At 40.9% G+C, this 105,000-nt stretch overlaps 6 protein-coding genes and 1 pseudogene across 10 annotated transcripts in view; 3 read left to right on the forward strand and 4 right to left on the reverse strand.

Annotated features, from left to right (window-relative positions):
- Positions 1–13,969, reverse strand: part of LOC145399803 (glycerol-3-phosphate acyltransferase 3-like) — a 23,817-nt pseudogene extending 9,848 nt beyond the window's left edge. Inside the window, exons 1-2 of the transcript XR_013897335.1 lie at positions 13,910–13,969; positions 118–332 (exon numbers count right to left, since the gene is read on the reverse strand). The product of XR_013897335.1 is annotated as a glycerol-3-phosphate acyltransferase 3-like (transcript). The remainder of the gene's footprint in view (positions 1–117; positions 333–13,909) is intronic.
- Positions 13,970–19,794: 5,825 nt separating this feature from the next.
- Chchd3 (Coiled-coil-helix-coiled-coil-helix domain containing 3) lies at positions 19,795–32,585 on the forward strand. 2 transcript variants are annotated; one of them, XM_080272220.1, is made up of 6 exons: positions 19,795–19,968; positions 21,516–21,747; positions 27,828–27,963; positions 29,401–29,569; positions 31,770–31,976; positions 32,366–32,585. In XM_080272220.1, exons 1-6 carry the CDS (start codon positions 19,903–19,905, stop codon positions 32,393–32,395), a joined length of 840 nt encoding a protein of 279 aa, XP_080128346.1. In that variant the 5' UTR covers positions 19,795–19,902; the 3' UTR covers positions 32,396–32,585. The 2 variants fall into 2 exon arrangements, with proteins under 2 accessions (XP_080128346.1, XP_080128347.1); XM_080272221.1 differs by having other exon boundaries at positions 21,516–21,558.
- Positions 32,586–32,749: 164 nt separating this feature from the next.
- Positions 32,750–40,890, reverse strand: mRpL42 (mitochondrial ribosomal protein L42). Its single transcript, XM_080272222.1, has 4 exons — positions 40,755–40,890; positions 39,756–39,892; positions 36,233–36,384; positions 32,750–32,854 (listed from the first exon to the last, which is right to left on the reverse strand). The coding sequence occupies exons 1-4, from the start codon at positions 40,810–40,812 to the stop codon at positions 32,800–32,802; spliced, it is 402 nt and encodes a 133-aa protein (XP_080128348.1). The 5' UTR covers positions 40,813–40,890; the 3' UTR covers positions 32,750–32,799.
- Positions 40,891–41,176: 286 nt separating this feature from the next.
- Cul2 (cullin 2) lies at positions 41,177–60,917 on the forward strand. The gene is made up of 16 exons (XM_080272224.1): positions 41,177–41,229; positions 44,358–44,589; positions 45,183–45,277; positions 45,501–45,601; positions 47,327–47,517; positions 48,745–48,911; positions 52,063–52,294; positions 52,594–52,772; positions 53,355–53,562; positions 54,036–54,182; positions 54,370–54,447; positions 55,370–55,436; positions 56,577–56,662; positions 56,971–57,084; positions 58,342–58,557; positions 60,786–60,917. The coding sequence occupies exons 2-16, from the start codon at positions 44,365–44,367 to the stop codon at positions 60,915–60,917; spliced, it is 2,238 nt and encodes a 745-aa protein (XP_080128350.1). The 5' UTR covers positions 41,177–41,229; positions 44,358–44,364.
- A 13,612-nt stretch (positions 60,918–74,529) lies between these two features.
- Positions 74,530–80,658, reverse strand: MED22 (Mediator complex subunit 22). Of its 3 annotated transcripts, none has more exons than XM_080272227.1 (4): positions 80,604–80,658; positions 78,824–78,965; positions 76,286–76,386; positions 74,530–75,765 (listed from the first exon to the last, which is right to left on the reverse strand). In XM_080272227.1, the coding sequence occupies exons 2-4, from the start codon at positions 78,924–78,926 to the stop codon at positions 75,541–75,543; spliced, it is 429 nt and encodes a 142-aa protein (XP_080128353.1). In that variant the 5' UTR covers positions 78,927–78,965; positions 80,604–80,658; the 3' UTR covers positions 74,530–75,540. The 3 variants fall into 3 exon arrangements, with proteins under 3 accessions (XP_080128353.1, XP_080128352.1, XP_080128351.1); XM_080272226.1 differs by having other exon boundaries at positions 80,484–80,648; XM_080272225.1 differs by having other exon boundaries at positions 80,480–80,648.
- Positions 80,659–84,079: 3,421 nt separating this feature from the next.
- LOC145399846 (uncharacterized) lies at positions 84,080–85,357 on the forward strand. Its single transcript, XM_080272424.1, has 3 exons — positions 84,080–84,235; positions 84,347–85,065; positions 85,096–85,357. The coding sequence occupies exons 1-3, from the start codon at positions 84,080–84,082 to the stop codon at positions 85,355–85,357; spliced, it is 1,137 nt and encodes a 378-aa protein (XP_080128550.1).
- Positions 85,358–97,446: 12,089 nt separating this feature from the next.
- Positions 97,447–103,003, reverse strand: LOC145399804 (uncharacterized). Its single transcript, XM_080272353.1, has 8 exons — positions 102,968–103,003; positions 102,151–102,343; positions 101,224–101,953; positions 100,933–101,007; positions 100,598–100,692; positions 99,853–100,074; positions 98,967–99,668; positions 97,447–98,852 (listed from the first exon to the last, which is right to left on the reverse strand). Exons 2-8 carry the CDS (start codon positions 102,307–102,309, stop codon positions 98,340–98,342), a joined length of 2,496 nt encoding a protein of 831 aa, XP_080128479.1. The 5' UTR covers positions 102,310–102,343; positions 102,968–103,003; the 3' UTR covers positions 97,447–98,339.
- Positions 103,004–105,000: the final 1,997 nt, after the last annotated feature.

Here is a 105,000-nt window from a genome sequence, read left to right on the forward strand (position 1 = left end):
TTTCACTTTTTTCTCTCTTCCCTTTCTCCTCTCCTTCCCTCCATCTCCCATCCTTCTCTCCCTCCATTACCCTCACTTTTCCTTCTCCTTCCCCGCTTCCACCCTCCCCTCACTTACCTGTCATTCTCACTGCTATCACTTCCTCGGTCCCCCTCCTCTCCTTCCTCCTCATCCTCATTTAGCACGTACGCCGCGAACTGGAAGATGCCGTCCAGGACTTCAACATATTTCCTCCTTAACTTGAGTCTTCTGCCTATCGACGCCACGAGGAGGAAACAGATGAACACGAAAACCTGTCCCCACACCACCAAGGGCCGCAACCACTCCCACACCTGACCACGCACCCACAGCGCGTCCACACAGGCGAACGCACTCTCCCATACCCACATCACCGCATCCATTGCACACTCTGAAAAAGAAACAAGAAAGATTAAGATGAGTAATAGCTTTTCTTTGATTTTTGATACGGAGGACGATAACACCGTAATATCTTGATGAGGAAAAAAGAAAAAAGACTGGAAGATAGTGGTAAAAAGTTTCAAAGGTACGACAAAAAACATAAGACAGCCTTGTTTCCATGTCTCCTATTCTTTCGTTTAGGGAAAAAACAATCAGGCCATGAGCCCGCAATAAGAGTTCCCTCCAAGAGAAAAACAAAATACAAGAGAGAGACAAATTCAAGATCCATTCATTTCGAGAAGCCTGGACACACTGCGTTTGAAAGACTGGAGATCATAGGCAGCAGGAAATACAGACAGAGGGAGACTGTTCCAAAGTTGACCTGTTGCATAAATGAAGGACTGGGAGTAACGGTTAACTCTTGCATTAGAGAGTCGGACAGCGGTTAACGCTTGCATTAGAGAGTCGGACAGAAAAGGGATGAGTTTGTTGCTAGACGGGTGCTACCCGCCCGTCGTAGAGGTGGAGGAATGCATGCAGACAGTTCAGAGGAGCAGTGACCATTAAAGCAGCGATAGAAAAGAGATAAAGATGCAACAGTGTGGCGAAGAGACAGAGGTTGATGGGAGTCAGTAAGAGGAGGAGGGTTAATGAGACGAAAAGCCTCTGACTCCACCCTATTGAGAAGAGCTGTATGTGGGGAGCCTCCCCACACATAAGAGTTGTACTCCACACAGGGGCGGATAAAACCCCTGTATAGAGTCAACAATTGTACAGGGGTAAAGAAAGAACGGAGTCGGCTTAGCACACCCAATCTCTTGGAAGCAGATTTTACAAGAGATGTAATATGATCTTTCCAAGATAAGTCCCGAGTAAATGAAACCCCAAGCATGTTCAAGGATGATGCAGGATTAAGCTGAATATTATTAAACATTAGTGGGAATACCTGTGGAAAAATTTTGACGGGTTGATAGGTGTAAGAACTGAGTCTTAGATGCACTAAAAACAAGATTATTTTTACCCGTCAAAGATACGAGCCATTGCTGCTTTTATCTTTCTTTATTCTTTATTAATTTACTTTCCCTATTAATTTATTTTACATTAAGAACAAGGAAGAAATATTGCAAATCGTCACATGTCTCCTATTCCTCCACCAAAAAAAAAAAAATCTTGGTTATGAGGAAAAAAATCATAGCTCTGACTCGTGTGTGTGTGTGTGTGTGTGTGTGTGTGTGTGTGTGTGTGTGTGTGTGTGTGTGTGTGTGTGTGTGTGTGTGTGTGTGAGAGAGAGAGAATTTTACTTCTTAAAACACCAAGAAAAATAAATCAGTGTGTTTACCAAATCGTGAACATACCGGTAATTAAATTAAAAGGCAAGAAGCATTGGGTCACATGGTTCAACCCCCCCCTCCTCTCTCTCAGACGTGTCCTGCTATGCTGGTATTCTGGAGGCCTAGTACAAAGATACGGTGAAGATAAGATTCTGGGTCATTACCGTGGCACTGGGTATTTCGTAACACCTCTTCCTTCCCGATTTATTCTGCACATTATACCTCAGTATTCTCTTGTATCTTAAGAGTATAAATTACGTCGATACTAAGACCATATAAACTGCATACAAGAGAATATTAATGCATAATATCCAATGCACAATAAGTCGCTTAGGTGATGATACGACGCCTAGACCAACTGGGTTACTGCACCTACATATTATCCTCTCGTATTTCATTCATTCAAATCATGTCAACATTGAAACGATGTTAAATGCATTCAACAGAAAGCTAATACGTAAAACATAAAGTGAATCGCTAAGGAGAAGGTTCTATGAAGCCTTCTGAGACACCCTGAATACCGCCCTCTTATCTGTGGACTCCAGTGGGTGATAAAAGATCGACACAATAAGCAGAAAATTTTTCAGTCGCCATCACAAGTAAATCTAGCCGTGATGACCACGCAAATGATTATGTTCGACGGAATGATAAAGATTAAGCGAGGAAGCAGAAAGATTAGATGTGACAAAAGTCTGGAGAAGGAAAGATTAGCTGGGAGGTCAAAAACACCACAGGGGATAAGGTAAAAATTTTTGCACATTTTGTCCAAGTACATACTTCCACATGACATTATTGTCATATTTTGCATGTGGGTGGCAGAAGCCAAGATGATTCGATTCAAATCCAGTCGAGGAACATCAAATACTTGTTCTATCTAAATCTGTTGAATGAAATGTGACGCGCTTACTCAATCCCAAGTTCCATCCTTCAGGGTGGACTTTATCTCGTCTTAGAAACTGATCGCATAAGTGAGCAGAAAGATTAGTTGTGACAAAAGATCGCCGAGGAAGCTGTCACATTTGTTTTTAAGATTGATCGCCAGCGTAAATATGCAGGAAGATTAGATTTAAAAAAGTAATCGCTCGAGTAAACAGAAATGGTGCTAACGTTGAAAATCAGTTGTGACCATGATTACGACGAGACAAACCAAGTAAGCAGAAAGATTACGTCTGATAATCATGCGAGGAAGTGTGCTCTGTTCACTTTAAGCATAAATTTGCCGTCTCCCCATCTTGAATGCTGAGTTATGAGATTAGGACTACTGTAGAATATGGTACTAGTAAGGATGAAGTGCTATGGAATGGAGGTAGTGTCGCATTTCTGTCTTAGTCTGCCACTGAGCTACAGGAAATAAGGTACAATAGACGAAAATCTCCGCCAGGTTAAGGGGAATGGGCTATAGTTGCTATGATGAATGAAGAAACTCTAGGTTGGTAACGCTAAACCCTTTTTTACACTAACCTGATCTAAAACTGCCATCTCTTATCTTGAAACGATGAACTATAACAGTGTAACACAAGACTATAGTGCCAGTCAAGTAGAGCAATGCATTGGATGTAAAGCCGTAACATCGTTTTCTTATCCCCCCACCCCGGCTGAACTACGAGAAACAAGCTGCTAAAGGGCGAAAATCTGGGCCAATTTAAAGTGAAAGGGATCCTGTGGTATTTATGAACCAAGCTGCTTTAGGATGGGGTATACGACCACTCCAGGCCCGAGATGGGACAGGGGTTCGTGGCAACGCATCTCAAACATGGTAAGGTACTGCTGTGGTGAGGAGTTTAGGTGGTTCTCTCTCTCTCTCTCACCTAAAGTCCAGCAAATCTCGCGTATAGCGGCACGTCTCACGCACACACAGCTACCACCTGCCCTCACAATCACACAATACTGCCACCTCTTACAATTAAACAATATCGTCTTAGTCAGCCAGTCATATTTCAAGTCACTCAATCGCCAGTATAAATATCCTATCAGTGACCTCATTCACTCAACCGTTTCATTAATCACGTTTATCGCAATCCATTCCCAAACAATGTCAATTTTTACGCAAACTGGAGTAAGCATTCATGTGACCTTTTTCAAACCACACTTTGGATACACAGCTTATATATAAAGGCACATAGAAACTTACTAACTCAATCACATTAACTACAGCAATAAGACAAAGTTTAGCCGATTTCGGTAAGACCTCTTCCTTACTGATTTAGTCTTTCATATTCTCTTGTATGATGATGCAAACAATGTCGATATTAGAACGATATTAATAATCAGAACATGGGAATCTATCCATCAGTAAGCACTAAGTGAGGGACACGAGGTGGGGAAGAGGGGGAGACGAGACAATGATTAGCCTTGGAGCTGCCCTGATACACTGACCACGCACTTGTAAGATGAAGTTGCCACGTGCTAGGATGTCCACGTGACCTCTCCTCTCGCACATGCATCTTCCTCATGAGCAGTTATTCTTCACGTGACTTTTGTGCGTGACGTCATGGTTCCGAGTGCACAGATTTTCTTTGTTTTTAGAGTTATGTAATTTTCAGAATGTATTTAATTCTGGTTCCGGGACTGAATATCTTTTGGGGTCTCACAGTACTGCCTCATATTCTATCACATGACCAGTTTCGGTACACTCACTCAGTCTCCCTCGCCTTCATCTCACTCCACTCTCTCTCTCTCTCTCTAACTTGGCGGAGATGTTTGCTCTTCTGTAGCTCATTTCGCGTTGTTCAGCGACAGAGTAAGAAAATACTACGGCTTAACATCCTCTCCACAGCACTTATTCGGGGCTAGCAAAGTATTCTAGCGTCAACCTGTTGTTACAACTCAGCATTCTAAATGAACAGATGACAATATGACGCCTGGCTAAAGTGAAGAGTATAGTTCTTGTTTTTGTTGTTTTGTTATGCTCTTGTTATTATTTTTGTGGTGATTTGTTTCTTTGTTGTTATTGTTGTTGTTGCTACAGTATTATCCAAACTTTTCGCGGGCCAGAGTTTGACGCTGGAGTGACTCACCATATGGTCAGATGGAAACTGACCGGGATAAAAGATGTTCGTGCTTTTTTTTTTTTTTTTTTTTCCCCGAGGTACGGGCTTGGTCGCTATATTCAGTTTTCACTTTTTTTCGAAAATTGGTTTTAGCAATTGGTCTAAATTACAAGGATTTTTTGGTGTGTGTGTGTGTGTGTGTGTGTGTGTGTGTGTGTGTGTGTGTGTGTGTGTGTGTGTGCAGTTCATCAGCTGATTAGCCTCGTTATCATAAGGAGGGACTGAGGGTCTGAGGGATAACACACACACACACACACACACACACACACACACACACACACACTCAAGTGGGTGAATCCATAAGTACTGATAAGAGGAAGAAAAACAGGACCTCATTAGCGTATTTAGCGGTGTGACCAGTTCGTTAGCCTGTTATCTTTGAGTCCGCTTTCTCGTTGGTTAAGGAAACTCCCTAACACCTATCCCTAAGCGGTTTATTCTGCTTATTACACCTAACTGTCCTATTCCGTGTTATATAAACCTTCTGACATCGCCATACTCTGCATAAATAACGTACAAAAGGATATTAACCAGCCATAACCAAAACTAAATCGCTAAGGAAATGTGCTGGGGAGCCTTCTTACCCTACTGAGAACACGGGTCTTACACTATACTGCCACCTCTTCACACTACCAACACTCTAAATAATATCCTCAATGCAGTCGTACTCTCATCAATTCAGGGGGCTTTGTGTGATCTGTATTTTGAAATTTTGTGAAGCTACAGAGCGTGATGAATGTTTTGGCGTATCCGTCAGAGCCAGGATTCCGGGGGCTTGAATGATGAGTGAATGGAAGCGTAGCCCATTAGATTGGGCAAATTTGTGCTGTCTGGACATTGCTACTCCTCACCCTGTCCTAGGATGGGAAAAGAGGTCCGGATGATGATTATTCTGCTAATGATGCTGCACTAATCACTTGCACGTTTTGGCCGGAAACCTTACCTTTAACCTGAGTGAGATGAAGATACCTGTGTTCAAAACGTAAATGCGCAGTCATTGTCACCATCATCACTATTACAAAACGGGTTGGTAAGACCTTGATGGCCAGTATTTAACGGTTCTGCAGTGGGTTGTCTCCTCTGACAGAACTCCGGTGTCATTGCAGGAAGTTACCTTCTTTATTTAGTCTAAATTAACCTGACAAAATTAAACCTAAACTAACCTTAAGCTAACCTAACCTAACCTTATCATAGATCAACCCAGCCTAAATATAAATTAACCTTAATGCACGAAACGACTGATTTCACAATTTGCCTGTAACATACATATATTTATTTATATATATCCATATATCGACCTATAGTTACCTATAGGTCATTAAGACATCCAGCTATCTTCCTGACACATGTATATCATAAAATGTTGTTGATAAATGGCACAATACTTGAGATAACATGCATGCGCAGAGCGGAACGGTAACTTCCAGCGCGTCACTCCATGCATACGACACCGGTAATCACAACTTGCAAAATTTTTGGTTAATAGTTACATAAAATTAGATGAGCGTTAGTTATGAGGCAAGAATGAGCCTGATTGGTTACCAGTCATATTTATCCTCCAATCTGACTACACCTGACCAACAAAGAAGGTAAAAGGATTTACGATCTTTGCGCCAGGTAAGCAAACCTGACTCCCAATCCCCCACCTACCATCCCTGGGCATCACCCTGAGCACCCTGTCAAAGCAAGCTTCTTTATACACACAATACGCCTAGGATAAGGTTCCAATCTCTTAAACTTAAGATATTGTTATGGAACGTGACACGGAAAACTTTGGCACCGGGAGATAATTTTGCTACGTTAGTGTTCGACTGTTTACGTCTTTCATATTCTTTGTGCGTCAATACAGTACGTATCTTTATCATTTTATCTCAACGCACAAATCAATACAAAAAAAAAGAAGTCCATGGCATGGTACAGAAGTCGATTGAACACTGTTATCGCCCACTTACCCGATATTCCACAACCAGATGACACGCTTAACCCAACCCCTCGCTGTCACATGCGTTACTGATTGTGATCATAATGTTGTCGGCTGTCGCTTCGATGTTTCCCATGGCTGTTGTCGAGTTGCCAGTTAGTTTTATTTACACATGCATTTTATCATACTGTATATTTAATTATTTGGATTAGGAACGAATGGGAGCTTTTATCATAAGTTGGTTAGTTTTTTGTTAATTTCGTTATCGTTAAGAGTGAAAGGGTATTGTACTAATCAGTGTTTTGTCTGTTATCTAAAATGTTATGTTAACCTACAGTGGGAAAAATAACCTGCTGCCTCTCAAACTTCAGTAAACTCTAGTCTTCATCTGACAGAACTGGGCTAATCTTACAACTTAATTACTGAGTTATGGTTGCATGAGACTGAATGAGTTTTAGGAATCAGCAGCGAGTCTCCTTGGTTACTATTCATATCTACTTTCCAGTCTGACTACACCCAGGCATCAGATTAATGCAGGGGAAGTTACATATCTATCAATCTATCTTTATCTATCTATACAGTATATATGCAGGGTACATATATTCAGATTATAGTCTTAGACATGAAAATTATAATATTCATGTACTGTAGATTAGTAAATATGTACAAATGGTTTCTTAGGATTAATGATCCTTAATTATGGATTATTTCTTAACACACACACACACACACACACACACACAGTAATGAGTGAATGGTGTGTACGTAACATATGCTACTATGTATATGTACGAACTGCATGTATGTGCTGTTAACCTACTGTATGTGTGTATGCATTTATTTGTATGTATTACATGTATATGTACGTGTCTAGTGTTACTATTTTTAATGAATCATGTGCTGTAAGTATGAATATTTGTGTGTGCATGAGTGAGCATAGTATGTGTGTTTTTGTTTATGTTCACTTACGTGTTGTTCCGGTTTAACATGATTGTGTACTGTTTATGTATCTGTATATGTGTGTGTACGTATAAATGTGTACCAGTATGTTTGCACGTAGCTTGTGTATGTATGTATGTGTATATGCAATGTATGTATGTTGTTACGTTTCAGCTGCATATGCATGTATGTATATGTATAGGCATTTGTATCTACGTATTTGTGTATGTACAGTATGTATGTATGTGTGTGTTACAGTTTGTAATGATCTTTGTATATATATGTTTGCATGTACATATGTATGTATGTCTTGCTTACGCTGCGATGTGTGTATGTACGTGTATGTGTATGTACGTGATATCATTCACGTAGACGTGTATGTCGGTACCACCACCCATCCAAGCATTATGATCCACACTGACCATCTCAATATCCGATACACCCTCACACTCTCCTCTCCTCATCCTCCTCTCCTCCTTCTCATCTTCCTCTTCTTCTTCCTCTGTTCTAATATTTCTTTTGATGTTCCTTCTCCCCTTCTTGTCTTTCCAAATTCTCAGTCTTTTTCATTTCTCTCTCCCTCTTTTTTAGGGGACTTTTTTTTAATGCCCTGTAGGTTTTCCATTCCGAATGAATGTGTGTGTGTGTGTGTGTGTGTGTGTGTGTGTGTGTGTGTGTGTGAATGAGCAAATTGAGAGTGTGTCGTCCGGTCTCGGCTACCTCCTTTTCTTCGGGGGAAGCAGCCTAGGTATGTAGATAGATTTTCAGTTTCCTTCTGTCTGTTGTGCTTCTTCTTGTCTTATTTCTTTAGTTCGCTTTTTCTTTTCCTCTTGTTACCTCGTATCTTCCTTTTGCTCTTCCTTTTGGTGCTGGAGAGAGACGCCTTCATGTGGTGGAACCGATATAGCCAGCTGCTCCACTGCCCGGTTATACAAACGTCCCTTAACACCCTGCCTATCCCCCCAAAAGTGGATGGTAGACTGCAGGGGGAGGGGTAACTTCAGCCAGCAGTTCACTGAGTTCACGCTCCGTGGGACCTGGGACTGCAACTATTACTGGTACAACGCTCTTACTTTTCTTCGTGCTTAATATACTCGTACTCCTGTTTCTGCTTACACCCCAACTCCTTGCATTCTTCTTCCTTCTCCTCTTCTTGTATTATTGTTCCCTCTTCTCTTCTCGTGTTATCATCTTTTCTCCTATCTTCTCTTTCCTTTTCCTCTTTCTTCACCTCTCCATTCAAGTGCCTGGCGTACTCATGCTGCTGCCTCTTTCTCCGCTGGCACTACTACCTCTTCCACACGTCCACCAGCTGTATCAACCCATCCCACGCCAGCTGCACTAACCCTCCACGGTGTGCAGTGACGGCCTTCACTCTAAGGCACACAAACAGATAGATAGATAGATAGACGGAGACAGATAGATACACTTGACTGCAGCTTAAAACGGTCCACCGCAAGGAAACTGCCTTTCTCATCTCCATTTTGTTCGTCTGTTCCATCCAAAACACACACACACACACACACACACACACACACACACACACATAGTCATGCATAAATACCAGTAATGATGGAAGAGCAGATCGGCAGCTGTATATTGCATTTAATTATACTGTATATCCATCACAAGGTGTGGCACACCAATTTATTCCGAGAGAGAGAGAGAGAGAGAGAGAGAGGGAGGGAGGGAGGGAGGGAGAATCTGTGTCAGGTTGGAGGTGAAAATAGATCACTAAGGGGAAACAATAATAAATTTAAACGGGAGTAAATGGAAACGTTAACAAGATGCAGTGTGGCTGACAGAGGTGGGGAAAAAAAAAAAAAAAGACATAATAGGGTAAAAGAGGAGAAGGGATAGAGCTAGAGTGAACGACAAGGGATAGAGTTGGGGTAAACGAGAAGGGATAGAGCTAGAGTAAACGAGGAGAAGGGATAGAGCTAGGGTAAACGAGAAGGGATAAAGCTAGAGTAAGCGAAGAGAAGGGTTAGAGCTACAGTAAGCGAGGAGAAGGGTTAGAGCTAGGAATAATGAAATAACAGTTAACAGGAGAAAGGGAGAGAATGGAAAGAGGGAAACAGAGTTGAATATGAGGAAAGCAGAGAGGGACGTGGTAATTAACTTTGGTAATGCAACCGACGTAAACATAACATGGCGCCAATTTCGGCGTGTGCTAATGGAACTGGCAAGGGTAAGGGGATTGCTAACTGCGTTAACCGAGTGGTGACTGGTAGATAAATGGAGAGAATCGACTTCGGTAGATACGGGAATATCTATCGTGGAGATTAACACCGTTAGACAATGATGCACAGTGTATACTTTAGATAGCTTTAGGATGATTAACGATAAGAAGAAACTATAAGAAATAATGGAGTGAAGAACCCGAAGATTTTAACATACTATAGAGGAACAGGAATCAAAATACAATACGTTAAACAAGGGAAAGAAGAAGTACAGTAGATATAAATGGGTAAGAGACGTTAAGGAAGGATATTAACAGCCAGGAGAGGGAAAACCTAAAACTAAAGGATATATAAGAAACCGATGTGCCCAAATAACTGAAGAGGATATAACGGCCAATAAATACGAACATACGCGAAGAACAAAGAGGTAATAATACAAGTATATCCTTATTACGCTGACTTGGCCAATAATAAAATCTCCCTCTATTGAATACTGAGGTTTAAAAAGAAATTAACACAAGAATATGATGCAAGTAACGAAGAAGTGTTATGGGGAGGATGTAGTGCCCTAGCATTATCTTTTTCTACCAATGGCAGACGTGAAATAAGCAGCAAAATTATGAAAATCCGAGCAAGTTAGGGTCAAAGAACTACACACACACACACACACACACACACACACACAGCTGGGAATGCACACACGTACCCAGTTATTTCTTATGTCGCCATATAAAACGACACAGTAACACACTAAAAATTGGAGAGAAAAACCGGTACTGTGGGGAAACTCGAATGCAGATCCATATCAAAAAATAGTTTTCATACCGAGACATTAAACTAAAGTGTCGAAAACTGAAAAAAGGGGAAGGGGACACTAAAAGAAAAATCGGATGCAAAATCAACAGGAAGTAGTGTTCATATACCGCCATATAAAATTACCACAATATTAACTTCCATTTTAGGACAAAACTTGTATTCTCTTCTAGCAAACGCCAGACGATTTCATTCACCGAAGAGTGGGTCATAGGAGTCACCATTAACCCTTGTATGGCAAAGACAACTCTACTATTTTATTCCAGATGATATTAGATGATTTTATTCAGCTGATAGGGAGTCATAATCGTCTGTTATGGAAGAAATTATATCTACCTCTTGTATCTATCATTTAATCCATTCCTGCCCCTTGAGGATCGTAGGAGTTACAGACCAGGCTACACAGCTGGGATTTTTAAGGCGAGGACAATAAATTCCAACAACTTCTCCGCAGTAATCCCTAACGTGTCCCTTCAGGTTGGGGTGCCTTATCCCACTACACCACCAGGACAACACACACACACACACACACACACACAACAGCTAAACTCGAACTCAAGGTCGCATCCAATCAACTTACACACCGCAAAATAAAAACTAAACATAAAACGCCTAAACAATTAATCAAGCAGCCACCATCACTGAACCACAAAATCTTAATAGCATTTTTTTCCACATAAATTCGAGTACCATTCATTTTGGTCCGCTTTGATGGAAGAGAAGAGGAATTTTTTTAACTGGGTACATATTTTTGCCAGATAGCCGCCATTCGTGATGCTGAAGTACTGGATCATGGGGGTAAAATAATAATAATAATAATAATAATAATAATGACAATTATCATCATCATCATCATCATCATCATCGTCATTAAAGTAAGAACTCTTAAGAAAGGGAAAAGAAAATTATGTGAAACAAGTGAGAGAATATGTGTGAAAGTCAGACAGAGAGAGAGAGAGTAATCGAATAATCATCGGCTAAATGCAATGCCTCTAATCCAGTCAAACCCACACCCTACGCTCTCTCTCTCTCTCTCTCTCTCTCTCTCTCTGACCCTCAGCCCTTCCACCCTGAATGGTTAAAATCGGACAATTCAGCCAGAACTATTCTCACGGCATTTCCAGCAGGGGTAACTTAAACAGTTTTATCCGATTTTAAATAAAGTTTGTGAAAGAGTTGAGGGTCACCCAATGAGAACACCCAGCGTTTCTTATAACAATAGCTCAAAGGTCAAGGTCACAGGGGAAGGTCGACTGAACTTTGACCTTGCACTGTGACCTTGATATCTGACCTTGCCCTTGTCCACTGGGTCACCCTTGAAAAAGTCGGGCACAGATACCGGAGCTGGTGACACTATCATTCTTCATCTACCTTTCTATCTATCTCACTCACCTATCGCCATCCTCTTTCCTTTCATCTTCCTCCTCCTCTTCCAAATCATGCTCCTCGAGTTTCACAGCAGCGAACTGAAATGCTCTGTCCAGGGCTGCACATATTTCCTCCTGAGCCTGAGTCGTCGTCCCACCCTCGCCTCCAAAAGGACAAACACCACGCACCGACCGCAGATGATTTTTTTTCCCTCTCTCTATGTGAGGAAGAAGGAGCCAAAGGCAACGAGCCCGCAAAACTATTCCTTCCAAGAGAAAAACAAAATACAAGAGAGAGCTAAATTCAAGATCCATTCATTTCGAGATGCCTGGACACACTGCGTTTGAAAGACTGGAGATCATAAGACGCAGGAAATACAGACAGAGGGAGACAGTTCCAGAGTTGACCTGTTGCATAAATGAAGGACTGGGAGTAACGGTTAACTCTTGCATTAGAGAGTTGGACAGAAAAGGAGTGGGAGTTTGCTGCTAGACGGGTGCTACGCGCCCGTCGTAGAGGTGGAATGCATGCAGACAGTTTAGAGGAACAATGACCATTGAAGTAGCGATAGAAAAAAGATAAAGATGCAACAGTGCAGCGAAGAGACAGAGGTTGAAGGGAGTCAGTAAGAGGGGGAGAGTTAATGAGACGACAAGCCTTTGACTCCACCCTATTGAGAAGAGCTGTATGTGGGGAGACTCCCCACACATGAGAGTTGTACTCCATGCAGGGGCGGATAAAACCCCTGTATAGAGTAAACAGTTGTGCAGGGGTAAAGAAGGAACGGAGTCGTCTTAGCACACCCAATCTCTTGGAAGCAGATTTTACAAGAGATGTAATATGATCTTTCCAAGATAAGTTCCGAGTAAATGAAACCCCAAGCATGTTCAAGGATGATGCAGGATTAAGCTGAATATTATTAAACATTAGTGGGTATACCTGTTGAAGATTTTGTCGGGTTGACAGGTGCAAAAACTGAGTCTTTGATGCATTAAAAACAACCAGATTACTTTTACCCCAGTCAGAGATACGAGCCAAGTCAGACATTAGGTGTACCATAGCCTCATCCCTTGTTTGTTGAAGTAACTGCTGAGATGGACGTTGCGGGAATCGAATGGAAAGGTGAAGGGTGGAGTCATCAGCGTATGAGTGGATAGGGTTAGATGTACAGCTTAGAAGGTCATTGATAAATAAAAGGAAGAGAATTGGTGATAGGACAGAGCCCTGAGGAACACCACTGTTGATAGATCTAGGAGAAGAACGATGGCCGTCTACAACAGCGGCTATAGAACGACCAGAAAGGAAGCTAGAGATGAAGGCACAGATAGAAGGATAGAAACCGTAAGAGGGCAGTTTGGAAATTAAAGATTTATGCCGGACTCGACCGAAAGCCTTTGAGATGTCAAGTGCAATGGCAAAGCTTTCGCCAAAGTCTCGAAAGGAGGATGACCAGGAGTCTGAAAGGTAGGTGAGAAGATAGCCTGTGGAGCGTCCCTGACGGAACCCATACTGACGATCAGAAAGAAGGTTGTGATAGGAAAGATGCTTTAAAAATTTTCTATTAAGAATAGACTCGAAAACTTTTGAGATACAGGATGTTAAAGCAACTGGACGATAGTTAGAGCGTTGGGAATGGCCACCCTTCTTTGGGACTGGCTGATTGAGAGCAAACTTCCAGCAAGAAGGAAAGGTACAAGTTGATAGACAAAGGCGAAGAGTTTGCCTAGGCAGGGTGTAAGCACAGAAGCACAGTTCTTGAGAACAACAGGATGGATTCCATCAGGCCTATATGCCTTATTAGTATTGAGGCCTGTGATGGCAGAAAATACATCAGCTGAAGAAATTCTAATGTTAGCCATGAGGAAGTCACAGGGGGGGAAGTGATGGAACCAGAGCCTCCCACACACCGTGGGACAAAAGTAAAGATTCGTAGCTGCTGCGTATCAGGCTTAGATTTCATTCCATCTGAAAGCCACAAAGAATAAGAATGATAATGAGTGCAACAGCAGCAGCAGCTGCAGTAGTAGTAGTAGTAGTAGTAGTAGTAGTAGCGGCGATGGTGATGGTGGTGGTGGTAAATAATAACCGTACCGTTAGTATCGTTTATAAAGGCTCCATCAGGCTTGCGTGCATCGGCTTTGGTCACCTAATGGCTGCTGTCCACGCTGCTCGATCTCTGGCAGCCTCTTTATTCAGTCCCCTATCCCTGGGTTCACATTCCAAGACCTCGTCCCAGGTCTTTTTCGGTCTGCTTCTCACACCCTTACTCCCGATGTTCACCCTTCACCTTCCTCACCCAATTGTCATCCTCCATCATCTCAGCATGTCCACACCATCTCAGTCTACGCCTCCTTATCACAACACTAATAGACTTCAATCCCCATCCTTTGTCTCAGCTGTTCGTTCACAATCCCATTCCCCCCAGCCCCAGGCCTGTCATGCAAGGACGTACTACACATCATCTGATTATTATTATCTCTAGGTTTGAGCCTACGAATATCTTCCTCCTTTACTGCCCTGGTCTCACTACCTTACAGCATTTCCTTACCTTATTATGACCGTCTGTTGTAAGTATAAACTAAAAAATACAAATAATGTTGCAGTTGTGGCTCCAGGTTCCTCTTCTGCAGTCTACAATACTCTTTTCAGGAAATACGGAAGTAGTTAAAGGACGACCAGGCAGATGAGCCGCCCGGTTATATCGGTGCCACCACGCAAAGGTGTCCCTCCTGACCTCCCTCATCATGCTGAGGAGGTCTAAGTAAAAAAAATTTACGCTCAGACTAAAGCTAAAAACATATAAATAATAGGACAAACACAAAATACTCACTTCCCTGATGACCGTGGACTCGTAACAATTTTTTTCTCTACTGTACAAACAACCACTGAAAAATAGAAATAAAATAATAGAAAAATAAATATCTAGTAGGATGACGGAACACGGGCAAAAATGTTTGTTCAAATTACCCGGCTTCGAATTTAAACCGCGACTGTTACAATATTTTCAATGACCTTCATCCTTGTTTAAAATGCTCAACTTTCTGTCTCACCTATTCACCCTATTAGTGCTGGAGAGGGACGCCTTCACGTGGCGGTATCGATGTTACCAGGAGACTCCACTGCCTGGTTATACAGACGCACCTCATCGCCCTCCCTTTTCCCCGAAAAGAGGATGGTGAACAACAAGAGAACAACTTCAGTCTTTAGTCCAGTATGAAGAGTTTGTCTTATATTCTAGGAAATCAGTGGCTTAACCAATCTGTCTGTCTATCTGTCTATCTATCTATCTGTCTGTCTGTACTTTTATTACCAGATCCCTTAGTCCAGGAAGGGTGGCCCACAAAAGAATCTCCTCTTCACCCTGTCTTCCATCATCAGGATTCCATCTCTCCAACTCATACACACTTTCTTATACCTCTCCATTCCAACCCTCCATCTCAACCTTGGTCCCCTCCTCCCTCTCCCCACCTCCACTTCACTCAAGGCCTCACTCTCTGTCTCTCCTTCTCCATTCTCTCCACATAGCCACACCACCTCAAGGCACTCCTATTATTTATTTTTCCTTCTGAATGCAAGAGACCTTTCCAAGCCAAATTAATGTTCTGTAATGGCTAAAATAAAACACACAAATAGACCTATTGATACATGGGTTGAGACAATGTATGAAAAGACTCATGAATGTAAATATATGAATTTATATACAGTAAGAGGGGGTATAAACGGTTAGCAGAGCAGCGAAATGGCAGGAGACAGGGCGACATGGAGGCGATTTGTTTGTTGCCTCTCCTTACGGGATTAAGGCGTCTGGCTCTGTGTATATATATATATATATATATATATATATATATATATATATATATATATATATATATATATATATATATGTACAATTATCATAAAAGGAGAAATGTTTGTGATACTTAAAACAACGTACAAACTAAGAACTCAAGAACAAATCTCTCTCTCTCTCTCCATTTCAACTGAACATTTTTAGTTAATCCAGCTTTACTTTTCAGGTGACTGCAAACGGGGATTATTTTTGTGTGAGTGAGTGATCCAGAGAGAGAGAGAGAGGGGGGGGGAAGGAAGATGGAATTAGACAGAAAGACAGAAAAGCAGAAAGGCAAACTGACGCAGAAATCAAATGGACAACTATGCATGAAAGAGAGAGAGAGAGAGAGAGAGAGAGAGAGAGAGAGAGAGAGAGAGAGAGAGATCAAAACTATGTAAAAAATACAAGGATTCACACCAGTATGGCAACCATAAACCATGCACAGGCAACGCATGAGCTATGTTTGGAACTATAGCATGCAAAACCGACACCGAATTGCATGTGTGTGTGTGTGTGTGTGTGTGTGAAGATACAATATATACGGTGTTTTGGGAATGCAGTGTATATATATATATATATGTATGACAGTTACGTCAGTGCTGGGAAAGAGAGAGAGAGAAATGGAGAAATGAATTCCCCGAGCTAGGCAACAAAGTCCATATAGCCCCGCTGGGGTTACAGGAGGGCGCTACCCCTCCCGGCAACGGTAGCCCGGGCGAGGCTCGAACTTGCGACCTCCCGATCACAAGCTCAGCGCGCTATCACTGTGCTACGCGCCCCCCAGAGAGAGAGAGAGGGAGGGGCAAATGATACTTTCATGGTCAAGCAACTCTCAGACTCCTATAACTCACTCTCAGCTGAATAAAATGGTATGGCATTAGTTGATGTAAGACTAATAGAACTGTCCTTACGATGAGGTAGTTGTTGGTGACAGTATTAACCCTCTCATCTCTTCTCTAGCTCAGTTAAGGAATGAGTAAGTGAGATATCCATATCGTGAGAGAGTTAAGGTCAGCTCCCCATACATCTGTGGTTCGTTATCTCCCTTATTACGGCGTTCCATTTGACACACACACTCTCTCTCTCTCTCTCTCACACACACACACACACACATACACATCTCAAAAAACACATAGATAAGATTGAAAAGTACAAAGGGCAGCTACAATATGGGTACCAAGCTTAAGGGATCTAAGCTACGAAGAAAGACTAGAAAAACTGAATTTACCAACACTACAGGAGAGAAGGAAAAGAGGAGATATGATTATGCTATATAAATGCATCTCAGGGAAAGAGAAAATAGACATCAATGAATATATAACCTATGGGGAAGCATCAACAAGAGGACACTGCAAAAGACTACATAAAAAAGGGAGGCAATAAAAACGTAAGGAAATTCAGTTTCCCAAATAGGGCAACTGATCAGTGGAATGCACTACCGAATGAAATGGTGTGTGCCAAATCTATCATAAATTTTAGGATATGTATGATAAAAATGGTTTAATACACGGGACAGTACGAGCTTGACACATTCACGTAATGATACAATTAGGTAAGAACAATTAGGTTAAAACACACACACACCTAACACTCCCTCCCCACATACACATAACATATCTAACACCCTCTTCCCCCTTACACACACATCTAATACCTCCTCCCCCTCACACACACATATCTAACACCACCACCCCCACACACATAACTAACACCTTCCCCCCACACATATCTAACAACCCCTCCACACACACACACACACACACACACACACACACACACACACACACACACCACAAAATTACCCACTTTAAATCACGCGCATTTTGGTCGAGACTACACACAAACCACTCAGGGAACCACCTAAGATCACGCCTGTAAATGGACGAGAATTCGTTGGGTGCGTGGTGTTGGAGGTAATGACGTTTTTATCTTGTTTTTGCCACAGTTGTCCTTCTGGAGGGGATGGATGACAGACTGACGTACTCTTTTTAACCAAACTTGGCCTTAAACTACCGTCTCTCCATCTTGAATGCTGAGTTTTAGCAAGAGACTAACACTGGAGTATGATGCTAGTCACGAAGTAGTTGTATGGAAAGGATGTACAGCCGCAGTATTGTCTTATTCTGCCATGGAACTACGTGGAATACGCTGGGAAAGAACCAAAATCTGGGCCATGTTAGTGTAAAAGAACTATAGGAAAGTGTATGTGAGTGAGTTGGAAAGGGAGGAGGAGGAGGAGACCGAGAATGAGACAAAGGGATTGGGTTACAGGTATATGAGAAAAGGTGTAGCGGGCTGGAGATAAGGCAGCCTGGTGGCACAGGACAAGGTGATGCGCAGGCGATTCGTAAGTTGCCCACCCTGTGTACGATTAAACTGTCTAGCTACAAGTGGATGGATGGATAGCTAGATAGAGCTTCAATAACCCCTTCAGTACAAGATGCCGTTTCCCCTCCTCCCTTCCTCCCTCTCCCCCCATCTCTCTGTCTGTCTGTCTGTCTCTCATACATAACAATATTTTGTCTCCTTCCACCTTCCCCCCCCCCCACCTCCTTATCCCATGAAGACGACGGTGCATTGGTCAACTCTCTTTACCTTGGGTTAACTTATCCAACTCGCATTTTGGATGAATCCGAGGTCCGTACGTTCTTGAGGCGGTCACTCCTAGACGAAGTTTGTGTGTGTGTGTGTGTGTGTGTGTGTGTGTGTGTCGCTCCCATCCATCAAGATCTCGCAACGTCACTAGCCGAGGCTAGAGTGCTCCCAGGTGACATTACACTATCGAGGAACCCCAAGCCCCCCTGAAATATCTGAACCCATATTAGTTAGCGACACGCTCTTACTTCTTCGGTCGCCCCTCCCCATAAGGAAGACATGCAGGACCTGTCTAGATACACATTCTCACCGCTTTTCTATCCTGTTCCCTAATGTACCCCCCTCAGCTTTGGTATTACCTTCCCACCGGTCGACCTCTGCCTATGTCCTTCAGTCTTAAATGCAATATTCATAGGCATGTCCAAACGAATGGATCTTGATTTTTGCTTTGTTGTTCAAGTTTCATTAGAGAGGCAACTTTCTGTCAGTTCTCAGCTCTTGATTTTTTTTTCCCCCTTCTTGTAATACAACACGACAACTAAACATACATTTAGGGGTGGGTTTTAACTGATTTGATTTGAAATATTGCTGTAAAAAATATAAATAAGATATGTCGGTAGGAAAGTACAATTTTGAATTTGTTGCGTGAGCTGATATATCAATTTTGTTTATCTGGTGTTTAACAATACCGATAAAAAACAAACAAACTACGGTACACCTAATCGATAAGCAAGTTTTGAATTTGAATTTGAAATATTTATTGTTGTGAGAGGTACAGAGTGCTTATAAGCCCATATTCTTCCAATCCATCGATTATCATGTTACGTTGTGCTATTTTCGCATTATGAATCGTTTGTTTACCTTATTTCTGCTTGATCAATCCTAGATGGCAAAAGATGGCAGCACCAGTTAATGAACTGAAGCAAAATAATCTTGACCATATTCACTTTTAAAAATGAAACTCAACTCACTGATATCCATATGGTCAGTATGTGCAGCTAAACTATTTATAGCTATCTACTTCATTCCTACACTGATATATGCCACCGATATTACTTTAAGAGGAATGTTTTTGTACGCAGTCCTGAAAGCAAGATAAGCTATCAGGCATTATTACAGGATCACCAATAGAACATGTTATGCTAGTTATGCATTTAGTCAACTCCGGTTAGCATCAAATAATTACTTTCTCTCGATGAGAAGTCTAGTAATATCTTTCAGAGCTGTTAAAATTTAATGTGTCCCCTATAGATTAATAGTATTAATAGTAGTTATGTTCTGGAAATTATTGCATTTGACACTATTCTGATGACTTCTTGAGTAAATTTAGCAACATTTGCTAGCGAAGCTTTGGCAACTCTGCTGGTGCCGGGGATAGGAGTCCGGGGAAGGAAGAAGGAAGTGTTGGTGTTAAATATCCCATCGTAGAAATGTGCTGAGGCTTCGAGAGGCTTACATCAAGGCCTTCAGGATGGGGACGACGCAGAGCACTAGGAAAATAACTCTGGTCAACGATGAAAAAGCGGGAGTTATTAAGGTCAGCCAGCGTAATCTCTTGATCCAACCACTATGGGAGGAGGGGACAAATTTATTTTCATGGCGTTAACTTTCCTACAGTTGAAGCATATCATCTGGCGTTTGCTGGAGTGATCCCCAAGTAATTTTCTTGGTACGTACAAGATTTCCCCGAGCTAGACCTAGATAGATCATATAGCCCTGTTAGGGTTACAGGAGAGCGATACCCCTCCCAGCAAAGGCAGCTGCCTGGACGGGACTTGAAATACTAGAGTTATTCCGACCAAGAGAAGGTTCATGGTTGGTTTATAAACATACCATTAAGACTGGTAAATAATGTCGTCAGACAGCTGAAATACTTTGCAAATTATAGCTTTTTTGACCAACAAAATGTTGTGCTATCTTTCTCAGGCTTTAGGACTCGCTCCTAGCAAAATAAAAGTGTTTGGTATTAACTGAGAGCAACTGCTACAGATGCCACAGTTAATTGATTCATTGTCTTGCAGCTCCAACATTTATCTGGACAGTTAAAGTTTCAGTCCTGTGTGGACATTTCATTCAACAGCCTCCATTGTTTTGCATATTTATATATTTTTTTGCCAGACTTTTGGAGAGGATAGAGTACGAGAGGCTAATGAGGAGTGTGTATATGAGTGAGGTGGAGGGGGGGAGTTGGAGAGGGAGGCCAAGGGTTAGTTGGAGGGTTGGAGTCGTGGAGAGGTGTATGAGAGAAGGGGTTGGGAGCTGGAGGGAGGGCAGTAAAAAGGCAGGGGACAGGACAACATGGCAGCAATTTGTTTGTGGCCACCCCTTTATGGGATTAAGGCATTTAGCAAAAAATTTAAAGTATTGAAGATGGAGCTTTTCGTCTTTTTCCTGCCTATCTCTATTTGCTCAGTGACAAAACAAGATTATATTTTGGCCCTACCTAGTTCCATAGCACATCATCATGAATAGCACCATATTAGTGTTAAACTCTTGTGCTTAGCATTCAAGATGAGAGATGACAATTTTATGTCTAGTTGAAGTGATCAGAGTATAGCTATTGACTGTAATCTTTTCAGCACATTGATGTTATATTTGTCATGCTCCCAGCAGACAGTTTTATCAGACCTTCTGAAGAATCTGCAGTACCAGTAGTGGTGGCATTACCCTACTGCAGGGTATGGTACAGGCTGCTTCTAACTTCTCCTGTGTGAAAAGTTTATCTCAGGTTGGAAAAACTGTCAGAGATAGTGATAAAGCTGAATTACCATACCGTACTGTAAGGCTTCACCATCCCACCATTATTTGGCTAAAGTGAACAATTATTCCATGAAGACTCAGTGCTATGGTACATAACATTCTAATTTATCACCACTCAGGTTTGGGTTATGTAATTCTCCAGAATACCCTTTACTGTGGTGCAGGAAAGGCCTGCCCTCATGCAGTAGCAGTGATGTAATCAAGCATGTAGTATTACTTGCAGTGTAAAGTATCTGCTTTGGTTAGTGTTTAGAAAGCAGTTGCTTTGTGATTCACGTTTAAATAATATTAGTAAGCACACTTAACATGCGCTTTGTTTTACAGTTGTCGGAGTCGCTGGCGTATCGTCTTCGTGGTCAGATAGAAGGTCAGCAAGCAGCAGCAGCAGCAGCAGCAGGCCCAGCAGCTGCCCCGGAACCAACCCCTGTCACCCCACCCCCCATGCCCCCACCCCCTGTGCCCTCTCCACCTATACCAGCTGCCCCTCTCCTCCCTGAGCCCCCCAGTTACCCCTTCGGTGCCCCGAGTCAAGCCCCCAGGGAGTCACGAGGCGAGGGTGAGTCCCCCCCAACACCCCCAGCCGAGGTGCCCGTAGAGTCTGGTGTGGCTGAGTTAGAGCGCGTAGAGTCAGTGTCAGGTGAGAGTTCTGAGCCTCCGCCTGCATCTACTCATGAGACAGCCCAGTCTGTGGATGATACTGGTAGTATCTCTGAGCCCTTAGAAGTCACCCCTATTCCCCCTGTGCCCTCTGAGCCAGCAACATCTGTGGTTGACAAAGGGGCCACGACAGGAGTGGGCGAGACAGCGACGGAGAAAGTGGTTGTGTTGCCTCCAGCTGATACTCTCATGGCAGCAGCCTTTAGTATCCCAGCCACAGAAAGTAGGTGGTGGAGGTGGCTCGGCTGACTGGCCACCTGTAAACTGCATCAGCATGGGAATGGGGTCCTTAGTTTGTGCACTGATTGGCTCTTGTATGATTGGCATTAGTCTACTCTCATTTGCATTTGCTTTATGGAAACTGTTTTGTACTGCTAAAATTGTACTTCAGAATTTTGTATATGTTATGAAAACAAGCTCTTGATTTGGAACAGAAGTGCTACACTGAAATTCTTACATACTGATAACACATCCCGTTGTAGAAGTCACTGTTACATGCAGTACAAAGAAAGAATTGAACTATTGCTGAAATTATCCCAGAAATTGAAGTGCACACTGAATATGGTATACAGCATATCACAGGACACATTACACCTGGATTATGGAACAAGAAACAGCTCCAGTACACCTGGATTGCTGAACGAGAAACAGCTCCAGTGGTACTTTAGGATCATCATCATCATATCACAGTTTCCCACTGATATATAAGATGGGTAGCAGCCATATATATACTTACAGTATATAGGAACAGAGCACAAAAGTTGAAGGTAGAAGGAACTAGTAAGTTGAGTCATTTGTAAGGCAGTTTACTTCCCCTTAGTCATTGTTTTATAACTGGTGTAAATTGTACCTCATATAAGGCTTGCAGTTTGTCCCATGCAAACCTTCTTTGTGCCTTATATGAGGTCTGCTGCTTGACAAGGGTTAACAGAATAATCATCAGTAATATATTCATTCCCTCATTATTCAAGCCATCAGGATTCAGATTCATTGTCAGCAGCAGAAATAATTTGGCGACTTCTCTACATTTTTATACTAATGAGGCCAGTAGACTTTGATTATTTGCTGTGTTCATGTACTAGACACATTGCTTTATATATTTCAAAGCCATTAGACTTGATCCTTGGCTAGTGTAATGATAGTGGCTTGTAGTAGCATATTGGTTCTGAAAATAATATCCAATATTGCAGGGTGCTCCATATAGCTAATACTGTCCGTTTGAGGAATGTTCTGCATTAGATGTTCAACCATCAGTTTTAGCCCCTGGGTGTCAAACAGTGTATATTGTGATTTTTTTTTTTGTAACTTGACAAAATCCCAAATCCATTCCAGCTCACTTGATAACCAGATATATGTCAGACTGGAGGTTTGAAATGACTTGTTGTGAAGGAGACTCATTCTTACCTCGTCATATCCCATGCAACCATGATTTATATTCAAGTTGTGGAAATAGCCTACAGTGAAGTAGTAGCCACTCATCTGTCTGATGATTGATTGTGTGAGAGATGAGTATATGGGACCTGATGGTTTCTTCATTTCCTCACCCCATCCCCACCCATCTCACATACAGTTAACATATAGATGAGTGTCTGATTATTGCATCAGTACAGCATAGCTGATTTGCTTTTACCTGATGAAACTGGGCCACTTCTACAGTTTCAGTACTAGGTCATAGTTGCATGGAATTTGATAAGCCTTTGTGACAAGATAAGCATTAGTCTTTTTGGTTACTAGTAATATTGACCCTCCATTGTGACAACACATGGCCATCAGCTGAGCAGAAAAAGGTAAGGGATCTTTGTCAGGTTATATAAAGCACTCTTAGCACTTGTCATGTATTCAGAGGTTTGCATTGGTGGGCAGGTGTCAAATGTGGGACATTCCTCAACTGTAATGGGCTAATTTTATACAAGTGCTAACTATACAGTATTATACATGCTAAATTTTACAGTCACAAGCTGTTCATGAAAGTCACAGGCAGGTAAGATTCTAACATTTTAAGTTTTCTATAGTTTTTATTTCATTACTTCTTTCTTGTTATTTTAAAGTTAGCCTGTTCCCTAGTTTGTTAATTTGCAAGATGTGTGGTGACCATCATCATCTCACGTGATGTGGTGCTGCCTGCTGCATCATTCACCTTTATCATTCTGTTTCTGTGTCTGCTCTCCCCTCTTCCTACTTGTTCCTTTCCATCATGTCACTTTTTATTGCTCTTCTTTACACTTCAGGTGGCTCTGCTCTGAGTGACAAGCCTAATGGTTTCTTGTAACCCAGGAAACCATTTACAACACTGGTTGGTAACCATGTAACCAAATAATTGGGTGATGCGGAGCCTCCTGTGCCCTTGTTAATTGGATGGAAAGTTGTAAATGCAGCGTTCATCCAGGACACAAACTTCCATACTCTTCCCCATGCCTTACTGTCATAGAGGGCTGTCAGCCACAGGGGAGCATCAGGTCACTGAATGGGGATGGCCCAGCAGAGGCAGTGCTTGGCTGTGGTTGATGGGTCTGCATGGCCAGGCAGGCTGGGATTGATCAATACCATTAAGACATTTTGCTGTGTTCTGTTCTTTGTCTTGCCACTTACCAGTATATGTTGTTCACCTGTGTATAGAAAGGTTTTTGTTATTTTATGGCATTTGTATACACATTAAGGAACCATATAGTAATTTATTATTCCATGCCATTTCTACTCTCAGCTTGGCTAGGAAAGTCTGTCCATTCAACAGAAATCATCAGTAATGCTTTCAGTTTTTTTTTTTTTTTTTTTTTTTTTTTTTTTTAAAGACGACCTTACAGTCTGAAGGTGTTGAAGGTGATAACTAGTAATTACCTGTGGTGTTGGCAAGGTTTTGTAGGAGTGTGCAGTAGCATTTGCCATAATTTCAGTTGCATGCTTTATTTCCCCACCCTGCCCCACCCTACCCATAACTTCTAACCCTTCCTAATACCTCATCCTTCTGACCTTAGCTACTAACTGGTTCCAGGCTCCTGACTGGGCCTGTTTGTATGTACGTGTGTGTGTGTGTGTGTGTGTGTGTGTGTGTTACAGTACAGTAAATTCTCTGTATAAGAAACTATTTGGAGGTACAGGATTACCCTGATTTCCAGCACAATAACTGAACACTCGCTAGCCAGACTAAAGAAATTGGGGAGCATTCCCACACTCTGAATGGCTGTCAATTCGCATGTCCGAACACTCTGCCACGCCCTAAGTTTGAAAGTCGCGTGTCCAAACACGGATGTGGTGGTGCACGCGGCTCTCACTGTCCTCCCTCCGTCCCTTCACTTCTTCCCCCTGTCCTCAACCATGAAAGATATATATATATATATATATAGAGAGAGAGAGAGAGAGAGAGCCTCTGTGGTACAGTGGTAGAGTGTGTGTTTCGTACACGGGTGAGCCAGGGTTCGCGCCCCGCCAGGGTCATAAACTTTGGGAGTGTTCACCCGGCCACGTACTGCATTGGCAGACACAAGGGGTGCTGTGGTTGAACCAGTGTCGCTTACTATAAAGTATGCTTGCACCCAGTTGGCTTGTGCGTGCCGATTACACTTGGTTCACAGACTATACATACATCCAAAGCCACTCCAACACTACAATTACACTTACAAGCACTTCTAACCCTACATACAATCTCCACCGGACAGCCTAAGCCACTTGGTAGAGATACATTGGCTTTATCGTCCCGACTTCGGTCAGGATAGGCCGGTGGGTCTGCTTGACCATGGTAATTGCTTGGCTGTGGTTTATAGGTCTGCCTTACCAGATAGAGTAATGTCAGACACCAGAAATCAGTGTTGTACAGTGTACTGTAGTGACCTTTTAAAAGGGCTTTCAAAGTTAGAGTATGTACGAAGTCCATTATCCAGATGGATCCTCTATCCAGACATGCCTTTGGCTCTGTTATGTTGGATATTTGAGGGATTATTGCTTGTGTTTATATATATATATATATATATATATATATATATATATATATATATGTATATATATATATACACACACACACACACGGGATATACTTCTGATACCTACTGTTTATTTCAAAGTATCGATACTGATCGCTGGGTATCGATTACTATGAGTGCTGATGCGAAAAAGTTCAATTTTTTTACTGGAAATATGTTTTAAAAGTTTACTGGAAAGCGTTGATTTTATTTATTACTCCACTGAAAGGCAGTGTCCCAATTCACATTCACAGACTAGTTTGTCAGGTGGTTATAGTAGCTTTGAATGCATCCATTGCATCAGGTGACCGACTTAACAAGGCAGTAATTACATAAATTGAGGAATTGGTATTGGTAATTGATACTGCCGATACTGGCCAAGAAAATGCAGTATTCAGTATCGTATCGAAATGTAATCATCGATATCGCTCATCACTGTAACCCCCCCCCCAGTCCCTCCTCCATCCCCTGCCACGCTTAGTCTCCCTCTCTGTCGCCTCACCCTCCTCCACCCCTGCTTAGCACTCTGTCTGCCTGGACCGCGCTCGTCCACTCTCGCTGTTTCTGTTGCCCTGAATGCATCTCGGCACCACACCTCCCGCCACCTTACCTTCTTGCATACGTGATGTTTAATGCCCCATTTTTTAGCAATAGTATTGTTTGTTAGGGTAATAACATTACCTACGGTATTTCTGTCATTCTCTATTGATTGGGTAAAGAACTGTGTATGAGAGTTTGGGTTTGTGCCTGGAACGCATCTCAGGCTTTTCTTCAGTATCTTATGGGGAAAATTTCTTTGATATCTGGCAACTCGCTGTCCGAACACTCCCACCGGCACACAACACTGCTGGATGTCGGGGTATACCTGTACATTGGGTTTTTGTATCTAATTTTTGATAGAATGTTAATTACAGTGGAATCTCCTAAATTGCGGTGTTGTGAGACTGGGCACAAGCCACAATTTGAGATTTCTGCGATTTAGAAATAACTAATCTCGTGGGGATATGGGTCTGTCATCTCGGAAAAGTTGTCCCCCTTATCCCCAAACCCGCATCATTCTGGTCACCAGCGAACACTAGCAACCTTCATAATTGGCATGGGAAGGAAGTGCTGTGATTGAATATGATTTGTTTAGTTATTGCCGTGCTTGACTGATTGGTTTATGTCCAGCTAGATGTGCGGACTTGAGGTAATGGTTCCACGTATTACACATGGCATTGGAAAAGTGTCACTTTTGATGGCTGCATCAGCAAGTTACGTGTCATTCTTATGTTTTACTGATGTTGCAAACTTGCATGATGTTTCATATCACGAATCCGCTATTTAGAACCGTGGGATTTAGGAGATTCCACTGTAGTTCATCATATAGGTACAGTATGTACTCAGGTTCGTTTGATACTTATGACACCTGAAGGGTTTGCATATTGCATTTTATTTTTCTGTGAATGGCTGATCACTCAGCTGCATCTGTCTTATATACCAATGCTTTTCCATTACTTTATTTGAAGAGATTGTTCAGTTGCCTCAAAGAGTCTGTTAAAGCTGAAAATTGACAGTTGAGGTTCATTATAGAGACTTTGCTGTACAGTATGTGGTGTGGGCGTGTTGTGTGATTGACCTGATTGAGAATTGTGTAGTTTATGGTGTGGCATTTGAGCTACCTTTAAAAATTACTCTTAGGACTTTTAGTTTCATTTATATCACTAACTGCTTGATTCATTCCAGTAAAGATTTAATTCATACATGTGATGATTAGTTTATAAAATTAAGATGACATTTGCTGTAACGTGTGGTTTATTAAAACACTCATTTTAAATCACTTATACCGTGAGTTTTAAATCACTTATCAGGTTAGGTTCAGATGTGTCATAAGAGCTAACGACTTCCTTAGGAAGAAATGGTGTTTCCGAGAAACAAAAGACCATACTATGAGTTATTTTTTAATTGTTGTTACTATTATTATTATTATTATTATCACCATCGTATGTTGCATTAGCAGTAGTCATTATGGTTCCATTGCCAACAGCTGAGGCTGCCACACCTGACACCACTCCATCACCTCCTGCTGTGGCCCCTGCAGTGTCAGAGTTGGTGGTGACCATCCCACAGGAGCCATCTGGTACCACACACAAACCCCAGTCTGATGTGGACATAGCCATCAAGTAAGTGGTCATGGTGAAAATACTTATAGCATCCCATCTTATGTTACTGTGGTGCATTCATTTTAACCAGGCAGAGACCCCTAATTCATTTAATTTCAGTTGATGCCCAGGTGTAGTCAGATTGGAAGGTTGATTTGACAGGTAACCAGAGAGATTTACTCGTGCCAAATAATTAAGTCATACTGAATTTCATGCAACTTTAACTAAGTATTCAAGTTGTGGCAGTGGGTAATTTCTGCCAGGTGAAAATAAATCCTGTATAGTCAGGTTAAAAAAAGAAGAAAGAATAAAATCATCATCATCATCATCATCAATCATCATCATCATCATCATCATCATCATCATCATCATCATCATCATCATCATCATCATCAACATGCTTTCTTCCCACCTAAGGATGTAGTAAGGTAGGATCCAGAAAACAAAGAAAGAAAAGTATAAAAGAGAGAGAGACAAGCAAGTGAAGCAACAGCTTCTAAAATGCCAGTACAGGTCTCCCTTGTTTTACGATTGGTATGTGTTCCTAGAAAGGCAATCGTAAACCGAAATATCGTAAAGCGAAATTAAGGTTTAATGGGATAAATAGGGATGCGTTCCAGGACTCGTGTATAAGGAACCCAAGACCCATACAAGTGATCTAATATGCAATAATAATGATGATGTTTTATGTATTGTAGAGTCGTGCATGTCTCCCCAGCTTTCTTAATGTTGACAGCATGCTTTATAACAGTCGATACAGTCGACTGTGCAAGACTCATGGAATGAGCGATGGAGTTTGCCCCTCACCTGCTTTGTGCTGCTTCACAATATTAAGCTTAGACTCCAGGGTTAAGGACGTTCTTGCTTTCTTTGGCTTCATATCACCTGCACCAGATGTTGCAGGGCGTTTACAAGACATCACGGTGGTGGCACTAGGGGTGCAAAATATGAAGAACAGGAGAAATAGTAATATCATGGGCACTGATGCACACAGATGCACAGAGGTTGTATGCTGAACAAGCACGCGGGTGAGACTGGCAAAAGCGTGGGAAACTGTGTGGGTGGGGCGGGTATGCCACGCATCTCTCAGCTGATCTGCCTGTGAGTGCAGGATTTCCACATGCCCAGTCGTAAATGCGAGGGAGCTAAATCATAAAATGAACACTTGGTACTAAAGAAGAAGGATCGTAAATGCGAAATATCGTAAAACGATACAACGTAAAACAAGGGAGACCTGTACTACCTTTAGGTCCCAACAGCGGAGAGGTAATTAGCCGGTTATGACTTCTGGTTTAGCTTCCAGTGTATAAAAACATCGTCATTGGTACCATGACAGCCTCAATATGGGGATTCCCCTAAGAGGAAGTATAGCATCATTTGCTCAGATTGACTTGGGTAGCTTTAGGAAGTTGTTTTGGTGACTTGAATTTTGATTTGTAGTAAGTTTTGACTTTTCAGAGCTGGGCCAGGACCGAGCCTAAGCCAGCCTGGTGGTACCATCCCACCGTGGTCTATATATGCTGAGGAGGCCCATCTTATGGTTATGAGGCTAAGAGAGGAGAAGGAGCAAGAGATCAAGAAGCTTAATGAGGACTGGCGTGACAAAATGGATGCAAGGGAGCAGGAGGTCAGCTGCCTGTGTATTGTTAGGAGTGAACCTGTATGAGGTGAAATGGGAAGACATAACCAAAGATGAGGTGGTGGGGGCAGGTTGGAGAGGTATATGAATGATAATGTACAAAGGAGTACAGAGGACAGCAAACAACAACAGATTGACTATAATATCTAATTCTATAAGATGAAGATAAGGGAGGGCAACCTGATGGTGGAGAACAGGGTGATGTGGAGGTGATTGTTCATGGCTGTCCCCTCTAGGGTTAAGACATCTGGTTTTAGATACATAGAGCATCCAGTTCTTTAAGGGTGCAGATTATTGTGTTAGCCTTGTCCCCCCACCAAGAACAATTTCAATATGGTCTTAGGTTTGTGTTTGGTGCAGCTCATGACTGTAGGAAGAGAAACTTTTGGTGCAGTGCACCATGAAGATGATAGCACAATTTTGTGTCTTTTAGTTTTTAGCACAGTATCCCACAGTTCTGGAGTAGGTCGTGGACAGGCTGATTACATAATGGGATAGCTGAATGAAGCACTGTATAACTTCTGTGAAATGTATTTTTTTTATGTTCACAGGCTCCCAGTGTTGCCTTTCCTGTTAATCTTACTGTGCATTACAAGCAGTTACGTGAAATTCAGCGGCCCAGATTGTAAAGTTCTAAATTTGAGGTACAAGGATGTAATAACTGTTTGATGGAATGTGAAGTAGCTGTGTGGAAAAAACTGCAGCATGGGAAACTTTGAGTGTTGTAGTGTGCCATTATTAATGTGTGAATTACATCAATCAGTTCATCAAGATGGCTGGATTCTCAAGAGGATGAAGTAAGCAGCACTGTGAACAAGGTTTAGAGGAATATGAAGTAGCTCTAAGAAATAGTAATAGAGAAGGATTGTAGATGGTAAGCTGCTAGGTGCCATCAGTAGTTTTTATGATGGTAGTTGGGCATGTGTAAGGGTAAATGGGCATCTAAGTGAATGGTTCATGATCAGTGTGGGCATGCAAAAAAGGTTGTGTGATGTCCCCATGGTTGTTCAGTGTGTGTGTGTGTGTGTGTATGTATATATATATATATATATATATATATATGGATGGGGTGGTGAGAGAAGTAAAAACATGAGTAATGGAGAGAGGGATGGCACTGGTAATCAATGGTGATGGATGGAATATCTCAAATTTGTTGAATGCTGATGATGCAGTATTACTTGCCAGTGCCGAACAACACCTTGGTAGACTAGTGCAGAGTTTTGCTGATGTCTGTGAACATTGTCCCTTGAGAGTAAATGTAAAGAGTAAAGTGATTGAGAGATAAGGTGACTCCCAGTGTGATTTTAAGAGTGAATGGAGAGAGACTGGAATTGGTGAGAGAGTTCAAATGCCTGAGTACAATGATAGAAAAGAGGAAAATGTGCAAAAGAAGTGGAAAGTAGAATGACAATGAAGGAAAGTAGCTGGTGCTATGAAGGCCTTGTTAAGAAACAGAGGCTTGAGTGTTGCAGCTGCACGGGGCTTACATGAAGGAGTGTCAGTGCCAACTTTAATATATGGATGTGAGACTATGGTGTGGCATGAAAATGAAAAGTTAAGAGTGACAGCAGTGGAGATGGGCCTGCTGAGGAACATATGTGGAGTACAGAGAGTGGATAGGATACGAAATAATGTGATTCGTGAAAGATGTGGAGTGAGGAAGTCTGTGGACACCAGAATCAAAGAGTGTGTACTGAGATGGTATGGTCATGTGGAGAGAATGGATAACAATAGAATGGTGAAAAAGGTATACCTGAATGATTTTGAAGGAGGAAGAAGGTGAGGTAGGCCAAGAAGGCGGAGAGATATGGTGGATGAGTGTGTGAGGAAGAAAGGTGTGGAAGTCAGTGAGGCTAGGGGACTGACAAGAGATCGAGCTGGCTGGATGAATGTTGTGAGAAGTGCATGATCAGGGATTTGGCACTCCTTTTTAATGTGATAGCGTCTGTATTGACTCTATCAGATACGTTAATGTGGAGCAACAGAATGTGGTGAATGTTTTTGGCGTATCAGAGAGAGCCAGGATTCCGGGGGCTTATATGATGAGCGAAAGGGCAGACTTGGGCTGTCTGGACATTGCTACTCTTCACCCCGCCCTAGGGTGGGAATGGAGGTCCGGATGATGATGATGATGATGATTGAAAGCTTTGTGTTGTGCCAGCATTGATGTGCATTTTAAATCACTCAGTTCATCAAGATGGCCAGACTCTCGGAGGATGAAATAAGCAGCTCAGTGAAGGAGGTTGAGCGTTTGTTTGTGCGAGCATCGTGTTCGCCAGTGTGCCAGAACCAGCAGGAGGCGGTGATGAGATGCTATCAGGAGCACCCACGCCAGGCCCTGCGCTGTGCCAGAGATGTCGATTCCTTCACTCAGTGTGTGGACCTAGCTAGACTGGTAAGTTGTAGTCATTCTCCTGTATTCCTCAATATATTAATTTTACCTTAACTTGGCTTAAAATTACTATCTCTTAATCTTGAATTCTGAGCTGTTACAACAGATTAACATTGTCATCAACCAGACTTTTTTTTTTTTTTTCTCTCCAACTAAGGATGGGGTGAGGTAGAGTCCAGTGAGCAAGAAAAAAAACGTATTAAATGGGCCACACATTCATTCACCATTTAAGTACTCCAATCCCTACTCCACCACATAGGCATAAACATCCGTACTTATGTACTTCGTACTTCCCAACAAACAACTTTTCCCAATGTATTTATAATTCTTCCATTTCAACTCTTCATAGCACTGTAATATCAAGATACAATAATCATTTTTTTCTTTTGCAGCAATCTGTGATGAAGGAGAGAGTTAACTAGCTGATATCGTAGCCGTAGGAGAGCATTGTTCACAAGCTTGGGTCTTGTTCCTCCTGCCAGTGTCTGTACAGTTACTGCCTCTCGGGCCACTGTTTATGCCCAAGAATTGTAAATGCCTATTTTAGGACTTCAGGTAACTTTCTTCTGTACATTAAGTGAGCTCTTTAAGTAATAAAAATATTTACTTCTGTATCCAAATGTTTTTTAGACATTTTCCTACAGCTTACTTCTGTTCTTCCTTTTCTTGTGGCCCAAAGCTCATTACAATGTGAGCCTGGAGGACCACAGGAAAGTGGCCACTTTAGTCAGGTATACCCAGAGATCTAAACTTTAAAAGGGAATAAACCAAGGACTTAGCTGTAAGTATTTATTGGGATATTATTTACACAATACAGCACTAGTAATTAAAGATACTCTCTGTCTTTAGGTGGATTCTTCTTGGCAAATCTCTTGTCAAGCCTGGAAAAAATAATAACCTTAGTATCCTGGAAAATAAAATATCTATTTCTTTTTCCTAAAAGCAGAAATTTATGAAAATTCAACTAATACCAGACATTTTTCTACTCAAAGTTCCCAAGACTACTGTCAGTTAGATGTGGATAAAAGGGATAGATATCAGAAACAACAGTGTGGTATTTACCCCTCAATACGATTACATACTTTTGATTTTATTCTTGCTACTTAAAGATACAGGTCAACCTTGCTATACAATCCACCACTATACAATACTCTGCCTTAGCGATGTGAAAGAATTAACACCCTTCCCCGCCTACTGATGGCCAGTCCCCAGTTACCTGATGGGTTTTGTTTTTTGGAACTGATTTTGATTATATTTTAGACTTAAATTTTGTGTTTAGGCTGATTTATAAACTGTTTTTAAACTTATATTAATGTGTTTTAGTCATAGGTGGGACAAACAGTGTCATTCTTCTGCCTATGGGTGACTACACTGAGTGACAAGCCAAATGGTTTCCTGTACACCAGGAAACCATTTACTAAGCTGGGTGGTAATTATATAACCAAATTATGGCGCCTGGTGGTTTAGTGGGCAATTAAGGCGCTCCAATTGGATTGAGCCTGTGCAGGTTTCTATCCAAGGTGGGTTGGGGTTTATTGCTCATGTAATGCCACTCAGGGATGAGTGAGGCTGGTCACTCTCATCTTAAATGTCAGGACCAACTTGCAAGCCCTGGGCTCCTACCCTCCTCATGGGGCAACACAGGATTAGATGATGATGATTTTAATTAACTTTGATTTTTTCCAGACTTATTTTTGATTATTTTTCAGATTTTATACTTGAGTTTTGGTGAGTTATAAACTGCATTTAGGCTTAGTTTAGCTTGTTTTAAAGCTGTTTTGGGGTTTAGGTGAGCTAGAGACTTGTTTTTGGACTCAATTGGGTGGGTTTTGGAATTTGTTTGGGGGGGGGGGATCCCAAGGCTCCCAAATGCATCCTTATACTTTCTATATTATAATGTCCCCTTTTAATGATAATCTGGCTCAACATGGTTAAACTGGGATGGCCTGTATTGCTTGGTTCACGTTCATGGGATTAATGAAGACTAAATCTAACCCCTTCAGTCTGAAAAATCTCTCCCAAACCAAGCATACAATAAAATATATTGTGCATCATCAGACTAAAATGGTTAACACTCTACACAGTACAATGGGAAATACTGTAGACAGTATTTGTTCAATCACCATCAATACACCTGGTTTCAACTGAGATGTATGTTTTGGTAGGCTGAACTCCCCACCTTCACAGTACAACTCCAGCACCATGCTTTTGTGCTGGTGGACACATGACAAGATGTACAAGGTGGTCCTTATATTCTCATTTCCTGTCTTGTGTGCTTCAGGAATAGCTGTCTCCTGGTGTGAGGAATACAGATACACTGGCTCTACAAGATAATAATCTAGGATGCAACTGACACACACACACACACACACACACAATGTATATACATAACTATATTTATCTATCTATCTAGACAAGATAGATAGATATACAGGCAGTCACTCTGAAGCGTGACTAGGGTTACGTGAAAAAGAAAATGATGGACTAGTAATGAAGACTGAACCATCCTTGCAACACAAGAAAACTGCGTAGGTAGTGGCATGGGTTGCGAATTATATGGTCTGTCCTGTATATGGTGTTTGCTAAATGAAAGACATTGAAATAAGGTACATGATGAAGTCAAACCATTTCCCACATCATTAGTTCAGATACAGGGAGTACTGTATTAAAGCCTTCATTACGATGACATCTCTTTCAGAGTATTCTTATTACCACACAATTGATTTGACCCAGTCTGGAGGGGCTGTCTTGCAGTGAGAGGGTTAATGGACACTATAATTTATTAATCGCTTCAAAAATTCTATCCTAAGCCACATAAAGCTATTAAGTGGTAGCAAGGGTAAAGTAGAGGTTGACATCCTTGGGCTCAGGCAATTAATAGCAGATGAACAGGGTAGGTAACATGGAGAAAAGAAACAAACATGTGATGATAAAGCAGCATGGAGATATACATATTTATTTTCCTCCATGAAATCTCATGTTGGAGATGACCGAAAGGGATAGCAAGTCACCAAAGAAGATTAGGGTATGACATCTTCCAGTAATAAGCGTAAGCAAGTTTGATTCTTAATACAGCATGTCCCAGCTATATGACAGTGACATGCTCCAAAATGGCATAGTATTTCCCGTACATCCAACAGTGTAAACTGGAGGAAACTGGCATATCAGCTTTATAGTTAGCAATGGAACTTCAGTGGACTTTGCAGCAAAAGAGAACATAAAAATAGATTACATATAATGAATGCTTTCTGTATACTGTAGTGTATTATAACAGATGAATATAGGCGTTTCTCACTGCAAGTGCTAGGTGAGTGAGTGATAAAGGTTTGGCACATAGGCCAGGCACTAGGATCGATGTGGTCATTCAGCGCCTACTGCAAGTGCTAGGTACCCTTTAAAAAAAAAAAAAAAAATCTGGTATAAAGGCCTGAATAACTAAAAATTGGCAATTAAAAGCCTATTGCATTAAGCTGATTTGCCAGTTCACCCCAGTTTACATCAGCTGTATGTAATCAGTTGTATCTTAAAACTCATCCCTTATTTAGGATGAGGACTGCCTGCACTGTACCGGTACTACAGTATCTGGACTTACTAATCTTTTAGTACTATAAGGTAGAGATAAGGCCAGCAGAAACAAGGAACAGGGAAGTGAGCATGGGAAAAAAATCATTGCATGACACTACTGTGATCCCCACTCTCATGTATGGAAGTAAGGTTTGAAATCTACTGGAAAGACATGAGCGGAAATGATTTACTTGAGAGGAGTGTGCAGTTACAAGGTGAGATAAATGAGATGGTGAAAGTGCAATGTAGTGTTGCTGTCGATGTGCTGGACAGCATTAGAAGTGCACTGAAATGGTCTGGCCATGTCCAGAGAATGGAGAATGGGAGACTGACTAGGAGAATGTATGCGAGTGAGGTGGATGGGGGAGAAGCGAAGAGGACGACGGAGGATGAGCTGGAGAAATGGATGGAGAGGAGGAAGGAAACTGAGGATGGCACTAAGGAGAGGGATAGAAGACCAAGAATGAGGTGGAGGGACTGGGCAGAGTGGTATATGAGTGAAACTGATATGACAAGAAGGGAGGACAGCATGATGGTAGGGAAGAGGGTGGTGTGGATGTGATTTGTTCATGACCATCTGCTCTGGAATTAAGGCATGTTGCTGCACTCTGACTGACAGACTGATAGATAGACAGGCAGAAAGACAGAGATATATACAGTACACAGGCAGATTGATAGATAGGGAATTTACATACCTGGGGAACCATCTGTGTTTGGTGGTGAAGGTGAGGGCACACAGCTCCTGGTTCACATGGTATGGGTGCTTCTTCAGGAACAGGGATTTTAATTTGTCTTGATCTTGCACCTTCAGTATGGAAGATGATTCTGGTGCTTCCTCTGGCAGAGGCTGTAAAGATGAGATATGAATTTTTAAAAATCTAAAATATACCTGATATTTCAAGTACTGTACAGTTGGAGACAACCATGCCTACTATTCCACTGCATCTGCTAAACTCTTAGGGGCATGTCCATCATTTTGCCCCCCAACACATCATATAAAAGAAGAGTAAGAAGAGAGTGGATGAGAAATTTGGAAGGAATTTGAGTGTAAAGTGGAGGGACTGTAAGAAAATGTTCTGGAAAGAGGTGAAAAGAGTAAGACAGGGTGGAAGTGAAGATAGCAGGGGAGTGAAAGATATAAATGGTAGATTACTAGTGGAGAAGGGAGAAAAAGTGAGCAGATGGAGAGAACACTTTAAGGAATTGTTGAACATAGAGAATGGAAGTAATGTGAGTATAAGTGGCTGGGGAATGGCTGGGAGAAGGAGGGAGGTGAGAAGACAGGAAGAAATCAGTAGGATAGAAGTTGTGGAAGCAATGAAGAAAGTTAAATCGGGGAAAGCCCCAGGAATTGATGGAGTGTGTGGTGAAATGCTGACGCATGGGGGAGAGATAGTAGTAGAATGGATGTGGAAGATGTGCAGATTGGCCTGGGAGGAAGGTAGAGTCCCGGAGGATTGGAAGTCAGGTATAATTATTCCCTTGTACAAAGGAAAAGGGGAAAATGAAGTGTGTGGTATTCATAGGGGCATTTGTCTTCTTAGTATAATAGGAAAAGTGTATGGTAGGATACTTATTGACAGGTTAGAGAAAGAACAGAGAAATTAGTTGGAGAAGAACAGGGAGGCTTTAGGAAGGGAAGAGGTTGTGTAGATCAGATATTCATTCTTAGATCTTTAGTGGAAAAGTTTCTAGAGAAGGGAAAGAAGTTATATGTGGCTTTCATGGATTTGGAGAAAGCATATGACAGGGTGGATAGACAAGGATTGTGGAAAGTGTTAAGAAAATATGGAGTAGATGGGAGGTTGTTGAATGCTGTGAAGAGTATGTACGATGGTGCGAAGGCTGCAGTGCGTGTGGATGGTGAACTAAGTGAATTTTTCTCTTTGAAAGTTGGGTTGAAACAGGGATGTGTCATGTCTCCATGGTTGTTCAATCTGTACATGGATGGGGTAATAAAAGAGGTACAAGGTAGGGTAGTGGATGTTGGAGTGGCCCTGGTGAGAGAGGATAGTGTTTGGAAACTCCCTGTACTGTTGTTTGCAGATGATACTGTGTTGATGAGTGAAGACGAAGGGGAGCTGCAAGGCTTGGTGGATGAGTTTGGGAAAGTGTGTAAGAAATGGAATCTAAAGGTGAATGCAGGGAAGAGTAAAGTGATGGTCTTTGAGAGAGGTGAAGTCAGTGAATGTACAGCGAGGTTGGATGGTGAGGAACTGGAAAATGTGAGTATGTTTAAGTACTTGGGTAGTGTGATGAGTAAGGATGGAGGTTTGAAGGGTGAAGTGCTTGAAAGGGTACAGCAGGGAAGAAAGGTTGCTGGTTCTTTGAAAGCAGTGATAAGAAACAGGGAAGTGAGCATGGAAGTGAAAAAGTTACTACACGACAGTATTGTGATACCAACTCTAACGTATGGAAGTGAAGCTTGGACGTTGTTGGAAGGACACAAGTCAAGAGTGAGAGCAGTGGAAATGAGTTATTTAAGAGGAGCCTGTGGAGTCACATGGAGAGACAGGCTGACGAATCAGGATATAAAGGAGCGTCGTGGTGTGGATGTGGATGTGATAGGAAGCGTTATGAGGAACACACTGAGGTGGTTTGGCCATGTGGAGAGGATGGAGGGTGAAAGACTGACGAAGAGAGTGTATGTGAGTGAGGTGGAGGAGGGAAGAGGGAGGGGGAGGCCGAGGATGAGATGGAGGGATGGGGTGGAGAGGTATATGAGAGAGGGGAGTGTGAGTTGGGAGCAGGGCAGTGAAATGGCGGGGGACAGGGCGACTTGGAGGCAATTTGTTTGTGGCCACCCCAAACGGGATTGAGGAGTCTGGCAATAGATAGATAGATAGACAGATCTCTGGGCTGGGAAATCTAACAAGCTTCTCTAAGCTTGGGAATATTAACCATAAGAGGAGATTAGGAATTAAAAGAGATGGAATGCAGTACAGAACTGGGAGGAATTATGTCCCTATGATACAGTACATGAATTTATTACATAATTATTGCTTGGTACAGTACACAAATATATTACATAATTATTGCTTGGTACAGTACACAGATATATTACATAATTATTGCTTGGTACAGCACATAAATACTGTTGAGAATCAGGATTTCCTAGATAGGATATACTGGAAGGTTTTCAGTATTTCTTGTATTTTTCAGTTAAGAGTTGCCAGTTAGCCTGCTAGTGTACTTGTAAGATGAGGTATTTCATAGGTTATGCATTAAATTTCATGCACTTTTTCTCTATAAGGTTTTATTTATGTGATTGTTAAATTATGTAATTTTATCTCAGTTTGTATACTAAATAGTTTAGAGTGTTATGTAATGTAAGAAAACTTTGGCATGCTTTGGATATCTCTGATTTGGTAACTGCAGGTGCTAGAGTAAACTAGAAGCTTTGAGTGTAATGCAAGGCTATGTAAGGAGGTGGAAGGGCCTAGGGGAGTCAGTTCATTTCAGTTCAGTTTGAGTTTAGTTCAGTGTCAGTGCAGATTGTATAGCTCCGGTACTTGTGAATACAGAGAAAGTTGGCAAGCATTAAGTGTAATTACCTGGAAAATAAAGACAGCAAACTTAAGAAGCCAGTGTTTATTTACAATGACTTAGCTGATCTTGCTGATGCACACCGAAAGGCTGACCATAGCAAGAACAACTCACTGGGCAATGTCCTTCCTATACTGAACTACTGCTGTTGGAGCCTGTGGCAGTGTGGGACAGGGACGTAACAATACACCACATAATCATTGCTATTTAACAGTACCATCCATAAAGCTTCCTGCTGTGCAATTCAACAAACAGTGCAGGCATCCAGTCTTTGGTTCTTTTATTTTTGCATAATATAAAATTATTTTTTGACAGGTAATCACACCAGCATTAAAGTCAGTAGCTCAGCAGGACCTTAAAAAAAAAAAAAAAAAAAAAAATCCATACACTATGGTACTGTATATACTATATCATACTATTTTTAATCTGCAAAACATTACTCTTGGCTTGCCTTTTCTTCCAACCACATCAAGATACAAACACGCTTATGGGTGCCATAGCAATGATAACAACTAATGCTCTTATTAGGCAAAGAGGTATTATATACTGTATGACAGACAGGAGTGTGAACTGGAGGGAAGACAGCTTGATGGAACAGGACAGACTTGACATGGAAGTGGACACACCTATTGGGCTTATGGCATCTGGCAAGAGATGGACAGATACACCAACCTTAGTACACTCATATGGTACATGAGGCTCTGGATGCCAACACACAATGGCATCATCCAGCAGCACCACTGCTTCCTCCCTTCCTGTCAGTCTCCGCACCTCCTCCAGACTGCTCACTGAAGCACGTCTCTCTGCAACTGTATAGCATCATTAGGGCATGCGTAGTACCAGGATTATCATAGCAGCTGTAATGCCAAGTTCATCTGATATATGAATACACTGACTCAGCCCGTCCTCTTGCAGTCCACCATCCTACTTTAGAAGGCTAGGGAGGGAACTGGGGGACAATTTTATAACCTGGCGGTGAAACACCCAGTTATACCGATGCCACTAGATTACATTTAAAAACTATAAGAATTAATCCCACTTCATCTGTTTCAATCCCTTGGTATGGAGGAGGAACGTCCAAGTGATGGCATCGATATCACCAGGTGGTGAAACTGCCCAATTATACAAAAATTCCTTGATCCTCTCCCTGTCCCTTGAAAGGATGAGAGCTGACTATGGAAGAAGGGCATATCTGGGCAGCAGTTCAATCTGTTCAGTTCAGTTGAACCTGGAGTTGCAACTACAGTGTTACAACTACCCCTTTCATGGTGTAGAAGCAAAAGGCTAGGCTCCCAATCAGTGTCACAAAAAAACTGTATCAGGTGAGTAATCCAGGTGACCTAATCCCATTTAACCCCTTCAAGGTGTAAGAGGCCATGGCTAGGCTACAACAATCCACTTTATTCAAGAAGAGATAACAGACTATCACCCAACTGGTAGGTAGTTTATACCTGAGAAATATGGGTGGAACCAAGCCAAAAAAGATCAGAGCCCATCTCAAATGATTCAGAATAAATTTGGAAGGATATTAATGCTTCCAGAAAATAGATTAACTTCTCAAGAGGAGGTTGCAAAGCAATCTAGCATCCATATTAAAAATGAACTTCAGATGGCAGACACTGATTTAACATGGTGCCAGTGCAATATACAAAAAATAAACCACTACTTCACCTATGAGTGGTAATCTGAGGACATTGCACAGTGCCGTTCTTCCTGTCAACAAAGCCATGACTCGTTTTTACCAGCAGTTAATGAAACAAACGTTGGAGAAGGAAAGCTTCCGAACTTTGACAACAGTCACTGCTCTCGAAATATATATATGTAAGATGTACAATATTAAGGACATAAGTATATACCAGTAATTATTTCGCATTCTGATATAAGGGGCACCTTCATTATTTAATCGAGTATACAATCGCATACTTATTTACTGAAGGGTAATAAATTACTCGAGGTTATTAATTGTAAAAAGGATACTAAGCTTAAAATTACGCCCTATAAAGCACACAGTACCTTAACAATACTAATATTTAACATAGAAAGTTGACGTTAAAAAATCCCGGCCAGGACGTAACGACATTGCAAGACGACAGGACCAGGGGGGATTGTTTACATGCAGTATATTACCTATTTCTTGCTCGTTAAGGTAACACATTTCTCTCAGGCTCCATTTTACTACCTGGTTTGTTAGTATACGAGATGAAAGGTTGAAATATAGGGGCAAACGTGAGTTAGAGGATGCCGGGCGAATTTAATGGGGGGTATGAAAGACCTCTGAGATCAGCTGTTGAGGTGATGATGGTGCACAAGGCGAAAACTATTTGCAATTTTCAGCATGTTTACCCTTCATTGATCATCTGATGATGATCAAGCCCCAATACTAATGAAATGATTATGATGCTGACCTCCCAACATTTTTGTTTATTACTATAGATGTTGTAAATAGATAGGAGCTTGTTTTCATTGTTATGCCAAGTCTGAAGAACAAAATTTGTTACTCATTCCTCCTATTTTCTAAGAGTCTGTTTGGAGCTGTGAAATGGCGATAGAGTTGGCACCATGGTAGTGTTTGAAAGATGTAGTCATATGATGTGACCTTTTGGATATTAAGTTCTCTACATTAATAGAAGCTTCCAGTGTTCTCCAGTGACATAGCTCCTGTATCCATTTGTAGGCCTATGTCTATATCTATTTGTGTTGACTCCCTGGTCTCTATCTATCTATCTATCTATCAATTGCCAGACACCATAATCCCGTAAAGGGTGGCCATTTGACACTGAGTTAGTTGTTTTACAGGAAGGGGCACCAACCCTCCACCAACCCACTTGTTGACACGTAGAGAGTCCCTTGTCTCTTCCAGTCTTTTACCATCTTTTAATGAGAGGGTGACCAGTAGCATCTTCTGGTGTGGTATTATTCATGAGAGAATACTAGACTTGTTCCATCTGTAAGAGGGTCAAGACTGGCATACTCCACCCCCACCCTGTAATGGGGCCAGCACAGTTTATTACAGTGAACATAAGTAAAGCATTTGCATTTGAGTTTACAAGGCCATTACTTGAATGTTTGTAGATCCCTGACTCACATAGTACAATCACATTTTTCATTTTATCCTGACGGCCACCAGATGATGTGATTCAAGCTAGTAGGCTAAGGACCTGTAATAGTAAATGGGTTACTGAAGGCTGTATCTTTCCAGTGTGACTAGTTTCTTTAATTGATTAAAATTGCTTGGAGGTAGCAAGATTTTAAGTGTGTCAGGAAATTGAAGAGGTTAGGAATTGTATTTTCATCAGCATTTTCTGTAACAGTGTATTTTGTGTATTATACCTGAATATTTTCTGTTAAGTTATTTATATGACCCTAATAGTGATATAGTTTGCAGTACTAATGTAAAGGAAGATATTAAAATGAACTCAGTGTAGAAATAAACTAGTAAGAAAAAAATATTAGGGAGCATCCTTAACCCACATGGGTGTGGACCTAAGTATGATCACACTTTACTTACCGTAGGTTACTTCTAACAGTACTCAGATAATCTTACATATCCAGATCTATTTCCTCTTTTACAAATTCTGATAAAACTATGTTGGTGGTGTACTGTAATGTTGACCCTGCCACAGTTATACACTTCAGTTTAACTTGGCCTGATTTTTGTCCTTTCACAGTTCATTTCACATACTTCATCGACAAAAAAAGACTGGTATGGCTCTCCATCCTTTCTGTAATACTTCTTCATGAGCAGTATCATATTCTAATGTTAATCTTCTGCAACATCTTATAATTTAAGATGGAGAGGTGGCAGTTTTAGGCCACGTACTGTACAAGGGGAAAGGGGAAGGAGAAGTATATGGTAATCATAGGGGCATTTGTCTTCATAGTGTAATAGGAAAAGTATACGGTAAGATACTTATTGACAGTTAGGGAAATAGCAGAGGAATTAGTTGGAGAAAAACAGGGAGGATTTAGGAAGGGAAGAGGTTGTGTAGATCAGATATTCATTCATATATCTTTAGTGGAAAAGTTTCTAGAGAAGGGAAAGAAGTTGTATACAGCCTTCATGGATTTGGAGAAAGTATATGACAGGGTGGATAGACAAGGATTATGGAAAGTATTAAGAATATATGGAGTAGATGCGAAGTTGTTGAATGCTGTGAAGAGTATGCATGAGGGTGCTAAGGCTGCAGTGTGTGTGGATAGTGAACTGAGTGAATTTTTCTATTTGAAGGTTGGGTTGAAACAGGGATGTACGGTATCATGTCATCATGGTTGTTCAATGTGTATATGGATGGGGTTATGAAAGAGACACACGGTAGGGCAGTGAATGTTGGAGTGGCCCTAATGAGAGAGGGCAGTGTTTGGAAACTCCCTGTACTGTTGTTTGCAGATGATACTGTGTTGTTGAGTGAAGACGAAGGGGAGCTTCAAGGCTTGGTGGATGAGTTTGAGAGTGTGTAAGAAATGGAATCTAAAGGTAAATGTAGGGAAGAGTAAACTTATGGTCTTTGAGAGGGGTGAAGTCAGTGAATGTACAGTGAGATTGGATGATGAGGAAATGGAAGATATGAGTACATTTAAGAACTTGGGTAGTGTGATGAATAAGGATGGAAGTTTGGAGGATGAAGTGCTTGAAAGGTTACAACAAGGAAGAAAGGTTGCTGGTTCCTTGAAGGCAGTGATAAGAAACATGGAAGTGAAAAAGTTATTACATGACAGTATTGTGATACCAACTCTAACGTATGGAATTGAAACTTGGACGTTGTTGGAGGGACATAAGTCAAGAGTGAGAGCAGTGGAAATGAGTTTTTTGAGATGTTTACATGGAGAGACAGGCTGACAAATGAGGATGTGAAGGAGCATTGTGGTGTGGATGTGGATGTAATAAATATATGGAGAGGATGGAGAGTGAGAGGCTGACAAGGAGAGTGTATGTGAGTGAGGTGGAGGGGGAGAGAGGGAGAGGAAGGCCAAGGATGAGATGGAGGGATGGGGTGGAGAGGTATATGAGAGAGGGGGGTGTGAATTGGGAGCAGGGCTATGAAATGGTGGGGGACAGGGTGACGTGGAGGCGATTTGTTTGTGGCCACCCCGTATAAGGGATTAAGGCATCTGGCAATAGATAGATAGATAGATAGATACCCGGTAGATAAAGTTAAATAAAGAAATAGTATAGAGTGCTTTCCAGAGCTGAGTAAAATCTTTAACTGTTTGACTACTGTACTGTTCAGTCATGTCCCGCTGTATTATTCTGTAATGTGATGAATTAATTTTCAGGGTGAGAATGTCACTGAAGCCCCGTGCAGTAAATTTTGAGGAGGTATGGGGTGGCCTGTTGGAGACAGTGCAGCAGGTGGTGACAATGGGTTCTATCAAGCGTACTGTTTGGAACGAGCGATTCTCAGATGTTTACTCCCTCTGTGTGGCCTTCCCAGAGCCCCTTGCTGAACGCCTCTACTGGGAAACCAAGAAACTGCTAGAGTCTCATGTCAGGGATCTCTATGCTAAAGTGAGTACAGACAGTTGTTGTTGTAAGTAAGAGATAAGTTTTAAGAGCACAGCATTTTATCTCTACACTGCAGTGAGCACAGGCAGTCCTTATGATAAGAAAGGGATAAATTTTAAAATACAGTATCACCTCTGTTTATGTGTATCCTGAAGTGAGTACAGGCAGGGCACATTATAATTAAAGAATAAGTTTAAAACTGTCACAACTTTTTACCCACATTTGACACTGTAACTTGTGTAAACCTGGCAAATCAAGAAACTGCAAAAGTCTCATTTCAGGCATCTCTGTGCTAAAGTGAGTACTGTGTGCCACAGATGGTCATCACTATATGGCAGTGAATAATGTTCAGATCAGTACGAAAGTCTGAGGGAGTGTTCGTAGTGGTACTTTAATATTTGTATCGTAGTATAACAAATAAGGAAAACTGGCAGATCGGTTTTAAAAGTTGGAATGGCCCATTACAGGGAAATTTTGTGTAGTATATACAGTTTGTGTGGAACTTATTGTATAGTATTACCAGAAAAGAAATTTATAAAAATTACTTTTGACAATTGCTTTCTGAAATGCATTTCTTATATCTCTGTGTGTTTCAGGTCAGCAAGCAGCGTGAGGAGAATCTTCTGGCTGAGTACCACCGCTACTGGATACAGTTCAGTAAAGGAACTCAGTATCTCAACAACCTCTACTCGTAAGTCATAGCTTACCTTTTAATTACATTTCTATATGTGGATAGACTTTTAATTCTTGCACTGTTACAGTTGTATTCTTGTGGAATAAAGGGGCCTTCTATAACCTTTTCCATAGTGATGTATTAACATAAAAATATGTGGAGTTGTAATAAAATAATGATGCTGAAGATTACAGTGATGATGGTGATGTGTTGTCACTAAATGTTTGGTGGTGGTCCACAGATACCTAAACTCTCAACATATTCAGAAGCAGAAGTTCAGTGATGCTGACCTCACCTATGGCTCCATGCAGATGGATGTCTCAGAACAACTCTTAGAAATAGGTAAAGTATTATAAATGTATCTGTATATTTTGTGTTATGGTATGGCAAGGCAAGGTACTGTATCTGCATTTAACATACCCTACTTTTTTTTTTCTTATTCATCAGTTAATTCTTTCTCTTGCAGGTATCATAACTAATGTAAAATGCAACTGTAAAGGAAAAATACTCCAGCTCCTTATAAAAAAAAAAAAAAAATGCAGATCATTAAACCTGAGAGTTTGAACAAAGATTTCAGGGACTTGAATGATGTGTGAATGTGTGTGTGGCCCATTTCACTGGGAGGCTGTTGATAATCCTACTTATCTTGTGCTTCCTAGTTCCTTGTTTTTGGATCCTACCTCATCTCATTTGTAGGTGGGAAGAAGGTCAGAAATGAAGACTTGTTGTCCTGTATAAGGGTGGAAGTTCAAAGCTTTGGTTGACTGTGCAAGGATGACACTGTTACTCATGCATTTTAGAAGAATTTTGAACACCCAACAGCAGGCCTTTGTTCAGTGTTCAGCTCTGACAGTGACTTACTTTCAAGCAGGGATAGGGGTAGAGGGAGAGCAGAAATTATAGCTAATGACTGTTATGGTTGTTGTGGCCCCAGGCTAAACCGGACATAAACCCCGTGGATTGCTGGCTTTGGTTGGCCCTCACCTTCAGTCCATCATCCACTTGGGAGATAGGGAAGATGTTAAGGGATGTTTGTATGATCGGGCAGCTATATCACTGCCACCATTTGAAGGCATCCAGTGCCAGGAGTTAGGCAGAACCCATGCATTGTATTCAAAGTAATTTAGAGATATCATAAAGCCTCTTCATTAACCCGCCCCATCCCGACTTTTTTGGACCTTTTTTTTTTTTTTTTTTTTTTTGGCTCAAACATCCGCTTTTGGTGAGAAACATCGAAAATTCATAGAGAAATCGCTCACCTGAGGTTTAAAATACGCGATTTAGGTACCAGTACTTCCTTACCTGACTGGGTTTTCTAACAGGCTGGCACCAAAGAAAACGAGTTCTATGGGAGGGTAACTATTTTATCCACTCATAAACAGTATTTATTTACTTGGTACGAATTTATATGTAGTATGAGAGTATATTGGTTTTCAAGCAGTAATATAGGCATTATAAGCATTGTTTCACTCACTAACTAATCACCATACCTGACCTTTTTTTGCCACATTACCTGATCATCATTTCTGACTGGTTCTTCTTCTAATGCTATGTAAACTTTGTCCTCCACATTGTCATCGATTGGGGAATCACTCTGGCCCTGAATGTCTTTATTGGCCAAGTCACTGGTAACAGGTGAATTGCCGAGACAATGGCGTGCGGGGGGGGGGAGAGGTTATGCGGTGTAAGGCATTGTTCCTGCTTGGCATCTCGTAGAGGAATAGAGGAAGGTGTCCCGTGTATACGTGCCAAAAATCACTCGCGAAAATTGAAAATATTGCAAATTAGGGACCTTGCAATGTTGCCGGGTTAATTCACGTCGCCGGGACGGTGCGGGTTAAATATTTATTCTGCATATTACACCTTAATATCCACGTGTATGATATTGATGGAAGCTGCGTCAATATTAAAATGGTATTAAATATAAAACGAAAATGTCAGTGTCTATTATGCAAAATCAGTCATGAAAGAAGAGGTGCAGTGAAACCACCATGTCACTTATACTACAACCCTCTGGCTATTGGCTGTACAGATGGAGTAATGCCAGTCTCTTGTACCACTCTGCAGGAGAACTGGGCCTGGAAATCTGGCAAAAAGAGATGATATCACGACTACAGTCTCGCCTGGTAGGGGTGCTGCTGGCAGGGATACAGCAGGATCGACTAGGGGCCACCACCGATGCACCCACTTCAACGATCAGGGGCGTTATACTCTCCTTTGTTGAAGTTAATATGTACAAGAAAAAGTCCACACTCCAGGTAATGATTTGGAACCAGTTCAGGCCAGTGGCTTACCATATTCCTTGTTTAAAGTTGTTTAATTACTAAGTTACTGATGAATTGGCACATTTTCTTCACTGAAGTGTGGTTGTACTGAATTGCAAAGTTGTTTTGAAGTCAGAAATTAGTGAATTTTCGTACTTTTAACCCCCTACTCCTTCTGAAGAAGAAGTACAGTATGTTTCATGTAAAGCTGTTTCACTTAAATAAAAATTTGGCTTTAAATGAGGAATGACTGTTCAGTAGATTGAGAAGTATAAGAAATGGGAGTTTGTGAAGAGAGCAGACTAAGGAAGGTTCAAGAGTGGAGGGTATAAGAAAGTGTACTTAGGTGGTATGGTAAAATATAAAGATTGAAGAAGATAATAGCAGCAGTAGTAGTTGCAACCCCAATCTTTAAACTGCAAGCTAAAGCTGCCCTTCTACAGTCCACTATCATCTTGTCAGGCAATAGGAAGGTGACTGAGGGATGTTTGTGCAATTGAGAAGATCAGACTCTGTCATATTGATGCCACCACTTGCAGATACCCTTCTCTAGCACCAAGAAACAGAGGTCCATGAAAATGCAGGGTAAGGAAATCTTGTGATTGGAAGGTATAGGACGGTGTGCTTAGATGGTTTAGTCATAGATGGAATGAACAGGATGATGAAATATGTATAGGTATGGTATGTCAGGACTCGGAGGGTGGCAGGACTTACCAGTATAGCAACAAGGATGGTTCATTTCGTCTCAAGGCACTAATCTTTGCCAAGCCATCATCCCTGTGTAGCTATATGAAGCAGTAGTTTGAGGTGGAGCTGATGAGTAAAGCAGAGCCATTCTATCGCAGGTGGCTAATTAAAATTTGTCTTTCATCTTCAGTGTTAAGCAATGCAAATTAGTGTTTTGTTGCTGGGAGCTAATCCATTACTATCTCATCTCAGTTTAGTTATATGAATCAGTGTTTGAGGTTGTGCTCTTGAATGAGAAGGGTTTGTTCTGCCATAAGCAGCTTATTCACAATTTTTCTTTTGTCACCGTTGTTTAGGTATACAGTGTTATCTTCCCCATACATTCATACAAATCAGTATCTGAGGTACAACTGTTACAAGACAGATTTCTTCTCTTGAAAGTAGCCAATTCACGATGATGTCTTTTACATTTGCCTACAGTACCTATAATTTTGTTGCAGGCATCTGATTCATTACTGTCTCTTCCCCATTTAGTTATACGAATCAGTGTTTGAAGTGGAACTGCTGAGTGAGACAGGTTCATTCTACCGGAAGGAGGCATCAGTACAGCTACAGTCTTGTAATGTGTCCCAGTACATGGAACGTGTCATTGCACGGCTGGCCGAGGAGGAACTCAGGGCCACGAAGTTTCTCCCAGCCAGGTCAGTCACATAGTACTCCCTTCCTCTCCTATTTTTTTCTTCACCTGGCTGTGTTTATTCCCCATAGAGGCACGTAGTTTTCTCTTCTTTCTCCCAGGTAGACCTAGATCAGGACACCACCCAGCTCTCACAAGCTAGCAGCTTAGATTTGGGTTGGTTGGAGTCAGAGATATCACTTGCTGCACTTATAGATTAGGTTCACATGACACAACACACACAATGTAGCACAGCACAGTACATGCAACACAAGACAGACATTGTATCAACAACATAGGGAATCTGTGGGACAACCCCATAGGGGCAATTGTATATTTTGCAGTCAACAGATCTTCTTGGTTAGGCAAATGAGGGTTAAGTAAAATAAATAACAACAACAATCTCTTCCCCTCTAATTTTGTTTCACTCCACCTTCTCACTGTTTTTCCCCTACAGTTACATAGTTTTCCCTTCCCCTCTTCAGTTCTTTTTACTGTGATGTTGACATATCTTCCTGTCTCTCATTTTTTGTTCTTTTTATCTCCTCCCCCCCCCATGTACCGTAAACTGGGGTGAATTCGGACTCGGGGCGAATTCGGATATTATTGCAATTAAAAGTTGTTTAAATTAATTAATAATTAATGAAAAAACATATTAGAAATCTGTTTGCTCCCAATTGTTTGTAATTCTTTACTGTACTTTCGTGTATAAAGATACTTAATATATCACGTGACACATACCAAATATATACTAAAAAGCAACCATATGTAAAAAGAATAAAATTTGTGACATTGGCAAACTTTCTTTGGCAGAAATGTTAATGAATAGATGCAGGAAAATCTTCGGTGCCCGGATGTACTTTCATGCGTAGTGTGAAAGTGCAAAGTAAGTAATTGGCGTTATCTTCTCAATTAATCTCTTAACTCGGCATTTAATGAAATTTGTAAAATTTTAATGCAAATTGGAGTCAGTTCGGACATGGGGTGAATTCGGACAGGGGGAGTATGAACGAAAAAGTAACACTTTTTACAATGTACAATTGCTTATAATTTGCCAGATGTGGATACTGTGTGTAATTGGGTTCATATGTATCATTTACAGGTATACTCTTGAGCTTTTATGGTACTACCTGTTTAAACAAGGTCACCCAATGACTCGAACATTTAAGAAAAGAACTGGTGGTGATCAAGGTCCTTATCGTAGTGAAAAAGGCAAGCAAAAAACTGGTAAATCCAAATAATCATGTTAAATATCACCTGTAACTTATAATCCATCAGTCTTCCAAAAACGAAATTATTAGTCAAGAAATGATTGTTCCATATACAGTACTAAGGTTTGTAGCTAGATTTATCTTATCTACATGTGTTCTAATATGTTTTATTTAAACAATGGAAAGAAATAAAATTGCTGTTGTGTTCATATTTCATTGTAGTCATTAGCTTATTTTGTCAGGGAGTGGCATTATTTTTGTACTGGGAAGAACATTTTTTTAAAAGCCCCAGAGCGTCCGAAATGGCCCCACATACGGCCAAGACTAAACTGGGAACCCAGGGTAGTCATATGCATTCATTTTCTATTTATGTACGAATTTATACAGTGTGTCCGAATTCACCAAAGTTTGAGTACAAATTCGGACACCCATTACTATATTTGCTATAATTATATATGAAACATTTTAAATTTTGTACTGCTATGATTTGATACCCTAGTGGACCAGCTCAACGTACAGTACTTAAGATCTTGGACTGAATTAAAAACTAGATTACATGGCACAAAAAAATGAAAAAATCGTCCGAATTCACCCCAGTTTACGGTACCTCATTACAGTTCATCCTTCTTTTCCGCTTTAATACCCTTCTGTAATTCTTTCTTTTCTCTTCTAGTACTTTTTTTTTGCTCACTTCCCTTTTCTCCCTCGCCACAGCCTAACCTCTCCCCATCTGTCCTTTGCTCCTCACTATCTTTCCTCCCCTTTGTTTTACTCCATTCCCATAACTTTCCTCCCCTTCATTCCTCCCCCATAAATTTCCTCCCCTTCCCATCTTTTCCCTCCCACAACCTTTCCTCCCCTTCCCTTGGTTTCCTTCCCACAATGCACTGCCCTACTGTCCATCCATTTCTGCTGTTGCATATCTCTCCTGTCCTTCATCCCTATGATCAACATTTCATCTTTGCCACTTTCCAGTAGCTGTTTTTACTACTGTATGATAACATGGCCCAGTGTTTATTTTGGTCCTTATTTTATAACTTATTTGTTGTAGCCTCACTTGTTTAAACCTTTGTTCCTTTAATGCCTAGTAGATGATGACCAGAATTTTATTTGCTATTGGTAGATTATTTCTTTCAACTTAAGGTAAAACCTCCCATATTGAAGTGGTTAGAAGCAGACTCCATTAACCTGTCCTGCTTTAGCCATCACCAGTGGTGAATAATATTGTGTGTTTAGCAAGAGCACTGGTATTCTCCTGAGTAGATGGGGGCACTCACCATCCACTCACTTGATGTAGTGCGTCTTTGGGTGTCTGCCCTTTCCTCTCATCCATCCATCCTCTTCTGTCTTTCATTCCTTCATTCTTTCCTCTTCTTTCTGCCAATGGGTTACTTTACACTCCCTCTTCTGTCATTCTTTCATTCATTCTTTCCTCTTCCTTCTGCCCGTGGGTGACTCTACACAGAGTGACAAGCCAAGAGGTTTCTTGTACACCAGGAAGCCATTTACCATGCTGGATGGTATCGATATAACCAAATTACGGCACCTGGTGGTCTAGTGGGTAATTCAGGCACTCCAGTTGGATTTAGCCTGTGTAGGTTTATATCCAAGGGATGGTTAAGGTTTATCGCTCACATAATGCCACTTAGGGATGAGTGAGACTGGTCACTCCCATCTTAAATGTCAGGACCAACTTGCCTATCGCCAGGCTCCTGCGCTTCTCATTGGGCAACACAGGATTGGATGATGGATGGATGGATGGAATAGGTTATGAATGCATGGGATGTAAGTGGGAGGAAAGGCCGCTTTTTTGTGGAGGACTGGGCAAAATGGAGGTGGTTTATTTGTGGCCATTTCTGCTGGGATGTGTGTGTCTGACACTACATAAATTGGTAGGAATGGTTATAAAAGGTGGATAGTAACAGTTATGTACTTCATTTCTCAACCTGCCAATGCTTTTGATAGTTCTCACAAGCGTGTGGTGAAGGAAGTGCAAGACAGGATGGTTGCAGATCACCTTGCAACAGTGCATGCAGAGACCAGCACCATGGTGAATGCAGAACGGGTGCGAGACCTTTCCAACATGTACACACTGCTGAGACCAGTGCCAGGAGGACTGTCACAGTTGGTCCATCACCTCAAGGAACACATTAAGCAGCAGGGACTCCAGGCTGTCACCAGTCTTAAAGGAGATAATGTGAGTCAGTTCATTTGTATATTTCTGTTTTGCCACCCCTTAAATGCGTTATTTTGTTTTTATTTATTTATTTATTATATTCAAGCCTTGTTTTATGGTATGGACAAGCTTTTAATAGGGGCAAACAGAAAACTAGATGGAGAAATGTAGTATAAAGATTTGCTGGGGTTGAATAAACATGCAAACAGCCAGTGGGTCAGTGGGAGCTGTAGAAAATTAAGAGAGCCTTTAATCCTTCAGTGAAATGATTCAGTCTCTTGAAGGTAATGATGGTGGCAGCATCGGTGTTAATGTTGCAGATTCCAGCCCAGTTTGTGGAGAGTCTGCTAGAGGTTCACAAGAAATACCGGACAATGATCACAGAAGTGTTCCACAATGATCAGCAGTTTGTTGGGGCACTAGACAAGGCATTTGAGAGTGTCGTCAACCACCGCGGTAACCCTAAGGTCGTCTGCCGCTCTCCAGAACTGTTGGCAAGGTTAGTTTAGATGGAAGGCTTCTATCCATGAATGAAGATGATATGGGGTGGAAGGAGGCCAGCCTGATAGTGGAGGACAGGGTGACATGGAGGTGATTTGTTCATGGCCACCCCCTCTAGGATTGAGGTATATGGCTATTGGTAGATAGGTAGATAGATTATACATATGTCTGCAGAAGTTGTTTATCAGGGAGTTACAACAGCTTTGGCCTGACTTGGTCCCCTTTCAGGTATGAGTGGCATAGGAGAGTAAGCAGTAGAAGGCAGAGTGGGGTGAATGGAAGGAAAAATACAGTCAGGCCAGGATAGGGTCACGTGCTAATATTATGGTGGTTTAATCTGGATGAGACTCAAGAAATATTGTGTTAAGCAGTAAATGATGAGTGAATGGAAGCATGGCCCATTGGATTGGGGAAACTTGGTCTGTCTGAACATTACTACTTCTAACCCTGGCCTAGGGTGGGATGATTTTTATTATCATTGTTTACCCTGTGTTATCCCATACAAGGGTGAGAAAAGAGGTATGGATCGTGATAACGTTTAAATGTACTAGATTGTAGAATGTCACTTGTAACCTCCCAGGTACTGTGACTCCCTATTGAAGAAATCCACCAAAGGCCTAAATGAGAGTGAGGTGGATGACAAACTAGGCCACAGTATCACTATATTTAAGTACATTGACGACAAGGACGTCTACCAGAAATTCTATGCCCGAATGTTGGCCAAGCGACTCATCCAGCAACAGAGCCAGTCCATGGATTCTGAAGAGGCCATGATAAACAGACTTAAGGTGTGTGTTTCTCTGGTTTTTCCTTTCTCTTAGTGGTAAATTACTGTAAGGTTCTGAGCAGTGCAACAGAAATGTGCTTATAATATACGTTAAAAATGCGTATACAATAGTTATAAATCCTCTAGCATGGTGTGTGTGCAGAACCGGAATGGAAACCTGAATGTACTAATGGTAACACATATGTTTATGCTTTATATACTAGGCAATGGCTTGAACGGGTTGGAAAAATTTTGTATGATGGAACGTATGATAAGTTTGGCATCCCTGTTCTTCCCTCTTGAATTGATACTTTCTCCTATCATTTGTTTTACATGAACTCTGCTGTACCTCACTTGATCTTCAGATGGGAAAAGATCTGAGTGATGAATAAATGAGTGAAATATATACTTTACATGGTGTTATTCAGAATCAGCATTAGACACTCAGATTATGTGTATGAAGATAATAACAGTGATCTTTGTGTGCCTTTCCAGCAAGCGTGTGGGTATGAATACACCAGTAAGCTGCATCGGATGTTCACAGACATGTCAGTGAGCACGGACCTGAATCATAAATTTAATGACTTCCTGAAAGGCAAATCACTTGACCTTGGAATCAACTTCTCAATAAATGTCCTCCAGGTATGAAGAAATTGATATAGTTGTACCATCCACTCACTTGATGTAGTGTTACCTTATCCAGGCCATATTATTTCATTTAGTGCAGGAAACCATTTATTGTGTTGGATGTCAACCATAGAACCAAATGGTGATGATGGGTGAAATAATAATGAAGATTGTTGGTAATGTGTTCATCTGGTGCATACAGGCGGGAGCATGGCCACTCGGGCAAACCAGTATCACACCATTCGCAGTGCCACAAGAGCTGGAGAAATCCGTGCAAACTGTGAGTACCCATTAACTGCTGTGTTCTTAACCCTTTTCCTCTCGTGCTTGCATTTTTATATTTTATTTACACTAGTACAAGATAGATTGTTTAGTAGTTTGTACTGGTAGATAGAGAGCTACTTCTAACACAGTGATCACTCTTAGGCAGGAAACAGAGCACATTTAAGTAGAGCCATGTTCCAAACTGAGACACTACTGTTACAGGTCGTACTCCACATTTTACCATGTTTCCAGGAAGTTTTGGAAGTAATAGGTGATGTCAACACTTGGTTTAACTTCCTGTCCCTAGAAAACCCCAGCTGAACCATGTTCTGCCTCAGTATGAGGATTCCCCATGAGGAATTATGATGCCATTTGGTTTTATTAGATTTGATTTGGTAATCCTTTTACTGCAGTGTCTGCATTTTTATATGTTACTGTCGTACAAAAGTCCTGATATCATCATCAGTCTATATTTCCCTTGACTTATGGTCTCCACTTTTACAAGTGTGGTGTGTCTGGTTATATGAAAATGGATGGATCTTGATTTGTTTTTTTTTCTTTTCCTGGAAAGGACAATTTTGTAGGCTTCCAGCCATTGTTTCTTTCTTTTTTCATTTTGAAAAAATGAGAAATCCCATCATTCAAAGGATTAAAACAGTACAAAGGTGTAGACAAGACCCCAGTATTTACCATTTCTTTATGGATCATGTAGGAGCATCATATGTGGGTAGTTTATGTCTGGTCATAAAGTGCCCTCGGAGGAGGTAGAGTATAGCTGTATTCACAGACTTGATCTCTGAAAGTTGATGGGAGTTTTTATAATTATGTAATGTTCACCTGTACAGTATATACATTTATACCAGACATTCTGTACTGAAATAGTACGGTATTTAAGGAGTAAAATGTGTAATGAAAGTCTCTCTCCTATTTTCCTACAGTTTGAGAGCTTTTACCACAAGCACTTTAACGGTAGGAAGCTCACCTGGCTACACCACTTATGTCAAGGTAAGGACTAAATTGAAAGTTTATTAAGCTGACATATAGATAGTGCAGCATTTAATGCCATAAAAGTGTGTCACAGTTATCATCAAATTAGTTGAGCTGTGGTCAGATGCTTTTATACACTTATTAAAGGATTGTACCTTTTTTTTAATAGGTCAAATACATTGGCTTTAATGGACACTTTAATTATCGTCCATGATAGGCCAAGATACTGGGGTTTGTATGCTGGATGAATGTCTGTCCCATTTCACTGGGTATTCTGTTGATAGTTCTCCCTCTGAACCCCAACTCACCAAGCCTTTAGGTGAGGAAAAGTGTTCATGATGATAATGAATATGGAAGAGAGTGGATAGGATACGGAATAATGTGATTCATTAAAGATGAGGAGTGAGGAAGTCTGTGGACACCAGAATCGATGAGCGTTTACTGAGATGGTATGGTTATATGGAGAGAATGGACGACAATAAAGTGGTGAAAAAGGTATATCTGAGTGAATTTGAAGGAGGGAGGTGGCAAGGTTGGCCAAGAAAAGACGGAGAGATATGGTAGATGAGTGTGAGGAATGAGAGTTTGGGAGACTAAGGGACTGACAAGAGATTGAGCTGACTGGATGAATTTAGTGCAGAGAAGTGCATGACCAGGGATTTGGCACCCCTTTTTAACAAGAAAGTATTTGGATTGACCCTGTCGGATAGGTATATATATACTGTATATGTGAAGCTACAGTACATGGTGAAACTGTTTGGCCTACAAGAAGGAGCCAGGATTCCGTGGGCTTGAATGATGAGTGAATGGAAGTGTGGCCCTTTGAATTTGGCAAACTTTGTCTCTCTGGACACCGCTGATCCTCACCCTGTCCTAAGGTGGGAAATGAGGCCTGGATGATGATGATGATGAAATGTAATTGTTATGTGAAGGATTGCATGGACTGTTTCAAAGGGGATGCTGTTTGTATATTAGTGCTCCCCCTTTTGCATTTTGTCCTTCCATGTTTCTGTACCCAACCTCACTTAATCTTTAAGTGGAAGAAAGGATAATGATGATGATGATGGATCAAGCTACACTCAGTTTTTAAGTATGGAGAGGTGATGATGATGGTAATGATTTGCATGGCTATGTCGAGTGCCTTATTATGTGTTCCAGGTGAGCTGAAGGTCAGCCAGAGCAAGAGAACCTACCTCATCACCATGTCCACGTTCCAGATGGCGATGTTGCTAATGTTTGAGAAGGTAGAGAACTGTATGACACTCACCAGTATTTTATCCCCCCTTCAATTCTGTTGTGTTCTTCATTGCTTTATTACTATTTTAATCAGTTTTAGAGAAACTTATTAAACTGGAGTGGTTAGATGTAGCTGCAATTTAGCCCTTCACCACATGATATCTCTCCAAAGCTGAATAAAATCATCAGGCAGTAGCAAGTAGAAATATAAAAGACGTTCAATTAATTCCTTGCAGTTTTATTACACTGAGAGTGAGGTATAGGAGCCTGAGAGAGTGAGTATTGTAGTCCAACTAAAATGTTTCATAAATTTCAGGTTGACAGCCTAACTTGCCAGGAGCTACAAACTCACACACACCTAAACGATGAGCAGTTTACCAAGTTCCTGCAGTCACTTCTTGATAGTAAACTCCTGCTGACCGATGCTGAGGTGAGCTACTTTGAGAAGTGTGTAAAGGCAAGAGAGGGTTGTGTGTTAGTAGATAGACAGACAGACAGACCCGCACGAACCCAAATGACGATCATATTACCAAGTTCCTGCTTTCACACCTTAATATTAAACTGGTGACAGATACTACAAGTGAACTAGGAGGAGGAAATGAAGATAGGATGTGAATTTGAATAAAAAGGTATGCCATAGGATAAAATGAACTGATACAAAAAGTGCACCTATCTAGGGTGCCAAAGGAAGTTTTTTAGGATGAGACAGGGGAAGATTGGTAGAGACAAACAGTATGTGGTATGTATGAAGAGAATGGAGCAGTACATTAGTGAGGGGGAAGGAGAAAGAAGAGGAGTATGAGAGCAAGAGGCCTGTGAGGACAAAATAGCCTGGAGGTGGATCTATCATAACCATTCCCTGTCAGGAGGTTCCCAGGAGAGAACAGAGTACTGTATAAGAAATAATGGTGATGATGGTAACTGTTTTTATTTCAGTAATAACAATTGGTGCGAGGCACAACAAACCTCGCCAGACGGCAATTATTTTAATTTCATCCGTTATCAATTTATAGCCCTCTGCAGATCCATGATCTTGTGTTTGACCTTTTAAGGTCACTCAAGGTCAAAGGTTTTGGTGCCAAATGAAAATCCATATGAGACTTGCTATATCTTGATAATAGTAAATATCTCTATCTTCAGTCAGTTTTGAGTTATAGCCCCCTGAATATCCATGACCTGAAGTTTGACCTTTCAGTGTCACTTAAGGTCAAAGGTCGTGATACCAATTAAAAATCCAAATGGGTCTTCCTATATGTTGATGATAGTAAATATCTCTTCATCATCAACCAGTTTTGAGTTGTAGCCCCCTGAATAACTGTGACCTTGAGTTTGACCTTTTTAGGGCACTCAGGGTCAAAGGTCTTGGTACTAAGTGAAAGCCCATATGGAAGTTACTGTATGTTGCGAAAAGTAAATATCTTTGTCTTCAACCGGTGCCAAGATATAGCCTTCTGAAAGGCCGTGACCTTGATTTTGACCTTTCAGGATCACTCGATTACATCCAAAATTTAATGACTTTCTTTTGGGACAAGTGCCCACATATCCTGATAGTTTCATGTCATATCATTAGGCCAGTTTTCCGTAATGTTGCTAACAACCAAAGAAACAAAGAAACTTGACCAAAAACAGTACCTCGCTGGACTCCATCGGGGCGAGGTAATAATTATGATTCTTTTAGTCCTCGCAGAACCTAGAAGGAGATGTAACAGTGCGACTAAACACGGAGTACAGTAACAAACGCACCAAGTTCAAAATAAGTGTGGCCCAGCAGAAGGAGCAGCAGCATGAGACAGAACAGACACACTCAGCAGTGGAGGAGGATAGGAAGCTTTACTTGCAGGCTGCCATTGTGCGCATCATGAAGGCACGCAAGCTGCTCAAACACACCTTACTTATACAGGAGGTATGGTGCTGCATCTGTTTTGTATATTATTGTCGTTATTATTATTTGTAGTTGTTGTTATGATATCAAGGCACTAGTCCTGCAAATGATATAATGGGTAATATTGGAGTACCAGGAGAGAATGATAATGGGAAGTAACTGAAGGACATGTGTCAGGAAAGGAGGCTGTGTATTTGTAATTCTTAGTTCAAACACAAAGATGCACATAAATTTACATGGTATAGAGAGAATGGCAGTCGTGTTGAAAGGAGCCTGATTGAGTATGTGCTCATAGAGTAATCAATGCTGGGTAGTGTTGCTGATGCAAGGGCAGTGAGAGGACGATGATTGAGTGTAGTGGGGTGAGTGGAATGAAGTGCTTGTTGGAGATATGTAAGAAGGCATGGATGAGTGAAACCGTGCCAGTAGAGTGGAAAAAGGCAGTGATTCTATTTCAGTACAGAAATAAAGGTAAGCAAAGTGAATGCAAGAATTAACATGCTTAAGTCTATTGAGTGTTGTAGGGAAGGTATATGGAAGAAGTATTATAAAGAAAGTAAGAGAGACATCAGAAGTCTTAGTGAGTGATGAACAGGGTGACTTTAGGAGTGGCAGAGGATGTGTGGATCAGGTATTTGCAGTGAGACAGATAGGGAAGATGTGTGAGGACAATAAGGTGTTTATGGCATTCATGGATTTGGAAATATCATACAGCAAAGTAGACAGAGAAGGATTATGGAATGTTTTGCACATGTACGGTGTAGATGGTAAGCTGCTAGGTGCCGCCAAAGAGTTTTTGTGATGGTAGTGAGACATGTGTAAGGGTAAATGGGCATCTAAGTGAATGGTTCCCGATCAATGTAGGCATACGACAAGGTTGTGTGATGTCCCCATGGTTGTTCAATATATATATATATAGATAGATAGATAGATAGATAGATAGATAGGGTGATGAGAGAAGTAAAAACACAAGTAATGGAGAGAGGGATGGCATTGGTAATGAATGGTGATGGTTGGAATATCTCAAATTTGGTGTGTGCTGATGATGCAGTGTCACTTGTAAATGCTGGACAAGAGCTTAGAACACTAGTACAGAGTTTTGTAGTTTTGGAGATGTCTGTGAGCATTGTGCCTTGAGAGTAAATGTAGAAAAGAGTAAAGTGATGGTTATTGAGACAGAAGGTGACTCCCAGTGAGATGTTACAGTGAATGGAGAGAGAGAGAGACTGGACTTGGTGAGAGAGTTCAAATGCCTGGGTACAGTGATGGAAAAGAGAGGAAAATGTTCAAAAGAAGTGGAAAATAGAGTGACACAAGGAAGAAAAATAGCTGGCACTATGAAGGCCTTGATATGATGCAGAGACTTTAGTGTTGCAGCTGCACGAGGCTGACATGAATGAGTGTTAGTGACAAATTTAATACTGCATACGGATGTGAGACTATAGTGTAGGATGAAAATTAAAAGTCAAGAGTAAGAGCAGTGGAGATGGGACTGCTGAGGAATGCATGTAGAGTACAGGGAGTGTATAGGATACGGAATAATGTGATATGTGAAAGATGCAGAGTTCGGAAGTCTGTGGACACAAGAATCGAAGACAGTGTACTAAGATGGTTTGGTCTTGTGAAGAGAGTGGATGACAATAGAGTGGTGAAAAAGGTATTTCTAAGCGAATTTGAAGGAGGGAGGAGGCTAGGTAGGCCAAGGAGAAGGTGGAGGGATTGATGGATGAATTTGTGAGGAAGTGAGGTATGGAAGCTGGTGAGGCTAAGGGACTGATAAGAGATCAAGCTGGCTGGATGAATTTTGTGTAGAGAAGTGCATAACCAGGGATTTGGCGCCCCGTTTTAACGTGACACTCTTCGGTTTGGTTCTATCAGAAAGGTATATGTGAAGTTACAGAATGTGGTGAAATTTTTTTTTGGCCTATCTGATGGAGCCAGGATTTCAAGGGCTTGAATGATAAGTGAATGGAAGTTTGGGCTATTGAAGTGGGCAGACTCTGGCTGTCTGAACATTGCTACTCCCCAGCCTGCCCTAGGGTGGGATGATGATGATGATGATGATGATATATTAAGTCTTTCCTTATGATTACACTCCTTTCTACTTCACTGTGAGAGTAAAACTATCATTTTCGCTCGTGTGTTTCAGTATTTTTATCTTCTAACATGTCCAACTCATCTCAGTCTCTTGCTTTCCTGCTTTCTTTCTGTGATGTATAGATGGGAATTTCCATTTTGTATATTTACAGGTTATCAGCCAATCAAGGGCGAGGTTTGCGCCCCAGATACCGATGATCAAGAAGTGCATAGAACTCCTGATTGACAAGCAATACCTTGAGCGCACCCCAAACTCCACTGACGAGTACAGCTATGTCGCTTAATTCATACACCCCTTAGATGCATTTTTTTTCGCCATTCATTTTTGCAGAATAATACCTCTGGTCGACCTCTTTATTTTATTTATTTTTTTTTCTTTTACATGTTTGGAGGACCGGCTGTGATAGTTCCCTAGAGGAAGACTTGATATCACAAGGAAAGTTGTAAATCAGTATTGCCTGGTGACATTAGTGTGTGCGTTTGTGCAAGGCAGCCAAAGTGGTGTGGAGGAAGGGTAGGATCTGATGTTATGTTTTATATTATTCTTGGTACTGCCAGGTAATGTTGTTCAGCTTTGGCCACAGACTTCAGATTGGGTGGAGGAGGGGGGGCTAAATATGGCTGTTACTAATCCTGTCAATGCTGGAGAGTGTCACCTTCATGTGGTGGCACCTATATGACTGGGTGGTGGGGCTGCCTGGTCATACAGACGTCTCTCAGTCCCCTTTCTATCCTCCGAGGGGAAGATTGTGGGCCGCCAGAAAAGGGCAGCACCAGCCTGCAATCCACTGGGTTCATGTTCAGATAAACTTGGGGTTGTGGCTACCCTAACCCCTTGAAAGTGAAAGATGTTTCCTAAGCTGCATAAAATTATCAGGAGGTTGTACGAATAAAATAAAAAATACATAATTGAATCAGAGGAGTTGAGGATGCTTGTAACACCACTTTCTTAACAGTTTATCTCTACATCCCATGGATCCCAGAGTTGCTGGGCGAGGCATTGTACTGGGAGGGTACTAAGCATACCGCCCTCCGCCTATTGGCTTATAATCGTGAAGCTCATAGGTCCCTACCCGGGGGTTCCCTACTTTATTAAGGTTCAGAAATTCGCAATTCTGTCCAATACTGGGGACACTGGGCTGCAATGGGTTAAAGAAACTGACAGATTTGCCAGTCATTAACCCATTGGATCCCAGAGTTGCTGGGCGAGGCATTGTACTGGGAGGGTACTATGCGTACCGCCCTCCGCCTATCGGCTCATAGTCATGAAGCTCATAGGTCCCTACCCGGGGGTTCTCTACTTTATTAAGGTTCGAAATTCCCAGTTCTGTCCAATACTGGGGACACTGGGCTGCAATGGGATATATGGCATGTTAATATTCTAATGTACAGTGTATCCATGTAACACTGACACGGTTTGGATCATCATCATCCTGACATCTTTTACCCACCCAAGGATGGCGATAGGGAGGATCCAGAAAGAAAGGAGGATCTGATAAATAACTTGGACATTGAAATGGGCCACATCATCAGTAACTTACGAGAGTATAATTAACCTCTTCAGTCAAAAAATTATAATTTTTTTATTCTTGCCATCTCTAGATGATTTTCTTTGCCTTTAGGAGACAAAGATCTTTTTGATGATGAGAGGTCAGATATAACCGTTGTTAACCTCTCAGTATGAGAAGCCTACCCTAAGCTCAGTAAAATCATCTAGGGATAGTAAGGGTGCAGGAGAGGGACACCTTTATGTTGTGGCACTGATATGACTATGAGGCTTCACTGCCCAGTTTAACTACATCCCTCAACTCCTTCCCCATCCCCCAAAAGGAAAATGGTGGTCTGCAGGAGGGTAACATCAACATGTAGTTCACTGGGTTCACCTTTCAAGTGAACCTTGGGCTACAACTACAACTGCAACTGCTGCTACTACTATAGGTAGCAAGAATAAGCTATTAAAAAAAAAAAAAAAAAAAAAATACATAACAAGATTCAGGGGTTAAGGAGTGGTGTGTAAAGTAAATTGCTGGGGAAGAGGTACTAAAAAGCTTTTCAAATACTTCTGTGCGCTTCTCTTTTGCATCTCACTGGGACTGCCACCAGACAATATCACTCAGTTCTGGTGATGAAGGAGGTAATGAAGGCTCTGTCTGACTCCATTATATCAAAGAATCTCCCTCAGCTGAAGTGAAATGCAGTAATCTGGAGGGAGCAAGAATTAAGTGAAAAGTCATCATCATATTGAAGAGGTTAATTGCATTAGGAAATATGATCCCTAAGCTCCCACTAACAAGGACGATTTTTGAGCCTGCTGAAGTATTGAGTCTCGGAAGTGTATATTAGTAACCAGGCGAGAATTGGCCTTGTGTGTTGCCTGTTTGACACTTAACTTTTATACATTTAATTTAGATGTCTGAACAGTTTTTGTCTGAGCAGGAAGTTAGCATTGTGGACAGGATGTGTAGGTATGACCAGATGGGATGTGGAGGTGTGGTTTGGTGACTGTATGTGTGTGTGTGTGTGTGTGTGTGTGCACACATACATGTATGCATATGCATACACACGTGTACATGGGTGTATACTTGTGTGTATGCATGGTTTTGATATGTTATGGGTGCAGTGATTTGATGCTGTAAACCTGGGAGATGAAGTTAGGATTCTGGGGGCTTTAGTGATTAGTGCATGAATGTATGGGTCATTTCATTGGGCATGTTGTTTGTTAGTTCTCCCTTTATTGCATTTTTTTCACTTTGATTTCTGGACTCTGCCTCACCTCATCATGGATGGGAAATAGAGGTAGCTAATGGTGATGATGATGATGATGATTAATGATGATGATGATGATGTGTGTTGTACTGTGTAGCTCTTCTGGGGCTGTTCAGAAAATCCTTATCTTACAATACCTTTTTTTGACTGTTTTGAATTTAACTACAGTAAAACCTCACTAGAACATACTAATTGGGGCCCAGGCCTTTCCAAAAAAAGCAAAATTCTAAAGCGACATCCTACTTCCCCCTGCTAACCCAGACTTTTCTCAATGTATCAGACATTTGTGTGGATCACACCAATGGTTTTTAAACTGTTTTCACTACCATTGCAGTACTATACTGTATTATACATTCACTTAATAATCAAATGGTATCAATCTATCTATTGCCAGACGCCTCAATCTCGTTTGGGGTGGCCACAAAGAAATCGCCTCCACATCGCCCTGTCCCCCACCATTTCACTGCCCTGCTCCCAACTCACACCCCCCTCTCTCATATGTATAATAATACTGTACTGTACACTGATAAACATGTATTTTAATTACTTAATTGTGGTGAACATAGCTGAAGTGGTTAGGCAGTCCGGACTGCTCCTGGCTGTATCAGACTTTTTCCAATATATAAGAATTTAGTCTGATAGCTCCTCAGTTTTGATAAAAGTGAATTCTGGTCTATTGAAGTCTGTTATATCGAGGTTTTACTGTACTTGATAAAGTGAATTACTATCTATCTATCTGTCTATTGCCAGATGCCTCAATCCCGTTTGGGGTGGCCACAAACAAATCGCCTCCAAGTCGCCCTGTCCCCCGCCATTTCACTGCCCTGCTCCCAACTCACACCCCCTCAACTCACACCCCCCTCTCTCATATACCTCTCCACCCCATCCCTCCATCTCATCCTCGGCCTCCCCCTCCCTCTTCCCCCCTCCACCTCACTCACATACATTGGTTTTAATTTGCTTTTGTTGCTACCAGATGATTTCATGCAGTTTAGGAAAGGCATCTCATATTCTGTCTGTCAATAGCCAGATGCCACAATCCTGTAGGCTAAAGAGTGACCACAAACAGATCACCTCCATGACACTGCCTCCAACTCACACACCCCTTCTCTTGCTGCCCACCACCCCATTACTCAGTCTCACACTTGAGACCACGTATTTGGAAGAGGTTTATTTAGGATACAAATAAACCCATCCAGCTTGAAAAGTCTATCCCAAGCTAAATAAAATCCTCAGTTGGCAAGAATGAGAGAGAGAGAGAGAGAGAGAGAGAGAGAGAGAGAGAGAATAAGTTACCACACAGTAATTTACAAAAAAAATTGTCTAAAAAGCTGATTGGTGTTTTCCCCTAGTTAGTGATGCCAGTTGTATGGATAAAGGATACATTTTGGAAGACATTCATCTTACAGCCTTGAATTGGTGGAGATTGCATGAATACTGTAAAAAAAATATATATATATATATCACGTGCAGAAAGAAACCAGTAAATAAGAGGTGATTGTGATTCCCCTTATCCTTTTTGCTTGATGATGCAATTTGTGTTGTTCTTGCTGTCTCCTAACAACTTTATTCCACTTAGGGGACTTTTGAAGAACTGTGTCACTATCTGTATCATTCCATATTGCGTACACTGCAGGACCGGATCTTCTCAAAGGGAGAGCAGTGCCCAGAACCAGCACTTCCTGTTTTTGGCAAAGTCCAAATGGGGAAGGAGTGTATGAGAAATGTTACCTATGAAAATCAAAGTGTTTTAAAGGCAGTGTTCTTGTGTGTTAGAGTCCATATACTCATATGCCATTGGTAAAACCATCAGGGTGCAAACATGTGCAGGCATTTGGGAAGGCATATTGTACAGCCAGCATCCATTTTAAATTTCCACCACAGCATAGATTTGCAGCCTAAACATGGGGCACACGTATTACAAATCGACTATGCTTCCAGTCAGGGCACTGCAGCTTTACTTTCAGAACTGGAGAAGTCAGATATAGTCTTCATTAATCCCTTTAATATTGAGGCCTTGCTTGAGCTGAATGAATTCATGGAGAGGTAACAAGAGTAAAGTGAAAAGTGCATCAGACTGAAGTGGTTAAGCTGGTGAGAATACTACTCTTAGTGTGTTTGTTTGTTTATTGTGTGTGTGTCTTTGCTAGGAAACCGACAGGAGATCAAGCTGGCAGGATGAATGTTGTGAGAAGTGCATGATCAGGGATTTTAGCACCCCATGTGAGCATGACAGCTTCCGGATTGACTCAGTTGGATACGTTTGTGTGAAGCTACAGAATGTGGTGAATGTTTTTGGTGTATCTGGTAGAGCCAGGATTCTGGGGGCTTGAATGATGAGTGAATGAAAGCATGGCCTATTGGATTGGGCAAGTTTGTGCTGTCTGGACATTCCTACTCCTCACCCTGCCCTTGGGTGGGAAAGGAGGTCCAGATGATGATGATGATGACTGTGTTTTTGCATGTTTGGTGTGTATGTATGCCAGCTTATTCAAGGCTTTGTTGGTGATAATGTGGATGATGGTGAATGAATGAACGAAAGAAACGAGTTTTAAGTTAACAGCATGAACAGAGAACTAGCTCTGTGTGAAATTACAGTATGCATATCTGAATAGACCAAAAAGCAGTTACGTAAGAAGCAGCAGGGATGGATCCAGGAATACTGTATTTTTCAGATGTTGCCCATGTCATTCTCCAGAGTAGCTAATGTGACTTTGACACCTCTTTTTCTTCAGTTAGCTAAGTAATGTATTTGTATCATATTTTTGAGAGAGAAATAAACTTAATATCCAGCAATAGAAACAGTCTGTATATGTAAAATACTGTGTCAACCAGGGGTGTTGCATGGGCAGCATGAGCAACACTCCTGGATCCACCCTTACAGCATTAAAAGCTAAACTAATTCATTGAACACTCTCAAGACCCTGGGAATGTATGAGGCATTAAGAAATAAACACAGACAGGCACTAATGATAGAAACAAGATACTGAATTTTATCACATTTATTTTAACATGACTTTTACTTGATGATATTTGAGGGACATTTTACTTGATGGCATTCAAGTTTTATTTCCCATGACTTCTTAGAGCCTCATATGCATCAGTGCAAATGTATCAGTTGTGTTCTGTGTGGCTTTGGAGATGCTGTACTGTAACATTTTTCTTGGCAGTTTATTCTGCTCATTACACCTCAGTATTGTCCTGTGTGTTATTGATGCAGACTGTTCCCATATATTACAGCATTAACATTCTCTTATTTGTATAAGAGAATGTTAACTCTGTAATATGCAGAATAAATTGCTAAGGAAGAGGTATTACAAAGCCCCTTATGCCATCTAGAATATTGTCCTTTTATGTCTTGGAAAATCCTTCATGTGTTCAGTAGGCCAAGGTGCAGCAGCCTGGTAACAATTCAGTGTTGGTCTGTTTGCATAGGTAAAAGTGTTTAACTCTTCAAGTCCAAGGATGTCATTTTCATTGTATTCTTGACACTTTCAGATGATTTTTACTCAGCTTAGGATGACTCTTTGAACTGGGTGAGTTATACAAGGTGGTCTGTAAAATGGGCTCTGCTAAGCTTAGGCTGACTTCAACTTAGGTGTTATACAAGGTGGTCTGTAGAAAGGTCCCTGTTAAAAATTCCCCTGGCAGGATGTTATGTGCTGTGGGGATGGTTCAGTCTGCTGGTGTGGGCATGGTTATAGCAAGGAGGGAATTAGTAAATGATGGAGGATTGACATTGATAACCCTGGCTGACCCATCCCCACAACACAAGAGAAATTGCCAGCAGAATGGAAGAGGAGTGTTACATATGGACCACCCTATAAACTCCTTCAGTACATGATGCCATATCTAAGTTGATTTTAATTGTTTGGTGGCAGGAACAGTAAAAGAACGTGACCCAAATTCAAGGTTTTAATCTAAACATGTATGTAATGATGCAGAATGTATTAACCTGTACATAAGTATTACAAAGACTAATGCTGTAATTTGTTTCATGCTTGTACATAATTCAGAAACATGACCACAGTGGTAATAATTTTCACTGTACAGTACACATGCTCCTGTTGCCCCCCTCCCCCCCCCCCTTTTTTTTTTAACAAGAAAAATTACCCAATCAAGTTCCAGTGCAATCTTTGAAGCTGATTTGTTATTCCTCCCATTTTACAAAACTAAATATCTCTGGTTATCTGTTTATCTCCATTTGTCCATCTGTCTATCTACTGTATGTATTTGTAGCCAAATGTCTTAATCCCGGAAGGAGTGACCACAAACAAATCACTTACTTGTCACCTTTTCTCCATCAAGCAGAGAACTAGTTTCAGGAAATAAGTTGTGATACTTTAAAAACATCTCTGACTCCTAACAAGGATTGCTGACTGCTTTGCTGTTTAATTCTTTAGAGTTGCATTTTCATTGGTACAACATTGTAAGCATCAAGAAATCATGGAGAAACAGGAAATGTAAGCTGCCTCGTCCTGTCATGGGCAAAAGTTTAAAAATCTCCTGCCAGCATTCTGTCCTGCCTTCCCTATTTCTCACTTTTCAACAAATGTTAGAGAGTATCTTTCCTTCTGATATTTCTTAACACCCTCCATAATCCTCTGCTGTTTACTTCATATTTCTGTCACATAAAAAATACCAAGTAGAATTGTTTCTTCACTCTCATCTGAAATGTCAGGACCAACTTGCCTAGCCTCGGGCTCCTACGCTCCTCATGGGGCAACGTAGGATTGGATGATGGATGGATGGATGGAATTGTTTATTGTCACTGCTGGCAGGGAAGTGTCAGTGAACTTTTGAATGTGACAGTACAGGTGATCAGAAATGCTTATGTAATATACATCTGTAATTATCAGTACATTCCTTACTGATGTTAACTCCTTCAGTATAATGACTGTTTATGTTTTATTCTTGCTATACTGTATTTTACACTTGCTACTATTAGATGATTATATTCTACTTTGGAAGGACCTTTACTGTTGAATAGGTTAATGAAGGCTGTTTGCTCTCTTCTGCTGATTGAAGTCATCTGGTAGGAGTGAGAGTGTGATGAAAACAATGTCATTGATTTGGAAGGGTAGAGCCCAGAATATTGTGATTCAAACTCTATGAAAGTTCCCTAGTAAAGGAATTGACAGTGTCATGTGGTGGTAACATTAGGTAAAATCATGTTGGTTATCAGTCCTCATTATTATTATTATTTATTTTTGTTTATATCCAAGGGATGGTTGAGGTTTGTTGCTCACGTGATGCCATTCAGGTATGAGTGAGGTTGGTCACTCTCATCTTAAATGTCAGGACCAACTTGCCTAGCCCTGGGCTCCTTTGCTCCTCATGGGGCGATGTAGGATTGGATGATGATGATATTTTTTTGCCATTGGCCCGTGTAGTCTGTTAATGTGTTTCATACATCATTCTTGCTACCTCCAGGTACTTTTCTTAAGTCTGGGAATGGTGTCTAGCAGTGAAGGGGTTAATGAAGACATCTCTAAACCCAAATTCAGAGTTATTCCTAAGCTGAGTAATATTGTTTGGTAGCAACAGGATAACATGAAAATACTGACTGAAGGATAGCAACATTAGACAAGAGCATGACCAGCCCTGTCTTGATGAAAAAATACACTAAGTCTTCATTTCAAGTACCCCCCTCCCCCTTTTTTAATGTTAGTTTATTGCTACAGTCTCTAAGGTAGCATACAGGAAACTGCTTCCTTGCAGTGAGTTTCTATGAACTGCATAAATTTATCTGTCATAAGCTGGACTGTAATAAGTTTTTTACTCATGGCCAAATGATAAATGTGATATTTTTTAGCATTTGTTGCCTTAAGTTTATGTAAGACATAATAAAATGATACGGCAGCAGCTGAAATAACATGCAAGGCAGGTATTTAGCAATTCTAAGGTTAAAGGTTCATCACTACCTTTAAAGCTGATTCGCCAATTTTCCCACTGCTGGAGAGGGACCCCTTCATTAGGTGGCACTGATATACCCAGGCAGCCCAGTTACCTGGTTATACAGAGATCCTTTAGTTGCTTCCCTGTCCCCCCAGAAGGATGATGCAGGACTGCAGGGTAAGGGCAACCTCGACCGGCAGTTCACCAAGTTCATATTTCCGATGAACTTTGGGCTACAGCTACTCATTTAACTGTTGTTGGTCCCTAGTTTATTGTATGAGTTTTATGGGAAACTTGTTGAAGCCCCAGGCCCACCTGAATGTGAACTTGCTAGACTGCAGGTTGAAGTTGCTGCAGTCTACCATCCTCCTTTCAGAGAATAGGGAGGGAGTCCAGAAATGTTCGTTTAACTGGGCAACAGAGTTGGTTACATTAGTGCCACTGCATGAAAGCATCCCTCTTTGGCACTAGTGAAAATATGTTATTTATTGCAATACCTCCCTTGCTTACAGTGATTGCCTATGTTGTATTTTATTTTTGCTACAGCCATTTATTGAATGATCCATTGGCTTCATTCTTGGGAGAACATATAATGACCAGAACACTGATGTATATGACTGGACAGTGGGCAGAACACTCATGTATTGATTGTTTGTGTTCTATCTGTGATTGAAGACCATATTCAGAGGAAGCTTGCTAGCAACTCTTGTTTAATGATGTCATTTTGCCTGTTTCACCTTAATAGTCTCCTCTGTCTTTTATAGTACAGTATATCATTAACATTATCATAGTGGCTTAATATACAAGAGACTACTAACATCCATATGCAGAAATAAACTAGTATGGAAGAGCTACTGGCAAGCCTCCTTAGCCAACAAAAATGCTGTTCTTAGGGTTGTATGCTTAAACCTTGGACTGGAAAATGGAAAGCACTTTTCAAATGTTCTCTGGTTATTTATGGAATTCCTTCAGTTATTAGGTTTGGTCAGCATGCATCGCACATTACCTAGTGCAGTCAGCAATGATGCATCTTCATCACATGCATCAGAAATTACATTCAAACACTGGAAGCCTGCATATCACTTCACAGTTTAACAGTTTAAGCATATAACCTTTACTTTCATTTGTCACTTTCTACAAGCGGTCCATCCAGAGCCATAAAAGAGATTGTCTTGGTTGGTGGGAATATAATTGAAATGTTAAAGGCTGAATGGAGATAATTTCTAACCTGTTCATTACATGAAATCCTTCCAAAGCAGTAATAAAATCATCTAGGGGTCTCTGGAATATAATAGAAATGTAATCATCTGTGCTCATTTGTGATTTTTGTGCTGATTTTGTGTGAAAGTTGGCCTTAGGTGTGATGTTAATGTGTGTCCATCTGTGATTTTGTGTGAGAGTTGATGCAAGTGTAATTTGACTGTACATGTGTATTAGGTACTGGAGTTGGGCACCCTCATGCGATGGTACCAATATAACTGAGTGATGGAGCTCCTGGATTAAATTAATTCCTCAAAAGGAGGATGGTGAGCTGCAGGAGGGCAGTTTCCAACCGCAGTGCACTTGGTTCATGTTTCAGATGAACCTGGGGCTACAGCTATTGGTACTGTTACTACTACTACATGTGTACAGACTACGCATTGATCACAGGCAGAATGTGTACATGTGTAACAGTTAATTACTGGTGAAATGTATACATCTCTAAGCCATAGTACAGTATTTGGTCACCTCTAACTCTGCACCTGGCTAGAAGAAAGTCATAACCAGGATATCACACTAAAAGATTTGTTGTCCAGTGTTAAGATGGTAGTTTTAAGCATTGTAAGACTACATATGGAACGTTTTGGAATGGCACTGTTAGGAGTGCAGTCCAGAAAAGCTCCAGATTGCCATCAACAGGTCCATCCCCTGATGTAACACCCTGACCGCAACTTTCAAAAGGGGAAAAATGTGAGCAGAAACTTTGGCGCGGAATTATACATACGCAGGTGTGGATTGGCTGCAGGTGGAGTGTGTACATGTGTGAAAGTTTTGCTAATATATGTACATATGTGTGTGTATGTGTGTGTGTGTGTGTGTGTGTGAATTGATCACAGGTATACATGTGTGAAACTGGCTCAGCCATACATATGTGTGTAAATCGACCGAAGTTGTAAGGTGTGCATTTATGACTGCCACGACACCTAACCCTTGATGCCACACCCCTCTGGCTCCTTAGAGAACTTTTGTATTGGTGAAAAGTGCTTGTGTAAATATATATATCTTAGACCATAGGTTATAAATTATAAATAAGCAAAAAAAAAAAAAAAAATTAAACGATTGAATCAAAAGTTTTCATTTTACTCTTTGGGTTTATGCTGAGGTTTTTTGTTACTCTTGTTTGCTGCTGTGACTAAATGTTAACAAGTGATAATACTCAATTTTTGTTTCTTGTAAATATAATGCAAAGGTTTTTATGGTGGATATTCTTTAATCATGTCAGTTTGGGATTATGATTTTGGGGTATGTGGTTTTCCAGGCACAATCAGTCCTCTTTATGATGAACCTCCATTTACCGGATTTCGTCTTTAACAGACTCTAAGGCAGACAGTCTTTCCATATACTAAATAAGGTTTGGTATATATTGCAGATGTGTGACCAGTTGATCTGCAGTTTCAGCCTTGCTATGCCTGGCATTATATAAGCACTTTGTGCACTGTTTATTGTCTGACTATATTTTAATTTATTATTGATAATCTTTCATGGTATATCGTATGAATATAAATATAGTATTGAGTCCAGTAGTACAATAATTTATCAGTTTACTATGGTAGGTACAATATATGATGAACCTGGGTTCATAATTTTATGTTTGCTGTTGAACATTGAATTTAACAAATTTTTCTAATTTAAACAGTTCCACCCCAAATACTGTAGTTAATTACATAGAGGTTTTCTTGTGATTTTTGTTCATTTTACAATATGATTTTTTTTTCATCATCATGCTAACCCATTTTCCCACCAATAGATAGGAGAAGGTAGGATCATCAGACAAGGGAAGACTCCTGGCTGCACCTCATAAGTCTGATTATCTGTACTTTAACCCCCTCGTGCATGGTAAGTTTTCTGTAAGCTTGTGGGACATGTACAGAGATAAAGCCACGAGGGCAGCCTTGACAAACGCACAAGGAAAACATTCCCATGGATTTTATTTGCCCAAGAAATTGGTTATATTGGTATAAACTGTATACCATCATCTTTGCTGACGTTTATACTATACGATAACCTAATAAAAACACACAAAACTGATGAGTAAAACTGCTGAAATGCAGTGAGGATAATGTTGTTCAACTGTGAAAATAACTTCTCAACACTTTAGTGCAAAATTGCCAGCACCATGCAAGCGCTAAGCGTATGTTTAGATGCAGAGTTTCACGAGCTTTCACATGGTGTGTTCAGAATTCTGATATAACCAATAGTTTTCGGGGAAATTGCAAAAAATTGCGCATGCACCTCCCCATGCACACTGAAAGCCAGAAGAAAGCCAACTATTTGAGAGTGTTGGCCTTGAAATATACACCCTCCCCTATGGTGCATCAAAGATTGATGCACTTCTTGCTAAAACGCAATTTTTGGTTAATGTTTTTGTCCAAAATTACCTAATCGGCATCCCTTCAGACCAATACTGACAGTGTGTCAAAGTGCGTCATCAATTACTTTTCAGCCTAACACCGCTTTGACACGTTTTGCATCATGTTATGGTTAAAAGAAAAAAGTTTTAGGTGCATTTCACATACACCTGCCAGACGAGTCAGACTGCTGACAATCAGGTTACTAAAATAGGGAAGCCAACTGAAGTGTTTTCCAGAATATTGGAAGCAGTATTAATTCCTCATGCAGTGAATAATTTTTATTTACTTATTTTTTCTTGCTATATCTACATGCTTTTATTTAGTTTGGGAGAGTGCCCTTGTGAGAATAATGGAGGCTGTCACTTCTCCAGTTCAAAAGGTCTCAGCCAAACTGGATAAAATCATCTGTAAGTAAAAATATAATGGGAAAATACAGAACTGGACTGAGTTAACTGAGGTGACAAAGAGGTAATGCTCTAACATGGATATTTAGAGTGCTAAGAAGACAGTTCACAGCGCCTATTTATATTGGAGCCAAACTGATTCTGATGACTTAAAACAGTTTACTGTTTTCCATGATCATTTGCTTTCTTATATTTTTCATCCATCCATCATCCAATCCTATGTTGCCCCATGAGAAGCATAAGAGCCCGGGGCTAGGCAAGTTGGTCCAGACATTTAAGATGGGAGTGACCAGCCACACTCATCCTTGAGTGGCATTACTTAGCAGTAAACCCAACCAGGTTATAAACCTGCACTGGCTCAGTCCGATGGGAGCGCTGTAATTACTCACTAAACCACCAGGCATCATAATTTGGTTACATGGTACCCACCCAGTGTAGTATATAGTTTCCTGGTGTACAGGAAAGCATTTGGCTTGTCACTCAGTGTAGAGTCACCCACAGGCAAAAGGAAGAGGAAAGAATGAAGGAAAGATGGATGAGGAAGTGTAAAGTCATTTATAGGCAGAAGGAAGAGGAAAGAATGAAGGAAAGAAGAGTAAGGAAGGAAGAGAGGAAAGGGCAAACACCCAAAGCAGCACTACATTGAGTGAGTGGATGGTGAGTGCCCCCACCTACCACATACTCTACATTGGCTGTGAGTTATTTTGTAGCTGTATGAAAGACACACACATACATACACAACTTAAGCTTTAAAGAGTTGATTAATATGACTTGCATTTTTTTTTTTTTTTTTTTCATACTCTGGGCAAAGGCTTCAAGGCCTATCCCATGGCCCAGTAATCCTCCTACACAATTCCACATGTCACCACTTGGATGCTAACACCCACCATCCATATTGAATAGATGAAAGGGATGTCTCATACAGGACTGGTGTACTTATACTGGTATTAGCGAAGGTATTTTTATGACATGTTGGCAGGTCTTATGATAGATCAGTAGAGTCTGCTTTTTTTTTTTTTTTTTTTAATGAAATTCAAATCCTTAAACTGTTCCCTGCCCCACCCGGGATTCCATTCTGGGTCCATTATGACTGCTGGCCGCCTCTCTGCCAGTTCAGCCACCTCCTCTTGCTGGGAAAGTTTTTCCTCATATGGTTAGCATGAGCCACTTTTGCTTGTCAGTGTTGGGTTAATGAAAGTAAGTTTTAATTTCACCTGAGCAGTTTCCTTCAACTACAAAAATGCATCTGGCACTACTCATCATTATGCCTCAATTTCCCACCAACAGGTCAGGTGAGGTAGGCTCCAGAAAGCAAAGAAGAAAAAAAAAATGATAGTGAACAAACTAATCTATATTATGTCCAGTGAAATGGTTCACACACTCATCCACTCACCATTCAAGCCCCCAGATTCCTGGCTCCAACTTGCAGGTCTAAGTACTGTATCTCTAAATATTTCTTTTATTACTTTTCTTCGTGGATGCACTTCCCATAGCTGCCAGATGGAGTTAAACCTTTGACTCAGATGAAAAAAATCTATACTTAGCATTTACAGTGGAGTCAGTGAAACCAGTATATTAAATAGAGTTTTACAATGATAATTTTTCACACACACACACACACACACACACACACACACACACACAAAAGCAAACTTGGAGAATAAACACAGTACAGTTAGTCCACATCATATGCAAGGGATGTGTTCCACAATATCACAGTTTTACTATACAATTAGCATGGTACGTTGGGATGCCTGTCAATTCAGCTTTACTGGTAGCAATGAAACTTTAACTGGCAATATTATTTTTTATTTGATAAGATTTTAATATTGAAATATCAAAAGACTGCAGATAACATAATGAGGAACTGTGATACAATGAATACTGCAGACAATCTTGCATCTCTCATCATTGCAGGACATTGAGTACCTCAACCCTATTCATCATCCTAACCAGTCCTTCATTATTTTATAGTAGTGGATCCACAAACAGGATGGGGAAGGAGGAATACTACACATAAATACTTTATTTCCACCTCCCATACATGCACTATCACGAACCAAAGTGACTGAGAGTTCTATTTATCAATAGCCTGACACCTTAATCCAGGATGATGGGGGGCACAAAGAAAGCATCTTCACGTCACCCTGTTTTCCAGCATCAGAACGCCCCCCTTACTACTTTTCACTCATTCATACAGCAATTCACTTATCCCAATGCACCCACTCTCACTTTTCCTTATATACAGATGAATAAAACTCTTCCTCCAGCTCATACAGATCTGAGGCCATGTCATCCCTTAGAGTTTTAAGTTTTGTGTCTGCTTCTTGACTCTTCACCTTGAATATTTTTGAGTTCTGCATGATTGCCTCATTGACAGAAGGGAAGTCATTGAGAATGAGGTACTGCTTCACATCGGCCACCAGCTTCATCAGGGACTCGGCTGCCCTCACCTAAATGAAGTACATCATCATTACTGTATTATTATTATTATTATTTTAATCTGTAACATACTGATACAAACTTTCACCAGTCAACAGTCTTTCTCAATGTTATTAAATAACTGCAATGACCTGCCAGAATGGGTAATTAACTAATACAGTACTGTGGAGAAATTTGAAGCATGCCCTTGGCAAACACTGGAAAAACCAAAGTCAAAAATTTAACTACAAAGAAAAAACAACTGCCACACATGCTTGCCGCCCAGGTCATGTTAGTTATAACAATGACCTACGAGATCCAGAAACAGGCCCTCTGAGCCTCTTGTGAGAAATGTATACAGTAATTTACGGTAATCTGGACAGAATCCCAACTCCACCTCACAGGCATTACCTTCTACACATCTGTGCTTCATCCAGAAATTAAGTAAAAAAAAAAAAAAAAAAAAAAAAAAAAAAAAGAGTAAGACTGAAGTAAGCGTGTGGGAAAATAATAATGACATCCACTCACAACCGGCAAAGTACCATAACTCACCATATTGGCTGAGCGCACTTGCATCTGAAAGTTGATCTCCTCCACTTGAGTCGTCCGAGCAATTTGACTTTCATCCTCCACCAGGCCCAGCTTCACAATCTCTGCAATTACATACATTTTACTACCGTACGTACAAATGTTTACATACATGCTACACAATTTATAGAAGCACTGTCTTCATTTGTCAATAAAATGAAGACGGTACTTCAACGATATTATAGCACATTTTCTGTCTATCTATTGCCAGATGCCTTAAACCCTATCTGCCAGCTGACATATATGTACGACAGGATTCAGGGCATGGAGGCCAGCCAGTTGATATACCACACTCACCTTCCCACCACTGTTTGAGCGCAGGAACATTTTCTGCGATACCTACGGGGTAGGTAGGATCCCCAGGTACCCCGCGGTTGCGCGGTTCAGTTTGTACTCGGCAGTGGTAGTGAGAGGGGCCATGTCATCGTCCGATTCCATCCCACTGCATGAAGGGCCGACTGCATCAACCCCCGCGAAAGTTCAGCCCTTAGTGCCAGGTAAAGGGCTTAGTGATAGTGCCATAGGACGTGCCCTTGACGATACTGTCTCCTCTCATAAACTCAGCAAAAGTACGTCCTCTGAGGAGAAAAAAAAGCTACCATGTGGAGAGTGAGCTCTCTCGCCCTCCAACCCCTACTCGCTCTCTGACTTCTCCAGGAGGAAGGTACAGTCTATGAGAGTGATGATTTTGGCAATGAGGAGGCGCAAGATGACCCAGGACATCGGGAAAGTGACCGCGGACCTGATGGTCATCTGCGGAAAAAAACACCGCAGAGCCGTTTCCCTCACATTCTTGCCGCCTGCTTCTGACGTATCTTCCTCCAGCGCTCCCCCACACCTCAGCCTACCACTTCAAGGTCAGAATCTCCACAACCAGGCCCTTCGGGAGTGGTATGAGTACTAAGCAGGTGTGTGGGGGATGTGTAAATAGTGTACAGCAGTGCAGAAGTTTGTTTATTTTCATAAATGAATGAAATGTGTGATATTATAAGTGAATTATAGAAAGTGCTAAGATACAAGTCTGTTATTAGTTCTACAAGTGCATATAAGTGATTTATAGTAAGTGCAATACAGGAGTTGATACTGTACCGTTTATTGGATATTGGTTAGAAAATTATTGGATATACCTTGAGCTTGCCTACCTGTTACCTGAAAGAAAACCACTTGTGAGCGGGCCACAATGAACAATACCTGCTTCATTATACCTAAATTATTTCATTCAATATTCAGGGGGATTGTGCCAAATACGAATATCACTGTATCTGTGATGTGAAGTACAGTACAAATAATGTTAGTTGTGTAAAACATTTATATGATTTTCACTGTAACCCTGATTAGTACAAAGCAATCTGATTTACAGTACAAATAATTACCTCCTACTCTACGATCATGCGTGAAAGAGCAACAGCATTTACTTGTCAAAGTGCAATTACCTGTAATTGTGATGTACAAGTGCAGTTCTAAGTGTCTTAGTAAAGGAGAAATATGATTATCTACAGAAGTGAGTACAGAAAAACGACGAGATATTTCCTTTCCCACACACCTACGGGGCATAGAGGCATAATGGAGCGGGCAGTAAATCCTTGGGTGAGCCACATGAACCGGGTGATGAATCATTTCCACGGCGGTGAGTAAGGAGAAGTAGAAAAAACGAGTGGAATCTTCTGCATTCCAAGGACACACGGGCAGTGTTACAATCACCACTCCAGTCAGTGCTGCCAATGTTAGCCGGCTGGGCCAAGGCCATGGGCAGTAGCGTGTGCTCAAAACTATGCTCCAAAATGTGAAAAACTACTCGTCTTCAACTCATCCTTACTCTTCAATGGGACTAGACCTCGGGATACCTTCACTGGAAAGAGGAAGAGTTGGAGAGTCTTATGAACTTTTATTTGATTCTCTAGCTATTAAAGTTTGGCAGATATAAGGGTCTGAAGTAAGGGTATTTTTTCCAAAATCTCGGAAATCGCCCGTAGGGAGGAGTGTGCTGCGGCCGGGAACCCTCTGGCGGCTAAGGGTTAATCCCATACGGGGTGGCCACAAACAAATCACCTCCACGTTGCCCTGTCCCCCGCCATTTCACTTCCCTGCTCCCAACTCACCCCCTTCTCTCATATACCTCTCCACTCCATCCCTCTATCTCATCCTCGGCCTCCACCTCACTCACATACTCTCTCCTCGTCAGTCTCTCACCCTCCATCCTCTCCACATGGCCAAACCACCTCAGTGTGTTCCTCCTAATGCTTCCTATTACATCCATATCCACACCACAATGCTCCTTTACTTCAATAATATTACTGCACATTTTACAGAATAATGAAGACAGTGTTTCAATACATGTCATACTGCATTATAATGAGCAATGAGGCCACAGTACAGTATCTGCTATGGTGATTTTTTTTTTTTTTTTATCAACTTCATTTGTGGCCACCCCTCTTAGGATAAAGGCATCTGGCAACACACTGATGGAGAGAGAGAGAGAGAGAAAGAGGTATCTGAACCTACCCATGAAGTTATCAAGGATGGACTTGACATCATCCTTGAGGCGTTTGTTGTAAGATTTCAGTAGTGCCTCTCTCCCTTGTGGCTGCTTCCCCTGCTGGGCCATCTCTCTCACACAACACCCATCCACTCATTCACTGACTTGCTGTGGAGAGAAAAAAACAGTGAAAGATTATTTCAAATCACTCCCTTACAGACCCACTGCTAAGCTGAATAAAAATAAAATATCAGTTACCACAGTTTACACCACACATGGTAATGCAAATAAGTTTGAATCAGAGATTATTATTATGTAATATAACACTTGATCCTGAAGACTGAAAATCATGAACACCTTTAAGTAACACCCAGTGGCATAGCCATGACCCCCTAGTCAGACCACTGGCCCCACCATTTGAATTTTTAGATTATCTAATGTGTGCACACTGTGTAACAGTGGACCCTCCCAAGTAGAGGTCTTGGTCCCACCAAGGCAACCTGGTAATGCTACTAATGGTGGCCATATTTGGCAAAATCATATGTTTAGGATATAACAGTTTTTGGAGTCTTTTCCAAACGTGAGTATGATGCTTCCATTTCAATGTCATGTCACTGTGAAAACAAGACACACAGTTGTGAACAGTAATGACAGAACATTCACAACACTGCTCCTGTAGGTTAAGTTAGGAGTGCTATAATGTTATTTAAGGCTGGGTATGGTTCTGTACTTCTTTTTTCTCAGCAAAGGGGAGCGCGGTAGCTGGGTGGTAGGGTGTCGGGCTCGTAATCGTGAGGTTGCGAGTTCGCGCCCCGCCCGGTGGCTGCTGTGCTGGGAGGGGTAGCGCTCTCCTGTAACCCTAACAGGGCTATATGATCTGATGAGGTCTAGCTCGGGGATTAATCCCTTTTCTCAGCAAAGCAACTGATGCTCAACTTAACCCACATGTGGAGTGCCATTCTGGATAATTACCAAACTGCTTTATCAGGCAGACTGCTCTTAATAAACAACAAGCCAAACTTTTAACCAGCTTAAACTCTTTACCATGAAGGTCTCTCCTATACTGCAAGAAAAATATAGACACAATGCACCCTCACACTGGGGATGGCAACAATACAGCTTAAGGTTTCCTAAATTTAGGTATGGGCAAGAAGCTCAACAAAATGCCAAATCCAACCTTTACTCCCTAGCAATTGCTTGCCATAACTAATCACATTTTCGGTTCTATTATCATTTCAGCCCCTAACGGAATTCATTATTTTTCTGTTCTCCAATGGAGAGTTCTCCTAATGACAAGAATTTTGAGTACCAGTTACTTCAGTTAATACAGCACACCCTCATATAGGTTAGATTGGACTGGTTTGGTTAGGGTAGGTTAAAAAAAAAATAGTGAGGTCAGAGGCTTAAATGATAACTTTATCATATTTTCTTAAGTAGAGGATAATATTAACGAGGTTTAGACGTATCCATATCCAGCAAGTTAGGACAGATCTTTACCCCACAAAAAGTATAGGACTAAAACTCGAATACAGCAAAAGGTGATATTCATGTTCTTTTACTTTACCTGCAAACACACAAGCATTTGTAAAAATATCATCTCATACATGCTGATGATACCAATACATAATACCGGTCATTTAATAGTCGTATGTGTAAAAGTTTCTTTAAAAGTTTATGTTTACCAACAAAGTGAAGAAAGAGGATACACTTCTATGGCTTGTTTCTCTGATCCTGGTGGAGGACTGTATGAGCTAATCGCTCAGAACTTCTTTATTTGGAACAGTTTTCCTTTGTAAACAGTACAACCCAACGAACGCTGTTGTTCTTGGCTTCTGGCAGACGATGCACGAATGGGATGGCTATCAAGTTATAAACTCGTTTTACAGCACGGAAATAGTTTCATCATGTGAATAAATTTATTTATAATTGTGCCTTGATTTAAGTCATGGGTATGCGTTTTTCCCTCTCTTAAAAACGAACTGCAAATTTTTCGTATGACTGTCAGCATTTAAATTCAATTCTATTAATCTCAGTTAATTTCCGACAAGAATCAACAAGTAGTAAACAAAGCCGTCCCGCGAGCCTCAGCAGCGTCATGTACACAATAAAAACTTGGAGCTTTCATGTGTATCGATACATCGGCACATTATTGATTTTTGCATTAAATTCTTAATATTTCGCGCTTATATAGGAATGAGTAAATAGAAATGTTTGTAAGGAAGTCAATGCCGGAGGGTTAGAATATGTCAATATCAATTTTAGCAATTGTCAAATTCAGTGGCGAAATGTGTTATGGGAAAAAAACGGACAAACAGGCAGCTAAGAGCATCAGGAGCAGGAAGGCGTGGGGGAGGGTTACTGGCGTGGACCTTTAATTTTCCTTGCATTTATTACCAGGTAATGTATTTAGGGTAGAACTCTGTTCCAGCTGAGTTTTGCCGTTTGAAATAACAGAAACTGCCACGGAAACATCATTTGTTTGTTATTTATTGGTATATGCTTGTTCCATAAGAGATAATCTGACGATTTGCACGGTAGCGTACTATGTCGTCTCATTTACACCACTAACCACACAGGAATAATTAACAAAATTTTCTTCAGTATGGTGTGTACAATATACAGTAGCCACATATTTTGCCGTAATATACAGCACTGTATTGCATGTTTCATAGATCGCAATACTGTCTGTCTATTTTTCAACATGTATTACAGTATGTGCAGTATACTGTATGTACACTACAGTTGTAGTTAATCAACCCTGCCTGTCTGGCTGAGCACACCTATCAATCGTTTGCAAGTACTGGTAACTGCCCCTGCAGGGTCATCTTGTGCAGTGATATGATAGTCGCGTGTGATTGACAGCATCCCACAACAATGAGGCGAGGGGAAAAGGGTGGAAGTTCAGTTCTTAGATGGATACTGCATTTGCATCTCTTCACTCAGTTATCAGGGGCACCATAACAGTCTCCACATATCCGCTGTCTGGCTATATAGTTACCAATCAGTGTTGTAGCCTAAATGGTTTCTTGAGTTGCAGGAAAACATAAGGTTTGTAACTCAGTGTAGAGCCACCTGAAGTTGAAAGAAGAGTAATAAAGTAACAGGAAAGGGAGAAGTAGGAAGAGAGAGGAGGGGAGACACAAAAAGATAATAATAAAGGTGAAGGAAGACATAAACAGCACTGCATCAGGTGAGTGGATGATGGTCACCATCACCTGCAGTACAGTAATCTATCTATCTATATAGCTAGGCTGCTTCCCCCAAGGAAAGGGAGGTAACCGAGACAGGACGACACACTCCCCATTTACTCATCCATTCAAACACATTCATTCGCATCTTACCCCCAAAGGGGAGAACGGACAGATCCTCACCGCACCACATACCGTATAATATACAGTATCATGACTTTATATCAGGAAAACTATTTGGAGTTGTTTGTTCTATGTTCGAATAGTTATACAACACAGTATAAGGTTTGTTTAAGGGTTATCCTCCCATAGTAGGGCTAGGGGGGGGGTAGTATTGCATTGTCTGGAAAAATGTCTGTAGGCTGAATTATGGTGGATAATTGGGGGGTTACTGTACTCGAGCTGAAGGAATTATGCTGTCAATTTGATGGTAGCAAACTGCCTAAACTGAGAAGTATTGTAAGTGCCTTAGGTCTGGATAAGGAAGTGTATGAAGTAAGTGCCATTCTGCAAGCTTCCCATTGTCTGTATTCATTTTTGCATTTCAGGCTTTGCTGTTTTTCGTATCATGATCACTCTTTGAAACCCCATGTCACTTTCCTCCCCACCCCACCTCCTTTTTTTTTTTTTTTTTTTTTTTTTATGACATTGTTCTAAAAGAATAATGCCTCAACCAGCAGAATCCTTAGCCTCAGTTTCAGTAACTCTTATCAGGATGCTGCTTCATGTAAACATTTTTTTTTTTGGTAAATTTTTACAAGTGGACAATACACCCCCCGGGTAGTGCAATATATTTTTCTGGTAGTTTTTGATGTGATTCGAATGTTTTTGACCTTCTTTTTTGTCGGAAATGCCTCATTTCCCCTCTTCTCCAATCATGAACTTTGATTGGACAAGCAGGTGAAATCCAGCATTTTCCGCAAAAAATGAAGTAAAAAACAACTAAAATCGCATCAAAAACCACCAGAAAAATATACTGCACCACCGGGTAACATAACGGAACAGACAAAACCAAACCAAACTGACGTAATGTAACCTCACCAAACGCACTAAACCTAACCGAATGTAACCAAACATACATAACCTATCCTAGGGGAATACATAACATAACCTCATTAAACACACAAAACCTAACCAAACCTACCCCAACATACTTAACCCATCCTAGGGGAATGTTACATAACCTCACCCAACACACTAAACCTAACCAAATCTACCCCAATATACCTAACCTATCCTAGGAGAATACGTTACATAACCTCACCAAACACACGAAACCTAACCAAACCTACCCCAATATACCTAACCTATCCTAGGGAAATGCTTACCCTTGAGATTCGATTGTCCAGGACGAGGGTCGTCTGGCAATAATGGCGTGGTTCCAGAACCCTTGAATCCAGTGGTTTATGAACAATATAATTTGCCAAGCCAGGTGTGTGTTGTCCAGGAAAGTTCCTTTGTAGTCAGAAATACAAAAACTACGCTGTACCCATTTCTTGGTTTTTGCGTACATTTTGTACTGACCACAGTACCACTGATGTTTGTCTTTTCTAAATTTACACGGTTCCTGACAGTCTGAGCAATAAACTTCCGAAGTAATACACCGTGTCTTCTAAGAAATTTAATAGCCTCCTCAGATTTCGAGTGGAAACACCTAATCACTTGCAAATAATCAATATCACTCCAGGGACACACAGCACGTCCTTCTTCTTAAGAGGCCATACTGAGAAGGATTTGAATTTTCCATCCACATTGAATCAAAGAACGCGATTTAAATTCATTGGCCGAATTCCATCACGTGACCTAAAGTAGGCCTATGAGTGGGTGATACAGACCTACGAGACGCATGTGCAGTCGAAGGGAAGAGAAACAAACGTACGACCGCACGCATTTTTTACCCAGAGTGGCCGAGTGAAGATCCAAGGTAGTTTTTTTGTGTGGATTTTTAAACAAAATTCATTATTCCAAATGGGGTAATGGGGGTCATTGTGATCCATAGGGACTATACAATATGTTAATGGTGCTAAAATTCCAAAACTGCATATTGGCCACTTGTAAAATAATACCTTTTTTTTTGCAGTTAAACTGTGAACCATGGAAGAACCATCGTCATCAAGAGAAGTGAACAAAATCCAGACTTTTGTATTTCTGGACATTGAGAGTACTGGGCTGCAACCTCAAAATCCAAGAATACTGGAACTTTCCATGATTGCTGTATCAAGGGAAGATCTGCTGAGGATGAGCCAGCAAGTCAATGAACCATATAGAGAATCATCCCCTGATATGTTTGATAGTCAGCTTACATCAGGCTTTGCTTCAAGGCAGGTGTCTTCCAGTCATACTGTACCACAACCCTCAAAGTGCTCCAGTAATGGCCAACAGACACCTTCTAAATGGAGTCCACCCCCTAGTCCCCCACAGGATAACTGTGTGCCAAAGTTGCCTCGCGTGTTGCATAAATACACCAGGCTGTACTATCCCTGGAAGATTGTCACCCCCGCAGCTGAGGAAATGACGGGCCTTAACAATGACATGCTGCAGAATCTGGGGGGCTTTACCCAGAATAGTGCCCAGGCCATTCATCTCTTCCTTGATTTGCCTAAGCCGGTGACTCTGGTGGCACACAATGGGAGCAAGTTTGATTTCAAACTCTTGAAAGCTGAAGTAAGCAGTGTGGACTATATTGAGGAATTCAGTGACCTGCAGTGCACTGATACCCTTAGGGCAATTAAAGACATTGATGCGCTGCATGAGAAGGAAGATATCCAACAAATCACCGCACTGGCCGAGTCCTTCAGTGTCGATGATATAATTGAGGATGATTCCCCTCCCACCACCAAGAGGACACGGCCAGATGAAGCAGCCAAGTCTCGCCCCAGTGTTTCTGCCCAGCTGAACACTTGCACTCCACCGGGCAACCAAGGTCACCACCCCATGTTGGAGGTAATTGGGGAACTGCCCATCACCCCCATCAAAGAACAGCTGACCCCTTCCAAAACCCCAGCCACCCCACACAAACTATCTTACCCTCAGCTCTCCCCAGTTACCCCAGAAATTGGCAAAAGCTGCACCACCACCAGGTTCAAGGCCGACATCTCAAGGGGGCCCAGTAAAGTCTGCAGGAGCCTAACATATGAGGGGCCAGGGAAAAGAAAGTTCCCAAGAAATATGCCGTACAAACAGGTCAATATTTATCACCGACTGTTTGGCACAGGGTACAACACTCACAGGGCCGAGTCGGACTGTCAGGCACTTCTGGAAATCTGCGGACATTATGGTAAGAGGTTTGTGGAGTGGGCCGACACATTCTCTGAGAGGTTTTCAGAGGTGAAGCCCATGTGGGTGAAGAGGAAGTGTTTTACAGTCAACTGACCCATCACATTTTCGTACCCTTCACACTCATTTATCTTCAAATTACATCCAATTTATCTTAACAAAACATTCTCATTTTATTATAACAATCAGTTGACTCTTCACACTCATTTTATCTTAGTATGTCATGTTATTCTAAGTTTTATAGCATTTAAAAGGAATTTATTATGTATACAGTAGTAAATTCTCAGTTAATTTATGTAACATATTGCAAGTGTTATCTATGATTACAGATTATATTTATCTATAGTTATTGTATGAAGTGTTGGAATTTTGATAAAATTTCTAGCTTAAGTGGTTACCTGTATTGTAGGGTGGGGTTGCCTTAGCCCATTCATGGTGATGTTATATACAGATCTGCTATAATAACTGTACGGTAAACCCTCACTATAACAGACCCCAGTATGGCAGATGCCGAATTAGCAGATGTTGTGAAGGCCGCTGAACAATCTGTCAGCTATACTGAGCAGTATCCCTTAAATGGTTCACATCTTGTGGCCCTTCCAAACATCTCTGAGCCCTCCGAACTGTTTTTCGGCTCTAACATACAATGTCCATTAAAGAGGATATATCACGTTGCCCTTACAAACTGCTCCTCACATGCAGGGTAACCCAGAACGCAGTTACCAAGGTTGGAAGCGGTTTCTCCCTCCCACTTTGGCTAGATGGGTGATGTACAGGCAGTAATAGGTACGGTAATGAGTCGGGCTATTTGGGGGCTATTTCTGGTAGACCTGGAGTGGGACTGGAGTCTGTGGACACACTATATCACACCTGATTGGCCTCAGTTTTGCTGCATCTTTTGTTGCATTCAGACAACCACGTGTGCATCTCAGGTGTGTCAACATTGCCAAGTGTTTTCCCATTGTGAGTATGAAAAATGTTGTCTAGTAAGGAATCTCCCAGCACCTCTTCTGAAAAAGCATCTGAAAAGCCATCAGTGATGATGAATGACAGTTCATGTATGTAGCCTGTAGTCTACAAGAGGAGTGGCAGTGTAAGCAGTGTAGCCTACATTCATCTGTACAAGTACAGTGTACAATGCATGTGCTTCCTACCCATTTTACTCCAACCTGGCCTGAAATTGCCCTCTCCCCATCGTGATTGTTGAGTTTTATTAACAGACTATAGTAATACTGCATTGTACTAGTCCTGAAGAAGTCATGACAAGGGTGTGAAATAAACTGCAAAAAGGCAAAATTATGGGACAAATTATTGTAAAAAGGGTATAGCTTCCATTTTTAGTACTAGAATATGTTGTTGTATACATTTATTTTCAAACATGTGCTTGAAATCCCACCTTGGGGAGGCAGGGGACCTTAGTATATAGCTATATAACAATCTGTTGGCTTTAACAAACGTGGTTTCCCTTCAGGCAGTTCATTGTAGCGAAGGTCTAGGCATGCAGTGATACTAATGAAATCAGTAGCTAGCCTTGGCAGCACTATGAGAGCGCCAATCAGCTCACCACACGGAGTATGTCTGTCTCCCAGAATTCTCCATGGAGGGTTAGGTATCTGTTTCCCCTCTCTCAGATTTAATTTTCCATCAATACTATATATTTATGTTCCTCATGTCTTTAAACTACCCATTATCACCGTGATATGGTTATGGATGGTGAATATTGGTGTTAAAACTCAGTAAAAACAAGTATAAAGCTTGTGTCATGGGTTGTAATGTTGTTACGTAATTTACTTCGGATCCCACATGAGTCGCGATCCATAGATGATTTAGGAGAGTAAGGTACACTGCATCCATATGTGGTACATCACTCGCAAACTAAATTGTTTGTTATTTTCCTTGTTTAATTGTCAGAAGATCAGTGGTTACTTATTTATTATAATGATCATTCATCATCATTTTCATTCATCACCTAATCCAGTGTTGCGCCATGAGGAGCGTAGGAGTAATATATATTTATATACAGTATAGGTAATGTATTGCAATAAGATACCCAAATAAAATGCTTAGGTGAAGGGGAGAGAATTAAATTTTGTGCTGTCAGATACTGAATCTGAAAGAAAGAAAACAAAAATGAAAGATAATTGAAAATGACCAGGTAAAGGAGAAGTCAGTTATGAATGAAAATGTGTCTCAGGTTCAGCAATAGGTCTGGGGCAAGGGATGCTTTTGTATTGCCATCTGTTGCAGAGTAAGGAGTAAGTACAGGCAGTAAGGTGTAAGTTCTCCCAACATCTACCAGACAAATAATCAAGACTTGCTTGCCTAATAAAATTTCTCTCCTCTCTTTCTCATTTGATTAATATTTAGGAATATGATGTAGAAACATGATTTTTCAAAATACTGTACTTTCTTCCTGTCTTCCAAGAAATCATCATAGTACTGTAAGTACAGGAAATTTTTTATTGATTTATGTGCATATGTGCCTGCTTGATAATATTTTGATGGTGTCCCTAGATCTAGAGGGACCATCTCCATAGAGTGATGGTCTGTAGAAAATGCTTCCTCCCCCTCCTTTTTTCAGGATGTTGCAAATATTGCATTTACCCCAGCTGTAGTTCTAAAGAGGGGAACTACTGAGCAAGGCAGCTCCACCCTGTTTTTGTTAATGTAATACATTATTGTACATATGTACTGTATATGATATTTTATTATAAAAACAGATAAGTACAATAGTTGATTTGAAGTATGTAATAGCTTTATTGATACAGTACCGTAATTATGTTTGTATAGTGAATATATTTACTGGTATATAACCTTCTCATTGACTTGTGCCATATACATACTTTGAGACAAAACAGGTATGTGTAACGGACAGGAATGGAGGCTCTAGTTTTATACTGACATAATTGGCACCTGGTGTTCTAGTGGTTAGAACACCCCAGTCAGGGTGTTGTCCTTGCATAGGTTCGATCCCAAGAGGTGACAAGGTTTTTTTTTTTAATCATATAGTGCCACGTAGGGGTGTAGATAGACTGGTCATCTGTCCTTACCAGTTAGTGTACAGTACTGGACTGTGCCAGCCTACACTGCTTACCCCTGCAAGGGAATAAATGTGTTAGTCTGTTACCTGTTACTGTTACAAATAAGGTAGAGGTGTGAGGGTGGGAGTAATAGATTAGAGAGGGCTGCTGCAGTCTTCAAAAGCTAATATGGCAGGAATTTCAACCCCTTTAGCCTGAAGATGTGTTTGTTACACAGTAAGGACTGGCTTATTCACTCATTTGCCGGGGAGCTTTTCATTATGCAGTAAGGGCTGCATTATTCACCCATTCATCCCAGAGTCATCTTTGCTGCCGGTATGTTCTTGTCATTGCTTGATGATTTGTTTGGCTTAGGATACACTTCTCAAACTGTCGAATACACTGTGCCTTTCGTAAGCTGAATAAAATTATCTGACGGCAGCAAGAATATACACAAAAAAGGATGTGCGAAGGTGAATACAAACATCCCAGTAGTTGACGATAGAGTTCTGGTTTCTGAAGCATGTGATGATGTTAAAACAACCCTGACCCTTGCATATTATTCCTGACCACACTACTGTATGATGCATACTGATCACCTAAAAAACTTTAAGGTGTTCCATAAATAACCATAGATAATTTGGGCCTTGCTAACAACTTCATACACTCAGTTATAATAATATGGCTGGAAGTCCTTGTCACGTGTCGGGGAAGTGTACCTATACAATGTGCCACTTTATTTTCTATTGGATTCAAGGGGTTAAATTCCCTGTTACCTATAAAGCTGCTTTACCAATTTCTTCCAATTAGTTTTGTGTGTGTGTGTGTGTGTGTGTGTGTGTGTGTGTTCATTCTTGCTGCTTCCAGACAGTGTTCAGCTTAATAAATGCAACTCATAAGGAAGGATTTGGTGAAGGCTGTGCCTCAAACCTGAAAATAGTAGTCAGGAGATTACAAAAATAAAACGAAAGAGAGATTCTGATCTCTGTAGGTTAAGTCCTTAGTGAAGTACACAGAAATTACCTGCCAAAGTTTCATTGCTTTGTATAAAGCTGAATTGTAATTTTCTCCCAGTACATGCACTTCACTGTTGCAACACAGGCAGTCCTTGAACAGAACTCTAACAAAAGATATCTGGGAGTGACCATTTGAAATACTGTAGTTAGTTTCCTGCAGTCTATTGAAATTTGCACCGAGGCAGGTGAACCTGGGGTTGCATCTGCCATGACTATTACTCCAGTGCACACCACCAAATGTTCAGAAAAAGCTGTGATACTGAATTGTTTATTTTTTATTTTATTTATTTATTTATTTATTAATTTTTATACATATCCTGGAATTTATTGAGACTTATTGTACCACTCATTTTTATCAGACTAGCATTGTTTGTCCTTTTGGAAATGTATGGCTGTTACAGTTTTATAATGCCTTAGCAGTAAGATTATACATTATGCAAGACTTATTGAAGAACAAATATTTTCATGTGTATTAAAAGGAACAAATATATTGATGTGTATTAAAAGTAGAGTGACACAAGGAAGGAGTAGCTGGTGCAATGAAGGCCTTGATAAGAAGCAAAGGCTTGAGTGTTGCAGCTGTGCGAGGCTTACGTGAAGGAGTGTTAGTGCCAACATATGGATGCGAGACTATGGTGTGGCATGAAAATGAAAAGTCAAGAGTGAGAGCAATGCAAATTGGACTGCTGAGGAATGTATGAGGAGTACAGAGAGTGGATAGGATACGAAATAATGTGATTCACGAAAGATGTGGAGTGAGAAAGACTGTGGACTCCAGAATTGAAGAGAGTGTCCTGAGATTTTATGGTCATGTGGAGAGATTGGATAACAACAGAGTGGTGAAAAAGGTGTATCTGAGTGAATTTGAAGGAAGGAGGAGGTGAGGTAGGCCAAGGAGAAGGTGGAGGGTTGTGATGGATGAGTATGAGGAAGAGAGGTTTGGATGTCTGTGAGGCAAGGGGACTACCAAGAGGTCGAGCTAGCTGGATGAATATTGTGAGGAGAATCACATGATCAGGGATTTGGCACCCCCTTTTAATGTGGCAGCGTCTGGATTGACTCTATCGGATACATTCATGTGAAGCTACAGAACATGGCGAATGTTTTTGGCATATCAGATAGAGCCAGGATTCTGGGGACTTGAAAGATGAGTGAATGGAAGCTTGGCCCATTGGATTGGGCAAATGTGGGCTGTCTGGACATTGCTACTCCTCACCCTGCCCTAGGGTGTGAAAGAGGTCCGGATGATGATGATGATGTATTAAAAGTACAAGATAGACACAACTGTGAGATCATCTTGTCCACCATTATGCGTAATTTTAAGTTCTTTCATTATTAAGTTGCTGATTAATTAATTCCTGTTCTTCACTTAAAGTTGCTTGTGACACAGTACAGGTGTAAGGCTGTTTAGAGGATTGTCTCACTGTATATCAATTTGCCTGCACACATCCTAGACACCCCTTGGCTTGGTGGTAGAGCTCTTGGGTTTGAATGTGCTGTGGACTCTGCGCTACAGTTTAAGTCCTAGAGTTGTAAGGAAGTCTAGCCTTAAACCTCTGCACTCTGAAGGGGCAAGTTTTACTTGGCAGTTACATTGACTTTAAGTGAAGGCCAACTGTGATTTTTTATCATAATTTTATAATTACTTTTATTTCTTGTCAGTACAAGATGTAAATGCCAGTACACCCTCTCTTAATTGACAAGTTTTATTATTATTATTATTTTATTTTTTCAGTGTACCCATGGCCTTAGAGCCTCGTCACACTGTGGTCAGAAATGGGCTTATTCTGATGCAAATTGTTGGATTATATAAGTTGGAGTGAAAGTTGGATTAAGAATACCATATTGTTTTGCATCAGGTTATGTTCTGGGCATGATGTTTCTCACTGTTGTCTACATCATGTCCGGCATTGAGAAAGAAATGCCCAGAGAAGGATTGGTTGAAAAGGGGTGTTTTTCTTCCAACTTTCACCCCTTGCTGTATGGCTGAACAATTTACATCCAAATACCATATGTGTACATAGCAAAAAGAAAATGAAGAAGACATCCCCAGAGAGAATGGTTAGAGTCATTGTTCATTCTCTTATATATCAGTATGAGGTGTATTGGTGCATTAAGAACATGACTGCACAATACTGGGGTTTATCATGTTGGATTTTCATGATGAATTACTATGCAAGTAAACTTTTGTCTGCATGTACAAATCTTGTTATCTTAATTTTTTAAATAATGACCATGGCTGTTTTATCTCAGTTTTGTAAATGTTGTGCATAAAAGTTTGTGGTAATACAGTAAACCCATTATATTTATATAACAAACTAGTAGTGGAGAATAGTTTTTGTTAAATATAATGTTTGATAGTCAAATTAATTTACAAACCCAGGGTTGGTATACAGTATACTGTACCAACCTTAGTTTGGCAAATTTATGGTCTCCTATGATCATATACTGTGTTTCATTAGCTATGGGCACAGTAATATACTTTACAACTCAGCCAAGTGATCATATGGCTATGTGGTTGGTTAGCTGGAGCTGTCATATACAGTCACTGTATACTGGGTGTTTTTTAGTATATGAGGTGATTATTTCAGTGGACCAGAGTTTGTTAAAGTCATAATACAGAAAATCAAGGCTCATTATTAAGAGGATGTACTGTACTTTGGTTCTGATTGCCATGAAATGAGTGTGTCCATGTTAAGTAGAGACCTGAAATTTTTATGCAAACTGTTGAGGCTGTTACAGTATATCTATTTTGGTAATGATAAGCAAATGAAGATTTTGTACAGAATTTAGGTTATATTAAAATTTTAAAACATCTCCATTGGTATTTTGTCATGGTCCATGCAGGATCAGTGTCTCGTTTCCAAGTACTGTACCATGAATTGTTCTGTGCCCTTTTTCTGAAGTAATGTATATTGAGAGGGCAGGTAAGAAAAGTTGGGGAGGTGGTGGTCAGGTGGAAATTAAAACAGGCTAGAGTAGGAAACACTTTGAATATTTAAATTTCGTTGAGAGAGAATTGACTGATTTTGTGGAAGACCCATCTGCATGTAAAAACATTCCCACTACTACCATCACTGGAGATGTGATTGAAATAGCCTAGCACATATTCAGCTTAGATGTGTGTGACATACAAGGACTGTTGGGACTTAGCGAATGGTGTCGTCAGCTGCATATCTAAAGTTGGACACATTTAAAACAAAGAATCCACGGCTCAGATATGGAAATATGTCCAGCAGAAACTGTTGTACCATCACAATTCAAGGACAGTTTCTTTATGTGGTTAAAATTCATCCATTGTGTGTGATTTCGTTTTTAGTTATTCTTGCTGTGATTAGATAGCTTTATTCACCACAGGAAAGACCTCTTGTATTGAAGAGTTATTTGAGATGTATCTAACCCCTCTAGACCAAAAAATATATAAACTGAATAAAATTGTTAGAAAATGGCAAGAATAAATGAAAAAATGTTTCCAGGCTCAGTTGGTTAAAGGTATAAAAGAAGAAACCATTTTTATCTTCTGTCATTTATTTGCATAGATTATAAACTTGTCCAGGCAGACAGACAAGAAGGCACCAAGATAATCGTGTGGTAATTGGGTTAGTGAAGATTATGTGATACACTGTATGGTTAGGGTCTGACATCATTGTTAAGGAGAGTTGAAGGGGTTAAATTTATTATATCAGATATTACTTGGTGAGCATCCTGGGTCCCTTCCATGTCCCTTCTCGCCTCAAAAAGTTCAGTGGGTGCACCCACAGTGAGAAGCTTGGGTCTGAATTCTCGTCAGTTAATGAAGTTCCCCAGCACCTCTTCCTTACCACTTTGTTCTCCATATACAGCATAAACATTTCCTTATATTCTATTTATGCAAGAAGGTAGTAAGATGTGCTATGAAAAATAAACATGAAGGAAGAGTTGCTAGAAAGCTTAAAATCCCAATGAAAATACGTTCCACGAATGTGTAATTAATGGGCAAGTGTGATTGTGATGACTGCAGGTGTGGTGGTAACAAGTGTGGGTATACCTAGGATTATAATGTAATGAATAACCGTGCATGTACAAGTATTACATTAATGGATGTTATTAGGGCAGTGGTTCTCAAACTGAGATCATGGCCTCCACGAGGAGCACAGTGGGCATTTGTAACATTTCAAGAAAATGTGGAGAATTTCAAACAACATTTCAATATCCATTTATTTTGGCACAGCAGGGAAGATTTAACATTATCTTTGGTACTGTTTAATTATAATGCCAGTACATATATTTTTAACTTTTAATTTGTTTCAGTCAGATTTCTTAAATCCTGTTCCTGTGTGTTTGATGAGTGCTGGACTGAGCCAGTGAACTGATTTGTGCCAAACTTGTTTGTGTGTCATTTTTGCAGGTGGTGATTGGATCGTCAGTTTGAGACAGTGCTGAAGGAGGCCATCAGGATTCTGAGGGTTCTTTAAGGTGTGAATGAGGTGAAAGACAGAACCACTGGGTTAGGGTAAGTGAGGATAGTGAGATGTGTGTCTCACAGACTGAAGCAAGCAGGTGGACAAAATTGTGATTCAGCAAATGGAGCAGGTGGCATGCCTAGCCAGAACATGCAACCAATAAGTCAAGACTTTGTTTGACAGAAAATCTCACCAACCAAAATAACTCATTACAGTACTTGAGTTATCCCAATGATTAAATTCACAAACCATTCTCTGAAAAATCACATGCATATCATATACTTCCTCCAGTACAGACTGAAATTCTGCAAATGTGTATTTTCTTCCTGCCTCACAGTCTGTGATCCATAGTGTTGTGGCATTACCTATGTATTATATACTTACAGCTACTGACATTATTTTACTATTTTTAAAAATTACTCAAGATTTCACAAACAGTCTAGTTTTAAAAGATATCACAGTTTTTATAAAGGCTTTAGTATTCCCTGACTCAACACCACCATTAACAATTACTGTACTGCTTTGCACTGTGTTTAGAAGTCTCCATTCCAGTAAATACTATAGGTCAAGATCAGTAATTACAGGTGTAGATAATTTTTGAATGGATGGTGAACACATATATTACTGTGCTGGACAATGGCTGGGGAAACAGATACAATTTTGCTGGAACAACTCAGTCAGAACTACAGTACATAGTAAAACCTTAATAAGTCAGAACATATGAGGGTCTGACCTTTTCTGATATAAAAAATCTGATTTGCTTAGGCACTTTTCCATCAGCTGCTTCTTGCTGTATCAAATACCTATACCAGCACAGTATCATTAAATTACAATTGCTTCATATTCAGGACTTGTACACGGAAGTATTGATTTTGACAAAGTAACAGTTACCATCACTCTACAGTAGGTTAGGCCTAACCAATATTTCTGCTGTCCCTGTAGAAGATGTCTGAGACATGGTAGGTAACAACTCAGCAATAATAATTTAGAATATATATATATATATATATATATATATATATATATATATATATATATATATATATATATATATATATATATATATATATATTTAAATTCCAAAAACAATGCCATTCTGTTGTATCTAAAACTAAAATTTATCTGATGCTGCCTCATCTAGGTTTTACTGTATATGCTATTCCTTGTCTTATTAACTGACATGAAATAAGCAATGACCATGAAAAGATTCCATTTTAAGTCTGATGTTTACTAACTGACTGATTAAAGCATCTATGCATGGCAGCTTAACATCATCACTGAATAACCAAATGAGAATAATGAAAATATATAGATAATGGTATTCATCAGATAAAACACCAAATGATAAATTTTTTTTTTCATTCATTGCCAGACGCCATGTATCTCAAACGGGGTGGCCAAGGGCTTAGAGTTAATTGTTTTACAGGGAGGGGCACTAATCCTCCACCAACCCCACTTGACACGTAATGATAAATACCCCATTAAAAATTCATGAACATATCTCAGCCCTTTCATAGTGAAAATAATCAAGTTTTAAGCAAAACCAGTGAAATATGAACATTTTAAAAATCCTAAAATATTCCAGGAACTGCCCACTGGTAGGACTGCAGGTATCCTCCCCAAACATGGATGAGAGGGAGTACAGTACTGTACATCAGTGTTATATATGGACTTTTTAATGCTATTGCAGTTTAATGTAGTCAACAGACAATTTAAATGCTTGTCTGTTAAAGCTGTGTTTTTACTTTGAGGCTGAAGTGACCAATTATCCCAGTTTGTAGTGCGTCGCATGAAAAATGTTGATATTTAGGAACACATCCCTGACATGATAAGATTCACTGTACCTCTCACCCACTCCACAACACCCCAGGAAGAGGTGCCTCTTTCCATCCCTGTGTCTGACACTCGACCAGCAAGTGCCACACAGTCAAGAAGGCAATGCAGTTGTCGTTGTAGGACTGAGAGTGACCCTCCAGCACATACACGTGGGACGAGTATGTGCGATTATCAAGTGGACCTAACACTGAACATGCACATTTATATTATTAAAACTGAAAGCACAAAGGTGTTAACAAGCACCAAATCTCTAATGATCATTTTGGGAGCATGTGATGATAAGAGAACATGTGTGTCCTTTTGATATCATTGTTCTCATGGCTGAATGATTAAAACTGATGCTGTGAAGGTATACATAAGTCATTAATATTTCATGTTCATTTAGGAAACATGTAACTGTTAGGTGTGCTCAGCCTGCATCCCACAATACAAAGTGCAGTCAGCACCAACATAGAAAGGTCAGACATATTTTGTCGTAATCAGAAATTATTGTTTCATCTTTTCATTCATCATCTAATCCAGTGTTGCCCCATGAGGAGTGTAGGAGACCAGGGCTAGGCAAATTAGTCCTGGCATTTAAGATGAGAGTAACCAGCCTCATTCATCCCTGATTGACATTACTTGACCAGTAAACCCCAACCATACCTTGGACATAAACCTGCACAAGCTCAATCCAACTGTTGTGTCTTAATTACCTACTAAACCAGCAGGCACCATAATCTGGTTATATGATTACCACCCAGCATAGTAAATGGTTTTCCTGGTGTACAGGAAACCGATTGGGTTGTCATTCAGTGTAGTGTCACTTGTAGACAAAGGGGAGAGGAAAGAATGAAGGAAAAAAGACAGAAGAAGAAGGAAGGAAGAGAGGAAAGGGCATGCACCTAAGAGCAACACTACATTGAGTGAGTGGACGGTGAGTGCCCCCACCTACCACTTTGTAAAAAAAAAAAAAAAAAAAAAAAAAAAAGAGGAGGGGCGGGGGGTACTTGTCCACATCTTTGAGCTTTTAGATTTGATAATATGGCCCATAATATTTAGATTCTTAGTTTTCTATCTATCTACTGCCAGATACCATAATCCCATAAGGGGTGGCCATTTGACTTTGTGTTATTTGTTTTGCAGGGAGGGGCAGTAACCCTCCACCAACCCACTTGTTTTCATTTACAAATACTGTACATCAAAAATAAACATTCACCGAGTTCTAAATGAATGCAGTGAAACTGCCTAATTTCGTTACCCAAATATGCACAGTACAAAAAGGTGAAGAAATTAAATCTTTTTCATATGCTGGTGATGTGATCCGATATATGACAACATTGTCCATACAAGCAGTACTGTTAGTTTGGGGTACTGGCAAATTGGCATTATAGGCAGTAATGAAACTTTAACAGACAAATTTTCTGCAAATTATCAAAAATATAACTCCATTAAGACAACATTTTTTCTATTTTATTCATGCATCCAAACCATTTCTATTCAACTTGGGAAACATCTCTTGCAGTGAGAGGAAGTATATATAACCCCAGCAGTAGTTTCTTCCAAGCTGAATGAACTTCTATGAAGATAGCACTACTAAAATACAAGACATAATTGTTATGAAGTGGTTTATAACAAAAAACATGAAAAAAGTAAAAAAAAAAATAATAATAATATTAATATATGGTATATACTGCATTAGTTACATATTCCTGAGGAGCAAATATTACTACTGTACATTCATCATCAGAATATTATGAAAAATTTTGGTAAAAGCCAACAAATTCACATTACCGTTCCACTGGTAAACAATGTAAAATATATTATTTGCAAAATACTGTACAGTATCTATTCATACATTACATTGTTCTTAGCATTATGAGAATCTTATTTACAGCAGTCTCGGTTTACACAGCAGTTTTGTTCTGAGGTCACAACAGCAACCACACCCCCAGCCTGTGTCCCTCTTTTCACAATGCATCCAACCACTATACTGTACATTAACTCCTCAGTTAACACAACAGTTGTGTCCCTGAAAATTACCATGGAGAGGGACACCTTCACAAGGTGGCACCAATATAGCTGCCTGGTTATACAAACATCCCTCCCTACCCCCTGAAAGCAGGAAGGTGGGTTGCAGATGGGCAACATTAGCCTGCAGCCCACTGGGTTCACATTTAGATTAGCCTGGGGCTACAACAGCATGTTAATCTTTTCACTCCAGTGATGTAATATCCCAAGTTATCACTGCCACCTTCTGAAGATTTTATTGAACACTGAAAGGTAATACAATGGTGGAGGTTATAATGAGGGTAAATTTAGCTCCTGCAGTTCAAAAAGTCTCCTAAGCTGAATAAAATAATCTGAAAATAGTTGAGTTTAAGTACACACAATATACTCAGACTACAAAACTGAGCAGGCAGAATTTATTATTCATATTCAGATATAGATGAAATGTATGTAAGGACAGGGTTAAGTGCTATATGTAAATACAAATATAAAAAATGTGAACTGGTGTATGTAAGGGCCAGATATAAATGTGTAGCTACAGTATGTGTAAACAGGAATAGAATGTGTGAGATATACATATGTTTATATGTACACAGGAATATACCAGTATGTGCTAGTTATAAATGTGTGTATGTACAGACAGGAATGTATGTAAAGTGCAAGATATAAATGTGCATATGTATAAACTGGAATACATGTTAAGTGCAAAACATAAATGCATGATAGACTGGTATACCATACATGTAAAGTTCAGATATAAATGTGTGTGTGTGTGTCAAAGTGTATGTGGCCAGGGAGTGACGAAAGAGACAGTGGCTGGTGATGTGTGCACATCTTGCAATTGCACCAGATGTGGGGTGGGAATGGGTGTGGCCCCAGATAAGTTGGTCTGTGTAGTCTGTGCACTGAAGTTTGACTGAGAGAGAGTGGGTGTGCTGGCTATTGTGAATGCTGAGTGTGAGAGAGTGGGTGTGTTGGCTGTAGTAACAGTTGGGTGAGACAGAGTGGAGGCTGCAGTGGTTGTGATGTTCGAGTGAGATAATGTGAGTGATGTGCTAGCTGTAGTACATGCTGAGTCAGATAGAGTGCAAGAAGTGGTGATGGTGGTTGCAGGGAGTGAGGTGAGGAGAAGGTGTGTGGCACTAAGAGCATCCAAAGTATCCACAGAATATACAGTGAGCGGATCAGACTGCCTAGCATCACATTCACGTAAGGTTATCACCACCATGTGTCCACCACTGAGGTCTTCCTGTTCCAACTCTACCGGGGTGTCAGTACCTTGTACAGCCTCTGCACTGACTGTGATTTGGGCAGTCTGGAGGGGTGGAGCAGCTTGAAGAGGTGTGGTGGTCTGGAGACATGAGGGAGCATGGAAAGGTACGTTAGTTTGGAGGGATGAGACATTGTGTGGGTCCTGGGCTGCAGTGGAATGGCTAGGCAGTTGCTCCCCTTCATGCACACATCTCTGGTGCCTCTTTAGGCTGTCACGCTTCAAAAATGCCTTCCCACACACACACTTGTGTGGCCTATCACCAGAGTGGGTCCTCAGGTGTGTGTTAAGGCTGTCTCTGGTGGTGTAGGTGCGGGTGCAGATGTGACAGGCAAAGGGTTTCTCCCGGGTGTGTGAGGCCTGCTGGTGCCTCCGTAGATCCCTCTGAGTTGCACTGGCCACCCCACACATCTCGCATACCAGGTGCACATCACTACAGCTGTGGAACCTACGTCTGTGTGCACTCAAATTGCACACGCGCAAAAATGTAGCACCACAGTCACCACATGTATACTTCTTCTCCTGTGTGTGCGTATTGACATGCACTTTGAGGGCATATGGTGTGCGGAAGGCAGCACCACAAAACTCACAAGTGTAGTCTCTGGCAACTGAGTGAGTCACCTTGTGGTTTTCAAATGAGGACTTGTCAACAAACCCTCGGCTGCACTTATCACATGAGTATTTGATGGGAAGACCCAAGTGACATCTCTTGATGTGGACAAAGTGTAAGTAGCGGTGGGTTCTGAAGGCTTTGTGGCAGATGTGGCACTGGAAGAAGCGGGAGGACGGATGATGCTGGATGATGTGTTGGTCCAGTGAGTTCTGGCTGCCTGCCTGAGGAATAATGACACATCAGTAATACGCCACAAGTGTCAGGTCACTTTAGGTGCAAAGAGGTGTTAAGTCATAACAACGCAAAAACATTACGTAAGGAACAATGGTACAGTACATGGCATTAAACCTCGGATCACAGCAGTTAACATCAAGAAAGTAGAGGGGTGAAAGTATAGTATCTCACCTCATGGCTGCACCCGGGGCAGGTGTGTGCAGTGAGGTGGTGGGCTAAGCGGAGATGCTGCGTGAGTTTTGCCTTCTCACGGTAGTGTGCATGGGGGCATGTGTGGCAGGAATAGGGGTAATGTGAGGGATGTGCCTGGCCTTGGTGCCGACCCAACTGCTTGGCATCGCTGAACACTTCCCCACACAGCGCACACTCCTTGGCACCACCACCTCGTTCACTCTGTTGGACCCAAAGACTTGTGTAGGCAATGAACTGTTAAAACTAACTGCCAAACCCAGTTTGTCCTTTAAAGGCATAGGGCCCCAAGACTAGACAACCATACTCCAGTGCTTTTAAGTAATGCCACCTCACTCACTCTGCTGGACCAAGGAACTTTTGCAGACATAGAATTATAAAAGAAAAGTAACTGCCAATCCTGTTTTATCCTATTCAAGATGTCGGGTCCCAAAGCTAGTCTACCACAGTCCAGTGCATTTAAGGTTAGATGACCAGCCTACTACTGGTGACGCTACTTGACCAAAAAATCTCCACTAACTTCTCTAGAATCGAACCTATGTGAGGTCTTCACTCCAACCTGGATTTTCTAACTACCCATACTACATCACCTGACATCAAGTACACACTGGATGAATTACAACCATGCAGTATACTCCTTCCTCCTTCCCGACTATTACCACCGCCTTCCTCTTCCTCCTCCTCCATGTCCTTTTTCCTTCTCCTCCTCCTCGTCCTTCACGCTCACCTTCATAGTCTCCTCTTGCTCTCCTCCACTGTCCTCTATTTTCCTCTTCATCTTTGTGCAACCTGTTTTCCTCTTTCGTCTAGCTCCTCCTGATTCTGTTGGCCATTCAAAATTGTTTATCATCATCATCATCTTCACCATCATAATCAACAAAATTATCATCATCATTATATTCAACAAAATTACAATCACCATCATTATATTCAACAAAATTATCATCATCATCATCATCACCATGAAAAACAAGAATATCAGCATCATAAAGAGAACTGCCTGTAAAATAAACTGTGAAGGTACATGGTATATGCTGTATCTCCTGTAACCTATAATCGTACTTGCGGTCTTGGTGGTGCGAGAGTTGGGGATGTTTTCATCCATTTCCGGCGAGAAGTGTAGAACTGGCACCTCCTCTGCGGATGACAGGTCATCTACATCTGGTATAACACAGATGCTCTCTCCTCCCTCTGCCTCACTCCTGTCACCCCCCTCCCTAACCTCCTCTCCCTCTGCTTCACCCCATCCACCCACCTTCCCATTTTCCCCTCCCTCTTCCTTGTCCCATCCACTCACCCTCCCATTCTCCCCTCTCTCACCTCCATCTCCTCTCTCCCCATCCTCCCCTTCACCTTCAACTTTTTCCACATATTTCTTGTCACTTCCATCAACAGTTCTTTGGAGCTCAATGGAAGCAAATGAAGTTAACTCTGTTGATGGACTGTCATTCTCATCTCTTGTTCTTCGGAACTCAATGGAGGTGAGTGAATTTAACTTCGTGGGTAAACCATCAGAGTGCTTGAAACTGTCACTGTTGTATTTATCAGTGTGCTTATCAGTACATTTATCAGTGTGAAGCTGTAGATTATTTATGTCATCAAGGTAGTGTTTGGGCAGCAGGCTGTGTAGGTCTTGGCTGCTAGGAAAGCTTAGATGAGGAGCTGCGAGGACCTCAGAGTTGTTGTGGGGGTCAGCTGACAGGTCACCACCTGAGATCAATTCAAACTTTACAGGCAACCTACTTTCCATCAGTGGCCCAAACTTCTTCGTGAAATCCATTTCTTGAACCAACTCAAACTTCTCGGGGAACTTTTTGGGGGGCATTGACTTGTCCACCGACAGGAGCAAGTCACTTTTTTCATCATTTTTTGTAAAGGCATTATCTCTGGGTCTGGGAGAATTAGAATTGTCCCCCTCCTCAAACCCTCCACCACTCCCCTCAGAGCTGGGCTCCACACATCCAGCTCTGCGTGCCTCAACCCCCTTGTGGAATGTGGTGCGCAACTCCTCCCTGAGAACCACAATCTGACACTCGAGGTAGATGATGTTGAGCAGCAGATGAAGACACTTGGCACACAACACCTGGTGGAGGAATGACATGGTACATCCCTTGAATCTAGTGATATACTGTATCTTTATTTTTTCCTTGTTACCTCAAGATGGTTTTATTCAGCTTGGAAGGACAGTGACTAATACGTAGTCATAAAGCACATATGCATGGAAGGTGTGTCTATCTGTATGCATGAATGTGTGCATATATGCATGTGTACATGCAGTACCTGTGATGCCCGACAGGCCTGGTCCATCTGCTGTTGTCCCACTACATCCCTGAGGCTGGTCAGGATGGTGCCCCTGCTGGAGGGAAGGGCTGAGTGAATGCTGACAGGGGCTGTGCCAGAACCACCATTGCACACCAGGCATGCCTCCTGCACCATCATCACATCACACCTAGTTCCCCACCCACTGCACAGCCTGCAACATCAACACATGAGTCTACTGACTTAACCTTTTAGGTGGGAAAGAATAAAAGGCAATTCAAGAGAAATGAACTAAAGGGCAACCAATATATAAATTCAAAGACACATGTTTCAACTGCCTGGAGAAATTTCAAGTGTTCATCAGAAATACTGGCACTAGGTCTGATTCTTCAGAATTCAGCATGAAGTTACAAGCACAGTCCAGGATCAGACCTCACACTGTCTGCCCTGACTCAGGCCTCACACAAACTCCTGTGCTTCTGTTTCAAGTTACAACCCGTCAATTAATTTTTCCCTAACTACAAAGTTTGGTATGGATTTGCGACGCCACAAGCAAAGCAAATACCATTACTCAGTATAAGAAAAAAGCTGCATCATTGAGATTTTCCATGCTAGTACTTCAGACCAAAGTTACATCAACGTATGCTGAGTAACACAACAACATTCTTCATATTATTTAACATATATCACATTTATGGTAAAAATGCTTAAGTCACAAGCACAGCATGGCTCCATTACTCAGTAAGTAAGCTGTAGCCTTAAAACTTTCCATTCCAGTATTTCAAGTCAATATCAACATTTACACAGAAACACATTAACATTCTTGGGGTTATTTTACCATACATCACAATTTAAAAGCCAATATGGTAGTACAGCACATCCTGAAGTGTAATGTAAACAAGGAAGCAAGAACCATCTCGTTTTATGTACTTTTGTATATGCTCATAAGTTTTGGTGTCGGAGACTTTGAGTACATATATTTCGTTACTCCAGTTATTTTTTTTGTAATATTATCAAACGCTTTGGAAAAATTTGACCCAGATTTTACTGGGAATGAGTAACAAAAAAGCAAGATTGTCAACAAAGTAGAAGTGTCAAACTTACCTACCCCCCCATCCCCCATCATTTTTAAAGACAAATTTCGCCGCTTTTTCAGGTTAATAATATACAAGAACAGATAACGGGAAGGTATAAAAGTGACAGTGATTGTTAGTAAGTGAAAAACAGGCTTCAGGAGATTATGAATGCCTCTACGTGGGTCAAAAATGAAGTTGTTACGCCGGAGGAGAGAATAGGTAAGCCATTGTAGGTTAAAGTTTTAAAAAATTCAAACAACCATGCTTGTATTTTAAGCCTTCCAGTACGATGATATATTTTGTTGGTTCCTGCAGACGCTTTTATTCAGCGTAGGAGAGCCCCCTATAAGTGAAGGAGCCATTTTAAAGCCGATTAACTCATATTACTCGAATTTCAGTTTTTCTTGTAACAAGTGGAACCGTGGGAGGGACGTGGTTGATTGAATATATAGCCGGCAGTCATTCTCTGACGTATGAGCTGCATCATGGCTTAGTGTTAACACATTAGTCAAGCTTTGCAAATAATGTTAGTAGAGTTATCTGTATGTTAAACCCATTAAGACTTGGTATGTTTGGGCCTACCAGGGGTTGCATCCATGTCACCAAGGAGACGGGCTGTGATAAGGTCGTTTTAGTGAAATTCAGAGTGACGTGTAGTGTAAATGATCATTTCACTACAATAGATGAATCGTAACCCGAGGAAAATGGTCCAGCAGATCTGGAAAAAAAAAAAAAGCCATAAAATTAAGGTTTGAAAAAGTTAAAAATACTAAAACCATAAACAACAAATATGGCTGGCATCCAAGCAAGTTACTTTATTTTTATTTTATTTATATGAGAGAGGGGGGTGTGAGTTGGGAGCAGGGCAGTGAAATGGCAGGGGACAGGGCGACTTGGAGGCGATTTGTTTGTGGCCACCCCAAACGGGATTGAGGCGTCTGGCAATAGATAGATAGATAGATTTATTTTTTTTTGCCTATCGACCATTGAGGCTGGAGCCCCTGGTCATTAAGGCAATATATATATATATATATATATATATATATATATATATATATATATATATATATATATATATATATATATGAAGACTTTCATGCACAGCAAGTTACGGGATGCAGGGATGGATTAATTCTGATTTTACTGAAGACATATGGACACACGAAATCTTTGATACGGAAATATGTAATGAGTGTGCATAGCCTATATGGAATGTGAGGTACCTGGACGCAGCAGTCTTTCGTGCTTGAGATACACAGTTTAGGCGAAGTACGGCAAGACAACACCACGGCTCCCCGTCCTTTTCATAGTACTTCTCCTGACTCTATTCTTTTCACTTTAACTTGGCCTAAATTCGCCTGAATACTGAGCCGTAACAAGAGATAACACTTAGAATATGGTGCCAGTCGCAAACAAGTGCAATGGAAAAGATGTTGGGCTGTAAGTACTGTCATTTGATATTACGCAACGTGCAATAAGTTGCCAAAGGAAAATCTAGGCCAGGCTGGAGTAAAAGATAGTATAGCACCATATTCTAGTGATAATCTTTTGTTGCATTTCAGCCTTCAGGATGGAGAAAGATTGCTAGTTAATGTAAGCAGAATATATTAGGGCTTTGAAATTTCTCTACCATCATCCTAGTGATATAGTTCAGAAAGTGAACACAAAATTGCATGAGTTTTGGTGGGTTTGTTTTCATCTAACGAAACTGGGCCATTCCACCTGCGTGAACACTTATGGTTGCATGAAATTCGATGATTCTCCTTGGTCATTAGTCATAATTATCCTCCAGTCT

The sequence above is a fragment of the Coenobita brevimanus genome, chromosome 50 (genome assembly GCF_032717465.1).
Source record: "Coenobita brevimanus isolate Jiangsu-jjx chromosome 50, ASM3271746v2, whole genome shotgun sequence".
In the NCBI taxonomy this organism is placed as follows: domain Eukaryota; kingdom Metazoa; phylum Arthropoda; class Malacostraca; order Decapoda; family Coenobitidae; genus Coenobita; species Coenobita brevimanus.

Bases quoted from the DNA above. Each gene is read 5' to 3' on its own strand.
- Cul2 (XM_080272224.1), top strand. From the start codon at position 44,365: ATGTCACTGAAGCCCCGTGCAGTAAATTTTGAGGAGGTATGGGGTGGC. The intron at 55,437-56,576 runs GTAAGGACTAAA...TATGTGTTCCAG, and splicing joins GCTACACCACTTATGTCAAG to GTGAGCTGAAGGTCAGCCAG. The intron at 58,558-60,785 runs GTATGGTGCTGC...GTATATTTACAG, and splicing joins ACACCTTACTTATACAGGAG to GTTATCAGCCAATCAAGGGC.
- Chchd3 (XM_080272220.1), top strand. From the start codon at position 19,903: ATGGGGACGACGCAGAGCACTAGGAAAATAACTCTGGTCAACGATGAA. The intron at 27,964-29,400 runs GTAAGTGGTCAT...TTGACTTTTCAG, and splicing joins GATGTGGACATAGCCATCAA to AGCTGGGCCAGGACCGAGCC. The intron at 31,977-32,365 runs GTAAGTTGTAGT...TTTCTTTTGCAG, and splicing joins GTGTGGACCTAGCTAGACTG to CAATCTGTGATGAAGGAGAG.
- LOC145399846 (XM_080272424.1), top strand. From the start codon at position 84,080: ATGGAAGAACCATCGTCATCAAGAGAAGTGAACAAAATCCAGACTTTT. The intron at 84,236-84,346 runs GTCAATGAACCA...CAACCCTCAAAG, and splicing joins TGCTGAGGATGAGCCAGCAA to TGCTCCAGTAATGGCCAACA. The intron at 85,066-85,095 runs GTTCAAGGCCGA...AAGGGGGCCCAG, and splicing joins AAAAGCTGCACCACCACCAG to TAAAGTCTGCAGGAGCCTAA.
- mRpL42 (XM_080272222.1), bottom strand. From the start codon at position 40,812: ATGGCTTTGTTGACAGGAAGAACGGCACTGTGCAATGTCCTCAGATTA. The intron at 39,893-40,754 runs GTGAAGTAGTGG...GATGCTATACAG, and splicing joins CCTCAGATTACCACTCATAG to TTGCAGAGAGACGTGCTTCA. The intron at 32,855-36,232 runs GTATGTAAATTC...TATTTTTTCCAG, and splicing joins AAACACAGATGGTTCCCCAG to GCTTGACAAGAGATTTGCCA.
- LOC145399804 (XM_080272353.1), bottom strand. From the start codon at position 102,309: ATGATGGTGCAGGAGGCATGCCTGGTGTGCAATGGTGGTTCTGGCACA. The intron at 101,954-102,150 runs GTACTGCATGTA...TTCCTCCACCAG, and splicing joins AGGCCTGTCGGGCATCACAG to GTGTTGTGTGCCAAGTGTCT. The intron at 98,853-98,966 runs GTCTCATCCCTC...GTCAGTGCAGAG, and splicing joins CAGCCCAGGACCCACACAAT to GCTGTACAAGGTACTGACAC.
- MED22 (XM_080272227.1), bottom strand. From the start codon at position 78,926: ATGGCCCAGCAGGGGAAGCAGCCACAAGGGAGAGAGGCACTACTGAAA. The intron at 76,387-78,823 runs GTAGGTTCAGAT...ATGTAATTGCAG, and splicing joins CATCCTTGATAACTTCATGG to AGATTGTGAAGCTGGGCCTG. The intron at 75,766-76,285 runs GTGAGTTATGGT...TACTTCATTTAG, and splicing joins AAGTGCGCTCAGCCAATATG to GTGAGGGCAGCCGAGTCCCT.